At 38.9% G+C, this 129,698-nt stretch overlaps 1 protein-coding gene and 1 long non-coding RNA gene across 3 annotated transcripts; both read right to left on the bottom strand.

Annotated features, from left to right (window-relative positions):
• Positions 1–44,848: 44,848 nt before the first annotated feature.
• Positions 44,849–93,371, bottom strand: PAPSS1 (3'-phosphoadenosine 5'-phosphosulfate synthase 1). 2 transcript variants are annotated; one of them, XR_009156424.1, is made up of 13 exons: positions 93,128–93,371; positions 89,114–89,228; positions 87,763–87,998; positions 86,005–86,143; positions 84,677–84,795; positions 77,332–77,445; positions 75,851–75,962; positions 71,758–71,963; positions 69,152–69,287; positions 66,123–66,391; positions 57,291–57,520; positions 46,835–47,033; positions 45,498–45,514 (listed from the first exon to the last, which is right to left on the bottom strand). XR_009156424.1 is itself a non-coding variant. In XM_058193955.1 (12 exons), the coding sequence occupies exons 1-12, from the start codon at positions 93,185–93,187 to the stop codon at positions 45,376–45,378; spliced, it is 1,875 nt and encodes a 624-aa protein (XP_058049938.1). In that variant the 5' UTR covers positions 93,188–93,369; the 3' UTR covers positions 44,849–45,375. The 2 variants fall into 2 exon arrangements, 1 of the variants encoding a protein (XP_058049938.1); XM_058193955.1 differs by lacking the exon at positions 46,835–47,033 and having other exon boundaries at positions 44,849–45,514; positions 93,128–93,369.
• A 10,995-nt stretch (positions 93,372–104,366) lies between these two features.
• LOC131203575 (uncharacterized) lies at positions 104,367–118,422 on the bottom strand. Its single transcript, XR_009156425.1, has 3 exons — positions 115,517–118,422; positions 113,339–113,377; positions 104,367–112,400 (listed from the first exon to the last, which is right to left on the bottom strand). It is a non-coding gene; the product is annotated as an uncharacterized LOC131203575 (long non-coding RNA).
• Between the last annotated feature and the right edge of the window lie 11,276 nt (positions 118,423–129,698).

Raw genomic sequence — 129,698 nt, forward strand, 5'->3', positions numbered from 1 at the left:
ACATCTTTGAACTATGTCATGCTTGGTACTGGAGTTCTGCTCTACATTTTGTAACCTTTGTTTACCTCAGAGTCTGAGGTCTTCTCTGTGAAAACTATGCCTGCCACCAACAGTTTCTTTTTGAAGTTCTATTTCTTTATTCCAGATTGAACTGCAATGAATCTGGATGTTGATTTGCTATTGATTGTTTGTTTTCTTCTGTTTCTATACTGGTTTTCTTGTAAAGTATGTATTGTATTCTAGTCTCAATTTTCCATCCAATTATATTTTTATATGAATCGATAGGGGGAAAAATATAAAGATAGCATTAAACAAATAATTTTCAGTTGCATCATAATAATCATAAAATTATCGCCACATCACAGGTAATCATCATAAGATCCTCTCTAACACTAAGAACTAATATATAAATGTTCATTATCTATTTTTCCCAAACCCTTGTTTCTGTTCTCTCTTTTTAGACTGTTAGCCTTCAAGTGTGAGCTGAGATCTGCACATCTGCTCTACATCTATGTATCACGTTTTGTTGGAATTCATTATAATTTAGTGTGAACTTTTTATACAGTACTGTTTTACATTTGAGGTATGACATTTTCTGTCCTGATTTTTTTCTCTCCTGCTTAACTTAACCGTTAAATATTTTTTAGCCAGGATTGAAGTATCTGTAACTGTTCATAAAACTACAATACACAGCATTCCTCACTATTGATCATGCTGATTTAAATTTACAAAACTTTCATTTCAGGAATGCCTACTGGGACAAATAACCAAGACTGTTGGGAAAGATTGCAGACTGTTTGTAGACATATAAACAAGAAAAATTCAGCACTATTACAATGGGAATTCCAAATATTCTTTCAAAGCCCAAAATACAACAGTTAAATTGGCATGAAAGTACTAAAGGAATGTGGAATAGAGTCCGTTTCATTCATTGGACATTTAGAGCATTATTATGACAAATGCATTATTTTTATGACAAGGCCAAATACCTTGTCTGAATTAGTTCTAATGAAGTTGTGACTAACATAACATAACATAACATAACATAACACAGACCTGGGCAAATTAAGGCCCGCGGGCCACATCCGGCCCTTTGTACGTCCCTGTCCGGCCCGCGTGAGGCCAATCATAAACACCATAAAAAATAAATTGCACTGGTTCAATAATTGTTTTTCTTATTTAACCAATAGACCACAGTTTCACATAACCTAATATACATATTTACAGAGTGCTTTATTCTTCTGATTATCAGTACCAGCTATTCAAAATATTTAATTTAAGTATTTTACAATGAAAGAAAGTTGGTGGCCCTCTGACACAATTCAGGCTTCTCATGCGGCCCCTGATAAAAATTAATTGCCCACCCCTGACATAACATAACATCAGAGTTGGAAGGGACCTTGGAGGCCTTCTAGTCCAACCCCCTGCCCAGGCAGGAAACCCTACACCATCTCAGTCAGATGGTTATCCAACATTTTCTTAAAAATTTCCAGTGTTGGAGCATTCACAACTTCTGAAGGCAAGTCGTTCCACTTATTAATTGTTCTAACTGTCAGGAAATTTCTCCTTAGTTCTAAGTTGCTTCTTTCTTTGATCAGTTTCCACCCATTGCTTCTTGTTCTACCCTCAGGTGCTTTGGTGAACAGTCTGACTCCCTCTTCTTTGTGGCAGCCCCTAAGATATTGGAACACAGCTATCATGTCTCCCCTAGTCCTTCTTTTTGTTAAACTAGACATACCCAGTTCCTGCAACCGTTCTTCATATGTTTTATCCTCCAGTCCCCTAATCATCTTTGTTGCTCTTCTCTGCACTCTTTCTAGAGTCTCAACATCTTTTTTACATCGTGGCGACCAAAACTGGATGCAATATTCCAAGTGTGGCCTTACCAAGGCATTATAAAGTGGCACTAACACTTCACGTGATCTTGATTCTATCCCTCTGTTTATGCAGCCCAGAACTGTGTTGGCTTTTTTAACAGCTGCTGCACATTGCTGGCTCATATCTAAATGGTTATCCACTAGGACTCCAAGATCCCTCTCACAGGTACTACTATTGAGCAAGGTACCACATATACGGTACTGGTGCATTTTGTTTTTTTGGCCTAAATGTAGAACCTTGCTTTAAAAAGAAACAAGAAATGTAAGAACATAAATGCAATGTGGGCTGATTCTAATATTCCTTTGAATTTTACCGGAAAATGAATATTTCAACAAAAATACTAAATCAAAGCATTACTTGCATTTCTTTGATATACTAATAAAGGTTGGATTGAAATCAATCCATTTAGCTTGTTTTTTCACAATGTCATTAATGATGACTCAGAGACTCATTATCTAACAAAATACTGAGAATGCATGAAGGATTCATGTGGAGCAGACAGGAAAAAATATAAAAAGAGGAAGTTTTAGAGCCTTTTCATATAATCAAGCGAAGTCATCATAGCCCATTACATGAGTTAAGAGTATCTGTTAGCATGTTTACATTAAAATAGCCTTTTAATTATATGCAGTTATAGCTTTGGGGTAGGACTGCTCAGATTACTGATGCATCAACTAATACACCATGTTTCAAATCCCACATTATGAAATAATCTGATGTGTTGTAACACAACACATCTGCTGCTCGCATGGCTTTAAGACATATCTCCTCAGTCCTCATGGAGTAACTTTTTAATTTTTTTTTAAATTTAAACTTTTCAATGTCTGGTTGAAAGACCTAACCACATTCTAATCAGTTTCACCATAAAAATAATAATAATAAAAGACCAAAAAACCCTAGGTAGGATTCCCCCACACCTATGCCTGTCAGACCCAAAACTTTTGATGCTGGAATATTATCAAGGGGGCTCCAAGGCTAAGGCTACATTTATTGATGATTCACAGAGGAGCTAAATATATCTTGAGGGGGTCTTCCCATAGCTATGTTAATGAATCTTCCACTAATCTTTTAGCAGCAAGGAAAGAATGCCTACAAGAATGGTGCCCGTCTTCATTAGCTTTATCACTCAGGAGCAAGGCCAGCATTGTTTTTGCCTTCCAATCACTTAGCAAAGAGCACTTTCAAAGCAGCTACTTGTGGGCTCCCTGGCATTCTTTCTTCCACCAATTTTCAGCTACTGATAAGCCATTATCCTGAATGAATGTCAAGACATGGTTGTGGATTCAAGCCTCAATTTTCATTATTTACTACTCCTCTTCTAACAGGAGTATAGACTGATCTATCACTGGATTACATCTGTTTGAAAATTCCATTTCGTAGTTCGCATTTTTGCTCATGACCTTGTATGCGATGTGCTATTTTAAAATCTTGCAGTTTTCACCCCCATATAATGTAGACCCAGTCAGTTAATAGTAAGAACCATGGTTGACAAATTGTCATACACAAGGAACCAGAACAACACTATGAACTGATTCAAGGAGATTGCTACTTGCCTATTTACAGTATGAGAATCTGACCATACTGATTGCATTCTCTTGAGAATAATCATATTCTCTTGAGAATAATCACATATTTCATTTCATAATCATATATTTCATATAATCATATTTCATTTCCCAAAAAGTAGAGAAGGGAACAAGGGGATCAGCCATATTGAACTTAATTCTCATTAACAGAGATGAAATGATAGAAGGTGTTGAAGCTACAGGAACCTTGGGGGCAAGTGATCACGCAATACTGGAATTCAACATTGTGCAAACACAAGTAGTAGAACAAAGTCAAACTAGAGTCTTGGACTTTAAGAGAGCTAATTTCAATAAACTTAGAAAGAGCTTGAGAAGGATTCTATGGATGAGAATCCTTAAGGGGAAAACAACTCAAGAAGCTTGGGAAATTTTGAAAAGTAAGATTATAAAAGCCCAGTCTAGCACAATACCAATGAAGAAGAAAAATAATAAATCTCAAAAGAAACCAGCATGGATGCATAAAGAACTATCTGACAAATTGAAAGACAAAAAGGACAAGTATAAAAAGTGGAAAGAGGGGCAAATAACTAAGGCAGAATATCAGCAAATAGCCTGAGCCTGTAAAGATGAAGTGAGGAAAGCTAAGGCTCACAATGAACAAAGGCTAGCGACAAAAGTAAAAAATAACAAAAAAAGCTTCTTCCAACATGTTAAAAACAAGAAAAAAGTCAAGGAAACAATTGGCCCATTGCTGGAGAAAGTGGCAAGAAGGTGACAAGCAACAGGGAGAAAGCAGATCTATTTAACTCATTTTTTGCATCTGTCTTTACACAAAAGGAAAAAACAATCCAACCTATCAAAAACAGCATGACAAAAAACAGATTAGGAACACAAGTTAAAATAAGAAAAAAAATGGTAAGTGAACACCTGTTTACCCTAGATGAGTTCAAATCACCAGGACCAGATGGATTACACCCCAAGGTTCTGAAGGAACTGGCAGATGAGATCTCAGAACCACTGAACTATATCTTTCAAAGATCCTGGAGCACAGGGGAACTGCCAGAGGACTGGAAAAGAGCTGATGTAGTTCCCATCTTCAAAAAAGGAAAAAAAACAGATCCAGGAAACTACAGACCTATCAGCCTGACCTCAATACCAGGGAAGATTCTGGAAAAGATAATCAAGCAACGAATCATTGATCACCTAGAAGCAAACAAAGTAATAACCAAAAGCCAACATGGGTTTGTCAAAAACAGATCATGCCAGACTAATCTCATTGCATACTTTGACAAAGTGACAAAATTAGTGGACCAGAGGAATGCTGTTGATATAATTTACTTGGACTTCAGCAAAGCATTTGATAAAGTAGACCATAACTTACTACTAGATAAAGTAGAAAAATGTGGGTTAGACAGCACCACCACCAGATGGATTCGTAACTGGCTGACCAACCGCACTCAACATGTAGTCCTCAATGGAACATCCACATGGAGGGAAGTATGCAGTGGAGTACCCCAAGGCTCTGTTTTAGGCCCAGTACTCTTCAACATCTTCATCAATGACTTAGACAAGGGGATAGATGGGGAACTCATCAAATTTGCAGATGACACCAAACTGGCAGGAATAGCCAACACTCCAGAACATAGGCTCAAGATACAGAAGGATCTTGACAGACTTGAACATTGGGCGCTAACTAACAAAATGAAATTCAACAGTGAAAAAAGTAAGGTTCTACATTTAGGCAAAAAAAAAACAAAAAGCACAGGTACCGGATATGTGGTACCTTGCTCAATAGTAGTAACTGTGAGAGGGATCTTGGAGTCCTAGTGGACAACCATTTAGATATGAGCCAGCAGTGTGCAGCAGCTGCCAAAAAAGCCAACACAGTTCTAGGCTGCATAAACAGAGGGATAGAATCAAGATCACGTGAAGTGTTAATACTACTTTATAATGCCTTGGTAAGGTCACACTTGGAATATTGCATTCAGTTTTGGTCACCACGATGTAAAAAAGATGTTGAGACTCTAGAAAGAGTGCAGAGAAGAGCAACAAAGATGATTAGGGGACTGGAGGCTAAAACATATGAAGAATGGTTGCAGGAACTCGGTATGTCTAGTTTAATGAAAAGAAGGACTAGGGTAGACATGATAGCAGTGTTCCAATATCTCAGGGGCTGCCACAAAGAAGAAGGGGTCAAGCTATTCTCCAAAGCACCTGAAGGCAGGACAAGAAGCAGTGGGTGGAAACTAATCAAGGAGAGAAGCAACTTAGAACTAAGGAGAAATTTCCTGACAATTAGAACAATCAATAAGTGGAACAACTTGCCTGCAGAAGTTGTGAATGCTCCAACACTGGAAATTTTTAAGGAAATGTTGGATAGCCATTTGTCTGAAATGGTGTAGGGTTTCCTGCCTCAGCAGGGGGTTGGACTAGAAGACGTCCAAGGTCCCTTCCAACTCTGTTATTATATATATAAATATAAACATACTAGTGATTTGGGAGCAGGGAGGATCAGATCTCCAATGCTTTCTACCCAGCTGAGATTCCATGCTAGCCAGCTCCCACTTCAAATAGAGATTCACTCACATAAATCTATACATTCTTCTAGGAGTTCAGTATTCCCTTGTAAAGGGAAAAATAGCTGGAATCTTAACCACCAAAGCCAAAGGGTTCAGGACTAATATCATCTTCACCATTGATCAGGCATGTTAGAAATTCTGGGAGTTATAATCCCAAGACTTTAGATTGGAAAGACTGCAAAATACAATTAGGAAGCCTTTTTCTCTTCTAGACGTCAGAGGGTTATTTTGTTCTTTCTTGCAACAAATTTGGCTTTTCCTTTTAATTCATATTTTGATGTTTTTAACTGAACATCAGCTTGATACATATATACCCATAGATTTAATAGTAATGTACTGAAATAAATAAATAAATGCACATGTATATAGATACATACATAGATGGGGTAGAAACAATTTATGTTCCTTGAGCAATTTTCTTCCTAACATACAAATTATCCACAAAAAAATTAAGACAACAGAACTTATGATGTTGGAAGAGTCTGTTAAAATCCAGAAGCTATATAAATGTTTTAAATAAATAAATAAAAATAAAATATAGGAAGCAATGCTTAGAGCCTGACAAATCAGCTCCCAAAAGTGACAATGTGACAACCAAGCCCTCAAATTGTGCTGGACATGGAAGAATGCACAAATCTGAGTTGCATTTTTCTGCCATCTTGACTTCTTTTATTGGAAACATATTTGGTTAATAATTAGCTCAATATCCAGGCTGAATTTAAAACAGAAGAACCAATATAAATGGCTAAAAAGTGTAATTTCTCAAATTGTTAGGGCGTAAACAATATGTTCCCAATATTAACCAGAACTGTAAAAAAAAAAATCCCATTTTACGAAATTTTAAAAGGAACCATAAATTGTCTTCCCATCATAGTTTCATTTTTAGGTGACAATTGTTAGTAGTAAAAGCCATTCACATGCTGTGAAATAGGGCGCAAATAAAACAACTCAGACTTGCTGAAATGGAATACAATATAGTCCCTGCATCCATTCCATTATGCATTATCTAATACTGTTGTCATGCTACCTTCTAGGCCAGGGGTCTCCAACCTTGGCAACTTTAAGCCTGGTGGATTTCAACTCCCAGAAGGTTTGCTGGCTGGGGAATTCTGGGAGTTGAAGTCCACCAGGCTTAAAGTTGCCAAGGTTGGAGACCCCTATTCTAGGCTATTAGTTGCATGTAAAAATTATACTGAGAAGTTCAAGAGGAGACAGAAAACAAACTTCCTTCCTATTTACCCACTGTGAATGACATAATGCTCCAGATAGTTATTATTTATTATTTATTTATTTATTTAAATTTTTATACCGCCCTTCTCCCGAAGGACTCAGGGCGGTTCACAGCCTGATAAAAAATACAAAATAATACAATATAAATACGATTAAAATATAATTAAAAAACTTATTAAATTGGCCATGATTAAAATTTAGAATAAAACCCATTAAAAACCCATAAGTTTAAAAACTAACCCAGTCCAGCGCAGATGAATAGGTGAGTTTTAAGCTCGCGACGAAAGGTTCGGAGGTCCGGAAGTTGACGGAGTCCTGGGGGGAGTTCGTTCCAGAGGGCGGGAGCCCCCACAGAGAAGGCCCTTCCCCTGGGCGTCGCCAGACGACACTGTCGCGCCGACGGCACCCTGAGGAGTCCCTCTCTGTGAGAGCGCACGGGTCGGTGAGAGGTATTCGGTAGCAGCAGGCGGTCCCGTAGATAGCCCGGCCCTATGCCATGGAGCGCATAGTTAGAATTGTGGAAGGCTAATGAAACTTTTTATACACATTTTTTTTAAAAAATTGAGGAATCTTGCAGTTCTCTAATAATTCCTTTTCTGATTCACAATTCCCATGGTCACTCACAGTAGGAAGAAAATGAATACTTGCTAATCAATTTCATTGCCTTGAGCACTACAGGTGCCTGCTTTGCACAAAAACATCAGGGATTTTGAATGCTTTGTTGATCTGGGCATCTCTCCCTCCTTCTCCTCCCCATCCTCCGTAATACTTCTAGCTATAAATTATTCTTTCCTGGCAAACACATGGCATGATTTCCCTGACCGATTTTTATTCATTAAGTCCAGCTGTTTAGAAGTGCCTGAAGGTGAAAGTAAATAATAAATACACAGAGTGTATAGGCACATGGATGTTTAAACCACATGGTTTATTAAAAAGGAAAAGAGGGAAAGGAAGAGTTTTAATACACTAAAAGAGGTGCTATATAGTGCAAAGTATAAAGAGAGATCTTTGAAGACTCTTCAGCCAAAGTTGCTCCAGTTTAGAAGAAGGATCAATGTTTGTCAGTTGAATGCTAGGTTTCTGTAACTGAGACAGAGGAAATCTTGTATTTCTATAACTAATAATTGCAAAGAAAAAGGACAAACCAAACAATGTTATTTTCTTTTCCCAAACACTTCCCAATCTACAATACTCTAATATTGAAGATACATGTAGACCCAGCCTTTAGTATTAAGCAATAATTATTGCTATCATTCTAGTTCAGATATATTTCACACAGAGATTTTATTTTAGATATACCATAATTCCAGGAAAATATGATGTATATTTTCATGAGCATAATTCTTTTTGCCTTGATTTTGGGCTTTCTTTGGAACATCAAACAAGAAGAAGACCTTCTGTGCACAAAATCCAATCACACTTTCTATAATTTTGTAAACAACAAACTTAAAGACTCGCGATCCATCCCACCACTAAAAGGATCTAACGGCAAAGAATATAATGATGAAACAGTTAAAGCAAGCCTCTTTAACACATTCTTCGGCTCAGTCTTTGTTCGTTTGGCTCATACCCAAAATTCCCCAGTCGTACCAACAATGATTATGATGATCTAACACAAATAGATTTCACAGAAGATAATGTTGAAAAGCCCCTTCGCAGACCTAAACCATCTCTATCTATTGGACCTGGTGGTCTATGTGCATACTTCTTAAAAAAGCTTTCCACTAACTTAGCAGAACCCCTAAGCATAATCTTTGAAAAAGCTTTCACGACCAGCTCCCTTCCCAAACTTTGGTCACTAGCCACGGTCATCCCTGTCTTCAAAAAAGGAGACCCCAGCCTAGCTGAAAATTACAGACCAATTTCTTTATGCTGTGTCACCTGCAAAGTAATGGAATCAATCATCAATCAATCCATCACCCTCCACCTTGAAACAAACAACCTACTCTCTAATAAACAATTTGGTTTCAGAAAAAAATTTATCCTGTAATTTACAACTTCTTTACTGCAAAAACATATGGAATACAAATCTTGATCAGGGCAAACAATAGATGCAATTTACATAGACTTCTGTAAAGCTTTTGACTCAGTGGTACATGACAAACGTCTTCGAAAACTAAAATCCTGCGACATCTCTGGACCCCTCCATAATTGGATAACAGTGTTTCTGTCAAACAGACAACAAGTGGTCAAAATAGGCAATGCCCTATCAAATCCCGCTCCTGTCAATAGCGGTGTCCCCCAAGGCAGCGTTCTAGGACCAACACTCTTCATATTATACATTAACGACCTCTGTGACCATATTATAAGTAATTGTGTTCTCTTCGCTGATGATGTTGAACTATTTAACACTACCAACAATGCGGTTACCTTTCAAAAAGACCTTGACTTTGTGTTGGAATGGTCAAAAACTTGGCAACTCCAAATCTCAACCAGCAAATGCTCTGTCTTACATATTGGAAAAAAGAATCAGAACACTAAATACAAGCTTGATGGACATTACCTTGTAGATGACCCCCACCCCGTCAAAGACCTTGGAGTTTTCATATCAAATGATCTAAGTGCCAAAGCCCACTGCAACTACATCGCAAAAAAGGCTTTAAGAGTTGTAAACTTAATCTTGCATAGCTTCTTCTCCAGAAAGATTACACTACTAACCACAGCATACAAAACATTTGCTAGACCAATTCTCGAATACAGCTCGCCTGTCTGGAATCCACACCTCATTTTGGACATTAATGCAATTGAGCGTGTCCAGAAATATTTCACAAGAAGAGTTCTCCACTCCTCTGATCACAACAAAATACCTTATGCCACCAGACTTGAAATCCTGGGTTTAGATAATTTAGAACTCCGCCGCCTCCAGCATGACCTGAGTATAACTCAAAAAATCTGCTACAATATCCTTCCTGTTGAAGACCACTTCAGTTTCAATCACAACAATACACGAGCACACAATAGATTTAAAGTTAATGTGAACCGCTCCAATGTTGATTGCAGAAAATATGATTTCAGTAACAGAGTTGTTAATGCCTGGAATGCAATACCTAACTCTGTGGTCTCTTCCCAAAATTCCCAAAGCTTTAACCAAAGACTATCTACTATTGACCTTACCCCGTTCCTAAGAGGTCTGTAAGGGGCATGCATAAGAGCACCAGCGTGCCTACTGTTCCTGTCCTAATGTTCCCTTTGATTGTATCCAATTCGTATGGTTATTTCATGCTTATACTGTTGTGTTTGACAAATAAATAAATAAATAATAATAAAAAATAGCTCTTCTTACCTTCCTGATGACCCTTTAAATTGATACCACTTTGTAATTTTGCTTTATATTGGGTTCCTATTTGCAACTGCCACTTTTGTTAGATGCCTCCATTCCTATTTTATTGCTACCAGTTCCTTCATCTCTGGCTGTCACTCTCCTCTCAAGACTATGACATATTATTCTTGGTGGCTTTGCTCATCCAATTTTTTTCTTGTTCCTTTTGAAACGCGTAAGAGATCTGTAAATGTTTTGTTTCTTTTGGGGCCTTGTTGTCATCTACCAGCCTTGCATTTAAGGCATCCAGTTTCTTGGTTAAATGTCCATTACATTTCTGGCATAAAAGCTCACCTTTCATTTATGTTTTGGATTCTTTCCAATCACCACGTCCCTGTTAGAACTGAGTTTTTAGTTTTATATTACCAAAGGATTCATATTAGAACATCCAGTTAAAGGTAGTCTTTATTTTTCATTCTTTATTAACTTGCATCATTATGCTATACCTGTTTTTTCTGGTTTTCTCTTTCTTGCAAAACTGCTGCCTGTTACTAAGTTTTAAAAAAAGGGAAACTTCCTTGATTTCTTTGTTGTTTTTCAATCAGGAAAAAGAATCAACTTTTTAAGGAAGTTTAATTCCAGTCCTAAACAATTTTATTTTTAAATTTTCACTGGTCTTGCAAATAATAATGACATCGATGATGGCAAATATCATAGTTTCTCTAATGGATAGCTTGTTTGCATTGATATGTCCATAATACCCCTGGGTTCCATTCAAAGAATCCTTTGTGTATATGTATTTTTTCAAGGCAATTAACAGGGGAAATGTATGTAATAGTATTAATAATATAAAATAAGAGCAACATTAATAACAATAAACTAAAAACAGAAACAAGAAGGAACTTTTGGAAAATTATATCATAAACAGCAAGCTATAAAACTCCCATTCCCAATTGTTTGTTAGTGTGTCTGTTTGTTTAAAAGACTTAGATAGCCATCATCTTAGAACAGAATAGAATAACAGAGTTGGAAGGGCCCTTGGAGGTCTTCTAGTCCAATCCCCTGTTTAGACAAGAAACCTGTATCATTTCAGACAAATGGTTATCCAATCTCTTCTTAAAAAGTTCCAGTGTTGGAGCATTTACAACTTTTGGATGCAAGTTGTTCCACTTAATTGTTTAATTGTTCTGTCAGGAAATTTCTCCTTAGTTCTAGGTTGTTTCTCTCCTTGTTTAGTTTCCATCCATTGCTTCTTGTCCTGAACTCAGGTGCTTTAGAGAATAGCTTGACTTCATCTTCTTTGTGGCAGTCCCTTAGTCCTTCTTTTCATTAAACAAGACATACCCATTTCCAGCAACCATTCTTTATATGTCTTAGCCTCCAGTCCCCTCTTTCCAGCAGCCTCTAGGAAATTCAAATGCTATGCAGATACAACCACTAGCTCAGCTTCCAGGTGCTTACCTGCTCCATTGGCCTTCGTTGTCTCAGTCCCCTTGAACTCACAGCTAGCAGCTCTTACATACATCTTACATGCCATGAACCTGGGGGGCTCACAAAAAATGATAAAAACATCAAACCCTGAAACCATAGCAAAAACTCCCAGTACCCCAAAGGCAATACTCAGTGGTGAAATCCAATTTTTTTTACTACCGGTTCTGTGGGCATGGCTTGGTGGCTGTGACTTGTGGGTATGGCAAGGGAAGGCTACTGCAAAATCTCCATTCCCACCCCACTCCAGGGGAAGGATACTGCAAAATCCCCACTCCAGGGGAAGGATACTGCAAAATCCTCACTCCTGGGAGAAGGATATTTCAAAATTTCCATTTCACCCCACTCTGGGGCCAGCCAGAGATGGTATTTGCCAGTTCTCACAACTACTCAAATTTCCACTACCGGTTCTCCAAACTGCTCAAAATTTCCGCTACCAGTTCTCCAGAACCTGTCAGAACCTGCTGGATTTCACCCGTGGCAACACTCCACCACATGTCAAGATTCAATTTCAACTTCACTTGGTTCCAGCCTTACTCAGACCTAATGCTTGTGGGAAGGGTCAGCTACTCAAGATGTTCTCGAAGGCTCAGAGAGAATGGTTCTGTTAGATTTCAGAGGATAGGGTGTTCCACAAGGCAGGGACCAATATAAAGTATCCTCGTAACTCACAATTTAGGACTAGAATAAATCATATCAGTACAATGCTTCAGAATACAAAGTGAGCTAAAGCCCACCACATTCTCTTTGTGTGAAAATAAATTATAGCCACTTGATTCTCTCTATACCAAGGCAAAAAAACAACAACCCTCAGTTAAAATCCTAATATTGTTACAATTTTGTCTGCTTCATATAAATCCAACCTGAACTGATGCATAATTGTAAAAACAAACTGTAAGCAATCAGCCAAAGTAGCCATTAAATTTTTTAGATCTGAATTTATCCATGCTTATTGATGTTTAGAATTTGAAAATGCATATAAACTTTTTTCTGCCTGGTTTGGAATAACTGTGATATATGTCTCATCAAAATTAAAGGATTGAATTTGATTTGGAAAACTTTATCACGTACCTCCAATAAAACAGCATCTGGAAATTCCATATACTTCAGCTGTAAAACTGTGAGGATCTGCTGTCTTTCCTGGTTTTATAGATGAAATTGTAATAATAATTTTCTGAAGAAAAAGTTTTTGACCTGATCCTGTGATAACTTGTAAATCTCAAATTCTGCAAAGAGGCAAAAATTATTTCATATTTCAACATATGTCTTCTTGATGAATGGGAGCTATTAGAATAAGATCAAATCTAGCTGATTAATAGATCAAACTTTATATATATTTTCCCAAGTATATTCAAGATACAAGATATATTGTTTAATTTCTTTGAAGCTGAAAATTAAGAGATTCATTTCCCTTTCTCAGTATTATTATTATATTATATTATTAAATAATATATTTAAAATAGATCTTATAAGCATGTTAATTCATTTTTAACAGTATTCATAGATCTGTATTGCTCAAAGTAAGTATAGACAGTTCTAACTGTTTAAAAATTAACTTGCCACAATTTCAATTTGCAAAATTAATAATGAATATCTGGAATATTTTGGCTTGAGGGATGTTTTTATGCTGAGATTGATTTACATAGAAAGGACTCTGACAGGTAGAGGAAAGATGTGGCCATGGGTTTTATGGAAGGGAATGTATTTTCATGATTGACTTGGGTTTGGTGGGTGGGTGGGCAGGAGGATTCACTTGTAAATAACTTTGAAGTAATTTAACTTAGCTGTATATAAGCCTATTCAGGAAATACATAAATACCTATCTAGTGATATAAAGCAATTGCTTTCCTATTCTTCCTAACCTATATAACGAAAAAGCAATCTCAGAGAATGCTGTTGTTAGTTTTTTGGGTTTTTTTAAAAAAAAACATCTCTACATTTTTCTGCCACTGCTCCACTTTCTGATCTGTAAAACATTCGTGGAGAAAGTTTCTCTCCTGATATCTTCTCTTGGGAAGTAGGATCTGTGACTACTGCTGGGGCTGGAAAAAATAGAACAAGTGAAGGAAACGCTAGGATACACGTCAGCAGGAAATCCTGCCAGATGATTGAGACCTTAGTAGATCCCATGGGTACCAGGAGTTGGTTCTAGCCAAGATGACTGGATTGACTGGCATTTGTTGGATTGGAGATATAAAACTAAATTTCTTCAAAATTCCTAACTCATTTTTATGTCATTTTTTTCTCTGTGATTAGTGAAGAAAGCCCATTATCTTCAGGATAATGCACATTTAATTTCAAAATAACGATGTAGATCGGCAAAGAACCACAATCAAATCTTCACAATCTCCTCCTGACCTCTTATAGATATGAAAACAAAAAGAAGTCCTGCATAGACAGGGCACATAAAGAAAATACATGCATTTGGGTTCCTCCCAAACAGCTGTCTTATCTTTGAATGGAGAAGAAGCAAGTTTGAGTAGATGGTCTGTGCTAAGAAAACTCTGCTCCCCTGAGTTACTATTAAAAGGAATTGTGTTCTGTTCTGGGTCACACGAGATCACTTTGGTCTTTGCCTAAAGAATGCATGGAATATAAAAGAAAGGGTTAACGCGCAATATATTCGACATACATATAAATGCTAATTCAAACCATGATTGTGCTGTAAGACACATTGCTCCAAAGAAAAGAGAAGAAAAAGGAGCCTTTGAATTCAAACCAGGCTTTGTGAAAGTTTGAACTACAATGAAAGCCCAGAGCAATTAAAATGTCTTTATCATCATAGGACAGGAAAGCATTTGTCAGCTACATAGCTCCAGCAAAAATGGTTGTGCCCATGCTGTTGGCTCCATGCAAAATATTTCCAAGAACATTCATTTGGAGTCAGGTCTTAACACAGTGTATGCTTCTAATAGACCAGAGACAATGTGGGACTTGAACAAATGTCTTCCTGATAATATCACTGACAAGTCAACTAGCAGAGATAAATTAGTCTGGCATCAATCCATCAAAAGCTACGTCTGTGGATATGTGTGTGTGTCTGTGTTTCCAATGGAGTTATTCATTCATTATGGAAATTACTCAATAAAAGTATTAAATGCCATGTGTAAGGCAGATACACTCTGCATCCTCCAAAGTGACTACTCATAAAGGAAGAAGAAACTTTCCGTACTGGCCTCAGGATGCTGTCGGCCTACTCGATTCAGACTTAATTGGTTTGGCTCCTTCTCCAAAGAAAAATGTTGCAACCACCGTTTTGCAGACTTTCTCTGAAATTGCAGGGTGGGGAGGTTCGTCCCTGAGATTCCACCCTCTCAGCAGAAGCCAACCAACCCTTTCTATGCCTTTTTCTTCTAAACAGAGGAGTGCCTTGTTGCCTCCTTGGCAGTAGCAAGCATTGTTTCTTTTTATTTGAAAAAGCTAATGCTGGAAAGCAAAGAATAGAGTGGAGAAAGACTGCATTGGTTGTTTTTAGCACCCTTCTCCCCATCCTCATGCTGACATTGGCTGCTTGACAAAGCACTAACCAGTATAGGATGAGGAACTAGGCAACCTCGTTGGAGCATGTGGTAAGGGTTCTTGAACTTGGGATGGTTCAACCATTCTGGTAGAAAGCCATTTTTATTTATCTTATTTTATCAGTTTGTCAAACAAAATAGCAAGAATGAATATGGACATGGACACGAATGAGGAAAATTAATACAAATAAATGGGGACAGTAGGACAGGCATGGTAGGCATGCTGGTACGCTTATGCATGCCCCCTTTATGGACCTCTTACGAATGGGGTGAGGTCCACAGTAGACAGTTTAAGGTTGAAGCTGTGAGGGTTTGAGGCTGTAACAATGGTAGAGCATACCAGGTGTTGACCACTCTGTTGCTGAAGTCACATTTTTTGCAATCGAATTTTTTTTATTTATTTATTTTATTTGTCACAACATTATATATAAGCATAAGCATGGAATAACTATATGATATATAAACATATATATATAACCATAAGTATGTAATAACTATATGAAATTGTACACAATCAAAGGGAACATTAGGACAGGAACGGTAGGCACATTGGTGCTCTTATGCACACCCCTTACAGACCTCTTAGGAACAGGGTGAGGTCAATAGTAGATAGTGTTTGGTTAAAGCTTTGGGGATTTTGGGAAGAGACCACAGAGTCTGGTAGTGGATTCCAGGCATTAACAACTCTGTTTCTGAAGTCATATTTTCTGCAATCAACATTGGAGCGGTTCACATTAAGCTTAAATCTATTGTGTGCTCGTGTATTGTTGTGATTGAAGCTGAAGTAGCCTTCAACAGGAAGGACGTTGTAACAGATGATTCTATGAGTTAAGCTCAGGTCATGTCGAAGGCGGCGTAGTTAGAAATTTTCTAAACCCAGGATTTCAAGTCTGGTGGCATAAGGTATTTTGTTGTAAACAGAGGAGTGGAGAACTCTTCTTGTAAAATATTTCTGGACACGCTCAATTGTATTAATGTCCGAAATGAGGTATGGGTTCCAGACAGGTGAGCTGTATTCAAGAATTGATCTAGCAAATGTTTTAAATGCTCTGGTTAGTAGTGTAGTGTTTCTGGAGAAGAAGCTACGCAAGATTAAGTTTACAACTCTTAAAGCCTTTTTTGCGATGTAGTTGCAGTGGGCTTTGGCACTTAGATCATTTGATATGAAAACTCCAAGGTCTTTGACGGGGTGGGGGTCATCTACATGGTAGTGTCCATCAAGCTTGTATTTAGTGTTCTGATTCTTTTTTCCAATATGTAAGACAGAGCATTTGCTGGTTGAGATTTGGAGTTGCCAAGTTTTTGACCATTCCAACACAAAGTCAAGGTCTTTTTGAAGGGTAACCGCATTGTTGGTAGTGTTAAATAGTTCAACATCATCAGCGAAGAGAACACAATTACTTATAATATGGTCGCAGAGATAATTAATGTATAATATGAAGAGTGTTGGTCCAAGAATGCTGCCTTGGGGAATGCTGCTATTGACAGGAACAGGATTTTATAGGGCACTGCCTATTTTGACCACTTGTTGTCTGTTTGATAGGAATGCTATTATCCAATTGTGGAGGGGTTCAGAGATGCCGTAGGATTTTAGTTTTAGGAGAAGTTTGTCATGTACCACTGAGTCAAAAGCTTTACAGAAGTTTATGTAAATTGCATCCATTGCTTTGCCCTGATCAAGATTTGTATTCCATATGTTTTTGCAGTAAATTACAGGATAAATTTTTTTCTGAAACCAAATTGTTTATTAGAGAGTAGGTTGTTTGTTTCTAGGTGGAGGGTAATGGATTAGTTGATGATTGATTCCATTACTTTGCAGGTGACGCAGCATAAAGAGATTGGTCTGTAATTTTCAGCTAGGCTGGGGTCTCCTTTTTTGAAGACAGGGATGACCGTGGCTAGTGACCAAAGTTTGGGAAGGGAGCTGGTCGTGAAAGCTTTTTCAAAGATTATGCTTAGGGGTTCTGCTAAATTAGTGGAAAGCTTTTTTAAGAAGTATGCACATAGACCATCAGGTCCAATAGATAGAAATGGTTTCAGTTTGTGAAGGGCCTTTTCAACATTATCTTCTGTGAAATCTATTTGTGTTAGGTCATTGTTGGTACGACTGGGGAATGATGGGTATGATCCATTATTGTTAACAAAGACTGAGCCGAAGAATGTGTTAAAGAGGCTTGCTTTAACTGTTTCATCATTATATTCTTTGCCGTTAGATCCTTTTAATGATGGTATGGATCTTGAGTCTTTAAGTTTGTTATCACAAAGTTATAAAAGCACGATTGGATTTTGTGCACAGAAGGTCTTCTTCTTGTTTGGTGTGGTAATTGGTGCATTCAATTTTTATTTGGTTGCATATATTTTTGTAGCAGTTTCTGAAGTTGGTTACAAAGCCAGTTTTGTTTCTTCGCCAGAGGGATTTCTTTTTGGATTGGAGCTTTTTTTTTTTTTTTTTTTTTTTTGTTCAAAAAGTTTTTATTGGTCAAAAAAGGTTTATACAAATACATATCAGGCATGGTAAATTTTCATTTTTCTTATCCATGATAAGAATTTTGCTCAAATTTTTTAACACATACAACAGCCATATGGCAAACAGGTGACACGAAGTAGCTAAGTTTACAAATCTTACATACACAATAAAGAAGGGTCAAGAATAAACAGAATATCATACAAAAGAGAATAAGGAAAACCAACACAATACCAAATATCTTTATCACTTCCTAGTTTTGGATCTCAGAACTCTGGGTTCAGCCTGACCCAACTCCAGGGCCGCAACAGCGGCAGCCGCCACCGCCCCATGGTCTATAACCTCCCCTTCTTCAATTCCTGGGTCATCTGATTCCAGGAGGGCTTTGTGTTCCTCCACGTAGGCCGTAGCCTCCGCAATTGTACTAATTTTTTTCGTAATGCCCTCCCGGAAAATCATCAATCCCTCTGGCATCAGCCATCTGAAGCCTACTCCCTTCTGGTACAATTTGCTTGACAAAAGTAATATTTCTTTCTCATTTCACGTACCTGTCTGGGAATCTGCCTCAGAATGGCTATCTCCTGCCCCTGTAAGTCAGTGCCCCACTCCTATGTTTTCTAAGAATTTCATCTCGTCTCTCTTCTCACAAATTTGACATGAACCTCTCTGGGAACTGCATGCGTGCGTGCATATTGTGAATTAACTCTATAAACTCGATCCAGATCCCAATTCATGAAATCAACACCTCTCCCAAGAAATTCTCCCAACAATTTAGTCACAACATCTCTCAAATCTTCTTGGTCCACTTCTTCCAAATTTTGAAACCTAAGGAAATAAGACATTTTATCCATCTGTAGTCCAAGCACAGCATTGCCTGTCGTCTCCTCTCTTTCTGCACTGCCCGCATCTCACCCTCCAGACCTTCCACTTTCTGCTTGTTTTCTGCTGAGACTTGTTGAGTATCCTTTAAATCCTTTTGGATAGTCACAATTTCTGCTCTTATTTCCGTTTGGCCTCTTTGCAAATCATCCAGTTTCTTGTCCATATTGGATAACTTTTCCAAAATTCTCCATCTCTCCAGCAGTTGGTCTCTGACCTTTGCCATTTGAAAAAAAAAATTCAAAATCCTCAGGCAAGCACAGTATCCTTGTAATTTCCTCCGGATCCAGCAGGGGGCACTCACAGGAGCAACGAGTCCAGAGTACAGTTAGTCAACCAGGAAGCCGAAGGGAAGTGATGTCATCAAGATTCTCATAGTGAAGGCGGAAGCTGGACGCCACCACTGTTCCCCAGAGGGAGGGGGGGCCTCAAACCCTCCCTCCTAAATTTCTCCATCACCTCCTTTCTCCAGAGCTCCACAAAACCAGTAATCTTCTTATTTTAAGTTCTCCTCTCTCCAGAATGACTCGTGCTCCTTCCAGCCGCAGGGGAGAAAAACCCCCCCGCACTCCGGAGCACTCCACTCGCGTTTACCGATATCCCCTTCCCTTCTCCATTCCTCAATTCTTCTCCGTTCCCTGTTCACCACCAGGCTGCTGCAGTTATAAATCCAAAGCCCCGGTGTCACCGGGCACAGCGGCCCAGGCGACGACCAAAGTAATGGCCGTGGCCCGTGGCCTCCAAACCCCGCCGAGCCTAGGACGCGCCAGCATCGGTCCCCCCAGTCCTGTATGTCGGCTGGGAGACCCCTGGCGAGCCGTCCGTGCGGCAGGTGTCCTTTTCGGAACACCTGGCCCCTGGGGGCCTCGGCGGCGGCCGGATTCGGGCACTGGGGGCAGGAGAAGCCTCCAGACGACCGTTGCCCCTGGACACCGGAAGTCGTCTCTCTGGATTGGAGCTTTTTTATTGATATGGGTAATTTGTTTTTCCTGATTTTGGTGGTGGTTTGTGGTACGTATCGTTTAATGACTCTATTGACTTCAAGTAGGAAAACTCTATAATGGTCTTCAGCAGTGATACAGGTTGAGAATAGATTTTGCCAGTCAAGATATGAGAGGTTGGTGTTTATAAATTCATAGTTGGCTTTTTTGAAATTATAATTTGGAATACCATTATTATGAAGATTTTTGTAAGGGCGTATATTGAGACAAAAGTCTATCATGCTGTGGTCACTGTTGGAAAAGGGTTCTTTTATTTGTAGTCCATAAATTGAGTTTGCGTTGTTGCAGAAGATGAGGTCAAGGCAGTTGTTGTGTCTTGTATTGTTAGTTACTAGTTGATCAAGACCTGGATTTGTAACAGCATTGTACAGGGTAGTGTGGATGGGCTCAGTTGTATATTCGTTTGTTATCCAGTTAATAAGAGGTAGATTGAGGTCATCCAGGAAGATGAGAGGATATGGGCAAGAGGTTGCCCATGTTAGTAGTGTGGTTAACATGTTCCCATGTGCGATGTTGTAGTCAGGGGCTCTGTAGCATAGCAAGAAGCAAAGTGTGATGTTAAGGGACAGTTCACATACAATAGTTTCAGGAAGAGCGAGTTTATGTGCAATTTGAATATTTTTTAGATTCAGTGACTTTTTGTAAAAGATAGCCACTCCACCTCCTCTGCGGGTTTCACGATCTGACCGAAAAACATGATACTCTTTGTCTGAAATAATGGAGTCAGGGAGGGATGAGTTCAGCCATGTTTTGCATACAAATATAATGTCAAATGTACCAGTATTTAACAAGAGGAGAAATTCAGGCAATTTGTTTACAATGTTTGGAGAGGTTTACCTTTCAGATTTTATTAACAAAACAATTAGTAGAACTAAACCACGTGTCTGGATCAATAGGTGAAGTAGTATTTACAATGTGTTAATGTTACAAAGCTCCTTTTTTTCACTGTGTTATATTTTTAGGTTGCTCTGCTATGTCAGCCTCTTAACTTTATTTCTCTATCTCTGCTTGCTGTGTTTGTATAGTCTCTTTCATTGCTTTTTGCTAACTCACTAAGCAGCTTCTCACTGTAGCAATTAATCCACTGAATGGGAACCTAATCCCTTAGTTGCTAGGCAGTTCTGGTTAATCTGCTCCCCCTTTTCTCTCTCCCTTATCAGGGAGACTTCTAGATAATTTTCACTAACAATTTCCCCTTATTACTGCTAGGTGGAATCTATCTTTAACCTTTTTAAATATCTGGCAGCTCAATGTGCAAGAAAACTACTGTGTAGTTCAGACACATTAAAACAATGGCTACAACCTCTGGGCCTCTGGTGGCTCAGACTGGTAAGACAGTCTGTTATTAACAGCAGCTGCTTGCAATTACTGCAGGTTCAAGTCCCACCAGGCCCAAGGTTGACTCAGCCTTCCATCCTTTATAAGGTAGGTAAAATGAGGACCCAGATTGTTGGGGGCAATAAGTTGACTTTGTATATAATATACAAATGGATGAAGATTATTGCTTGACATAGTGTAAAGTCGCCCTGAGTCTTCGGAGAAGAGTGGGATATAAATGCAAATAAAAAATAATTAAAAAACCACCTGTTCCACTGTGCATTTTATGTGCATTTTATGTGTAATAACACATAAATACAAAGAAAGGGAATTTCACACTATTGCATCCATCTTGACTTCTTTTTTCTTACCAACACAGACAATTTGCAGAACCTTTGGTGTTCTCTTTACACATGTCCAAGTAAGTGCATAAATAAATACATAAGTGTGTAAATAAATACACTAATATAAGTGATGCTAGGAAGCTAATGTCTACCACTTTTGGTCTGCAGCCTTGGTGGATTCTACTTTGTTATAATAATCTTTTAATTCAAATAAGCACCCTTCGTAAGAATTCACAAAATGCTTACTTACAAAATGAATTCACTTTTAACAGATAATTAAAAGTGTCATCCAAAATATGCATTTGATTATGTTTTTGGCACTGTGTGTATTATGTTTGCAGGAAAACTAAACTTAGATGGATTATTTTTTAAATTAAAAAAAATTACACACTTTCTCATTTTATGTGTTCTCTGCTTTGGCCGCCATGCTCTCCATAATTAAAAAATGATGAGGCAGAAGAAGAAAACAACCAAAATGATTGTTTAAAGTCTGGCAATCATAGAAAAATAAAATTCTGAGATTTGTGGCATGAAAGAACTAATTTGTTGACCAAGTTCTCAATATAAACCAACATTGCTAGTTTATTGATTTCTACATTTTTAATTTTTTCTTTCATAATTGTTTCAAGTAGCCTTAGATTTTAAATGTGCACACACAAAGACACAAACACTGCAGAGGTGGTATTCAGCAGGTTCTGACCAGTTCTGGAGAACTGGTAGCAGAAATTTTGAATAGTTCAGAGAACCTGTAAATACCACTTCTGACTGGCCCCGCCCCCATCTATTATCTGCCTCCTGAGTCCCAGCTGATCGGAGGAAATGGAGATTTTACAGTATCCTTCCCCTGTCACGCCTACCAAGCCACACACACCAAGCCATGCCATGGCCACCAAGTCACGTGCACCAAGCCATGGCACACCTACCAAGCCACGCGCACCAAGCCACACCCACAAAACCAGTAGTAAAATTTTTTGAATCCCACCACTGAAACACTGATTATAACGCCGTTAGTGATTATAGCACTTCATAGAGTAGCAATATACAGATATGTAGAAATTATAGCAGTTGTAAATAATTCTGTACCAAGATTCTAAAACTGGACTGTGATCAAAGAGAAGATTTTCCAACATATTAGGATAAATATGTTGTGATCCACCAGCAGCCTGCGGAGCTGGCAACAGAATCAGACAGCGATGAGGCTAAGGAAGAGCTTGGGCAAGTCCTGGAGGCTGGGGAAGGCCCGGATGAGGGCTCTGCGTCAGAGGCTGAGATGGGGCCATGGCTATCAGGGAGTGAGGTGCGGACTCCAGAGCCTCCAGAGACTGATAGTAGTGAAGCAGAGGAACAGGAGGAGCCTGTTCCTAATGCATGCATGAGAAGAGCTGCCAGAAGGCAAGAGCAGCTCAAGCAAAGAGGACAACTCAGGAGTAGGGCCAAGAGATGATTGGCCCCTCCCATAAGGCTTAAAACAGACCAGCAACAGTGTTTGGGCTTTGCCGGAAAACAACGTTGGTAGCTTCGTCTTCTTGCATTTATTTCTCGTATCAGTGTCTTCTGAACTTTTGCCAAGAAAGGCCTTTGGCAGTTTGCCTAATTGGACCAAGGTTTGTGAAAGGACTGAGGAATTTGTGTTGGGAGGAATTTGCTTTAACTTTTTTGAACTACGCTGGGAATGAAGTAATTCTCAGCTGTTCGAATAAAATTTGTTTTTTCACTGACTGAGTTTCCTACTACCTACTTGACCCTGGGTCATAACAAAATATAGATGACCAGAGACAGCATTTCCTTACAAAAATAAAACAAACCTTGGACTGAGATAATTCCTTCAATTTTCAATTTTGAATTTCAAGATAATTTAGCTTATTATTTATGTATTAAATAACTCAAGCTAGACCAGTTTAGCTCAAATGACCAGTTTGCTATATTTGTACACCTTACCATTTAGTGTTGTATTATATTAAGACTTGGTTTTACTTCAACTTTGGTGCAATGTTTACCTACTAAATTCGAAGGGGAAAACATTTTGCTAAGGAGTTAATTATCCGCAGGAACAACTTAATCAATTGTCTTAAAAGTTCCCCATGTAAAATAAGGTCATCTTTCATTACAAGACTAAATGCGACTAATCAGATGAGTCTAATTATGTATAATTTGGTCATTATTTTCTGCCAGGAATTAATTCGTCACTAGTTTAGTGTGCACATGTAACATGTGTTCAATATATTTTGATCTTCTAAATAATTTATCAGAGAATATTCAACCACAGAAAAAGTTAGACAATCTATGAAGCGGAGTGGATTACTTAACTTTCCATTTATCTATAAATAAGTACAGTAACATGAATCTCATGTATACACCCGTAATGTTTTCATACACCTTTCACATTCCAGTAGTGTTAGTTCCACACTGGACAGCATGCAAATACAATAGTAAAGTTTCAAATTCAGGCATCTCTCACCATTTCAGAGCCAAGAGCCTCCTTCTGAATTCAAACTGCAAGGAAGTACATCAGATATATTTATTTATTTATTTATTTTATCAAATTTTTATACCGCCCTTCTCCCGAAGGACTCAGGGCGGTGTACAGCCTAAATAAAACATAATATATATACAATTAAAATCCAAATTTAAAATAAAACATATTACAAAAAGGCCAATGTATAAAAATTTAAATTTAAAATTTAAAAAATTTAAAACCCCACAACAATAAAACCCAATTTAAAATGTTAAAAAACCATTATGCCAGTCCAGCTTGAATAAATAAGTATGTTTTTAGCTCACGGTGAAAGGTCCGAAGATCAGGCACTTGGCGTAGGCCAGGGGGAAGTTCATTCCAGAGCGTCGCTGCTCCAACAGAGAAGGCCCTACTCCTGGGGGCCGCCAGCCGACATTGTTTGGCGGACGGCACCCTGAGGAGACCTTCTCTGTGAGAGCGTACCGGTCGGTGGGAGGCATAAGGTAACTGTCAAGGTTCCAGAAATACCTCTTTTGCGTAAAAAAAGACTCGGAGGCATCCGTTCCTTTTCTCAAAGTCCTTTACTAGCATGAGGAGACTGGCACACGATGAGTGCAATTCCCAAAACTGAAGTTCCGGATTCGTTTCCCCAGTTATACAAACCCCAGTAGTCCCACCCCCCTGACCCCTCTGATGATCACACGGTCCCACGTCCTTCCAGTTCATTCGAGTAACTTCTTGCCACTCCTCGTGCAGACGTGAACGCTATCCGACCTTGACCACCGGAAGAATGTTACCCTGCCCCTCAACCCCCCCCTTCTCCCCTTAAGATAAAAATGTGGCAGCGTCTGGAAACCGAAAGTTCAATATGGTTTCCAGGCCTGACAGGCGTCCCCCCTTGGAAAAGAAGCTATATCCTAGGAAAGAAAACAAAAAGTCGATAAAGAAGAGTGTCAGTGGTCCACACTTCCCTTCTACCCCCCCCTCCCCCCTCCAAGAGGTTTCCTAGGTTTGTCAGGGAAAGTGTCGTGAAAATGTTTAATCAAAGTGTCCGCATGTACTTTCCAACTTTTGTCCCAAGTAGATTCAGGTAATGGATATCCCTTCCAGTGGACTAAATATTGTAACTGACCTCTATAGTCTAGAGTCAAGGATTTTGTTGATTTCATAGTGGGTTTCACCTTGGATTATCAAGGGTGGTGGGGGAGCAGCAGGTTGAGGTCTCAGACCAGACTGTCTAGCAGGTTTTAATAAGCTGGTATGGAATACCGGGTGTATTTTTCCCAATATTCGAGGGAGCTTAAGTTGGACGGTAACGGGATTAATAATTTTTACAATGGGGAAAGGGCCCAAAAATTTTGGACCGAGTTTCCTGCTGGGTATTCTTAATCTTAGATATTTAGTAGACAAAAAGACTTTATCTCCAATGCGAAAAGGGGGTTGAAGGGAACGGTGTTTGTCAGCTTGGGCTTTGTAATTCCGAGCTGTGACAGCTAAGGCCTTTTTTGTGTTTTCCCAACCTTTCTTCAAGGAATTCATCCAGTCCATTAGGGAAACCGAAGTGGGGGGTTGCACGGGGAGTTCAGGCATTGGAACGAAGTCCATGCCGCTGGTTATTTGAAAAGGGGTTAATCCCGTGCTGCTGTGTACGGCATTATTATATGCAACCTCTGCAAATGGTAACAAGTCGGACCAGTTTTCTTGTTGGTAATTTACGTAACACCGTATGTATTGTTCCACCATCAAATTTAATTTCTCAGCCGCTCCGTTAGTCTCGGATGGAATCCAGAACTAAGTCCTTGAGACGACCCAATGGACCGTAGGAACTCTCTCCAGAACTTGGCTGTGAATTGAACACCCCTGTCGGATATTATCCTTTTAGGGACTCCATGCAGTCTGTAGATGTGTTTGAGGAAGAGCTTTGCTAATTTTTTAGCCGATGGTAATCCGCTGCACGCAGTGAAGTGGGCCTGTTTAGAGAACAAGTCCACTACGGTCCATATCACTGTATTTCCTCCACTAGGTGGGAGTTCAACAATAAAATCCATGGCAATCTCTTCCCAGGGTCTGGTCGGTTCGGCTACGGGTTGCAGGAGTCCAGGGGGTTTCCCTGGTCTGGACTTCATGGTGGCACAGGTAGCACAGCTCCTGACATAGTCTTCGACATCTGATTTCATTTTGGCCACCAGAATTGTCTTCTAGCCAAGTGGAGAGTTTTAAAATCCAAAGTGGCCTCCTAGGCGAGAGTCGTGGCTTCTCTGTAGTATTGGCAACCGCATAGCGACGGGTACATAAATTTTGGTCCCTTCCAGGGTATCCCATCCCTTAAGGTGAGGTCTTGAGTTTTCTTTAAACCAAGCATCATTAGTGAGTGCTGATTTTAAGTCCGCTAGTAGTTTATTTGGTGGGATGTTGGTACTGCGGTGTGATCGCGGTCGAGTAAGTGCTTGGTTGACGGTTCGCTATCGGGATCATTGCATGTATCACCTCTTCGCTTGCTGTCAAATTGTGGTTTCCTAGATAGGGCGTCAGCCAGCAGGTTTTGGTCGCCTGGCATGTATTTGAGGGTGAAATGGAAGCGCTTGAAAAACTGAGCCCATCGAACTTGTTTGGGAGAAAGCTTTCGGGCGGTTTTCAAGTATTCGAGGTTTTGTGGTCCGTCCATACCTCGAAGGTTCTTTGCCCTTCAAGGAAGTGTCTCCAGGAGAGGAGTGCCCAACGTACTGCAAAGGCTTCTTTTCCCAAACTGCCCATCTGCGTTCAGCGTCGGTCAGTTTTTAGATATGTACGCGAGGGCATAAGGTTGTTTTCGGTATTCCGTTGTAATAAGACAGCGGCTATTGCTACATCACTTGCATCAGCTTGGACCACAAAAGGTTTATTTGGATCCGGGTGTTGAAGAATCGGTTCCATTGAGAAGAGGCGTTTCAGGTGTTCAAAGGAACGTTGGCAGTCCATTGTCCAAGGTAGGGGTTGGTTAGGTTTGGGTTTGGTGGGTGATGGGCCAGTTTTAGTAAGTCCGTTAATGGTAGAGCTACTTCTGCGAAAGAAGGAATGAATTTATGTAAAATTGGCGAAACCCAAGAAACTTTGAAGTTGCTTACGTGTGCGTGGCGGTTGCCAATCCAATACTGCTTTCACTTTACCTGGGTCCATTTCGATACCTTTGTTTGATATTCGGTAACCTAGGTAGTCGAGGGATTCCTTATGGAATTCGCATTTGGAAAGTTTGACATATAGCTTGGCGGCTAGGAGTTTTTTAAGAACTTGTCTGACCAATTTGATGTGTTGTTGCATATTGTCTGAGTAGATAAGAATATCATCTAAGTAGACAAGAACCCCATTGTAGTGATGGCGGTGCAGGGTTTCATTAATCAGTTGCATAAAGACAGCTGGGGCCCTTGGAGACCAAAGGGCATGACACGGTATTGGAAACTACCCAAGGGCAATTGAAAGCTGTCTTCCATTCATCACCCTCCTTGATACGGACACGGTAATAGGCTTCCCTTAAATCCAATCTGGTGAAAATTTTTCCTTTTGATAGGTGGTTCAACAGGTCGTGCATAAGTGGTAACGGGTAAGTGTTTTGTATGCAAATCGCATTGATATTTTTGAAGTCAATACATAATCTGAGTGAACCATCTTTTTTTTGTTTAAATAGCACAGGCGCAGCTACAGGTGATTTTGCTGGTTCAATGAACCCTCTGGCTAGGTTAGTGTCAATGTATTTCCTTAGTTCAGACATTTCTGCTGGAGTCATTGAGTACATTTTGGGTTTGGTAATTTTGCCCCTGGGTGCAATTCAATTGCGCAATCAGTTGGGCGGTGGGGTGGTAAGAGGTTACATTCATCTTCGCTAAAAACATCTGATAAATCTATGTATGCTCTAGGGATGTTGGGTTCTTTAGGAGATGGCTTGGATATGGTGGTTGAAGGTTCCATCTGGTGGTCATTTTGGGTAAGGTTTTCTTTTGCTGTTTTGGGGGGGGAGGGGATTTGGTCTAAGGGTCCGAAGGTCCATATAATTTTTCTGAATCCATCCTCCCATTTAATTGTGGGTTCCCATTTGTCCAACCAAGCTAAACCTAGGATGATGGATTCTGACATTTTAGGAATTACTATGAATCTTATAAGTTCATGATGGGCTCCAATTTCTAAGCGAAGTAGTTGCGTGACTCGGGTTGTTGGAACACCACCAATTAAGGTTCCATCTACTTGGTGGAATTTAATTGGGTGTTTTAAGGAAAAGTTTTATATGGAGTTGGGCGATTGTGGAGGTTGAAATTAGGCATCTGGTGCATCCTGTGTCCACAATAGCGTCTAAAAGTTTTTGGCCTCCTCCTGGAATTATTAAGTTCACTTTAATGGCAAAAGGAGGAATAGGTGCACTACCATTGGGTCGTTTTCTGCTTGGGTTGAGTGGTTGGGAGGCGAGTCAGGTGATGGAAGGTCAGTAGCGAGGTCTATGGCTTGCTTTGCAAAGCGAGTGGTATTAGGATGTTTTCGAGGGGGGTTGCGTGGTCGAGTAGCCGTTGGTGGTCGATATTGTTGGAGGGTGTTGGGGCTAGGCAAACTGACGCCGATGACCTAGTTTCCCACAACGGTAGCATTTGATCATTGTTGAGGGGTAAAGGTGGAGGTGTGGTTGGTCTGGAGGGGAGGATCTTGTAGGTGGTCTTTGAGGAGGTATAGTTGGTGATCGGCTTTGAGGGGTTGAAAACTCTGTCCAGAGCAATGGACACGTTGTACCAGGTATTCAGTTGTTCTGGGATTCCTCTGGTGGAGCAGGCTTTTCTGATGTTTTGATCAATCGCTTCTTTAAAGTAATGAAGAAGAATTGCTTCTGGCCAATGTCTAAGGTTGCCGGCCACTCTTCTGAAATCCCATACAAATTGTTTGAGTGGCTTGTTGCCTTGTTTCATTGTTTTTAAGGTGGTCTCACATTCTGCAATTAGGTCATCATCTTGAAACCGGTTGCGAAGCAGTGTTATAAATTCGTGAATATTATTCAGTTCTGGTGCTTGTGCATTGTATAGCTGTGCTATCCACTCTGAAGCTAGCCCCATTCATTCCATCTGAGATGGTGTTGATTAGGCTTCTTTCTGATGGGTAGAGATGTCTATATTGTTCAGCGTAAGCCTCAATTCTGCTGAGAAAGTAAGCCAGGTGTTGTGGATTCCCATCAAAGGTTGGTTTGAAAGGGGGAGGGGTTGGGTGGGGGTGTAGTTGGCCTGCTTGTGGCTGCAGAGGGATTTGCGGGGGTGGGGCTGCTGCTGTTGCCGCTGGTTGTTGGGCTGCAAAGGGGGGTGGAATTCTTCTTTGTTGTTGAGAAGAAAGTCCTTGAATCGCTGCAGCAGATGAATCAACCATTGGTGTGAGGCCCACTGGAAAAGGAGGGGCTGAACTAGCTGGTTGCCATTGATACTGAATCCACCCTTGTCCCGGATAGAACGCCCATCCAGGCGGGATAGACGCTGCTGGAGGCAGCGTAAGCCTCTGCTGGCGGGAAAGGTCATTTGGGTGGGGGAGTTGCGATCCCCCCCACGCTTCTGGTGTTATTTGAGGTCCTTGCCATTTGAAAGAGGGAGGGGGCTTCTTGCGTTCTTCAGAACGGTTTCGAGTTTCAGTAGTCTCTCTCTCTGGTGAGAGGGAAAGTGAATCTAGGCTGAGCTAAAGGTTCTTGAGGTCTCACCTCCAGCCGCTCAAAAGTTTCAGGGAGGTCTAATAGAGACTGGGATTTCAGAGGGTCTCTCCGGTCCCAATCCAGGGACTCTCCTGATTCTCCAGGTTTTATTGCTCTCCAATGAGGTTGAGAAGAGGAGGGGCTCTCCACTCGTCCCGGGAAAAGTTTCCTCCGGACTGGCAGCTTACCCATGAATCAGAGTCCCTGGGCGTGCTCCAAGCGGACAAGCAAGCTCTTCCTTTCGGGCTTCGGGTCCTGTTGTTAGATGGGTAATAGGTGACTTCAATTAAGTCGTTAAGATCCTGCTTCATGCTCCTTCTACGCTCTCAAGTTGTTGCTCTTCCATCTTCACTGGGTCTTTGCACCGCAGTGGAGGTTATGGAGACTGGGGCCCAGCACCCTCTAACAGGCCCCTCTGAGAGGAGGAGAGGGTACTGTTAGCAAAAGAAAGTTTGTGTGAGTTTTGGGAATAATGTCAAGGTTCCAGAAATACCTCTTTTGCGTAAAAAAAGACTCGGAGGCATCCGTTCCTTTTCTCAAAGTCCTTTACTAGCATGAGGAGACTGGCACACGATGAGTGCAATTCCCAAAACTGAAGTTCCGGATTCGTTTCCCCAGTTATACAAACCCCAGTAGTCCCACCCCCCTGACCCCTCTGATGATCACACGGTCCCACGTCCTTCCAGTTCATTCGAGTAACTTCTTGCCACTCCTCGTGCAGACGTGAACGCTATCCGACCTTGACCACCGGAAGAATGTTACCCTGCCCCTCAACCCCCCCCTTCTCCCCTTAAGATAAAAATGTGGCAGCGTCTGGAAACCGAAAGTTCAATATGGTTTCCAGGCCTGACAGTAACAGCAGGCGGTCTCGTAAGTACCCGGGTCCTAAGCCATGGAGCGCTTTAAAGGTGGTAACCAAAATCTTGAAGCGCACCCGAAAAACCACAGGAAGCCAGTGCAGACTGCGGAGCAGTGATGTTACATGGGAGCCAGCGGCTCCCGTTACTACTCGCGCAGCCGCATTCTGGACTAACTATAGCCTCCGGGTGCACCTCAAGGGCAGCCCCATGTAGAGAGCATTGCAATAATCCAACCGAGACGTAACCAGAGCGTGAGTGACTGTGCATAAGGCATTCCAGTCAAGGAAGGGACGCAACTGGCGGACCAAGCAAACTTGGTAAAAGGCCCTCCTGGAGACAGCCGCCAGATGTTCATCAAAGGACAGCCGTCCATCCAAGAGGACGCCCAAGTTGCGAACCACCTCCTTTGGGGCCACTAACTCGCCCCCAACAGTCAGCTGCAGATGCAGCTGACTGTACCGGGGTGCCGGCATCCACAGCCACTCCATCTTGGAGGGATTGAGCCTGAGTCTGTTTCTCCCCATCCAGACCCGTACGGCTTCCAGACACAGGGACAGCACTTCGATAGCTTCGTTGGGGTGGTCCGGGGTGGAAAAGTACAGCTGAGTATCGTCAGCGTACAGATGATAACTCACCCCGAAACCACTGATGACCTCGCCCAGCGGCTTCATATAGATGTTGAACAGGGTAGGCGAGAGAATCGACCCCTGAGGCACCCCACAAGTGAGGCACCTCACGGACGACCTCTGCCCCCCTGTCAACACCGTCTGCAACCGGTCAGAGAGATAGGAGGAGAACCACCGATAAACGGTGCCTCCCACTCCCAATCCCTCCAACCGGCGCAGCAGGATACCATGGTCCATGGTATCAAAAGCCGCTGAGAGATCTAATAGGACCAAGGCAGCAGCAACCCCTATCCCTGGCCCTCCAGAGGTCATCCACCAACGCGACCAAAGCCGTCTCCGTGCTATAACCGGGTCGGAAGCCGGACTGGAACGGGTCTAGATAGACAGCTTCATCCAGGTGCCGAGGGAGCTGCCATGCAACCACACTCTCTACAACCTTCGCCACAAAGCGAAGGTTGGAGACTGGCCGGTAATTCCCCAAAATAGCTGGGTCCAGGGAAGGCTTCTTAAGGAGGGGTCTCACCACCGCCTCTTTCAAGGCGGCGGGGAAAACCGCTTCCAACAAAGAAGCATTTATAATCCCCTGGAGCCAGCCTCGTGTCACTTCCTGAGCAGCCAGCACTAACCAGGAAGGGCATGGATCCAGTAAACATGTAGTTGCATGTAACCTCCCCAGCAACCTGTCCACGTCCTCGGGAGCCACAGAATCAAACTCATCCCAAATAACCTCAACAAGACGCGTCTCCGTCATCTCGGTTGGATCATCGCAATCTTGGTCCAAACTATCCCGAAGCTGAACGATTTTATCGTATAGATAACCGTTAAACTCCTCAGCACGTCCCTGCAAGGGGTCATCCCGTCCCTCTTGATGAAGGAGGGAACGGGTCACCCGAAACAAGGCGGCCGGGCGGTTATCTGCCGATGCAATGAGGGTGGAAATGTAAAAACGTTTCGCCTCCCCCATTGCCACTAGGTAGGTCTTAGTAACAGACCTCACTAGTGTCCGATCAGCCTCGGAACAGCTAGACCTCCAAGTGCTCTCTAGGCGTCTTCTCTGGCATTTCATCTCTCTCAGCTCCTCAGAAAACCAGGGAGCCAATTGAGATCTACGCCGGGTCGGAGGCCGCAAAGGCACGACACGGTCCAAAGCCCCAGCCGCGGCCCGTTCCCAGGCCGCAACTAGTTCTTCAGTCGTGCCATGGGCCAGATCCTCAGGAAACGGCCCAAGCTCCGTCCGGAACCTCTCCGGGTCCATCAGGTGCCTGGGACAGAACCAACGCATCGGCTCCATCTCCCTGCGGTGGTGGGTGGCGGTCCGAAAGTCTAGGCGAAGGAGAAAATGATCTGACCATGACACCGGTTCCGTCACTATATCTCCTAATTCCAGATCATTAACCCACTGACCTGAGATAAAAATCAAGTCTAGTGCGCCTCCCCCAATGTGTGTAGGGCCATCAGTTACTTGAATCAGGTCCAAGGCCGTCATGGAGGCCTGGAACTCCTGAACCACCGTTGATGACAAGCCGGCTGATGGCAAGTTGAAATCCCCCAAGACCAAAAGTCTAGGAGTCTCAACCGCCACGCCAGCAAGCACCTCTAGTAGCTCAGGTAGGGCTGTAGTCACGCAGCAAGGAGCCAGGTACGTGATCAACAGACCCATCTGATTCCGATGGCCCCACTTCACAAGGAGGGATTCACAACCAGTTGTCTGAGGTACAGTGGACTCCCTCGGCTCCAGACTCTCTTTAATCACAACCGCCACCCCCCCACCCCTACCTGGGCCCTTGGTTGATGGAATGCGCGAAAACCCGGAGGGCACAGTTCAACCAGGGGTACGCCCCCCTCTGTGCCCAACCAGGTCTCCGTAATGCCCATAAAGTCCGCGGACTCCCTCTGAATAAGGTCACAAATCAGGGGAGCCTTATTAACCACGGACCGGGCATTGCAAAGCATCAGCCTCAGACCCAAGCTCTGAGGATCCAGACCATCCGGGGAACGAGTAAGGACTGAGGGGCCGGAACACGTGATCGCCTTTAAACATCGAACACGTGCTCCCGAAGAACGATACAGCCCCTTGCCTCCGCCATATCTGCCTCTCCCACTTACCGTACAGATGGCATGACACTCTCTGCTCTGAACACTCCCCTCCCTCCCTGTCTTTGGACCAACTAAAGTAATGCCGTGAGCACGCGCTGGGACTGGACATACCCTCCCCGATGGGTTTCCCCCAACACCCGCCCTTACCCTCCCTACCCTTAAAAATTCCCTATTTAAAAATCCCCAAAGGCTCTTTTTAGCCGCATGCCACCTCTCGGGATTCCAAAATCCGTCGTCAAGGTAGGCCTTCGATAACGTAGAGGGCCATGTCCGCGAGAGGGGGGAATCTCGCAGACTGAGAAGTTGCGTCCTTAGATACATCTCGGAAATATATGGAGATGGACAAATCCAGTCCCAGACCAGTCTAATTTACAATGGTAATGCAGATATAATATTTCATGGTAGGTCTCAAACCGGGAGACAAGTGTAATAGTCCGAGGGTGAGAAGAGATGGTCCAAAGGTGTTCAAAAGATGAAATAATCCAAAAGGTGGAGAGTAAAAGAGCATGATGACAAAGATGACAGTAAAATAGGCCTTAAGAAGGCCATGGGGGGGGGGAGACGGCGTTACTATCACCGCCATCAAAACCACACCACCTCCGACCCCAAAGTGGCGGGAGGGGGGGCCACCTCCCCATGCATCAGCCGATTTCAAAGACTCGTCAAGTCCTTGGGGGGGCGGAGTCCAAACCCACGCCTCGCCCCAACTAACCATGATCTTTTTCGGGGGATAACCCCCTCTTCAGGCGCTGCCACTGCCATTCGCCGAAAAACGGCCAGGCACTAGCCACCGCCCCCAGTCCAGTCAGTGGGGCCTACATCCGCTTCCCCCAACCGGCCGAAAATGCCTCCACACCTCCACTCCCTTTCCAAAACACAGTGTCCTCGGCTCTCTGTCCTGTCAAATGCTCCCCAGGCGAAAAAATCACCTCTGGTACCCCAGGCGTCGAACGCTGCCGCCTCTGCCATCACCGAAGAGGAAAAACGACGAAAACGCCGGCCGCCACCCCAAACATGCAGAACAAGCCGGTGGCCACGCCCTCGTCCCACCGGCCAGCCGAAAACTCCTCCTGGGGGCCGAAAACCCCTCCTCGGCCTGGCAACGATGTCGCACGATGTTCTACCCAACTGGCCACGGTGTTCCGTCCAGTTGGGAGGGGAAAAATCCTCTTCAGGTGCTGAGGGTGCCTCCGCCTCCGCCGAAAAAACAAACGACGGAAAAATGTCGGCCGCCGCCCCAAACATGCTGGGTAAGCCGGCGGTCGCCTCACCAGCCAGCCGAAACTCCACGAGGGGAAGTAAAAAACCCCTCGTTGGCTTGGCATGATATTCCGCCCAGCTGGGGAGGGGGGCCAAGTTGTCAGAAAGCCCTCTCCCTACCAAAAACTGGATAGGGGAGATTTGCCATCCCCCCGCTGCATCTAATTAGACCCCATTCTCGTGCATGCTCAAAAGCCTGAAAATATTGCGTTCAGTTTTGGTCCCCACGATGTAAAAAAGATGTTGAGACTCTAGAAAGAGTGCAGAGAAGAGCAACAAAGTTGATTAGGGGACTGGAGGCTAAAACATATGAAGAACAGTTGCATGAACTCGGTATGCCTAGTTTAATGAAAAGAAGGACTGGGGGAGACATGATAGCAGTGTTCCAATATGTCAGGGGTTGCCACAAAGAAGAGGGAGTCAAGCTATTCTCCAGAGCACCTGAGGGTAGAAAAAAGAAGCAATGGGTGGAAACTGATCAAGGAGAGAAGCAACTTAAAACTAAGGAGAAATTTCCTGACAATCAGAACAATTAATGAATGGAACAACTTGCCTGCAGAAGTTGTGAATGCTCCAACACTAGAAATTTTTAAGACGTTGGATAACCATTTGTCTGAAGTGGTGTAGGGTTTCCTGCCTGGGCAGGGGGTTGGACTAGAAGACCTCCAAGGCCCCCTCCAACTCTGTTATTATTATTAGATCCTTCCTAATGAATCTTAATTATAATGAAAACCACATTTTTTTCTTGATTACACTTTAATAGCAAATATCAGGGGAATTGGCTGGGGGAACACATTCTCTAAAGAGCCATCTGGGAATGATACCATACAAAACTAGCCCTTTTCAACCTATCCTTCACTGGAAAAAGAAAAGTGCAAAGGCAGAGTTTCAGCTTATGCAACTGTCCATTCATGTTAATATAAAAATGGGTATTGAGGATGACATTTTCTCCAGTGGAGAGATTCAGCTCAGGAATCCAGTACGTATTTCAGTCCCATTGCAATTTATTTACTTGAATAGGATAAGACATATGGGATGGTTAGTTCCCTACAATGGTGCTGTGCATTAGGAATCTTTAGAAAAAAAAGATTCCTTTGATAATTTGCAAGTCTCATGGAATATTATGGAAATGGGGTGGACTTGGGGGATTTAAACTTGGGGACATTAAATGCTTTTTAGGAGTTGCAGATGTGACTTTAAAGCCTGATGTTAGGTTGCAGGGGAATTGCTTCCTCTCTGCTGCCCACTCCCTTCTGGCAGATTTCAAGCTGTACAAATACAATATTTGCTGGTCAGACAACTGGAACTTTATATGAATGAATTTGGCTTGCGAACTCTCCCCTCTTTGTTCCACTGCAGTAACAGGGATGGAAAAAGCATCATTTTCCATGGAATGCCAGAGGACTTTCCTGATGAAAATCCCTTTTGCTGATCAGCAGTTTCACCAAAGGGCTTCCTAGTTAAGGATTGGAAGTGCTGGGCAAGGTCCTCTCTTCAAGAGCCTGCAGCTTTACTGCCAACAATGACAGTCTTTTATCCGTCTCTGTTGCCACATGGGAGCCAGTTTTTTTGCCGAGAGGCTTCTGGTTATGCATCTTTAATACATATTATGCACACCTTGTTCTTATTAGAAACTTCCTTTACCAATTCATGCTTGTATTATCTTCAGTACAAATAAATTATTCTCTCAAAAAGTCCATAATGCTAAGCAAAGTGGAAGAGAAGGGAACAGGATGACCAGGAGCAAGATGGATGGACTCATTATAGTGGCGATGGGGGCACCTTTGAGAGACATAAAGGATGAGACTAAGGTTATACCTGGATATCTGTGTGATCACTAAGAGTCAACACGGACTTGATGGAATATATTTAATCAATAAGTTATATAAATAGAAGAAAATTATTTAATCAAACTGCTATGGTTGCCCCAGGCATCTCCATGTTTATTGGAAAAGGTCATTTAGGCCATTTATTCCAGCACCCCATTTGATCCAAATTTAAGTATTCTAGATCAGGGGTCTCCAACCTTGGCAACTTTAAGCCTGGCAGACTTCAACTCCCAGAATTCCCCAGCCAGCAAAGCTTGAAGTCCACCAGGCTTAACATTGCCAAGGTTGGAGACCCCTGTGCTAGATGGCTATCTAACTTCTGCTCCAACATATCTAGTGAGTGGGAATCAATCATAGTTCTGGGTAACTGGTTCCACAGGTGCTTTTATTATTATAACACAATTTCCTAATATTTTATCAGTAATTCAAATTCAGTTTTAATCTTAAATTTCCTTCAAGGACTAAATGTGTACTTTTATAAGTTTGCGATCAAGTGAAATGACTATTCCATCAGAATCTCTTTCTCATGTATAAATCCATTGTTTTATTTCCTGCATTCTGAACCAGTCTTGATCTTCTTTTGAGATTTCCTTTTTGGTCTTTGAAAGTTGTCAAGAGTCATGTCCTTGGAGATATTTGGGGATTGCCATTGGAGGTGTCCATTGATGACAATGTTAAAAAAAAAATCAAGCTAGTGCCCCAATTGCATACTTGAAGGCTCAACTCTTTTATAGCATAGCAATAGCACTTTAGGCTTATACTGTATTTTTCAGTGTATAAGACACACTTCTCGCCCCGCAAAAAAGTGGGTGGAAATGTCTCTGTATCTTATACAGCGAATGTTGCTGAAGCCATGCTCACCCACCAGCCCCCACCCTTTGGCCTCTGCCTCCCAGCAATTTGCCTCCTTGTAGCAAACAGCCAACAGCTTGGTCAGCTTCAGCACAGCCTGATTTAGCATGAGCAGCTAATTGGTGGTTGCATCTGCCTCCCGGAATACTGCCTATCAGCTGTTCCAGGCTCTGGGGATCACCACCGCCCATCACCGCCATCACTACTCATTGCCACTACCTATCTCCACCTCCGTGTGTCCCATTTTCGGCCTCCGTGCACCCCATTTTTGGCCCATTCCAGGTGGCGGGGATGACTGCCATCGCCTTTCCCCACTGCCTGCAATGGGCTGAAAATGGGGCACGTGGAGGCCGAAAATAGGACGCGTGGAGGCTGAAAATGGGGTACATGGAGGCGGTGATAGGTAGCAGTGGCGATGGGCAGTGATGGCGGCGATGGGAGATGGCGATCCTCACAGCCTGGAACAGCTGATTGGCGATATTCCGGAAGGCCAATCCAACTGCCAATCAGCTGCTCGTGCTAAATCAGGCTGTGCTAAAGCTGACCAGGCTGTTTGCTGCAAGGAAACAAATTGCTGGGAGGCAGAGACAGATTTGTTTTTCTTGTTTTCCTCCCCAAAAGCTAGGTGCGTCTTAAGGTGAGTCCGGAGCCTCTTATAATCCAAAAAATATGGTATATTGTCCCATAGTGTTTTACAGCAATCTCTGGGCCATTTTACAATGTAGAAGCATTGTTTGCATATTATCCCCAACAATCTGGGTCCTCATTTTACCAACCTCAAAAGGATAGAAGGCTGTGACAACCTTGAGCCCTGATAGGATCGAACTGCAATCTGTGGACAGTTTGCCTGCAATATTGAATTTTAACCACTGCACTAGGGCTCTTATACATGCAACATCTATAAAGATGGACTGATGCTTCAAGCACCTGGTTGGACCCATCACCTCAACTTTTATGACCTCCTTTGAGGACCCTTGTAGCTGCTATTACATTTCCTCTGCCACTTTAATGTTCTTTTCTTAAAGTTAAAAATTCCCAGTTCCTTCAGTGTCTCTACTAGAATTTATTTCTAACCTCTGATTATCCTTGTTGTGTCTTGTCCGCTCTCACCACAGCCGGGGTCTGCTTATCTGCTCCCGAACACAGAGGAATGTATGCCTCCCGGCCCCAGTTCTGGCTCCATGCCCAGACAAGCTGCAGAGGAGGGGGCACCTCCCGGTCCCAGCCCTGGCTCCGTGCCCAAGCAGGCTGCAGAGGAGGGAGCATCCCCCGGCCCCAGCCCTGGCTCCATGCCCAGGCAAACGGAGCAGCTAGACCCCTCCCCCTCCTCCACAGCATGTGAGCCTGAGGAAAGTTTACTTTCAACAACAGCTGATTGGAGTGACCCTCGCATCAGAAGATTGGATAGGCGGAGGCAACAGAAGGAAGGGAGGGGCAGGCCTTAATGAGTGCTGAGTCATGGAGCCACACCCCATGGCCTATATAAAGGATCTGCTTTCTGGCAGTCTCTGAGTCAGGCAAAGTCGAACTTATCTTGCTGAAGTCACTTACTGGTCTCCTGCCTGCTCTGAGGACTTTGCTAGGACTTTGGGCAGAGCTGCAGAGGCAAGCCTGATTTGGATTTCCCTGACCCGGCCGTCAGCGGAGGAGTGGGACACGACAATCCTTTAACTCTTCTCTGTTCAAGCTTACAGGCTTAAATTTTAACACTATACCTAAACCTGAGGCAGGGGTGAAATCCAGCAGGTTCTGAAAGGTTCTGGAGAACCAATAGTGGAAATTTTGAGTAGTTCAGAGAACCGGTAGCAGAAATTTTGAGTAGCTTGGAGAACCGGCAAATACCACTTCTGGCTGGCACCAGAGTGGGGTGGGAATGGAGATTTTGCAGTATCCTTCCCCTGCCACACGCACCATGCTATACCACGCCCACCAAGCCACGCCCACAGAACCAGTAGTAAAAAAATATGGATTTCACACTGAGCTGAGGGTCTAATAAATGTAAAATAAAATGGAGCTGTTACTTCCATAACTATTTGGAAATAATACTTCTTAGGGCAACATAAAATTCCATTTGAGTTTTTGCAGCCATATCACACCAATTGTTTTTATTCATTTTATACTCAAGTATTATTCAACGATCTTGTACATATTGTCAGTCCTAGGATTCTCTATTCTGTCCCCATGCTTTGATTTCTCTTTCTTGGGTAAAAAGAATTTCATTTGCCCATATCAAATTTATCTTGTTTTTTGAAGCTTCTTTCTCTAATTCATAAGATGGTTTTGAATTTTATTTCTGCCTTCTAGATTAGTTATGCTATTTGATTTTATGACATTTACGTATTTGCCATCTCTGCCTCAAAGCCATTATTATTTTTAAATAAAATTACAGAACCCAGGATTCAAGCTTAAGGCACCCTATAAGTATGTCAGTTCAATATGATGAGGAATTATTGATGATCACTTTCAATCAAAAGATTTCTTACTGGCATCCAATAATTACCCTTTGTTTTCAAGATTCTTGAAATTAGAGCTTGATCAGTAACAAAAGTCCATGGCTAATTTTTGCAAATTGTTTATTTCTGAAGACTGTTTACTTATTTAATAATAATAATAATAACAGATTGGAAAGGACCTTGGAGGCCTTCTAGTCCAACTTCCTGCCCAGGCAGGAGACCCTACACCATTTCAGGCAAATGGTTACCCAACATTTTCTTAAAAATTTCCAGTGTTGGAGAATTCACAACTTCTGAAGGCAAATTGTTTCACTTATTAATTGTTCTAACTGTCAGGAAATTTCTCCTTAGTTCTAAGTTGCTTCTCTCCTTAATTAGTTTCCTCCCATTGCTTCTTGTGCTACCCTCAGGTGCTTTTGGAGAATAGTTTGACTCCCTCTTCTTTGTGGCAGCCCCTGAGATATTGGAACACTGCTATCATGTCTCCCCTAGTCCTTCTTTTCATTAAACTAGGCATACCGAGTTCCTGCAACCGTTCTTCATGTTTTAGCCTCCAGTCCCCTAATCATCTTTGTTGCTCTTCTCTGCATTATTTCTAGAGTCTCAAAATGTTTTTTACATCGTGGCGACCAAAACTGAATGCAATATTCCAAGTGTGGCCTTAGTTAGGAAAGTATTGGTTCCACAAAATAAGTAAATTTTATATAAATTTACTTATACTTTATATAATTTTTTTTTCTAAACGGTTTATTTTTTTTATTTAGTCCTTTCCTATAACTGGATTTTCTGCATCTGATACCGCTTTGCATTACTTTTAATTTGGTATGTTGAGTAGGCTGTAGTGTAAACCCTAGAAAAGGGGCTTCATTTATAATATCAATATAAATAGGTTCACAAAATTGTAAGCAATGTTTTTCAAACTAACAGGATTAGCAATGAGCAGCTATCTGCATTTTTGGTTTGGCCATTTCGTTTTATGCTCTGCAATTTGCATCACTTATTACTAAAAGGCAAATCTTCCGGATGCACAGCACTGTAATGGAGGCACACAAAACAGTAAACTTGTTTTAAGGCTATCAGGAAATTATGCCATTTTGATGACAAAGCAGGAAACCGCGGTATTTTTCTTACCAATTTCTAGCAAAACTGAGATCCCAGAGACATAAATCGTTATTTCTTTTCTCTGCTTTTAATTGTGCATATAATAATATTTACAACTTAAATCCTTTTGGTCCTGTGCCAGACTTTTGTTTTAATAGCTTTAATTGTTTGCAACAATTCCAGGTCTGTTCCTCTCCATCAATCCAGGCTGTAAAATTCAGGGTCCCAGACCCAAGCCAAGTTCCTTAGTCTTCATTGACAGAAAAAAAATGTCTACATGTCAGTTCAGGACTTCGATTTTTGAGTGTGTGTGTGTGTATAGCTTTAAGAGGAATTGCTTAGCAATTCCATCTTGCTAACACGGCTATATTAGGACAAATGTTCTCAAATGAGATCCTGTGACCCCAAAATAACTGAATTTGGGTGACCTACCCCAGTGGTGGGTTTCAAAAAATTTTACTACCAGTTCTGTGGGTGTGTCTTGGTGGGCATGTCTTGGTGGGCGTGGCAGGGGAAGGATACTGTAAAATCTCCATTCCCACCCCAATCCAGGGGAAGGTTACTGCAAAATTCCCATTTCCTCCCGCTCAGCTGGGAGGCAGAGAATAGATGGGGTGGGGCCAGTCAGAATTTTTACTACCAGTTCTCCGAACTACTCAAAATTTCCACTACCAGTTCTCCAGAACTGGTCTGAACCTGCTGAAACCCACTTCTGCTACCCATGGATACAACTGGCAGGCTGCATCCTGGCAGGAATCCCGATGAGGGCAAAAACAATAAGGACCTGTCAAAGTGAGGACTGACAATTTTATTGGTGGGACAATAAACAGGCATCTTCTGCTTCCTGTTCCTCAGGGTATTCCTTCTTCTCTAATATAGTAGGCATTCATTTAGAATAGAATAGAATAGAATATTTTAATTTGTATACCGCCCTTCTCCCGAAGGACTCAGGGCGGTGAACAGGCAGATAAAATACAAACATACACAATAGTAAAAACAACCCTTAAAAAACTGATTTAAATTTGCCCGAATATTAAAATAACATAAACCCCCATAAAATTACAAAAATTTAAATTTTAAAAACCCATCAAAAATCAATTAAAATTTAAAGATAAAAAATCAGGCTAGTCCGGCCATACGAAATAAATAGGTTTTAAGTTCGCGGTGAAAGGTCCTAAGGTCTGGTAGTTGTCGAAGTCCGGGGGGAAGTTCGTTCCACAGGGTCGGAGCCCCCACAGAGAAGGCCCTCCCCCTGGGAGCCGCCAGTCGACACTGTTTGGCTGATGGTACCCTGAGGAGTCCCTCCCTGTGGGAGCGCACCGGGCGATGGGAGATCGAGGCCGGCAGTAGATGGTCCCGTAGGTAGCCCGGTCCTAAGCCATGGAGCGCTTTAAAGGTGGTAACCAGTACCTTGAAGCGCACCCGGAAAACAACAGGTAGCCAGTGCAGTCTGTGCAGGATAGGTGTTACGTGGGAGCTCTGAACCGCTCCCTCAATAACCCGCGCAGCCGCATTCTGGACTAGCTGAAGTCTCCGGGTGCTCTTCAAGGGGAGCCCCATGTAGAGAGCATTTGCAATAGTCCAGGCGAGAGGTAACGAGAGCATGAGTGACCGTGCATAAGGCATTCCGGTCCAGGAAGGGACGCAACTGGCGGATCAGGCAAACCTGGTAAAAAGCTCTCCTGGAGACGGTCGCCAAATGATCTTCAAAGGACATAAAAATAACAGAATAAGATTTAACAGAATAAGAAAGTTGGACGGAACACTGGAGGTCTTCTAGTCCAGGGGTCACCAACCTTTCAGACCTCAGGGACCACTAAATTCCTAATTTCAAATCCCGCGGACCACTAATATGAATTTTTAAAAAAGATAAATAGTATTTAGTGCAATATAAAAAATGCAAATAATTTTTCTGCGGACCACCAAAATTTTCTCACGGACCACCAGTGGTCCATGGACCACTGGTTGGTGACCACTGTTCTAGTCCAAATTCAAGCAAGAAATCCTATACATTTCAAATGGTTGTTCAATCTGTTTTTAAAACCTCCAGTGTTGGAGCACCCACAACTTCTAGAAGCAATTAATCATTCCATTAACTGATTAATTATTCTAACAGTTAGGAAATTTCTTCTTAGTTCTAGGTTGGTTCTCTTCTTGATTAGTTTCCATTCGTTGTGTCGTTCTGCCTGTTGAACCTTCCCTCAGGCTCCCCCTGGTCATCTCATACACATGCCTTTTTTATTATCTGGAGATTGCCCTCAATGTTTTTATCAGCTGGGTGGTATCATACTAGATCAAATTTACGTTTGTGATCAGATATTGTCACATATGGTGATTCAACTGCAGGCTTTTTGATGCATAGTCTTAACCAAAATGCTATCTTTTCACAAATGAGTACATTTTTTTCATATTGAGTTGCCCATTGGATTATTGCTTAATTTTAACTGATTGATCCCTTTTTCTTCAGTGTTGTACTAACATTGAATTATGGCCATTTTTGCCCATACGGGTAGTCCTCGACTTACAGCCATTCATTTAATGGCAGTTCCAAATTATGACAGTGCTGAAAAAAAGTGTCTTATGACCAGCTCCCACACTTAAAATTATAGCAAAATTCTAATGGTCACAATCAAAATTTGGGAGCATTGCAACTGGCATGTATTTATGATGGTTACGGTGTATTGGGGTCACCTGATCACCATTTACCACCTTCCCAGGGGGTTTCCAACAAGCAACGGTCAACAGGGAAAGCCAGATTTGGTTAATGAACCTGTGATTCATTTAATCCTGGGAAAGACCATAAAATTGGGCATCACTCACTTAACATTGCAATGGAAGTTCTGGTCTCACAAGGTAATTGTAAGTCATGGACTACCTACTGTATAGTTTTTAGACGGATTTTAAAAAGTCCTTAGTATTCTGTTAATGTGTGTGAATTAGCAGATGCATGGAGGGAAGTTCTTGATGCTTGTTTGCTCTTGCCATTTTTTACTTCACCTATAATTGCAATATTCTTGGCTAACAAGCTTACATAATCTAAATTATCGTTATGAGTATTTGCAAACTCCTTTTTATAGAATCAAATTATTCATCTATCTAATTCTGTGTTGATTGTCTTGATAGACCAGTGTTTCTTAATCTCGGCAAGTTTAATGTATGTAGACATCAAGTCCAAAAATTCCCAGATAACTCTTTCCAGGGTTGGAAACAAATGTTTTCAGTCCCTCTAACTGGGATAATTAAGAACTGAGCCTGGAACCTTCTTACACACTTTGCTGTAGAACATGCACTTATACAAACATCTTTAGTTTTAAGGCATGGATACTTTAAAGACACAAACTCTATAGTATCTAAACAAAGCAGAGATGGTACCTAACCAGAAGTCAAAATTCACATGTACAGCTTCTACAACAGTGACGATTAACCTTTTTGGCACTGAATGCCAAAACTGAACCGTGCACGTGCATTGGAGTGCCGGAACCCGAAAGAGAGCAGCTGGGTGGTGTGAATGCGCATATCGGCCAGCTGCACTTCTGGGCTCTGTCACGCGCATATGCACCGGCTAGCTGGTCTTTGTGCGAAGATCAGCTCCGGGAACCCAGAAGACAGCAGCTGGCTGCCATGTGCATGTGTGTAGCTGTCCGGCGCACAATGGAACCCAAAAAAGCAGCTGCCGACGGCACGTGTGCCCATGGGGAGGGCTCTGTGTGCCACCTCTGGCACATGTGCCATAGGTTCGCCATCACAGTTCTACAATAACAAGGCTGTTTTATGATAATTCAGTTAACTTGCAGCCCCAAAATACTGAAATGTCAAAGGATCAAAGCAGGCACTTTTGAAGCAGACAAATATCCTTTTACAGAAGCTTCCCTTTCTCCAGAAGGACAAAACTTTGTCTTTAATTAGGAGCTAATCCACTGAACTAAATGAGACTGGAGCTTAAAGAATAATCGTATCAACCAAAAATAATTTTAAAAAAGCACTATATTGAGCAGAAAAGCTTAAAACAAAAGGACAGCGATAGTGTTACAACCACCAGAAACATATGAAACAAAATTAGTGATCCACATAATCAGGATGCCCTGAATGTATTTCCCATAATTTTTTTACATGATTAAGAAAAAGCTAGGCAAAAATAAAAACCACACATTTATCAAACGACGTTTAATTTCCCATCCAAGGTTACTTTGGAGATTCCATATAAGAACCTCAAAGTCCAGACCGAAAAGTACAAGTGTAATACACTAAAAGCTATTTTATGATGATCAATTTCAACACCTCTTTCTAGCTCATGTAATCAGATTATAATAGCTATTCCTTAAACTATAAAACACAGTGCTGGAATTCCATTACATAAAGTGAAAAGAAAAAAAGTAAGTTTCAGCATCCCAGAAAAGTGCAGGTCAAATAAGAGGAGTACATAGAATATCAAACAAAGAATTTAAAAAAAAAAACTACTATAATAAAAAAAACACATAAATAAAGAGAATACATTTTAAAAAAGTTTGTTAGTAATATGTAGCAAAACACGTAAGAAAAGCAGAGAATGGTTGTTAAGGAAGATATTTAGGAAAAGTTTTCTGTCGGAAGCTGCAAGAAAGCAGCATCACTGAGTGGTCCCCTGTCTTGTTAATAAATCAAGTGTCAAAGGTTGATCTGCAATTAATAAGAGCAGCTTAAACTTTTTCCAAGGATTGGTAATACTCTGTCAGCACAGTCCACGCTTTTGGAGCCATGAAACCTTCAGGAGGATTTTGACCTTCTCGAGCCAGTTTGCGCATGCGAGTTCCTGAAATGAATTCAAAATCTTCATGGCTAAAAGAAAAAAAAAGGGGGGGGGAAAGAAAGAAACCTTTTAGCATCAATATGCAGTGAGTTTCAACTGAACTTTGCTTGCATTTAAAATTACAGGCAGTAATTCACTAATACCACAACTGAAACCAGAATTTCTGTTGCTAAGAAAGATGTTTTTCAGCAAGTCGTGCCTTTTTAGCCGCACATGTTAAAAGAGAATCACTGAGGTTGTTAAATGAATCACGCGGTCATTAAGCGAAATCCTGTTTCCCCCATTGAGTTTGCTTTTTGGAAACTAGCTCGGAAAACTGCAAATGATGATCACACGACCCAGGAACCCTGCAACTGTCATAAATACATGCCAACTGTCAAGCGCCTGAATTTGTGTCACATGATTGTGGGGATGTTGCAGTGGTCTTAAATGTAAATGACTTTTTTTTGTGGTGGTGTAATGAATGGCTGTTAAATGAATCGTTGTAAATCAAGGACTACCTGTATCGTAAGCCAAATGAGCATCTTACAGCCATGAAGGATCACACTAAGTGACAGGCACTGGATTTTTTTAACTGCACAGCTGTGGGAAATATGTCATTCAACAACATTGGAATGAATGGGATGTGAGAGAAAAGGGGAGATAAGATTTTACAATTTGCTCTTAGCATGCCAAACGTGCTTACAACACAAAAGAACTATTTGGAAATCCCGCAGAAAGCATTTTATTTTGCACGTTCAAAAAATATTATACACAAGTAAAATCTGCCACAGAACTGCAGTGTGGCATGATCTGATTCTGTTTCTGGTCAGTCTTGCCATGCCTTGCTGAAGATATACTTTTCTGCGTTATTTTCCCTTCCTTCCTGCTCCATATTCTGTGCTTCCAAAAACACCGGACACCCTCCGATTTCTTTAAAACAAATTCTGCTGTGTTTCTGTGAATCTAGACGGTTTTCATCTTCCAGAAGCTGCCGATATTTACCTTCTTCTATGTGGATATTCTGCTTCCATAAACATTCTTTCTCAGAAAACAAGACGAATTATTTGTTCATAAGATACCGCCCGTTTACTTATGTTACAGCCTAAATTAATTAGTAAAGACCACTTTTCCCAGAAAATAAAAGTATTTGCATTCAGTCAGCAGCATGACACAAATTGTCAAATGGATACGTAAGAGAGAAAAACAAGATCAAATATCCAGGTAGCCATGAGATACACTATTTACCTAGGTTTTTAATAAGCAATTTAAAAACACGCAGCCTCAAAAAGTACAAACGCAACACACACACAGTTTTCAAGTCCCTGAAGCAAGAGTGATTAATCAACAATAAAAAGAAATGTTTTTACTTGCTCTTTCACTCAGCCTGTTCCATCTATGTTTTAGTCATTTTCAATTGATCCATCTTAAATATAAGCCAAATGCTGACTTCAGCTGGATATGGCTCAAGGCAGAAGAAAATGGGAACCAAACGTATTGGGGGATGAGTTGCTTGTCTGAATGTTAAGCTCTACGTATTACTTAGCAAATGAAGAACAAGTCTTCTCACTGTATGTGCAAAAGGTAAAAATTTGCAAGGATCAGTGCAATTCTCAGAAATTATCGCAGGATTTCTGTGCAATAAAGTACTAACTGTTTAGTTAATAGTAGTGCAAAATACTATTAACAATTTAGAGCTGGCAAGCTACTGGTCCATCCATTTTGAAAAATCTGTGCTGCCAAATAATATCTTATTCCAAATACTGAATAACAGTTCTGATCTTAAAATCATTAGATGTACAGTAGTGGCCAAAATTGTGGAAACGTTTTGGGAAAAGTGTATTTTCTAAAACTAGCTAATAACACCACTTTTTTTTGGGAGTAGTACCATAAAATTATATATCAGTGGAAAGATAATTTAATCAAGAATGTAATGCAATGATTTGCTATTAGAATAGCAGTTACAGTAAAAAGACACTGAAACACGTAGATAAAATGAGATATACAAAAGTTATCACCATAGAAAAAACAAGATATACAGTACAAAAGTTATCACCATGTCAGATAATAAGTAGTTGGGTAACCTTTAGCATGAATTATACCCTTACAATGTCTTTCCATGGAGTGAACCAAGTCTTTTAGTTCTGCAACTGTTATAATGTGAAACCAGGATTGAACGATGGCTTCTATTAACTGGGTTTTATTGCTGGGTCGCTTCTGACTTAACAAGTTTCTTTAGTTGGCTCCATAGATTTTCAATTGGGTTAAGGTCTGGGCTATTCCCAGGCCATTCCAGCAGTGGAATATGTTTATCTTGAAACTCCCAAAAAAGTGGTGTTATTAGCCATCAAACCTCAAAAATACACTTTAACCAAAATAATTCCACAATTTAGGCCACTATTGTATGTGGAACTGATCCCCTCCTCAGTTCTAGACAACTTCTATGTCTTGGGCATATTGGATCAGGGGCCCAAGACATCAGGAAAGCATTAGGTTGCCTACCTCTGAAGCTCCAATGGTGGTGGATGCCAGTAACTGTATGTCACATTTAAACATCTAACAATTCATGCATCCTATCTGATGCAATCCCAGGATTCTGAAAGGTTACCCTGGGTGAGTTAACAAAATAACAGAGTTGGAAGGGACCTTGGAGATCTTCTAGTCCAATCCCCTGCTCAAGCAGGAGACCTTATACAATTTCAGACAAATGGTTGTCCAATCTCTTCTTAAAAGCCTCCAGTGATGGAGCATCCACAATTTCCGAAGGCAAGTTGTTCCACTGATTGATTGGGCTAACTGTCAGGAAATTTCTCCTTAGTTCTAGATTGGTTGTCTCCTTGATTAGTTTTTACCCATTGTTTCTTATCCTGCCTTCAGGTGCTTTGGAGAATAGCTTGATTCCGTCTCCTTTGTGGCAGCCCCTGAGATATTGGAACACTGCTATTATGTCTCTCCTAGTCCTTCTTTTCATTAAACTAGGCATACCGAGTTCCTGCAACCATTTGTCATGTTTTAGCCTCCAGTCCCCTAATCATCTTTGTTACTCTTCTCTGCATTCTTTCTAGAGTCTCAACATCTTTTTTACATCGTGGCAACCAAAGCCTTCAGGTGCTTTGGAGAATAGTTTGACTCCCTCTTCTTTGTGGCAGCCCCTTAGATATTGGAACACTGCTATCATGACACCCCTACTCCTCCTTTTCATTAGTTTTCCATCCAAGATTAAACTATCTATTCCATTATGCTTTTGGTATCTTGTTCTTTTTCTTAGCTGCTTAATAAGTCGTTACTTTTTAATGGTTTTGTTTTTTAATGAATTGTCCTTGGTCATATTTAAAGCTTTGTAGAATCTTTTTTGACTTTGAACCTGACAATTTTTTTAAAAGAACATTAAATAAGTACAAATCTCATTCCAATAGTACTTTCATATGTTTAGATTATGATTGATCAAGCCATTTCTTGTCTACTTATATTTATTACTAATGAACATTTATTTATTATATTTCTATTCCACCAGACCTGGTCAATCTTGGCAGACTTCAAAATGCCAAGTTGGGTTATTTAGACTTTGGGTTAACATCTAGTTGGGAGATCAAAACAGGAAAGCTGGGGATATAAACTAGGGAGAGAAGTAGAAAGCACATGCTTCAAAAAGGCAATCAAACACTGTTTTCATATTGTTTCTCTGAAAAACAACATGGAAGAAGTGAAGTTCTAATCAAAGAACTTACTTTAGAAAAAATAAAGTATTTGGTGAAGATAAATGTCATTAGCCAGTGTGAAAGAAATCTCTTGAATTTTTGTCAAAGGTTGATATCAACTATATTTTTCTTGTAAGAAGATTCTGCAAGCAAGACCTCACACAGTGATTTTCTGTATTATTTTTTTGGTTTTATATTCCTTGCTTGCTCAGTTCACTTGCCAGAAATATCTCAAAACACATTTAGGCCAAGCTGAATTTTATATTTTGGTCCTTACCTATTCCTTTCTTTTATTTCCTATAGGTAAAGATTTCCCCGGTCCATTGTTTCCAACCCTAAGGGGCAGCACTCGTCTCGGCACCATAACTGTATACTGAGATGCACAGAACACAGTTAGCTTCGTACTGAAGTGATACCTATTTATCTACTCGCATTTGCATGCTTTTGAACTGCTGGATGGGCAGGAGCTGAGGCAAGTAACCAGAGCTTGCCCTGTTGTGAGGAGCTCGAATCTCGAACGCAGGCTGTCAGCTTTCTTGCTGAATAGCTCAGCGTCTTTAACTGCTGAGGCACTTTGTCCCCAAAATTATTCCCTATAGTTTATTAAATTCTAAACCTCAAAGCAATAATACGTCTTACTATTCTTATTAAGCAAGAAAGGCAACAAATTGAGAAAGGAGTTTTTGCCTAAGTAATGAACTCACAATGGGACAGAATTATATGTGGTTAGTTTTAAGCCTCGCCATTTTACAAGTGACATTTGTACTGGGTAACAATTGTGAATAAATCCAGCTCTCTGAAGAAGAAAGATTACAGGGGCCTTTCAAAAAAGAAAAAGAAAAAAGCCAACACACGCTTCATAATAAATATTAATGAGAAACAGTTTATTTTCCATTTAATCTGGCATTCAAAATGTATTTCAGTTTGGGGAATAAACTATACTGAGTTACTCAAAAAGAAGTTTAATGGAAGATCTGAACTAGGAATAAACAGTGCAAATTAGAGACATTTCCTAATTGAATCAAGTGCCGAAAGATACTGTTAATGTGTTTTTTATCAAGCATTTTTGTATAACAGACGTAACAGCAGCTAGGGACAATCTGTGTCATTAAAACAAATGAACAAATGTCTTGATATTCCGCACAAATATAGAACTCTCTGACAACTTCTCAAATTAGAAATCAGTTTTATGTAGCTTCAGGGTAAAGAAATAGGATGGCACAATATGATAGATAAAATCTTTGTTACCAGATGGGGAAAATGGTAGAACTTTGGTTGGTATCATGAATATTAAATATATAAATAAAACTTCTTAATGGATTGAAGAGAAATTATAGAGATATTGCAATAGGCTGTACCCACACAGTAATTCATAGTATTATGTATTTTATGACTGAAGTAAGAACTGTAGCATAAAATACGTCTCTGTTACCCTGGATTGGGTCCTTTTAATGGCCAGGTTATCACAATGCCCAACAAAGTACATTGCCAAATGAAATAATAAGCCTCACCATATTTCTAAAGCTACTATTCTTCTACATGATGTTAGAGGCATCTGCTTTATTTATTTTAGAAAAATCAAAAGAATTTGATTTTAGAAAATCAAAATCAAAAAAGAATTTGATTTTAGAAAAATCAAAAGACAGAGGATTTTCCTATTTTCTCTATTAGCTCCTTTTAAATGGAGGCATCAAGGCTTAAAATTTCCAAAGCTTATCCTCTACCAATGACCTAGGAGCAATTCCCATTATCAAAGAACATACATTTTACTCACATTGACCTACAGACCACTCCAGAATATATGCAAATACATGCTGGCTACTATTTTATAAAACCTGTCTAATAGATTAGGAAAACATAGGCATTATGTCAAGAAACAGAATTTTCCAGAGTTTTTATTCTAAAAAACTTCACTGACTTACAAATCTGTTCATTTTGTTTAGAACTACATAATAAGTATCCCAAATTGCTATCACTATTGCTTTTAAAAACAAGCCTCAAGAGTAACCAAATGTGTAAGTCCTATATGAAACAAACAAAATGTTAAAAAGTTGTATTATTTATGGAGTTACTTACCAAGCACATCTAAATTATATTAAAGTAACCAAAATATTTTTACAATCCCCAAGGCACCAGGGATGGATTCTACTTACCTTTATTACCGATTTGCATCGTGCCTGCGTGCGCTCTTCTGCGCATGCGCATAAGAGTTTTGATAACGTTTGGTTCAGTGGGAGGAGCCTCCCACCGGTTTTACAACCGGTTCTATAGAACTGGTCCGAATCGGGGGCAACCCACCACTGCGAGGCACCCCTTTCGAGCACCCCTAATGTTTGGACTTGGTGGCTCAGGGGCTAGGACATTGAGCTTGTCAATCGAAAGGTCGGCAGCTCGGCAGTTCAAATCCCTAGTGCTGCCGTGTAACGGGGTGAGCTCCCGTTACTTGTCCCAGCTTCTGCCAACCTAGCAGTTTCAAAAGCACGTAAAAATGCAAGTAGAAAAAATAGGGACCACCTTTGGTGGGAAGGTAACAGTGTTCCACGCGCCTTTGGCGTTAAGTCATGCCGGCCACATGACCACAGAGACGTCTTCTGACAGCGCTGGCTCTTCGGCTTTGAAATGGAGATGAGCACCGCCCCCCTAGAGTCAGCAACGACTAGCACATATGTACGAGGGGAACCTTTACCTTTTAATGTTTGGATATTGAAAGCTGAAAAATTTGACACGCCATAGATTGTGTCAGATTTCTGTGACAATTAATATAAAATTTAGGTTATTGTTGTGGGGGAGTTTCTTTGAGTCATTTTTTTTGATTCCTGGAAACTGCCTGGAGTATTCCTTGCAATTTTGAGGGGCAAGGCTTCAGTCGAGGTTCACCATTGCCTCCTTCTTCCTAGGGCCAAACAAGAGTGAATGTCACAAGGTTACCTGCTAACTTTGTGTGTAAGGTAGGGCTAGAATTCACAGTCTCCCAGTTTATATCCTGATACCTAAACCATTACACCTAACTGGTCCTCTTTTCATTTGGAACAGCCGACAAAACACAATACTAAAAATTAGGAAATAGACTAGTGAACTGTCAGTACAGTATTCCAATACTGGAAAAGGGAGACTGGTATGTTGTCAGTAATTTATCTTCTCCCGTTCCTAAACTATGACAGATGAGAGATCCAAGAACATTCTAATATTCTTGCCACTCCTACAGTTCTAACCATGGGAGGTCCAGCATGGCTTAACTGGACTAACATCACTCATCATTACAGGCAGCAAATAGTCAAACATTCTACTTCATTAGACTTCAAGTCACTATGCACGTAATTATATAGAAAAATCTGGCCTGCTATTTGGCAAGAGACATGAAATAATAAAAGCCCATCAGTTTGTTCGGTGCTTTTTGATTAAAAGAAAAAAGGCAGACCTATTAAAACCTTACATTCTCCCACAGCGCCAAGTTGTGTGCATTGAATCCAGGCGGCTGGTATGCCTTCCCTTTGAAGGGGGATTTCAAGAGCGGCTCCTCAGGCACCTTCTCCTAAGAACATTTCGCCCTACATCTGGGCTGCATGCTACAGACACCATCCCAAATGGGAGTTCTGCTTTCACATGTTGCCAGCCATCCTTCCTCCAATCCAACTACAGTAAACACATCTTTTCACTCTAATTAATTAGGAAGATTGGAAGAGTTTGCTCAACTTAATGCTTAATCCACAACTGTGTCTCATGATGGTGATGGCAGAATTCACAGGGACTGAATTTTACGGCAAGGAGATGCACAGGTTATCAAGCAGAGACTTTCCCTTTAGGCTTGCAAAAATGTGCTATCCATGATCTACAGCAGGGGTGTCAAACTCATGTCATCACAATGGCATCACTCGACGTATTGGGACGTTTTTCCCCTTCGCTAAACCGGGCATGGACGTGGCCAGAATATGATGCATCCGGGCAGCGGACCAGGAGTTTGACATCCCTGATCTACAGTAAGCTCCTTTTGGTAACGCTTCAAACGTTCATACACTATAAAGGCGGTGTCTCCTTCCAAAATGAAAACCCTAGCATATGCCTAACAAATTCTTTATTATTATTATAAACGTTCATTCATTAAACATGAAACTCAGTCAACTGAACATTTAAAAATGTATCACAAATATTATTGACTGGCGCTGATGGTTGATATGGGTTGCTGCCAGCATCCTAGCTATTGACCAAGTACCTTCTTAAAATATATCTGCCTAGGCCTACCTGCTTGGCTTCAATGTAAGACTCTGGACTTTCAAGAAGCAGGACAGAAAAAATATTGATACTTTTGAACTTTGGTGTAGCCTCCTGAAAATACTTTGGACAACCAAGAAAAGAAATAGATGGAACAAACAATTCAATCCAGAATTCTCACTAGAGGCACACATAATTCAAATTTTCATACGTCAGACACATTATGCAAAAACCTTCTCTCAGGAGAAGGTTCTAATTTTACGATTCCACTTCTCTTAAGGAAGATATGGCATATATGCATAAGGCTAGGCTGTTGCCCTTTACTTATAATTCTATAAAACTATTGCAGCATTTTCAAAAATTTACTACTTGAGTTCCTTTGCTTTCTGTTTGCAGTTCCATCCTTTTTTTCCCCCTTTTAGATCAATTGGATTATAAATCTATGGACAGGGTTTATTTTGTTTTTAATTATATGTAGTATAACACAAATGTTAAGTGTTTTGTATGTTGCTAATAATCAATAGTAAATCAAGCAATATTGTAGAGGCTTTGCAAATTTCTAACTCTCCTGAGGGAGCTATTTTTTAAAAAGGAAGGAACAGATTTTTTTTTTAACTTAAGGGTAAACTTTGCTCTACCTTTTTGGTTTTGCAAAAAGAATTTTCGCAAAATTCTTAGATAATATATTGTTTCATTGTAAGAAACATGTCTTTCGTACCACTATGGTAAACAAATAGCAGCCAAGATTAAATTATTAGTTTTATTAAAATTTAAGTAAATCAAAATCTATATTTTCTTTAGAATAGCTGAAGTAAAAATGAATATCTCATGTAAATCATGAAAATGGCACTGTTGAGCTGACCATAGCTGGTGAGCTACTTGCTTGTTTTATTTGATTCATTTTATTCATGATTTGTTTTAATTTAATTTAATTTGATTATTTTTGTTGCTCCCTGAAGTAAGTAGTCGAAACATATTGAGGAGACCGAGTTTGGTGCAGTGATTAAAATACCAGAACAAAAATCAAAACACCACTACTACTCCCACCTTTAACACAGAACCAGTTGGGTTAACTTAGGCCAGTCACTTTTTCTCAGCTATAGGAAGGAAGCAATGGCAAATCACTTCCAAAAATCTTGCCAAGAAAACTGGAGGGACTAGTCTAAGCAGTTGCCAGGAACAATGACTTAAAGGCATGCACACAAAACAAAAACAAAAATACATCCTGAGTGTCTTAGAATTTAATCCAAACCCCTCAAGAAAGGAAAATGGAACAGAGATAATAAAATATGGTAACAGAATGAGTCCAAGGTCTCAGAATCTACCCAGTTCTGTAAAAACGATGATTATATATCAGACAAAAAATGTTTAAGTAAAATTAACTCTCCGTGTGTATGTGTAATTAGTAATTATTCACATACTACACAGCTCAACTTCAGTTATTTTCATATGCTTTTAATTAACAGCTGCCTTTATTTCATATGACATCCTGCTTCCTAACCACAAAAACCCTAATTCTCTGTTTGGTTTACTCTGTGCAATTTTGTTTTGTTTGAGATGCTGAGCATAAAAGGGTTTTGAGAATTAAGACCCCTAATACCTTTCACTTAGACATGTGAGCTACACTCACTAGAACCAAAGGACAGCAAATGACAATATATTGATTTTTAAGACTCTGGAATGAGTCTTAAAACAGATTTCTGCTGGATGTTTTTCTTGATGAGTCTCAACAGATTTTCAAGAATCAATGAGATATTGTTTGATGTCAATACCATCAAGACTGTTTACTAATATGCTTAAAAGTCACAGGTCTTCCCCATCCCTTGCTCTAGAAGTACAGGGCTCCCAAGAATTAAACTTCTGAATCGATTAAACAGGACTGGGGATTACTATGGTATCCCCATGGTTATGCTCATTTAATTTAAGAGGTAGAGTGATCTGGACTCTGACTAAATTTTGCTTTAAGTACAAAAGCAGAACATGCACTAGACTGCCAGTCTAACATCCAAATCAACTTAATTAGCATTGAAGTAGGTGCTGGCTTTTATAATTATTCGTTTCTGTATTTATTGTGTTCATATGAAGTTAACATACAAATATGAAACAGAATTCCTTAAATCTATGTGTTTCTGTTACAAACACAAAACCTGCAATAGTGAGAATGTTTATTGGACTGCTCATCTATACCTATCCTACACCAAGCAGGAAAAAATCACAACACAAAATGCTTCATATATTTTTTTAAAAAATGCTTATTGCTAAAATACTTAATTCTTTTTAGTAGCAAATACTTTTTTTCTGATGATATTTTCAGACAGTCACATGTGATACTGATCGAAGTTTCCATTTGGATCTAGTAAATTGGAAAGTGAAACCGTGAGGCAAAAAGGGATTAGCGAGTGGATTATATAAACCATCCCATGACTTCTCTCATGGTTTTATGATATGACCAAAGTTAGGGGGTTTATTGTGAAATACTCCTTATTATATTAAAAACACAACCCAGGCAAGCTCTGGAATGGCCAGAATTAAAAACAATATCCTGATGTAACATTAAGAAATTATGGATAATGTAACAGACCTCAACTCACAGAATGCAATACAGGACTGCCAGACCATAATTATTTTAAAAGGTTGCATTAATAAAGTTGCAGATTTAAGCCCTGAGGAAACGTCGTTTCATCTCCCCTTCTGTATAATGCCTTTAACAGAGTTAAACTTATGGTGCCTCAGAAGAATTAATTATTTAAACCACTTTGCTACACGCGCGCACACACACAATAGGGCAAACTGATAATCAGTGCAATCCACTTCCAGAATTATGTTAATATTTTAAAGCTGTTCTTAAAGTGTTAAAGTAACTTTCTAATGCAGAGATGGGAGATTTTTTGCAGCTACATTTTGCAACTGGTGTTTTTTTAACAACAGTAAACTGACTTCTGTTTTCTGTACTGGTAATGGTTTTCAGTCCAGTTTTTCTCCAGTATTGAATTCATCACCCACTTTTGGAAAAACTAGTTGCATCACTCTGATTTTTAAAATCTTTTCTTAAAGAAACAAAATGGAGGTTGTTACTACTAACTAAGAGAAGAGAGGCAACAATTTAATTCCTTAACTGGCTGTAGAAAATAAAAAGGCAAAAATCTTGCCCCCCAATTAACATAATTCAATCAATCATGTAAAAACTGTCCCCTTCTTAAGCTATGAAAAATGTGTTGCAGTAGATTAAATGACAGGAAGTTTGTTAAAAGGATATATTTCAAATTACCAAACTCTATTCTCTCATCAAGAATAGTGGTGTTAAAATCCATGCAATAGATAATCAAACCCTAATATAAAAACAGCAGCACTGCAAAGAATATATATCACAAAAAAGCATTATTTATACAGGAAAAAAAATAGACAAATTTTTAGTTGTCATAGATGAGAAAACGTCTGTAATAACAAACATGCTAAACTTTAAACATGTACTTCAAAGCTTGTCAAATTATTCAATGGTATCAAAAAGAACTTTATTCCCAAGTGGAAAGATTAAAAATCAAAAAATTGCAATATGATCTACAGTATCATGACCACCAAAATTTTCCATTATAAATGTGAGAACAATCTTTGGGCCAATTCCAGGCCACCCAGAATAGTAAAAACAACTATAGCTCATTGGAGGTTCAAGCTTTTTTTTAATTAATTTAAAGATAGGTCACAGGATGTAAGAAGTTAAAATGTATGGTATGATTTCAGATTATAGGTTTCTAATTATACAGAAAATGAACTGAATATAAGGCTTGAGAAATGACCATTTATTTGGAAATTAAGCAATTTATGGTGAGATACAATGGCATGTAAAGCCAAATCCCAAATCCATACCCAAAATATTATGTGGGACATTCATTTTTAACGCCCCCTCTCCTAAAAAACTTACTGTTCTGAGTCGTAGTAATCCATGCACTTCTTTTTCTTATTATATGCTGCCACTCTGAAAGGTACAATTTCCAGTGTTATCAAGCCTGGCGCCATAGTCAAGACTTTGGCACCATGGGTTGGATCATATAGGTCTTTCCCAGTCTCAGGATGTGGCATTCCAGCTGGGTCTCGGCCCACTATATAGAAGTTTGCTCCAGCCACCATTCTCGCCCTGCAATGCCACTGAACCTAGAATAAGATTCAAGATATTAGCAAAAAGCAGAACTTGAACAGGAGGTACAACAGACATAAAAGTTGATCTCTAATAGATAAAAGAAAAGCAAGTGTCCTCTAGGCTCGTACACTGTCCAAGGACACATTTACTATGATTGTCATCAACTTAGAGATAGAGACCATCAAAAATTCTAATGCACAATACTGCATGGCAGTTTGTACAGCAGCTTTACAACAAACAGACGGATGCCAGTTATCATTCCAGAGAATCTCACTGGATGAAAGTCTCAAAAATTTCAGTGTGAACACATGTACCCATAAAAGGAAAAAAAGAGAGTGTCAAACTACTAGATAGCCTTGCTCCATTGGAAGCAGAATTCCAGAGAATAGCTTTCTATGTAAGAGTCATTTTTTTAAAACTAGTTAAAATCCCTTTTAAAGTTAAAAGAACAAAATGGGGGGGGGGGACTTATTATTTGAAAAAAGGTGCTTTTTTCAAAAGACAACTGGACGATGTTTTGTTCTTGAGCAAGAAATGTTTTTTTTTTCCCCCTTGAAAAAGACGTTTTGCTTCTCATCCACAAAGTTTCATCCGGTCAGAACTGATGAAGCTTCTTGGATAAGAAGCGAAACTTCTTTCTCCTCGAGATTAAAAAAATAAACAAACCATTTCTTCCTCAAGAAAAAAACAGTCCAGTTGCCTTAAAAAAAAAAAGCATCTTTGAGACAACCATGACCTGGATGACTGTGAATCCATGACCTGGATGACTGTGAAAATACCTCTCACCGACCCGTGCGCTCCCACAGAGAGGGACTCCTCAGGGTGCCGTCAGCTAGGCAGTGCCGTCTGGCGACACCCAGGGGAAGGGCCTTCTCTGTGGGGGCTCCCACCCTCTGGAACGAACTCCCCAGGACTTCGTCAACTTCCGGACCTCGAACCTTTCGTCATGAGCTTAAACGCACTTATTCATCTGCGCGGGACTGGATTAGATTTTAAAGTTATTGGTTTTAAGGGGTTTTTTATTATTTATATTGTTTTTAAATTAGGCAATAGAATAAGTTTTTTAATTGTTGTTTTTTAATTTGTATTTATATGTATTTTAACTGCCTGTGAACCGCCCTGAGTCCTTAGGGAGATAGGGCGGTATATAAATTTGAAAAATAAAAAATAAAAATAAAATCTCTAATATTCACTCTAATATTAATAAATTAATATTTATTATTTATATGCTAATCAAGAAAAAGTAGCACCTGGGAAACTATGTATTTTCTATGTTGACCTTTTGCATGTTTCTTTGAGAATATATATTTCACATGGATGAATTTACATGTACACTAACAAACAAGTTTGTCATTTTTTTGGCAATGCAGTTTCTCCGCATAAGGAATAGACAAAACTTGCAAGACAAACCATACATATGTTTTGTTTAAGAAAGGGGGAAATATAGAATTCATAATGAGAAAAGGTGGTAGAAAGGAATAAGAGATGCAAAGTAATAACAGTGGCTTAAACCTCTTGACAAGGGCTGTCATCAAATTAAACATCTGTTAAATGATATGCATAAATTCAATGAAAGTCAAGACAGTTCTGAATGCACACATCGCATACTTCTTTTAGATTATGCGTATCTGTCAGAACACGTATCATCCTAAAAGAATGGTGGAGTTTTCCATGTGTGAAATGGAAGTGCTTCTTAGTATATACAGTACTTGCCTTTTTTAAAAAACACATTATATAATTCATTAAATATTTTTAGAGATAGGCAATAGATCTTTAAGATGAATAAACATATTGAATATTATAAATTGTGTTATGAGATTTTGTTCTCATTAATATAATATATTGAACACTGCAAATTTACTGGAAAGATTTACACATTCAAAATACCATTCATTCTGGGAAGGAAACAGTATTTGATGATTATTTTGTTTCTCCTATCTGAGGTTTTTTTTACCACCTAGAAAAGAAAAAGGGAATGAAATTGAAATTCTGAATGTTTCTAGAATTCTATTCCTAAATAGTGCTTATTTAATTCTAGTCAAGAGATTTCAAATCAATGTGCTTTTATTATAGGAACTATTTATTAATTTAAAAAAAAAGTTTAAACAAGAACTCATTATTCTGGAAGCTATAACAATCACTACCAATAAAATTATCTAAAGGACAGGCAAATATTATGAAGTGGAAAAGAAATACATTCACCATTTATTCACATTCACCAATACATTTATTTCTTTGCTTTTTTTCTTGCAACTAACTCAATACTATTCACAAACTATACAATATATGTTTCAAGGACGTCCAGAAAAAAAAATATCCAAGAGAGGTGGGTTGTTTTTAAATCTAAGTCATCTATAATATCATTATATATTTTACCAGACAGCATTAGATTAGCAGTACTGAAAAATGTCTTTTTCTGGGGAACTCTTGATACTGGTATATTTTCTATGTTTTCATGACAGCAAGATTCTTTTCAGTTGTCTCCTGTACATCCAGATGCCTACTTTCTGCAAATAATGCTAAATAAGAAAATTAGTTTCTAGGAACACGATCTGAATTAATTGACTACTGAACGGTATTTAGGCATTATGCAGCAGGAAGGATGAGAAATACCTCACTTGGTTAGTAATATTTGTGAAAAACCTCTTTCATCAAGAGGTGATTAAAAACTGAGTAGAATGAGTAATAAAATGTGGCTGCAAAACAAAAAAAGGAAAATGCAAGACTGACCGCATCATCCAAAGTATAATTTCCAAATCACAGAGTAATTATTCTACTTTAATCTGCTCTGGTCTGTCTCCATCTTTAGCACTGTAGCCAATTCTGTTCACCCTCTATTAAGACGAGTTTAGAATAAACGCACCAGAACAGTTTCAGAGAAGGGCAAACGAGGCGATTAAGGGACTAGAAAGTCAGTCCTATGGAAAAATATGGAAGGAAGAACATTTAGTTTACAAAAAGGAATGGTATAATAGCACTCTTTTTATATCTAAAAAGGATGCCACACTAAACACAGGGACGTTCCTAAATATTTTCTATCATCTTAGAATCCAGGATATGGAAATGGATTTCAAGATGCGAAAGGGCAGATTATAATTGCAGATTATAATGTTCTAACCGAATGTTAGAAGAAAAAACAACAGTAAGAGCAGTTCAACAATGAAACCATGAATAGAATAGAATAGAATAGAATAGAATAGAATAGAATAGAATAGAATAGAATAGAATAGAATAGACTTCTTTATTGGCCAAGTGTGATTGAACACACAAGGAATTTGTCTTTTTTCATCAGAAGAAAATAGATGCTAGTTATCTGTCTGTGATTCCTGCACTAAGAACAGGTTTGGACTCAGCAGCCTAAATGATTTCTTACAACTCTATGATTCCACCATTCAAAGAGAGGTTTGGGGCTTGAATGTAACATGCCATCCTGACAAACCAAAAACTGAATTTAAAAGAACTTTAAAATGGAACAATTTGGAGAATTACAAAATACCAATCGCACTTAGACTTATATACCTCTTTATAGTGCTTTACAGCCCTCTCTAAGCGGTTTTTACAGAGCCAGCATATTTCCTCCAACAATTTAGGTCTTCATTTTACCCACCTCGGAAGGATAGAAGGCTGAGTCAACCTTGAGCCTGGTGAGATTTGAACTGCCAATTCCAGGCAGCTGGAAGTCAGCAGAACTAGCTGTCAATCAGAAAGGTCAGCAGTTCAGTAGTTCAAATCCCTAGTATAGGTCTCCTGTGTGAGCAGGGGGTTAGACTAGATGACCTCCAAGGTGCCTTCCAACTCTGTTACTGTTACTGCACTCTAACCACTTTCTATATGTTTACATAGAAATCCCTTGTACATCAAGATGCAAACATTACCACCACGAGATTTGCATCCTGACCAGACCAGAGGGAAGAGTTCTGCTAATGGAGAGAGTCTCACGTTGCAAAAGCTGTTTTTCCCTATCCTGCTAAAGTTTGAACTGATGGAAGATTTAGTGGTAACAAAGACTCACAACTGTACCTGTTCATTTAAGGATACGGTCGAGGAGCTAAATTTTTCAGATTGTTGCAAGGAAAATGCAAGAAAGTTACCGATTTCTTTTACAATAAGCATTCAGACCCTGTGTGAGAAAATACAGGTTTGAAATGTATAGAAACTTGGTTGTTATCATATAAGCATTCATCTTCCCTGTGAATTCTAACAAATTTGCTTTTCTAAAGAAATCACTGGTTTTTCGGTACCTTTTGCAGCCATACTGAAAACAGCCTATCTGCTGCAAATATAATTACCTAGTTTATTTGACGATATGTCATACTTTATAGAAAGGTTTTTTTAAAAAAAAAGAAGAGAGAAAGAAAAATGTGACATGTTTAGATTTAGTCCTACGAAACATCACCATTAAACCTTTACTGACGGGAAAGCTATGTCCCAACACTCGATAACTATATTGGTTAAGCAGCTGTCTGTTGTTCTGCAAGTCATTTGCATTACAGAAACAAATCTGGTACCAATGTCTTCTACATGACCTAAAGAAAATGATTAAAGGAAAAGTTGTCTTTTATTAGTTGGCTAAAACACAATATTGGCAAACGGTTTTCTGAGGTCATTGGAAAACACGGAAGAATGTTTCTTATTTTATTTGAAATCATGACTTAGGACTACAATTGCAGCTTTTCTTCATCTCCTTGCTTCCATGGTCTCCAAACACAGGAAAGAATACCCATATACATGGCATGGATTATTTTCAGTAGCCACAATAAAAATGACAAACACACAAAGAACATGAATGAAAGGAAAGATTCCAATTAAGTTATAATTGGTTTACATCCAGATTAGAATCCAAAGGGTGAATAATTAACAAAAAAAAGTATTATTTTGAAATAAGCCATTATTTTAGACATGTAAAACAGAAATAGGATTAATTCTTTCCATGCATTCTCCTCTCAAATATTATCTCAAATCTCCTACAAATGCACCTTATTCCAATACAAATAGGCTCCTCAAAACTTGCAGCCTTGAGGAGTTGAGATTCCAAAATGCACAGGCCATGATATACATTTTGTGATTAATAATCTACCTTTCTTCAAGATGTTCAAGGCAGAGTATACATTATATTCCCCCTCCGATGGACTTTGTCAAAAAATAAGCTTTATGGCTGAATGGAAACTTTAGTCATTATATCATACTGGTCTTTTCACCAATTGCATGAAGGAACTAAAATGTATGCAGCTACCATAACAACAGACACAGGTCTCACCTTCCTCTATTGTAATTATGGATTAGAATAGAATAGAATAGAATAGAATAGAATAGAATAGAATAGAATAGAATAGAATAGAATAGAATAGAATAGAATAGAATAGAATAGAATAGAATAGAATAGAATCATTATAATAGAAGAAGACCTAGAATTATTTCAATTTAGTATTCACCCTCCGGATGAATGTTTTTAATATCATGTTTTGCTAACTATGCCAGCAACTGTTGGATCAAATAAGCATTATTTTTCATGTCAGGATTATGGAGGAGTATCAGATTTTTATCAGATAGCTTATTCCACCACTGTACTTCCAACCACTGAAAACTGTATCACATTGTTGATCTCTAAGATTGTGATAAGTAAGTTGTGCACAACATAAATTCATATGTAGCCTATTAAGAGAAAAACACTTCTGCCAACTAGAAGGAATGTTAAGGTAAAAGGTAGAGGTTCTCCTCGCACGTATGTCTAGTCGTTCCTGACTGTAGGGGACGGTGCTCATCTCCGTTTCAAAGCCGAAGAGCCAGCGCTGTCCGAAGAAGTCTCCGTGGTCATGTGGCCTGCATGACTAAACGCCAAAGGTGCACAGAATGCTGTTACCTTCCCACCAAAGGTGATACCTATTTTTCTACTTGCATTTTTTTACGTGCTTTTGAACTGCTAGGTTGACAGAAGCTGAGACAAGTAACGGGAGTTCACCCCATTACGCGGCACTACTGATTCGAACCACTGAACTGCCGACCTTTCGATTGACAAGCTCCGTGTCTTAGCCACTGAGACACCACATGCCTTTTCGAAGGAATGATAGATTTCTCAAATTCGATATTCTCTCAAAGTACCAGATTTGTCAACCATATAATTTCCAGACTACAAAACCAATTTGAGTTGTCTTTCCGCACTCTCAAGTAACAAAGCTACAGCAAGAAACATAGGAAAAAGACGGAAGTATATCATAAAGAAGTGTTGAGCTGTTTTCAGTATACAGAAGTTGGAACCTACTTGGCAAATTGAAGGTTAGCTGTGAAGTCCCAGGGTTGTAGTAGTTCCCATAAGCTTTCCATGAGCTACCTAGAAACAATCTAAATGTTTTCAATTAATTTTACTTTATGATGTAATGGAAGTAGAACTTCATTAATTATTGAGGAATAACTGTTTTAATTATTTTGAATGCACGGTATATCATTCCAATTTTAACTCAATTACTATGTAAATTAAATCAAATTTAGCTTTGTCCTGATTTCACCCATATTGGAGTGCAATACTTGGCACACCCCTAATGGCTATTCTGACCCATAGTTTGAAAAAGAGTGGAACCTTGTGGTGCTGCCATGTTTTCCCTGCCTAGCAAATAGTATTGTGTTGCTTCAACTGCTGGCATCAGCAGGAGGAAGCAACAGGACAGGATTAACATCTGAGCAAATAAAGTAAATATCTCATGCTGCCTGGCTGATTTCAAAGTGACCTTGTCTCAAGCCTTTGGCTGTTCCAAATGTCAGCAAAAGGTAACAACAGCAATGGGGGGGAAATGCTAAAGAACAGCAATATTTCATGTTTGGAACGCAATTATATTTCTATTCCAACCGATGATAAAGTTTTTCAGCTGCAAGTTTTTCCTTCATATACAGCACATCTATTAACACCTCAAGTTAACAAATCCATGCAGTCAATTGCTTTCTTGGCATAATTATGCACAGATTGGAACAATTCTGAAAACAATTTGTTTTCATTTCTGGACTAAGGCAGAAGTGAGGTGATTTGTTTTCTTAGCAAATCATCTTCCTTCCTTCCTGAGTTTGCTCTACAACATAAATGGTAGATTTTAAACCTGAACTGTTTTTATTAGGTATAGTATCAGAAAAATTAGATAAGAAAAGTATGCCTTTAATATTACATGCTGTAACAGCAATATTCAAGACGGACGCAGTGGCTCAGGGGCTAGGACATTGAGCTTGTCGATCGAAAAGTCGGCAGCTCAGTGGTTCGAATCCCTAGTGCTGCCGTGTAACGGGGTGAGCTCCCGTTACTTGTCCCAGCTTCTGCCAACCTAGCAGTTTCGAAAGCACGTAAAAATGCAAGTAGAAAAAATAAGGACCACCTTTGGTGGGAAGGTAACAGCGTTCCGTGCGCCTTTGGTGTTGAGTCATGCCAGCCACATGACCACGGAGACGTCTTCGGACAGCGCTGGCTCTTCGGCTTTGAAACAGAGATGAGCACCGTCCCCTAGAGTTGGGAACGACTAGCACGTATGTACGAGGGGAACCTTTACCTAACAACAATATTCACACAACATTGAAAAAATGAAGAAATACTGCGAGATGAAGAGATAATTAAGAAGATACTAGACTGTGCAGAAATGGATAGATTGACATTGAAAATTAAACAGAAAAAAAGACACAGAATACTATCAAATGTGGAATCTGTTTCATCAGTGGTCGGGAAAAAGCGGTGGAGATTAAGAATGCAACTAGTATCGTTAAGCAAATTAAATACCCAGACAACACAATGTTTATTAAGCACTAAGAAATGTAATTAATAAAAAAGCAATTTTTAAAAAAAAAGATAAATGCTTTGAAAAGAATTTAAACACAGAAAGAGAGGAATAGAAGCGATCTCGGTGGATAGGAATCGAAGTGACACGCACGTGTATAGCAGTGGTGGGTTTCTACCAGTTCTACCCAGTTCGGGGGAACTGGTAGCGGCGGTTGCAGGAGGCTCAGCCCATCTGCCCAGACGTCATCACAGACGCTCTGCGCATGCGAGCGAAGTGAGCGCATACACTCACATTTGCGAACCAGTAGCAAAGGTAAGTGAATCCCACTACTGATGTATAGAAGAGTAATGGTAGAGAAGTTCAATATCACAAGTACCACCAAAATTTCCAAATAAGATCTGGAAAAAGAGCACAATAATTTAAGCTTTTATGCCATTTCTTCAGTCAGTGTGCTTTTAGTTGTTTACTCACACACTTGTCTCAACTCCACATACAGATCTGAAAGAAAACACGAGAATGAAGAGGCGTTGGGAACCAGCTGTTCAGTTCTGGCTATGGTTCAGTGTGTTAAGAACACTGTAACTTTGGAGAAATGAAAAGATGAAGAAATAAAGTAAGAAGCTTGTCTGTAAACAAGAAACTTCTGAAGATCAACACAACAAGACCTTTCCATTAGGGCCCCTAAACCAAATTTTATAAACAAGTCATGGCAGAAAAATTCTGGAGAACCATGAATCATACAAGGGGCTTGCGGTGAAGCAGCCGTGCCTAGGGGCTGCCTGTATTGATAAATCAACTCAGGAAATCAGCTGAAAGAAACAAAACAAATGGACGAATTAGCAAGCTGTGGTATATGATGTCATACCTCAGTTGGTCCAGCATACATCATAGGAGAGGGAAATATGGCCACAACAGTTGTTTCTGGATTCAATATTCCTTCCTCTAGCACTGCTGCATGTTGCTTCATTCGCCACATCAAAGGAACATCATCATCCTTTGTCCAGCCACCCAGAGGATGCAAAAGCAGAACTGGGCGCCTGTAACCTCGATCCAGAAGCTGCTTATGAGTATCCTGCATCAACAGGGCATGTCCATTGTGCACAGGGTTACGCAACTGGAAAGCAAAGACAGCATCTGAAGAAAGAAGGGAGAGATGTCAACAATTCTAGAAGTAACAATTCAGCAATTCTAGTAGCCAATGGCAAGCGGGCACCCATGTTTTATTCAACTCTATTTGGCTTGTAATATATAAAAAAGGTGAGAAGGATAGCAACAACAATAGCACTTAGACTTGCATTACAGCCCTCTCTAAGCAGTTTACAGTATCAGCATATTGCCCCCAACAATCTGGGTCCTCATTTTACCCACCTCAGAAGGATGGAAGGCTGAGTCAACCTTGAGCCTGGTGAGATTCGACCTGCCAAATTTCAGGCAGCCGGCAGTCAGTAGAAGTAGCCTGCAGTACTACACTCTAACCACTGTGCCACTTTGGCTCATAGTCAGAGATAGCCAGTTGCAGAGAAATGTCTCAATGGATCATCCCTCTAATTATGGCTAATGTTTGGAAGATCAGAATGCAACTTATAGTTTTGAACGCTGCTATGATGAACTATAGTTCTTCGGCTTTCATTTCCCTCAAAGAGGACATTCTATCAATGCTATGTCATCCCTGTTTCATGTGAAAAAAATCTATCAATCCACTGCACATAAAATACCTTGACGCTGCCTACTAATATAAGCTGCGGGGGGATAGTACCAGCAGGAATGTTTAAATAGCTGCCAAGAAAAGTGCAAGCTAGCACTAAGGACATGAAAGATATCCAGCCACTTAATGTATTTTCTTTGATCAATGTGATTTTTGCATGTCTTAAACTGAACTGAATCCCACAGCTAAAGCAACAGGATTTCCCATCACCCTCCTCCCCTCTCCCCCGCCAAAAGCAAATAAACAAAAACCCCAAAGGAGGGTTATCACCTCTTTATCAAAGTGAAGAGAGGAAGCATACATGTAAATAAGTGAAATATGGTGATGGCAACATATTCAAAAGTTATTTCTCCATCCCCTGCGGCTGGCCATGGTAGGCCAACTCTGCTATAAGCAGAGGTAAAAATATCTGTACACATGGACTGTTGATGCTGGAATAGGGCCATATTCTTCAACAAAATTATAAATCTGTTTATATTTTGCATGCATCCATAATTGTTTGCAAGTTATTGCTCATATTTACTATGGAGAACTTCAGCAGTTTTGTTCTGATTTCATGCTTGATTTTTTTTTTTTTTTGCCCTGTAAGCATTCAAGCTATGCAAACGTGGTTGTTTAATTTTAGACAATGAACTGCTTCTTTAAATTAATTTACCATCCAGTTTCTAGACAATAACTAGTTTATCAATTTTAAATAAAATAAATACTGCCAAGACTTCAATTGCAATACATCCCAGACATGGAGATTGTGAACCCAAATGCTAATTATTTGAAGGAAATATTTGGAGCCAAATTTCCAAGGGAAAAAATGCACATTTTAAACAGAGTTTGAGATTGAGACTGGCAGTGGTTTTTTTCCCAGCTTAGAGATGGAGTGGTGGAGGGAAAGCATATTATGATGATGTTCCTTGAGGTCAACAAAAGTTATAAAATATAGCCATCTGTAAAGATTTCAAAAGTCTTCATTAAGCACGATACTTAAAAATTTAGGAGGAAAAAACATAGAAGGGAAACGTGGCTACGTTTTAAGCCATTTCTGTACCACATTAGCTATTAAAATGTTGCAATAGTTTGCACTCATAAAACTGGGCTCTTGCAGATCCAGAATAAATTTCTTTATTTATAATATGTTTCTATTTTAAAGTAGCAACTCTAACTTAAAACTCTCTTACTCACAATTTTTGAGTATTAATCTAGACACTGGTCCTGTTTTCCCCAGCTATAAAAGCACAGAAAAAGCAATCTATCAGGCTGCTGTTGATCTGTTTCTTATTTTTCCAGCATAATACAAACTGGAAAATGCTACAGTGCAAACAAACAAACTATACCATGGTTTTCTTCATTACTAGGCTATAAGCCTAGAAAAGTCTTTTCAAAAGTCTTTTTCTGAAACACTTAAAAACCATTTATTAGCCCTGAGCATAATAATCCTATGTTTTGTTTTCATACAGCTGTTCCTTAGGAAGTGAGGGACAAAAATAAAAATAGCTAAAGATGCTACATAACATAATACAGAAATAAACCAAAATCTATCCAGATTACTAGAAACCGTAGTCCCAGTCAGCCATTATGGAACAGGAAAGTATTGTGCAGGCAGTTAAAAAGATTTGGAAATTAGAGTTAGTGTATTGTTTTGGAATACCAAATCAGCCAGTTCAGAATGCAGTCAGAAACAGTAAAAAAAAAAAAAGGGGGCAAAACTTAATATGGCTGTGTGTGTGCTTCTCCCCCTTTATAGTTAGTTATTGGTTTTTAGGATTGCAACCATAGAAACAGTGTTCTGAAGAAAATAAAGATCAGATGCTATAGCAAGGGTGGGCAATTGATTTTCCCAAGGAAAATCACATGAGAAACTGGGATTGTTGCCGAGAACCAATGCCCACAACCGCCAATGCTGCCCCACTCCTGAGTTTCCTCTCCTGACCACTCCCCTGCCCCATCTATGCCACTGCTCTGACCCTACCGATGTCGCCTGCCCTGCCAATGTTGCTCTGTCCCCTGCTGACAATCCCTGGCAATGCCCCACCCTTACTGATGCCCCCACTACCATCAACATCACGAACCATTCAGGGACAGCTGAAGAGCCATAAAATGCCCGGGGTCTGCCCCACAGCATTGTTCAGGACAAATTTCTAGAAAGAGGCAGCCAGATTTTCTTCTTTATTACCAATTGTTGTGTAAGAACTCACCAGCATTCATATCTTTGAACTTCTGCTTTAAGTCAGCTGGTGTGAGACGGTACTGGTCAAGACCATCGTTCCAATAAATTCGATCCAGGACTTGGAGATCACCACCCACAAGCCAATCCCCTTGTTCCATAACCATCTAGGAAACGTAAGAAAGCAAACTGCATCAATAGCAATATAAATGGGGACGAGACAACTTACCGTATTTTTTGGAGTATAAGACGCACATGAGTATAAGGCGCACCTTAGTTTTTGGGAAGGAAAAATAAGAAAAAAGCTGATTGGCAGGGGAATTGGCCTCCCAGAATACCCCCAATCAGCTGTTCCCAGAGGTAAATTTTAGCAACAGGTTCATTGGTTGTGAGCTCTGTGCCTTGCATTTTTATTTATTTTTTTGCTTTTTTTCTCCCTCTGACAGCCTACAAAATAGCTTCAGAAAAAAAAAGCTTCTGAAGCTCTGTTTGGGGGCTTTTTTTCCGAAACTTTGTTTGGTTTTTTTTTTTTTTTTCTGAAGCTCTGTTTGGGTGCTTCTTTTCTGAAGCTTCATTTCTGATGCTTTTTTCAGTCTTTGAAACCTCCGTTTGAGAAGCTGGGCAGGGCTACATTCGGAGTATAAGACGCACCCAGATTTTCACTCTCTTTTTGGGGGAAAAAGGTGTGTCTTATACTCAGGAAAAATATGGTATGTAAACAAGGCTCTGAGCATCCTAAAACAGACCAGGTTAATCCCAATATCTTGTATTGTTGTAACAACTTTTGTGTTGTTTTTGTGCCATAAATTACTCCCACGGACTAACATACTAAATTGTCCACAATTTGTAACTGGTCGCTTAGCAACTGTTCAAGTTATAATCTACCTGAAAAAGGGGATCTATGACCTGGAACCAAAGTTCTGACAGCCCCTGCCCATGGTCACATGACCACATTTCAAGTACTTGCTAATATGTTTATGGTCATTTGCAATGTCCTGCAATCCTGTCACCACATTGCATGATGGTTTTACCACTTACTTCTGGTTTTGGGCAAAACTGCACCATAGCAAACAATGGATTCAAGTTAATTGCATTTGCATTTACAATTACTGCGCTTGCTTAATAACTGCTGCAAAAAATGTCATAAAAATCAGGTCAGTCACATAACCAACCCATTTTATGACTGTTACAACTTATGACTGTATTGTGCAGGCTCCATTATAGTTGTAACTCAAGGACTACCAGTATCAGAATTTCTTCTTCACTTTCCCCAACGATTTCATATTTCCTCAAAATTTAGGTTAGCATGTCATGCTACGGTTTTCCTACAAACTCTTATGTTTTGCATTACCATACATTGATTTATCCTAATGAAACCTGAAAAATAATCTTGAAAATATGTCTTTATATCTCTTCAAAAGCTATGAGGCAATTATGTCTTTGAGCAGACAGGATGGGGTATGGATAATTACTATAGATAAGCCTATTGAGTACTGGTATGATCAAGAAAAAATGGGAATTATATCACTGATCCTGCTATAAATTAGCCTGAATCTAAATTTAGGTTCATCATTACCATTAAGAGACCAGCTTAATGGATAATTTAAACTGCTTGTCAAAATAAAAGATGAATTGAAGTCAGGACTCTGTTATTTTAATCTGGTCAAGGCCTGAGGCAGAAAGGGCAGATGTTTTTTTCTGTCATTACTGCTGAATAATTCATTTCAGAGTGTTTCCTCTAGGATCACAAATCTATATTTATAAGCCAGATGACAGAAATTGCTGTCCAGTTCAGTGACTATCTATGAGGTTTACATTAATTTCTTTGTACCCAAAGATATGCAATCACTGTAGACTTACTTCAACAGGCTAAGCACGAAAAGACTATAGAGAAATCATCAATGTAACAAGAGGGTTATCTAAAAATCTATCAAGGTTTGTACCAATTTAGAGCAGGTCAAATTTTTCAACTTTCAATTTCCAAACTTTAGGGGTGTTCAAAAGTTGTCACATGCCTTGGGGTTGTAAAGATATTTTGGTTACTTTAATATAATTTAGATGTGCTCGGAAATTAACTACATTAATATAATAACTTTTTAGCATTTTGTTTGTTTCATAATAGGGCACAGGTAGTGGTGCAGTGGGCTAGAGGTGGATCTCTCACCTCACAATTAGGAGGCTGTGAGTTCGATCTTAAGTAGTGGCAGATCTCTCTGGGCAGAAAGAGTAAATATCAGCTGTGAACTCTGCATTGGTGATAGAAAGGGTATCTGGCCAGAAAACACTCAGTTCCATGCAGCTGCCCTGACTTCACCCCGCAAAGGATTACGGGGTCATTAAAAGACAAAAATAATAATAATAATAGGACAGAGGTCCCCAACCTTTCTGGTTCCAAGGATAAGCAACAGTAGCGGTGGGTGAGGGAATGGTTTTGTGCACGCAACCTAATCCTGCACATGCACAAATGAAGCATGGTATGCTCATCCAGTACCAATCCAAGATCCAAGAGTTGGGGACCCCTGCCCTGGGGAACATACTGCAACCACTCCAATAATCTTATTCACCAAACTTATTTATAACCATATTTACATTATAGAGGACTCCAGATTAATGATAAAATTAGCTTGAAAATATCACCTTGATATATGGGTGCTCTTTGCACGTTGTTCCCCACTGTCTGGCACAACGTTCTTCTTTTCGGTGTTCGTAGAACTCCGGATTGCGAACGATAGCTACACGCCGATCATCATATAGCAAGGCAAAAGCTGTGCATCCATCCAGTCTCTCCTTGTCCTCTTCTGTAACTGCCAGCACTATAGGCACTGATAAATTAATGACTCCACCTTAAAGAAAAGTAGTAACAGGCATTTAAATTACAAGGATCTCAAATTCTCAGGGGGAAAAATTAAAATTAAGAATTAGCAAACCAGAACAATTAATTCCAAAAATTCAGAACAATATACATCTCTTCTTGTGCAATTTATTTCTGGAATCAAAGAACATGACTCAAACCTTTAGATCAGTTGCTTCTGATGGAGGAATGGAACATTTCAGGGAATAATGGAACATTTCAGGAGCAGACCATATGTTCTGCACACGATTATTCTAATCTACAGTGTTCTGACAACATATCATCCTTTGATGATGAATAATTGAAATCCGTTGCCGGTTCTATTCTAGACCTGCTTAGCAATTTCTGGATTTTTCATTCCTCGCCAATGTGATGAGAGAAACAAATAATAAGCTACAGTTCTTACTACTCTAGGACAGCAAATGAGATTCCTTTCTCTGCACTGCAGAGTATCCCTCATTCCAACATTTCATTTTCTCTAAAAAAGGAAATTGCAGCTGTTGGTCAAAGCCTTTGTTTCAGCATTGGTTTGCTGCTGCAATCTTTTCAGGGTTCTGGAGCAGTTGCAATATCACTGAACCCAACAGAAAAAAGATCACATGAAAGGATAGATCATCCCTGTTCCTGACTCATGAAGATAAAAGCATTCAAGATTCAGTATTCAAGAATCATTTTACTATATAAAAATGAAGAATGTGATCTTTGAATTCAAATCATCAGCACTTTCCACTCATATATTACCATATTATAAATTTGATACAATAGCAAGTTTGGCTTCATGGAATGTTTTATTTATAGAATAGGATTATAGAATTCTTTATTGGCCAAGTGTGATTGGATACACTAGGAATTTGTCTTTGGTGCATAAGCTCTCAGTGTACATAAAAATACATTCATCAAGAATCATAAGATACAACACTTAGTGATAATCATGGATACTAAATAAGCAATCAAAATCATACTAGGAAACTAAATAACACAATATAAATTGTAAAGATACAAGTAACAAGGTTACAAGTGGAGGAGATAGGTAATAGGAAGGATGAGAAGAATAATAGTAATACAGTCTTAGTAAACATCTGAAACTAAATATAAGAGAAATATTACAAAAATATTGATTTATTAATATGGTAAAGCCAATATTCAAGAAATCCATCGATGTTAATATTACGACAATTATACTACAGGGGTTTTACTCTAAACTGATCAACAGTTCATCATTATTCCAAAATATGGGTTTAGCATAATGATAAAAAAATAAGTTTTAGCTCAATAGTTTAAACATATATTAATAAATAAAATTCTCATCAAACCCAGTGAGCATGGCTAATGGTAATGTCCAAAACATCTGGAAGTTACCAACTTGTAGAGAGGTTGTAGAGAGTGTGGTGGCACGTCAGTTACCCCAGTACCTGGATGAAACTGTCTATCTAGGCCCGTTCCAGTCCGGTTTCCGACCTGGGTATAGCACAGAGACAGCTTTGGTCACGTTGGTTGATGATCTCTGGAGGGCTCGGGACAGGGGTTATTCCTCTGCCCTGGTCCTGTTAGACCTCTCAGCGGCTTTTGATACCATCGACCATGGTATCCTGCTGCACCGGTTGGGGAGTTTGGGAGTGGGAGGCACCGTTTATCGGTGGTTCTCCTCCTATCTCTCTGACCGGTTGCAGACGGTGTTGGCAGGGGGGCAGAGATCGACCCCGAGGCGCCTCACGTGTGGGGTGCCGCAGGGGTCGATCCTCTCGCCTCTCCTGTTCAACATCTATATGAAGCCGCTGGGTGAGATCATCAGTGGTTTTGGGGTGAGTTACCAACTGTACGCTGATGATACGCAGCTGTACTTTTCTACCCCAGGCCACTCCAATGAAGCTGTCGAAGTGCTGTCCCAGTGTTTGGAAGCCGTACGGGTCTGGATGGGGAGAAACAGGCTCAGGCTCAATCCCACCAAGACGGAGTGGCTGTGGATGTCGGCACCCCGGTACAGTCAGCTGCAGCCGCGGCTGACTGTTGGGGGCGAGTCATTGGCCCCGATGGAGAGGGTGCGCAACTTAGGCGTCCTCCTGGATGGACGGTTGTCTTTTGAAGACCATTTGACGACCGTCTCCAGGAGGCTTTTCATCAGGTTCGCCTTATCTGCCAGTTGCGCCCCTTTCTTGACCGGGATGCCTTATGCACGGTCACTCATGCTCTTGTTACCTCTCGCTTGGACTACTGCAATGCTCTCTACATGGGGCTCCCCTTGAAGAGCACCCGGAGACTCCAGTTAGTCCAGAATGCAGCTGCGCGGGTGATAGAGGGGGCCGTTCGTGGCTCCCATATAACACCACTCCTGCGCAAGCTGCACTGGCTGCCTGTGGTCTATCAGGTGCACTTCAAGGTATTGGTTACCACCTTTAAAGCGCTCCATGGCTTAGGACCGGGTTATTTACGGGACTGCCTGCTGCTTCCGTTTGCCTCCCACCGACCCGTGCGCTCCCACAGAGAGGGACTCCTCAGGGTGCCGTCGGCCAAGCAGTGCCGGCTGGCGACCCCCAGGGGAAGGGCCTTCTCTGTGGGGGCTCCTACCCTCTGGAACGAACTTCCCCTGGGACGTCAACTTCCTGACCTTCGGACCTTTCGCTGCGAGCTGAAGACGTATCTATTTCTTCGAGCAGGACTGGCATAGGATTTTAGAATTTTATATGTTACTATTGGGGTTTTAAATTTTAACTGGGTTTTATTGTTTATATATATTTTAAATTGGCCATATTTGATAGGTTTTTTAATTATTGTTTTAATATATTTATTATTGTGGTTTTAGTTGGCTGTGAACCGCCCTGAGTCCTTTGGAAGAAGGGCGGTATAAAAATTTGATTAAATAAATAAATAAATAAAACTTGCCTACTCTTGGGTTGAACCTTTACTACTCCCTGTTTACTACTTCAAGTTTCAACAATTGCCAAATTTTACTTTTTCAATGCTTCCAGGATGTTTTTTACCTAAAATTCTAAAAATGGTATTAATTTCCTAGTTTAACATGTATTGTTAAAATACTGGATATTGTATCCAGTATTGATGGTGACCTATGCTTTTAAGATACCAACTCTTTCCTTATAGCTTTGGGGTTCTGGTTTTTTTTTTTTGGTTTTTTTTTTGTGAAGCTCATAAAGAATCCTGGCAAGCATCTTCTCTATAAGTCTTTCTTTCAATGAACTTTCCATGTAAGCCAAAACAATGAAAAGATATAGTCAGAACACAGGGTCATTGAGTAAGAACAGAAATACCCATCTATATTTTGAGGGAAAGGAGAGAAAAGAAGAGAGAAAAACAGAAAACCAAGACCAGGATCAGTAAGACAAAAGCTAAAAAAAAAAAGCCACATTAGACCATAGCCTGATGAATAAGCCTATCTATCATGGTTTGCAAATTATGGATGACTAGGGCTTGGCCACAGAATTTTGCTGAAACTGTTTCTGGATCTAAACCCATATTGCTCTATCAGAAGCATGTCAAAGACTCATTCTCTAAAATCTGAGGATGTCACCAGGGCAAAATTTTTAAAAATGTTATATTTAATTAAAACTGAATATAACCAACATGATTACTCACCAGATGCGTACTTAATAATGTCCCACTTCTGTCACATTCAACTTGTAATTTTGTTTTGAAGTCTCCCAGGGCCAAATATAGCCCAGGACCTTGAGTTTCAAATAAACAAAGGCTTGATGAAATAAAATGGCCCAGCTCTGATAGAATAAGGATATTTTCACATTTCTAAGTTGGTGTCTAGCCTAATTTTTTCACATACACAACTGATTATTATTAAGTGCAAATGGGAGAATTATATACAGTTTCTCTGCAAGATTAAATGGACTGTGTGGCCAATTTGAAATGTCTTACCATCCAGTAGACAGTCAAAATGAAGGCACTGAAGATATTCTCTTTCTCTCATAAAGCCATTAAGTGGGGTTGCCCATCCCTCCGCGAGAACTTGAACCCACTGCATATCAACCTGTAAATACACGTTTCGTAAGTCCTAGATTTTTAATGCAACGTCTGTGCACCATCAGAATAAAAGCATTCATTTAGAAACACAGTATGAGAAAAATTTGGTAAGTTATGATTCTTAGTTCATCCATATATAGATCATATCAAAACAATACATGAGCAGTGTCTCACAACCATGGCAGCTTAAAAATGTGTGAACTTCAGGGAGCTGGGGAAGTCTGAAGGTTGAAATCCACACATTTTCAAGGTGCCCAGGTTGAGAAATACTTCATAAGAGGGTTGTGACATGTTTAAATTACAGTATTTTCCCGAAAATAAGTCCCTGTCTTATATTTTTTGAACCCCAAAATAAGTGCTTGGCCTTATTTTCGAGGATGTCTTATTACTTTGGGGTGCATGGAGCAAGATGGGGCTCCTCTTGCCGTCTTACCTGATTTCCAGCTTTGTCTTCCTAACCCTAACCAGAGGAAATGGCGGGGACCGGCTGGGCATGTGTTTAAATATTTTCAGGGAGGGCTTATTTCTCGGGAGGGCTTATTTTCAGGAGGGGGTTATTTAAGCGCCTGCACTCAAAAGTCCAATTGGGCTTATTATCAGGGGATGCCTTATTTTAGGTGAAACAGGGTATTCATCATTATAGAGAATAAGAAACCAAAACAACTTTCTATGTGTAAGCTGATTCTAGAAACAATCTAGTTCAATATTTGTTCATATTTGATTGTGTTCATTAAAAATGTTCATTTTAAGTTTTGGGTGTCCACTCAAATATGTATGTAGGAAACACAAGAGATTAATTAAACTGCCATTAAACTTAATTAAGCTATAGAAAGGAAGCATCAATCAAATGAATTTGTAAATCTAAAAATACAAATCAATAAGATAGTAGAAATTAAACTAATCAAAGTTTCAAAAAACAGGTTAAAAAAACACAGTGAAAGTAACAAATAGCTAGATGGAATTAAGGAAACAAATGCTGTAAATGCAGGAAAGATGCCATAGTAGAAAATATGGAAACACTACGCGATTGGTTAGCAAAATAAAATAGGCCAATCTAATAATGCTAATGATATCAATACTTATTAAGAAACAGAAGTTTTCCAGAATCATTGGCACTTGGGCAAATTAGATGAATTTGAGGGTGGAAAACAGTTATCTCTTTTTTGTGTGTGTTAAGCCAGGCTTGTAAATAATTATCTGATTCGCTCATATAAACAAAGTATTTCTGGCAGTAGAACAAGTGTTTTTCTTTGCAGCATAAAATATGACAAAAGTTTATATGTGAAAAAAGGTGTGTGGCAAAAATAAGTAAGTCAAGATATATGTGAACAAATGAGGTATTACTTGTGTAAACTTATTTGCAAGTTCCCCATTACCTTATTTATTTCCAGAGTTGGCAATGTTTCTGCATCTGTTTTGGCCAGCTTAAGCTTATTTTCAGGCACATATAGTTCTTTCACCTCATAAGAGGCATCCACTGGTACAATATCCTATGGAAAAAAATGGATGAACGAAAGTTATTTAAGCATCTTTGATGCTAAAAAGCAATTTTTACATCAGTTGGATTTGTGCTATTAATTTAATACTTGAGTGTTCTGAAAAAAAAAACCATTGTTTTGGCAGTGCTATTTCTGGAAAATATAGCACCCCAGAGAATTCTAAAAGACATTAATAAATATATTTGGTACAGATATAGTCTTCAACGTACAACAGTTCCTTTAGTGGCCGTTGAAAATTATAAGAGCACTGAAAAAGATATTTACGGCCATTTTTCAAACTTATGACCATTGCAGAACCCCCACGGTTATGTGATCAAAATTCAGCCGCTTGGCAACTGACTCATATTTATGACAGTTGCAGTGTTCCAGGGTCATGTGATCCCCTTCTGCAACCTTCTGACAAGCAAAGTCAATGAGAAAGCCAGATTCACTTAATAACCATGTTACTAATTTAATAACCGCACTTAACAACTGTGGCAAGAAAAGTCGTAAAATGGGACAAACTCATTTAACAAATGTCTCACTTAGCAACCAAAATTTTGGACTCAAATTTGATCATAAGTCGAGGACTACCTGTATTCCCTCATAGTTCTAATATATGGGTAGGCAGAAAACTCTTATTGGCCAAACCAGTGATCACAACAGAGGAAGAAGAAAAAAGAGGAGACAACTCCAATTCTGAAGCGTTCAGGTATACAGATCCCAGCAATGCCATCTCCTCCAAGGTCTCCCAGGAGAATATCCCAAAAATGCCTTTTCCAAGAGGCAACTGGACCTTCTTGGTTTTCTTTCACTTCTCATTCAAGAAGCTTCTTCATCTCTGACTGGATGGTGAAGAATTCCAAGAAGCTTCTTCTCTTCTCTCTGTATACCAATGATTGCATCTCCGACGATCCATCTGTTAAGCTACTGAAGTTCGCAGATGACACAACAGTGATCGGTCTCATTCGAGACAATGATGAATCCGCATATAGACGAGAGGTCAAACGACTAGCCTTGTGGTGCAACCAAAACAATCTGGAACTGAACACACTCAAAACCGTAGAAATGGTGGTAGACTTTAGGAGAAACCTTTCCATACTTCCACCTCTCACAATACTAGACAACACAGTATCAACAGTAGAAACCTTTAAATTTCTAGGTTCTATCATATCGCAAGATCTAAAATGGACAGCTAACATCAAAAACATCATCAAAAAAGGACAACAAAGAATGTTCTTTCTGCGCCAACTCAGTAAGCTCAAACTGCCCAAGGAGCTGCTGATTCAGTTCTACAGAGGAATTATTGAGTCTGTCATTTGCACCTCTATAACTGTCTGGTTCGGTTCTGCAACCCAACAAGAAAAGACACAGACTTCAGAGGATAATTAGAACTGCAGAAAAAACAGTTGCTACCAACCTGCCTTCCATTGAGGACCTGTATACTGCACAAGTCAAAAAGAGGGCTGTGAAAATATTTACAGACCCCTCACATCCAGGACATAAACTGTTTCAATTCCTACCCTCAAAACGACGCTATAGAGCACTGCACACCAGAACAACTAGACACAAGAACAATTTTTTCCCGAAGGCCATCACTCTGCTAAACAAATAATTCCCTCAACACTGTCAAACTATTTACTAAATCTGCACTACTATTAATCTTCTCTTAGTTCCCATCACCAATCTCTTTCCACTTATGACTGTATGACTGTAACTTTGTTGCTGGCAATCCTTATGATTTATACTGATATATTGACCATCAATTGTGTTGTAAATGTTGTACCTTGATGAACGTATCTTTTCTTTTATATACACTGAGAGCATATGCACCAAGACAAATTCCTTGTGTGTCCAATCACACTTGGCCAATAAAAATTCTATTCTATTCTATTCTATCTCTGACTGGATGGTGGGGAATTCCCTGCAATCCAGTCAGAGCTGAAGAAGCTTTTGGATGAGAAGCGAAACGTCTTCAAAGAAAAGCAAGAAAGTCCAGTTGCTTCTTGAAAAAAACACCTTTGGGACAATTATGTCCTGGGATGACTGAGAATCTCCACAGACACTCGCAGGAAAATACATGCAAACAAGAAAAGACAGTTTTCTCCTCCTTCACTCTTTAGGGAACTGGGCCAGGAAGAACTGGGTTTATGTTGCTGCCTTCAGAGAAAGTGCAAAAACCATTTGTTCCGTCTCAACCCACTAAGTCAAGTTGCATAAAGTGCTGCTTAAATTGCAGCTATGCCAGGGGTCTCCAATCTTGGCAACTTTAAGACTTGTGGGCTTCAATTCCAAGAGTTCTTCAGGCAGCTTTGAAGTCCACAAGTCTTAAAGTTGCCAAGGTTGAAGACCCCTGAGCTATGCGGTGTTTTATTCCTCATCTGCTTTCTCTGGGCATTGAGAATGGGTAATTACCCAGTGAGAAATACAAGTGGGAAGATGAAGCCATTGCTCCCCAAACTACTGGCCTATAGACAACGCCATCGTCTCTCTTTTGAGAGAACGTATTTTGCATTAAACCAGTACCCGTACAACATAACATTTGCTGAACAGCACGTAGAAGTATGCAGACAACCAGAACAACACTCAAGTGGGAAAGAAACATGATGGAGTCACCACAAAGTTAATTTCTCGCCGATGACACATCCCTAAAATTATTTATAACTAAAAACAGTTTTAAAATTTGGTGCCTACGCAGCCTCTGCTCTCATCCCAAATAAGAGCTATATAATCTTTACAAAGCTGTCGGGTTTACTTTGATTTTGAAGCTGGAAAAAATACCCTGCAGTTTCCTAAAATAATGCAGTTGTTCACAAGTCATAACAAACGTTGTCTGGTCTTCAGTTCTTCCATTTACTGCAAGTAATATGAAGTGGGAATATCTTCAGCAGAATATTCTCAAGAGATACAGGAACTAGATGAGCTGGGAATCCTCTATCTAAACCTAATTAGTATAGTTTGAGTAAACAGCTTAATAGGATACAGTGGGTACATCAATGAGAAATTAATAAGGGAACGGATTCTCAGAGGGAACAGCGACTCTTGTCCTATGAAGCCAGATTGTTTATAAGCAAAAACTGATTATTGGAAAAACATCCATCAAAGCATTTAGAAATTTGCCACAAAGGTTTGTGCTTATAACATCTGGGCAACTGCCATTTGGTCCTCTGAAAATGCACAGGGCTACCTACTGACAGATGCAAAGACAAAAACTACTGGTTTCAAAAAGAACTGGAACCTCCTTTTATACATTGTTATTGAATAAAAACTGTTATTGAATAAAAATTGTTAAGCAGTTGGCTGCCTGTGGTCTTCCGGGTGCACTTCAAGGTGTTGGTGACCACCTTTAAAGCGCTCCATGGCTTAGGACTGGGTTACTTACGGGACCGCCTACTGCCACCATTTGCCTCCCACTGACCCGTGCGCTCTCACAGAGAGGGACTCCTTAGGGTGCCGTCAGCCAAGCAATGTCGGCTGGCGGCCCCCAGGGGAAGGGCCTTCTCTGTGGGGGCGCCAACCCTATGGAACGAACTTCCCCCTGGATTCCGACAATTTCCTGACCTTCGAACCTTTCGCCGCGAGCTGAAGACATATCTATTTTTCCGCACAGGACTGGCTTAGAATTTTTAGATGTTATTATGGGTTTTTAATTTTTAATTGTTTTAATTGTTATTATTATTACCGTTAGAAAATGTGGGACAAAATAATATTCCAGCCTGGTTTCAATCTTGAAACAGCTAAAAATGTAGAGAATGTTCTATCACATTTGTGCAAAAAATAAAGCTATTTTGTGTCAAACAAACAAATCTAAAATAGACTGATCTCAGCATCAATTCAGGCAGTCATGACATTCATCCATTTGATTTTCAGTATATGAAAAAGATGAGAAATAAATATGGCTTCTACTTGCTTTAAAAAGAACGCGATCAGACTGATACTAGGTAATCAATGAATGCACAAATTCCATTTCCATAATAGAAAATGCAATTGTTTCCTTGCAATACTTTGTAACTATTTAACAGTAAATATTATTACTTTAACTGACAATTATAAAAATCCTTTCTGTATCATAATAGTCTCATACCTCTAAAGTGAGACTTGAAAATTATATGGTGTTATAATCAACAGTTTCAGAAACTATTCATATTATTAAACTAATGAAATGATTTATTTACAGAACTTCAATTTTGTGTTGGATACAAATTAATTATAAATTTTGTGCCAAAAATTATAATTTTTTAAAAGCAAAATACCATGTTAATGTTTTTTATCAAACACAGAAATTAGATTTGTATAAAGAGAATCATTTAAATGTATATTGCTTTATTTTGAAAAAAAGGTATTCTAAAGAATCTTTTACCAAACTAATAAGAATGGGAGATTTTTTAGTGTAAAATACTATTTTCTAACTTTAACACAAATGGAAACAACTTTATGGGTTAAAATATTTGCTTTTATATAACAAGCTATGTTTTTTCTACTTTGTTCCGGGTTTGCTTCCATGTAATTGGCTCTAAGCAAAGAATCAATCTTGTCATAAGATTCTTAACAATTCTACTAGTTCAAACATGTAAGCCAATGCATATGTTATAGTAATTTGCATTTCAACAATGCACCATAAAGGCAAACATTGGTATATCAAAAAAATTTGAAATTAGGCTGAGAAATGAAATTTGTTCATTTATTCTAAATTTTGAAATATTTAAAGATTTAAAACATACATACATATGCACACATATATAATATATATATTTATTAAATGTAATAGACCTGGTGCATATATACATAGTTATTAAATAGTAGTTTACATTAGAAATAAATCCTCAGCTATTATTTCGGAACTGCTCTGTGGAAACACTATCTTAGAAGGCCCCCTAGTGACAATTTGAAAATTGTACTGATTTGATAATGAATGTTACTTAAAAAGAATACCCCAAGATAACTAATACATCCATTGCTCCTAATTTCAATGCCCTTGTCATAAGGCACTGATTTTAACATAGGTACAAATGCACTAAATTCACATTACCTTAATTTACCCAGCTAATAATGTGTGGTATAATACAGGCAGTCCTCGACTTACAACAGTTCATTTAATGTCCATTCAAAGTTACAACAGCACTGAAAAAAGTGACTTATGATCGTTTTTCACACTTACTACCATTGCAGCATCCCCAGGGTCACATGTTCAAAATTCAGACATTTGGCAACTGACTCATATTTATGACAGTTGCAGTGTCCTGGGGTCATGTGATCAGCCTTTGTGACCTTCCGACAAGCAAAGTCAATGGGGAAACCTGATTCACTTAAAGAAGGTCTTACTAATTTAACTGCAGTGATTCATTTAACAACTGTGGCAAAAATCATCATAAAATGGGGCAAAATTCACACTGCTTCTCTTAGCAACAGAAATTTTGGGCTCAACTGTTGTTGTACGTCAAGGACTGCTTATAGTCATTGACAATTGGATAAAAACGGTATATTTTCTAAGGAATTGTATCAGTTATGAAATCAGTGCCAACAAATTTACTCTGCAAGTGCCTAATAACAATCTCACAGCAAGCTTTTGAAGATTCCAGCATCACTGCCCAAACTAATAAGCCTTTTGATTAGTAAAAAACACAAAAAAGAAGCTGTGTGGTAGTTAGTTCATGAGGATGCAGTAGGGCTAGATATTACATATATAAAGTCTGAAGGGGGTTAGAAAATGATTTTTAATTGTCTATTGTTTATGCATAAAGATTAACTTCAAGACGTGCAAAACTAATTATGAATTTCTATCAGCCTGCAGAGTGGAACTAGTTTTAGTCTTAGCTTTGTATTTTCTTTCCAATGAACTGGTTGTTGTGGTCTGCCAGCAGCCCACAGACCTGGCAGCAGAGTCGGACAGTGAGGAGGCTGGGGAGGACAATGGGCCAGTCCTGGAGTCAGGGGAAGGCCCGGACGAGGGCTCTGCATCGGAGACTGAGATGGGCCCAGGGCCATCTGGGAGCGAAGTGCGGACTCCGGAGTCTCCAGAGGCGGACAGCAGAGGCAGAGCAACAGGAGAAGCCTGTTCCTAGTGCACGCATACGAAGAGCTGCCAGAAGGCAAGAGCAGCTGAAGGAAAAAAAGACAACTCAGAACTAAGGCCAGAAGATGATTGGCCACTCCCATAAGGCTTAAAAGAGCAACAACAAGCTGTTGGGTACTTTTAGGAAAACAATGTTGATTTCCATGCTTCTTGTCAGCGTCTTTGAACTTTGTGGAGTTTTTGCCAAGAAAAGCCTTTGGCAGGTTGCCAAAGACATCAAAGGTTGGTGATAAGGCCAACGGACTGGTTATTAAGAATGCTGTTTTGGACGAAGCTGAGAATGAATTAATTCTCAGCTGTTTTAATAAAATAAGTTTCTTGAGGACTGAATTGTGTTTAGTAACCATTACTTGGGCCTTGGTCACAACACCGGTTGTAACTTGTTATTCTTCTGACATTTTCCACCAACAATGCTGATTTTGAAAATATTGCAGGGATGTTGTTTCCAGCTATTTTTACCTGCATAGTTCAGCACGTAAGCTGAAGTTGGAAGATGACTAGTATGTGAAGATGTACAGTGGACTGATCTGTGGAGTCCTGTAGAATACAGCAAAGCTTACTTGAATAAAAGCCAATTATGGGACTCTAAGAGGTGCATCACTTATATTAGAAAGCAGATTTCCCCAATCAGTAAAGGACAAACTCTCCTTAATCACAGAACAGAACATAGTAAAACAAAGGCCAACCATATTTATAACTGATAAGAACATTTCATTCAGGTCTGTTTTCTCTCCTTTGAAATCCACTATTTCTTCTCCTTTGATTCTAAATTGTAGTTTCTCCACTAAAGACAATTTTTTCCATGACTGTATAGACCAAAGAATGGAATATCTATTACCACAGTCAATGCTGCAAATAACTTAAAGATCAACTAATAATATTGATACACAAATTGTTATGGTTGATCATATGCCAACTTTGGGAATCTCTATATCAACAGATACTTCATGGGTTTAAGGGAATAGAGTACAAAAATTTGAAAAATTCAAATGCACAAAAGTTGCTCCAATGGTCTAGAATACTGGGTTTCAGCTCGCAGAAATATCCTAAATGTTTGGGAGGCTTTCTCCCAGCAGACATACCCCAACACATAGACAGAGGTGGGCATTGAAGGGGAAGCCATTTTGAGTACAGGAGAAGTTTAGAATTCAATATTTAAAGCCTTCATACCCGTTCTTGTAGAAGTTCCACAACTTGTTGAACACAGTCATTGACATCACAGGAATCTGTTTTGAGCACCAACTCGGGAGCTTCGGGTTTTTCATACTCTGAGTCAATGCCAGTAAAACCTGCATGAAAAACAAAACTTAACACACTTCAGCACTTCGGGTGAATGACTTGCCCAGGGGCCTCACACACATATTTTAGTTAAAATAATAAGGAAGTGAACAACATGCTATAGACTTAACATGTACCTTGACTGCTTTATTTTATTTATTTATTATTTATTTTATTTATTATATTTGTATACCGCCCATCTCCCGAAGGACTCAGGGCGGTTCACAGTCAAAAAACAGTTGCTTTGCCAACTGTTGATTTTTTTTTTACCCCTTGTATACAAAGCTGGATCAAAGTGTTTGCAATAGTACAAATTTATTTAATTCTTAACCTACCTGAATATTTATCAAGATACACAAGTTTGAAGGTCAAAATAATCCAGGTAAATTAAATGTTAAGTGATATCAACAAAGATTTTAAAGGAAAAAAAACCCAAGCATGCAAATGTTAATCATTAATGGACGAGAAAAGAAGTAATTAAAACGTTTACCTATATCTATTTGTTCTGCAATGGCTAAATCACAGTTCCTTTTTCAATTATGAAAGCTTAAAAATGCCACAATGTTCTGGCTCGGCTAAGGTGTTTGATTTGCAATGCCAGATAATTATAAAGAATCACAATTCAAATATACAATTAATGAACATTAGTATCACCTACAGAAAGACATCTATTTTAATCCAGCTTGATTCATTACTCCAATGACTAGAGTGAGAGTCAAGCCTGAATTTGATTGGACAGTGAGATAATATCCATCTAGTGATCTATCTTAACAAAAAGTCAACTAGAGAGAATTTCTATCTGCAGACTATCTCCATCTGCAGACAGACCAAAATAAATCTTTACAAAAAAGAAAACAAATGCTTCTAAGCCATCAGCGCAAATGATATAAACTTTCTTCTGTAGCTTTAAGAACTGTGACTTAATATAGCATCTAAATACACGTAGCGGTGGCTAACTTATTAGATTTTGGTTATTGAAGAAGGCATATAGCACGTTGATTAAGCTGGAAACTTTGGTCTACGAATCACAATGATTAGATTTAAGCATCATTTTAAGCCAAAAGTAAACAAATGATGTTACAACATAAAACAGGAACTGAACAACAATCTCTCAGCTCTGTATCAGAAAATATAAAATAAAATAAATATAAAATAGGGAAACAACATACCAGCCTAAACATTCTAGGAAAAAGTGGTAAAATGCTGACTCTCAGCCTCACCTTTAATTTCACCAGCACGAGCTTTTTTATAGAGGCCTTTCACATCCCTCTGTTCACAAACATACAATGGAGCATCCACAAATACTTCAAAGAAAGGAAGACTTGCTACTTCATGAATTTGTCTTGCATTGATGCGGTCCTAAGAACAACAAAGAAAAAAATACTGTAACAAAACCTTTTATTACAATATATCTAGCCACCGCTTCATTACACATGTGCTAATATAAGGAAAGATTTAATACAACCACCTTCCCTTGTAAACTGAGTTCAAAGTAACCAAACTTTACTTCAGTTAAATTAGTTCAGTCTACTAATCTTACAAAAATTCTAGCTAGATTCCCATTTTAAAGATGGTTATTTGAGCAGGCCATAGCTGCTTGGGTCACATAGAACTATAAGGCATAACCCATGGTTAACAAACAGCAATGTGGGATTCATTTATCGCTTTAAGCTGAAATCATGAAAGCAGTAAATCAGAGCTTATGAAGGCCAAACTCTTGTTTAGTGCAGTTTAACAAGATGTTTAAGTCTTTGCCTGCAATAGTCCAGTTCATAAATTGCTTTAAGCCATATTGTAGCTCAGAACATGATAGGTTTGGCTTAGTAGTATGACAAATCAGGTTATTCTAGCTTAATATGTGTGAACTACTACTTCATGTAACAGTTATTTAAAATCAAACTTAGCAGCCTTTTGACCAAATAAAAAAGACTAAAGGGTAACAGAATATTTTATTGCACTTAAAAATTATAATTTTCCAAATTATATTCCAAATATAAATCACTAGTAAAAGAAACAATTTGTAATTCCTTCCATCAGAATGTGTCACTAATATCTAAATTTATTGTCATTCAGTTTTTATTCAGTGCCGTCACTTGGAAAGGTGGAAGTGCTACTGAACGCTTCCTGAACTATAAGGTTGCAATACTAATCACTCTTGTGTTTTTCAGTCGATATCTGTATCTGCCAGAGTTAAACTATTTTTATTCATGCCTGAACTTGAGAGTGGTCAAAAATTCTAGAGAATCTAATTGCTCAGAACACTGGCCTAGCCTATAAATAAAAATAACAATTATTATTATTAATCCAATCGAAGGTAATTTGTCTGTAGCCCAGACAAAATTGTAGAGTTATGGTTGTTTGTTCTTTCAGCTTGGTTGGTAATTTCATTACCCAATTTGATAAAATCACAAGTATGAGTGAGTGTAGTTTTGGCCTATTTAGATGTAGTAGCTTGCCCTGCGAGTCTTGTTGAGGGTGTAGTTTCCTTCTTGATGGCTCCTTGATTTACATATTGTTTTCTGCTTTGTTGCTGACCCGTGCTTATGAAAGTGGGCTACTCAAAGAGACTTGAGGTAAACTTTTTGTTTCCTTCCTAAAAAGAAGATGAATATGATGATGATGATGATGATGAGTTCATATCCCACAAAATATCCCTTTTCTATATGGGGGAGTCTTCAGTCTCACATGTGTGTCTACTTTAAATATGGCTTTTATGCTATTTACATTTTTGATTGGTAGCCTCCTGGAGCTGGTTATATGATGGATGGCTATATAAATGTTTTAAATTGAAAAAAATAAATAAAGTAATGCTGTAGTGAAAACCTATCCATTCTAAAATATACAAGAGATTCTACACAAAACTTGATTTAACTTGATTATATTGTCCATTTTTAAGAATGAATGATTTGATCATATTCTAGGAACCATCAATGGTAAAATGGAAAGTATGTAATAAAAAATTAGGAAAATATGCTCACCTGGGCATAAGGAGAAATAAAGCTAGTAATGCACACCAAGCCAGCATCTGCAAATAATTTAGCAACCTCAGCAATCCGACGTACATTTTCTTCTCTGTCTTCTGGTGAAAAACCTAAATTCTTATTGAGGCCTTGTCTGATGTTGTCACCATCTAAAGTATAGCATGGAATGCCATGGCATACTAGATATTCTTCAAGTGCCATACTAACAGTGGTCTTTCCAGCTCCAGATAGTCCTACATAGTTTTCAAACAAGTGAAGTATTAATTTGTTTCACCTATGCAGAAAACTATTTTTACAAGAATAAATTCCAGTGTTCAAAAAAGTGAAAAGACTGGCATCTATGCCTCCTGAAAACTTGAGTCAGCCTACTATATTAGCATAATAGTATCATGATCTTTATCATATTTATGCCAAAATTAGCCACAATGTCCATGAAATAAAGGAACATAAAAATTTGCATAGCACATAAAAAACAGGCAAAATATATATTGTTTATGTATCTTGTATCATCAATTATAAGCAACAAATTAAAAGGGCTCAAAGAACAGCAATCTTTGTCCAACTTTCTACAGTTTTCTTTACCTAAATTCATGAACATTCTGATCCATTCTTAGCCAAAAGGCTTTTAATATATAACTTTCAATTTAGATAAAAAAGTGAATATTTACAGTATACTGACTCACCATGAGTTAATATTTACCAATGCAATTCTGCTTGAAATAAGATCAAGAATATTAAGTCACAGGCTTCCTACCAGTATTTTCATTTGCCAGTATACTTGAGCAAATTTATCTTTTCCAGGTACATGCAGAGAAGTAAGATGAAAGAAGTATGATCACTGCACAATATTTTTTTCCTAAAACAAAGGACTCTTCATAAGTGGGTCCTAAATTTCCTGTTTATATTTCCCAGTGTTTCCTCTTCATTTATATAAAAGTGAAGGATATGCTCTACCTTACTGTTTCTGATTATGATTATGAAGTTTCATAATCACTTGGAAATAATGCAGAAGAAAGATAGGATTAAAAAAAACTTGGATATAATATAATACATCTTAAATTGCAATAATGTTTTTCCCCCTTTTCAATAAAGTGATACCATTTTCCCAGTAGGCAAAAAAGTAGCACACAATAAGGATTTTTGAAATTATATATGGTTATATATATATATATTATATAAATAACAAGATAGCAGCAAGATAGAAAAAAGATATCAGATTGAAGATGGTGATTTGACATTTTATGTTCCTGACACTTGTTAAATTATTAACTTGTACATACTGCTACTGATGTTGAAACAAATGGAAATGGTTAAAGTAAACATGTTTGTTAGGGCAGTAGTTTTGTACCTGTTAGCCATACTGTGCATCCCCGAAATCCACTTCTGGTCCCCACCACCTGGCCCCTCTTATTTCTGCTAACATGGTGGGCTTGATAGGTGACATTGGTAGCTCTCTGCATCCCCTGAAATAAAGTAAGATTACAGGATAAAACGGTATTGCTTCTTAAAGGTAAAGGTTCCCCTCGCACATTTGTGCTAGTCGTTCCCAACTCTAAGGGGCGGTGCTCATCTCCGTTGCAAAGCCGAAGAGCCAGCACTGTCCGAAGACGTCTCCGTGGTCATGTGGCCGGCATGACTCAATGCCAAAGGCGCATGGAACGCTGTTACCTTCCCACCAAAGGTGGTCCCTATTTTTCTACTTGCATTTTTTATGTGCTTTTGAACTGCTAGGTTGGCAGAAGCTGGCACAAGTTAACAGGAGCTCACTCCGTTACGCGGCACTAGGGATTTTGAGCTTCTTACACATCCACTAATGCCTATAAAATAGGAGAGCAAACATGAACAATTATGGGAATATTAGTATAGAACACAATGATTTTGTTTATATACTGTATGACTTCAAAAATCCTAGTGGTGAATACAGCACAGTTTTATGCAGTCATGAAATCCACTACGCCACAAGCCACAGTATTACAAGCCATAAGAACTGAGGTTCATACATCAGGCTATAATCAGAATTTTAATTATGGTTTGGTGACCAACTTATCACAGTCAGATTCATACACTGAGCTAAAATGTGTGACTAAAGTGAATAAAGTCAGAACTATGAAAGTAGATCTTCCTGATATTTTTTATAAAAGTGAGTATAAAAGTAACCTAACTGTGATAATCATTCAACCTTTTGCTTTGTTTTTCTTTAGGTGCATTATATAGCATTATTATTATATAACTGCCCATCTCCAAATCATGACTCTAGGACTAGGTGGCTAACAGTGAAAACAAGAACACTCATGGAATTCACAACCGAAGTGAAAAAACAAAACCACTAGGTCAAGTCCACAAGTCTTAAAGTTGCCAAGGTTGGAGACCCCTGTTCTAAAGCATATAGATCAGCAATTCTACAGACCCGTTTCCAAAACAAAACAAATCTCAAGTCAAATTAAAACTCAGGACAAAGAATCTTTATTCATACAGAAAATGGAGGGAATTCAGAACGCCGTTAACAATGCCCATTTCTACCTTCATAAAACATCTATACAGCATACCCAGCAGCAATCAACTGCATACTAATCAGCTCTCCCAAAATAGATTTTCCTCAAAAGTTATTTAATTCTATAGACCTCTGTCTATTCATTCAGGATCAAGCTAAAAAGTCATAAGCTGTCAAATAACTTGACTTAGTTCAGGACTGTGATTCATTACAATATAAATAGTGTTTCAATGAAGACACCATTAATACTGAAAAATAACATTTTTAGTAACTTATGAGAAAAGGGAAGCAACCTGCATTACAATAGCTTCAGTGATTTTTTTCTTACATTGTCTCACATTTATATATAGCTTCTTTTAGAAAACAAGCTCACAGATTTATTAAGAGTCAGTTTTTCACTAAATAAATGAATCAGTATGCTTTTGACTCATTATTTAATTGAGTTCAAAGTTTCACAGACTTTTAACCACTACTGTATTTCAATTGTTCATCAGCTACGCAGAGCAAATCAAATAATTTGTTAACAGTGTAAGCTTATTAATCAAAAGGTCATCAATCTAGCCACTCCTCATAATGGGTAAAAATGTGTAAAGATTCTAGTCTAGTTCAATACCCATGCAGAAGATTTGTAGTAACAATGTATAAGTGGGTGGTTTTTTGCAGAATATTTAATATTTTCTAGATTACGGGATGTATATACCCTTAGAATTCCTCAGTGGTCTGTACAAATACAAATCAGATCTATCTTTCCTGAATGCAAATGTTGATTTTTTTTTAAATGTTAACTTTTACAAGTTACCACATCATTAACTTGTTCATGTAGTCTGGTTATAGGTTAATTATATGAATAGCTCTAAGAGCCACATAATTATCCTGCACTAACTTAAAAGATGCAGAAGCCATCATGGTGTACAACACATTTTAAAACCACAAAATAAAAACAGATTAGCAATCAATGTTGATGAACATCTTATATACACTATGTAGGGTTTTCAGGTACAACTTGAAAGCCTTTAAAGTGAGGGAGTGGCAGATGTCACTTCTGTATTTGATCCTAGTCTATTTTCTGGCTCAATTTGCAAATGGGGAACCATGCCCAAACAATTATTCCTAGGTCAGAAAAATACAGTATGCTTCTTCTTGTATGAACTTGCATGAACTTGATCTCTGTTTAGCCTACAGAGATGCTTTGTTCCATGTCTGTTATCTCTAGTAAATATGACATCTGAGTTTTCTTCTAGCTAGCTTACTCCATCCTCTATTCCAGGGGTGTCAAACTCAAGACCCAGGGGCTGGATCTGGCCCACGGGGTGGTTAGATTTGGCCCACAGGGCTGCCCTGAAAACAGCGGACTGGCCCATAGTGCCTCTGCCAGAGAAAACAGAGCTCAAGAGGGTCGTGCTGGCAAAGGGTTGCAGGAGGCCATCGCAACCGAAAACAGAGCTCGGGAGCCTGTTTTCTCTGGGGCCACCACAGGCGCCCCCCGCCCCCCGACATAAGTGATGTTGAGCTGGTCACATCCTCCCTGGCAACGCCCACTTCAGCCCCACTCCCAGGTCAAACACAACCTTTATGCGGCCCTCAATGAAATTGAGTTTGACACCCCTTCTCTATTCTCTCAGCTACTATGCGAGTGAACACATTTATGTGTGTACTATATGGACCATACTATGATCACTAACTAACAGCAAAGAGTCCCACAACATTTTATCATCTTCTAGTGGTCAAAAGGATTTCTGCAGCCCAGATGTCGCTCAGGTTATCTCTGATTCCAGGACACATTTATTTTTAGATAGCTGTCAGGTATCAGTTTTCCCCAAGATTGTATTCTCCCTATAACATAGGCTATTCCAAGGCAGCATGGGACTTGTAGTCCTCCACACACCCAAAGAGCACCAAACTGGAGAAAAACAGAACACACTCCATTAGCATCACTATTTTGTGTCTGGAAAGGCACAATGACAACAGGGACTGCCAATTTTCTAACCTTTGGCTAGTACTGTAAATTTAACCTATCAGACACACACACACACACACCCATGGATGAAATCCCACGTTTGTTGAAACCTAACATCGAATGAACACTCTCATTCAAAGACCAGCTCCACAAAGCACCTTCAGTCTCCCAAGATTTATGAATAGCCACATTGTATACCAGAGATTTCAGCCTCCACCCCCTTCCACCTCAACTGAAATAAAATGATACTGAAGGGTGTCGATTCGGCATTTCCTCGGATTTCTCAGCCTCCCCCCCTTTTTTTTTTTTGGCCACTCGGCATTTTGAAAGGAGCAAAGGCGATCCTCCCTCATTCCTGAAAACGGATCCTCCATCCCAAAGCCCTGCGAAGTGACACGTAGTGAGAAGTTTCCTTCCCTCTTTTATGTTTTGCCCCTTCCTGAAAGCACAAATAAATAAGCGAACTGCTAAAAGGCAGCTTACTCAATGGATGCAACTGCTCTCCTACTTAAGCGGATGCAACCCGAATTATTCCACCTTCCACGCAGACGGTGCTGTTTCCCTTTCCAAGCGTTTGTTTTATTTTTTTTATTTTATTGATTTGTCAATCATATATAAGATAACAGGTAAAAGTATAAACATGTTTTGGATCCATGAAAAGAGCAAGTGAAAAAGGATTATTAGGACAGGGACGGTATGCAGGCGGGTGCACTTATGCACGCCCCAACGGAAAACGCAGCTTTATACCGGGGGAAGAGAGTGAGATATTCCCCGTTCAACGGCTGGCTTTCGGGCAGCAGAGGGCTTCCATGCCCCCCGTTTCCTTCGCCTGCGGCGGCACCGTCAGCCCGCTTCCTCGTCTTCTGCCCTTCCTTCCTTCCACCCACCCACGCACCCATCTCCGTCCAACCTACCCAGCTCTGCACTTTGTTGCTCAGCTTGACTTTTTTGCACTGGCTGGTGGGCAAATCCATTCGCGGCGGGCGCGGTAAATAGCAGAAGGCAGAGGCGGCGGGAGGGATGCCGAGAGGAGAAATAAGGGAGGCGGGGACTTCTAACACGAGGCAAGCGAGGAGCGATGCTAACGTTGCGAGATGCCGGTTTGGGCACTTCAGAGGATCTTTCCCAGGTTGCTCCGGATCAGGCTTGGAGAGATGCGGAGAGAGAGAGGGAGGGAGGGAGGGATGAAGGAGGAGGGAAGGTGGGGGGGTTGCGAGTGGGTGGGGCACGCGCCACGCCGAGCGGGGACCGAGGCTGCGCGCGCATCCACCGTTTCCGTCCGCTTCTCTTTTCCCCAGGCCTCCGCGCAGCCCAGGGGACGGCCTAGCCGGCTGTCAGCCGACTCTACTGTAGACGGAGGAAAATGGCGTTTTCTAATTCAAGGAGAAAGGGCCGAGGTTTCCGGTTTGCCGCTCTAGCCCGCACAGGCTCGTCTCGTTCGTGGGAAAAAATGGCCTTCGCAGAGCTGGGGGGTGGGAAGTGAGGGGTCGGGTTATCCCGGCGGATCTTCGGGGAGGCAGGGAGGGATTTTTTGGCTGCCTCAGCGTCGCTTCTTGTCTCTCTTCTAAATTAGGAGGATAATTAAGTTACCCTTCAGGAGTAGACTTGTTTTTCTTTCCAGGAGACTAAATGGAAACCCTGAGATCCTCCTAAAGCTGGAGTTGTAGTTCAGCATATCTAGATAGAGAGCCACCAGCTCCATGCTTATGACCTGGAATTGGTGTAAGTCATTCCTGAGTCATAGCAAGCGTGGCTGAGCTGTGGTTGTCTACTTCAACCTTGGCAACTTGGTGATATGTGGACTTCGATTCCAAGGTGCTGGCTAGGTAATTCTGAGAATTGGAAGTCCATGCATCTTAAAGTTGCTAAGGTTGGGATGCATTGGTCTGGTTTGTCTGACGATGTGATGTATGAGCCAGCCAGTGAGATGACTTTAGAGTGAAGGTTGAAGTGAACATGAAACCCAGTTAACTGGATTATTTAGGAACAGAGTTTTCGTCTAGTTTAGCTTCCATTGCTGTAATGCAGAGCCCCATAGTTCTCAAATTCAGCTTGAAAAAGTTGTGTTTTGGAATAGTCACTTTTTTAAAACAATCTTCCTGACTTATCCAAAACGTACCTGAATCCATGGTTTGTTAATCATGGCCTATTGAATAAGCCACAAGTGATTGGCTTCATTCAGTGTACCATGCTTGGTAAGTTGCTTGGCAAGTGACATTGGGAGGATAAAATGTGCTTTTTTACTGAGTCTTTTAAATTAGCTTGAATAAATCCAGATATTTTACTAGGATTCTTCCTTGGTGCAGCCTCTTTGCAGAAGAGCAGATTAGTTCTTTGGCAGATAGCTCATGTGCCATTTTTTAAGCATGTGTATCTACCACTTCTTATATTATTGAGAAAATCCTGTTAGGTTCTAAACCTAGATTATCTAGAGAAAATTTGAGTTTCCTTGGAATCCAAGGTTGACTCAGCCTTCCATCCTTCCGAGGTCAGTAAAATTAGGACCCAGATTGTTGGGGGCAATATGCTGAGTCTGTAAATCACTTAGAGAAGGCTATAAAGCACTGTAAAGAGTTATATAAGTCTAAGTGCTATTGCTATAGCAGTAATTTTCAAGGAAAAATTGTACAAATCTTGCAGATCTAAAGCATTGATGAGAAGAGTGATAAAGGAATTTGTATGTCATATTGGAACTCCCTGAAGATATTATTTTCATTCCCATACTTTTCTGCTCAGCAGAATAAATTGAAATGTGCTTACTGAAAGTTCTCAACAACTTTATTATTTTGATATTCCAGACTAAAATATAGTACTTCTATGGGCAGGTGTCAATAGGATCTAAATTAGAACATGATTTAAGGCAAATTACAATCTTTCCTTGCCTTGGGGTATAATTTCACTTTTAAGTAAATACGTTATCCTTTTAGCTAAATCTTTTCTAATCCCAGAGATAGAAAATATTTTGAAGTATTCACGAGTTTTACAAAAGCATAATGAAGGATTTTTTTTAAAAAAAAGGTTCAACGTTGTAACAGGTTTTCCTCCCTTAAGATTACTAATGAAGGAAAGTCACCTTTTTTGTATAACTGTTTTCATTGCATATGTTTTTAGTGGTCTTTCCCAACCCTAAATGTTTCAGTTTATCATATCAGTCAGGAATAACTACAGTGAACAGCAAGTTTTCAAATATTTTGAAGATAATGTAAAAATGGTCATACCTAACCTAAATGTATCCATTTATTTAAATTTTGCATTTGTCTCTATAGTTTGTGAGAAAGTCAGTTAAAATATATTAACAAATCAAATTAATGATTCTTGAGGCACTCAGGTTCCACAAACCATCTTGTGTAATCCAGAAAGTATAATTTAAAAATAAGATGTATTTGTGAAGGAGAGGTCCTTAGAACAGTGAAAGGCCTTACAATGATGGAATTGTATCACTGATGGAACCAGAGCCAAACATTTTGGTCCTATAATAGTTTTCTCTTTGGGTTTAAGGAGTACAGATTGTTAAGCCTAGTGGATATTGGTACAAGTAGGAGGGATTCAGGAAAGTAACCATATAATACAGGGGTGAAATGCTCCCGGATCGGACCGGCTCCCGCGATCCGGTAGCGATGGCAGCTGCTGGTTCGGAGGACCGGTAGCAAAAATCCCTGGCCCCGCCCCTCTGCCTCTTTTGAGCCCCACCATCTGCAAAGGTGTGTTTTTTTTACTTTTAAAAGCTGGTTTTGCTTCAGCCGAAACAGGCCTTTAAAAGTAAAAAAAAGCCTTTGAGGATCCCGCCCCTCAGCTGAGATCGGCAGAGACTTTAAACTTTTTTTTAAAAAAAAATTAGTCTCCTCTGGCGATCTCACCTGAGTTCCTCATCAGCAGAACCTTACTTGTACTCTTACTTGTAGAAAACATGTTTTCTACAAGTAAGAGTAGAGATTCTAAGGCACTTACCTGATTACTGATGAACGCATGGCTCTTTTTCCAGCCCGAAAGCAGTTTCACTTTCAGCCAGACAGAATCAATCGCTTAGCTAATCTATTTCCTCGGTGGTCAACTGGCTGGCTTTGCTGGCTGAGGAACTCTGGGATTTGAAGTCCACAATAAAATAAAATAAAATAATAAAATAAAATATTTGTGCAGCTTTCTGAGATTTGGTGTGTTTCTGTAGTGTTTCACTCTAACACAAACACATAAAATTTCAGAAAGCTGTATGGCATTTTGTGTGTGTTTGTGTGTCATGCGTGTGTAAAGTGAAAGTTGGTTTTTGAGCTTTTTGTGGCTGTGTGAAGTGTGAAGTGCAGCTGCTTTTACATTGTGTCTGAGTCAGTTGTGTTGTGTGTGTGTAAAGTGCGAAAGTTGGTTTTTGGTACCTCTTATTGTTTTTTATACTTGTTAATTATTTTTATTATTTATTGTTATTGGCCACGCCCACCCAGTCATCTGACCACAAAGCCACACCCACCAATTAAGCCACGCCCACAGAACCGGTAGGGGAAATTTTTAGATTTCACCCCTGATATAATAGTAATCAGAAGAGTTCATTGGGTAACTCCCATAATTGGAAAACAGTAATTAAAGAAATACAGAAAGAACTGAAATTTAAAAAGAGATGCATTCTATGGTAAAAGTATCCATGTCTGCTCAAAAATCAAATGGAAATTGGTAAGATTGTAGAGCACAGCTTGGTTAAAACAAGGGGAGAAATAAATAAAAATATTGTCACTTTTGTCTTGATTATGAACCAAAAATTTATTCTAAGAACAAATTGTAGATCTTGCAAAAAAAAGGCTTAAAACAAGCTGAGGTTGGTAAAGGAGATTAAACAACAAAACTTTTGCAGATTCGTTTAAAATTAAAAGTGGAGAAATGAATCAATGTGTCATCAGCTGCATAAATAAAGCAAAATGTTAACAAAGAGAAAGGCAGAACTATTCAACCATTTTGGCTCAATTTTCTCCAATAAGAAAACATGTATTCCCAGACTATTATGAAGATTGAAATTTGCAAGATTGGAATTTGAGATGGGTAATAAATTCAGGAAATAGTTTCCATATTTATCTTAAACAAACATGTTCCTGAATCTACCATCCAACCATAAAGAGTAGACAGGGAAGAAAAGGAAAACCACAAAGAAGAATCCTGTGCAATGCCTGTTGCCTCGCCCTTAGTCTTTCCAGCTCCAGTGGAAATCAGCCCTGGAGATTTCCATCCCTGCACTAAATCTACATGCCGTGTATGCATTTATGTATACCTGACCCATTTTTTAAAATAGCAAGAATTTGCCCTTTTTAACAATTGAAATTAATTCCATCTAAGTTAAATGGCATTTATAACTAATCTGATTATCTCTTTCATACACAGACTCCTGTATTCCATTTTGTTTTCTTTCCAGAAGGAACAGTAATGAATGATATTTTAAATTAGATTATGTTTTCAGCAGAAACAATTATTTTTTAAAAATTGAGGTGAGTTGAACAATAAGGGATAATTGTTCTAGGAATGGAAGGAAATTAAAAAGGAAATGATGGTTATAAAGAAGCGGGGAAACATGGACACAAAAGTGGAAAGGTGAAAGAACTACAATTCATTAAACAATTTAGATCAGAAGATTTTTAACAGAGTTTGGTGATAGTACTTGAGGAAAACAAATGGAAAGAATAGTTGTGTCAGGTTTCCAGAAAAAGTTGTTACAAAACTTTTTTTAAAAAAATACCCTTATTTTGCTTCATACACTTTATGAAGCATTTCTTTTGAATGCTGTTGCAATACCATACCATATACCATATAAAAAATGCCTTCACCAAGCAAATACAGCCAAAAATAAAGTACTGAACAATGACTGAGATTGCAATTCATAAAAAGCCATATTATTGTTTGCTAGGTTTGATTTAGAATGCGTGGTCTTATCCAATGTGTCTTCTATAACATGAGTTATTGTTACGTGAGAATTTATCCAGTTAAGTTTATTGAGTAAACCAAAATTAAATCATGTTTGAGTTAGGCATGTTTATCCAGACTTCATCTGAATTACTCCATTAAAGTATTCCATTTTGCTACCATATGTCTCCATGTCCTTCCGCTGGTTGAACTAATATGCTGGTTCTACACTTTTCTTCCAAATTAATTTATTTTTTAAGCAGGAAAATAAAATTATTTGTTCACTGTACAGGAGGTTGCGTTGCTTCTAGAACGGGTCTCCAACCCCTGGTCAATGGACCGGCAGCGGTCTGTGGCATGCCAGCAACCAGGCTGTACAAACAAAGCCCCATCCGTGGGATGCAGGCAGCATGTGAAACCACGGTCCCTCTGGTCCGCGGATAAACCTCTCCACAGAACCAGTTCCTGGTGGCCAAAAGTTTGGGGAGCACTGTTCTAGAATACATATGTGCGCATTACTGGGAGGCTTGTACCTGTTCTGAGCAATGAGAAATCATACAGAAATAATCTTGTAGTTCTGGATTTTGGCCACCAGAGGCCTCAGTAAAGACAGCTTTTTGCTTTCACTTTAATCATAAGTGAATTAGGAAGTAAGCCTGAATTTTCAAAGCATTTCTCTTCCTGCTGTCATCCAACAAAGATTTTAGATGTATTAGAATTATCGTTCCTTTCTCCAATCCAGTGAAAACTCTAAGCTTCAGAGAACAAGAAGAATTCCTTCTAAGAATTCCTTCTAACATTGGATGCTTTCAAATCAGCTTTTAATTGTGTCTCATTCACAACATTTTGTTAGGTCCCCCATCAAACTGAGGAAAAGAGCTGTTTCATTCATGCATCAATGTATACAACTGAGCAGATTTAGCAGAAATGAGAAGAAAACACAAATCCAAAGACAAGTGATCCAGAATATTTAAACCAGTGGTGAAATCTGAACCGGTTTGCTGGCTGCACATGCGCGCTGCATGCGCATGCACAATACACACCATGCACCAAATGTGAGATGCGCACGTATGCGGCAATGCACGCCAAAAGGAGGCATGGGGTAAGTAGAACAGTGCCCGGGAGGGGTGATCAGCTGTGGCGCGCAATCTTTTTAAAAAACTTTTAAAAGCATTTTTTACAACCTATTCGGCCGAATATGTTGTAAAAAAATGCTTTTAAAAGTAAAAAAAAAGCTCTGACAATCAGGCAGCTCAGCTGTGATTGTCAAAGCCTTTTTTTTACCTTTTAAAAGCATTTTTTAAAAGAAGCGGCAAGTGGGCGACTGGGCGATTAGGTGGGCATGGGCAGCGGGGCATGGGATTTTTGCTACCGGGAGCATTTCACCCCTGATTTAAACTTTAAATAATTGCAAAATTGAGCATTTTGTGAAACAATCAACAGATTAATATGAAAAACAGCATAAAAAATATAAACTCCAGCTTGCTAGAAAATATTTTTCCCTTAGCATTGGTTGTAGAAAATGGCAGATTTACTTAACATAGTACAGGTACTGTATTTTTCAGGGTATAAAATGCTCCAGACCATAAGACGCACGAACCTTTTTTGGTGAGGAAAACAAAAAAAAAATCTGCCTTTGCCTCTGCCTCCCAGAAATTTTGCCTCCTTGCAGCAAACAGCAAATAGCCTGTTTTACTTTCATTTTCATTTTCAGCATAGCTTGATTAACACAAGAAAAAAAAATCTGCTCCCAGCAATTTACCTCCTTGTAGCAAGCAGCAGAGGCCCATGCAGCAATAGGCAATGGCTATCCCTGCAGCCTGAAACAGCTGAGAGTCGGGAGGCCGATCCAAGGGACATTCAACTTGTGCTAATTAGGCTATGCTGAAGCTGAAATGGACTGTTTCTTCTTTATGCTTGCTGCAAGGAGGTAAATTGCTAGGAGGCAGAGGCCAAAGAGTGGGGGCCAGTGGGTGGGTGGGCTACATTCAGTGTATAAGATTCACCTAAATTTTCACTTCCTTTTAGGGGGCGTTTTATACTCCGAAAAATACGGTAATCCTCAATTTATGACAATTAGGATCAGAATTTCCATTACTAAGCAAGTTAACTGAATCATGCCCAATTTTACAACTTTTTGCCCCAGTTGTTAAACCAAATCAGTTGTTAAATGAATCACCATTAATTAAGCAAAATTGCTTTTTCCTGGCTGGGAAGATCATAAATGGCAATCACAAGAGCCCAGGCGCTACAATAAATACTGTATAAATACTATGCAAGATGGTTGCCAAGTGCCTGAATGTTGATTATTTGACTGTGGGGAAGCTGCAACAATCATAAGAGCGAGGACCAGTCATAAGTGACTTCAGTGCCATTGTCACTAAACAAATAGTTGTAAATTCTAAGCTATAGTAAAGTAATCCCCAATGCAACAATTTGTTTAGTGACCATTTGAAGTCATAACATGCCACTGACAAAAGCGACATGACCATTTTTTTACATGACTGTTGCAGCATCCCCATCGTTCACATGATCAAAATTCAGATGCTTGGCAACTAGTATGTTGCATTGGAGCAATTTACCTCCTTGTAGCAAGCAGCAGAGGCCCATGCAGCAATAGGCAATGGCTATCCCTGCAGCCTGAAACGGCTGAGACTTAGGAGTGGAAGATGTTAAATATTTATAAAGTAACCAAAATATCTTTACAATCCCCAAGGCATGCCAAAACCTTGGAGCACTCCTAATGTTTGGAAATTAAAAGTTCAAAAATTTGACACGCCCTACAAGTAGCGCCCTAGGGAAAACTGAATCTTTATAAACTTTTACGGAAGGCTAAAAAGGTGCAGCCTGCCAAACTTCAAAGGGCGTAAGGCAGCTTCCTAGCTCCCATTAGATGACAATATTTGACGCAAAGAACTAAGACCGTGCCCACCCTATCTGACCTGGTAGGATGAATAGATGTCCTTAGAGAAAGCCAGTCCCACAGATAGCCTGGCCCTGGGCCATAAAGGACGTTAAAGCTGATGACCAGCACCTTGACTAGCACCCAGAAAAAAAATGAAAGCCAACGCAGCTCAGGCAACAAAGGTGTTACATGGGAAAAACTGGGAAACCCATTACTGTGCCTATTGCCACATTCTGGACCAGTTGAACTGAATCTTTAGTTCTGGATGGGGTTGCACAATCTCTGGGTTCTCCTAGACTTGACTCCTGGCAGTTGATGCTAGGTGAATGTGTGCGCAACTTTGTGTTATACACTCACTCATCTTGCACTACTGCAGTCCACTCTACATGGGGCTATCCTTGAAAAGTATTCCGAAGTTACAGAAAGCAGCAATGCAGACAGTTTTAGGGGTCCCTAGGGTGGCCCACATTACAACATGAATTGCACTGGTAGCCACTTTGCTTCCAAGTCCAGTTCAAGCTGTTGGTTGTCATCTAAAAGCCCTTTATGGCATGGGTCAAGGCTACATGAGAAACTATCTCACCCCAATGGAATTAGCCCATTCCACTTTCTCTGGCAGAAGAGACATGCTGCAGACCCTGTCGACCAAGAAATTTTGGTTGATAGGTTCAGGAGAAAAGTTTTTTCTACCATGGCTCTCTCCCAATGGAACATCATACCCCTCAAGGTGAAATCCTCCCCCATCTTCTTGGCCTTCTGAAAAAGCCTGAAAACCTGACTCTGTCAATTGGCTTGCTGCTTCAAAGCGGGTGTCCCATTTTGGAAGTGATTAATAAGTGAGGAGACAATCTCGCCTTCCCTCTGTTTTTGTATTGGTGCCTTTTAATCCAGTCTATTGTTAATTTTAGTGTTAGAATAGAATAGAATAGAATAGAATAGAATAGAATAGAATAGAATAGAATAGAATAGAATAGAATAGAATAGAATTTTTTATTGGCCAAGTGTGATTGGACACACAAGGAATTTGTCTTGGTGCATATGCTCTCAGTGTACATAAAAGAAAAGATACGTTCATCAAGGTACAACATTTACAACACAATTGATGGTCAGTATATCAATATAAATCATAAGGATTGTCAGCAACAAGTTACAGTCATACAGTCATAAGTGGAAAGAGATTGGTGATGGGAATTATGAGAAAATTAATAGTAGTGCAGGTTCAGTAAATAGTTTGACAGTGTTGATGGAATTATTTGTTTAGCAGAGTGATGGCCTTCGGGGAAAAACTGTTCTTGTGTCTAGTTGTTCTGGTGTGCAGTGCTCTATAGCGTCATTTTGAGGGTAGGAATTGAAACAGTTTATGTCCAGGATGCGAGGGGTCTGTAAATATTTTCAAAATATTAAAAGTTTTAACTTTTAATGCTCAATATTTTAATGCTTTTTATGTTCTAATTATTTTATATTGATATTTTACATTGTAAGCCATCCAGAGTCTCTTGACAAGAGAGATGGGCAGCATATAAATTTATTAAATAAATAAATATTTGTGCCTCTTACCTTAGTTAAAGTAACCTGGGATCAGTTACTTAATCCAGTTTTAAGGATTCATAAAGTACAGACAGTCAAACTAACCACAGACTTGGTTCACATAATATTCTGAGCTGATCTATACTTGTGTAACTAATGGCCCAATATGTTAGTCAAACAGAGACTGTAATTTAGGTTCATGTTAGGTTTAAAATGTATGTCAAAAAACTTAGAATCAGAGGTGGGTTTCAGCAGGTTCTGACCAATTCTGGAGAATCGGTAGCAGAAATTTTGAGTAGTTCGGAGAACCAATAGTAAAAATTCTGACTGGCCCTGCACTCATCTATTCTCTGCCTCCCAAATACCAGCTGATTGGGAGGAAATGGGGATTTTGCAGTAACCTTCCTCTGCCACGCCAACCAAGCCACGCTTACCAAGCCACACCCACAGAACCGGTAGTAAAAAATTTTGAAACCCACTGCTGCTTAGAATCTTCAGAGTTCCAGGACATTCAATTTTGTGAAGAACCATGTTGAAGAGACATAAGGAGGGAGTTTGTGCCTTCACATTGAACAGCTGGGATACTATAATGTATTGTGCAGATATAAATATCCTTTCCCAGGCTGATACTGTCCAAAAAAATTGGACTTTAACTCCATAATACACAGCTAGGCTGCTTTATCAAAACCTCACAATTTAATCCTCTTTGTGTTTTTTTTTTTTGTTTACATTTATACCCCGCCCTTCTCCGAAGACTCAGGGCGGCTTACAGTGTATAAGGCAATAGTCTAATTCTATTTGTATATTTTTACAAAGTCAACTTATTGCCCCCCCAACAATCTGGGTCCTCATGGGTTTGGCTATGTGTGTGAGAAACAGAAAGATTTTTCTTCAAGGATTTTTTTTAAAGACTTGAATTAGTTTGTTTTCAAATGTTTATGTTAATTCCACTGCAAGTTAATTTTAATTTTATGGAATTTTTTTTTAAAGATCCCCTAAAAATAAGATAATTGATTTAAACAAAGCCAAAGGAATTATGTTTGCTTTTATTCACTCCCAGGGCAACAGTTTTGACAGCATTTTCTATTTCAGGTAGACATAAATCAATGTGAGATGCTTTCCAAGATTCTGTTATTTCAACAGGCAAGTACACAATGTCCTGTTAAATGAGATGTAGAAAACTGTCATTTAAAATGTGTTTTACAAAATTGCTCCAAATTCCTAAGAAAATTGTGTAACAAATGCTGATCTCAATGCAGCAGTACATATGCTAGACAAGATTATAAAGGACTGCTTTTTAAATTTAGTGCCTTCATTCTATCTTCAAAAAAGTTAATTACTGCATGGGATAGCTAGCACATTCTATTGCTGTGAGTTAAAGCAGACATAAGCAAGGTTTTTGCAGCCGGGCAACTGCCCCTGTTTTAATAAATTAAACAGAACTTTTGCAGAGGCAGATCTAGCCTGGCCCCTGCCAGAGAGTACAAGGTGAATTTTATTTTGTCACAACAATATATATAAGTATCATACAGAAAAGTTTATATGTATAAACATATATAAGAGTAAATATTAGGAGGAATAAGCATATATACATATACATATACATATACATATACATCCATCCATACATCCATATATATATATATATATATATATATATATATATATATATATATATATATATATATATATATATAAATATATATATAGATAGATCTTTGGTTATTCGGGTTTTCTCCCGCGTAAAATTGGAAGTGTCTTGGCAACGTTTCGACGAAGTCTCATTCGTCATCTTCAGGCTTCAGCTTCGTGCTTCTGGGAACAAGTTGCCAAGACACTTCCAATTTTACACGGGAGAAAACCCGAACAACCAAAGACCTATATATATATATATAAAAGAAAAAAACAATAGGACAGGAACGGTAGGCACGTTTGTGCTCTTATGCACGCCCCTTATGGTCCTCTTAGGAATGGGGTGAGGTCAATAGTAGAAAGTTTTTGGTTAAAGCTTTTGGGATTTTGGGAAGAGACGACAGAGTCAGGTAAAGTATTCCAAGCACTGATGATTCTGTTACAGAAGTCATATTTTCTGCAATCTAGATTAAAGCGGTTAACATTAAGTTTAAATCTATTGCTTGCTCTTGTATTATTGCAATTAAAGCTGAAGTAGTTTTTAACAGGAAGGACATTACAATAGATGATTCTATGAGTTAAACTTAGGTCTTTTCGAAGGCGACGGAGTTCCAAGTTTTCTAAGCCTAGGATTTCAAGTCTGGTGGGATAAGGTATTTTGTTGTTTTCAGAGGAATGAAGAACTCTTCTTGTAAAATATTTCTGGACATGCTCAATTGTAATTGATGTCAGAAATGTGGTGAGGGTTCCAGACAGGCGAGCTGTATTCTAGAATTGGTCTAGCAAATGTTTTATATGCTCTGGTTAGTAGTGTAGTCTTTTTGAAAAAGAAGCTATGCAAGGTTAGGTTTACAACTCTTAGAGCTTTTTTGCTATGTAGTTGCAGTGGGCTTTGGCACTTAGATAATTTGATATGAAAACTCCAAGGTTTTTAACAGGGTGGGGGTCATCTGCAAGGTAATGTCCATCAAGTATGTACTTAGTGTTTGGGTTCTTTTTTCCAATATGTAAGACTGAGCATTTGCTGGATGAGATTTGGAGTTGCCAAGTTTTGGACCAAGCGGTTAGATGATCAAGGTCTTTTTGAATGGTAGATGTATTGTCTGTGGTGTTAAATAGTTTGACATCGTCAGCAAAGAGAACACAATTACTTGAGATATGGTCACAAAGATCATTTATATATAGTATGAAGAGTGTTGGTCCAAGAACGCTGCCTTAAGGAACGCCACTATATCCTTTTGGTGTGGGGGATGCAGTTTGATTTAGATTTGAATATTTTACAGGACTTTAACATTTATTTTTAACCTCTCAACTTGAAGAAGCATATACAGACAACAACACAAAATGTTCAGTAAATTTGTAACTAGAGATTGGTTCATTTCTATTGAATTTCAGTGGCCCAATCTCAAGGTCCATTGGGGATGGTGTGCACCGCATTGCCTAAACTCTGAAAAATGGGGCTAAATCCTGAGAGAAAATCATCATATCCTGTCATAGTACCGTATACTGTATGTGAAAAGTGGCAGTTGCCATAGACCTATGAAACCATTTGTATTTTTTTTGTCCTTCGCAATATTGTGTAATCTTTTTCACCTTGCAAACCACAGCTCAAAGTTCTCAGCTGCTATTGCTGCTGCTACAGGTACTTGCTCCCCACATTTTTTAATGAAGAATTAAAAGTCATCCCTCACCGACCTTCTAACAGTAATTTGCTTCACTTACTTGTTTGGAGCGACGGAAATTTATGCAAGTTTCCTCATTTATATTTCTTCAAATATTCACCCATCCATCCTGTGTTTATACCCTGATATTATTTTGGTTTTACTGGTATAATCTTAAAATGCTATGACACTACAATAAATGCAATCAGGAAAATTCCATTAAGAACTTCCTGAAATATTGTAGAAGCAACAGATGAGCACAACAATATACCATAGCATGAAGACTTGTGGTCAGCGATTCACCTGTAATAACTCTTTTGTTTCTTGTTGTATAGTAAATATTAATGTCCTGTTTAGTTGCAATAAGTAGAAATAAGGTATCATTAGAATTATTCTAAATATTGTCTTATCAATGTTCTTGATTGAATCTGGGTCCTCATTTTACCCACCTCAATGCTGTTAATATGCCATAAAATTAGAAAACAGTATGGAAATACCCCAAAAATTGCATTCATGTGCTTCTGTCTGTTGCTTTCATAGCATTATATGCTTCCTGCTTTAACAAGTGTGAAAAGCTAGTAATAGTATAAACAACTTAATTTCCCTAAAATGATTGAAAATATTTAGGATAGGATAGGATGGTATCTCTCATATCTATATTTTTAACTTACAAATTTACAAACAGAGCAAATTTGAAACAAATTGGCTCTTAAACTAGGAAAAGAGACTTCCCATTTTAAAAAATCATCTCTTTATTAGGATGTAACAATACCAAAGCACAGAGCTTATTACAGCAGTTCCAATAATCATCTTAACACAAATATGACTAGACAATTGTTTTTCCATTGGAATAGCTTCATTAACGAAGCAAGATGGTTTAACAAACATGCAAACATACTCTGTACCTAACTGTTTGCTAATATGATAGCTGGATTTCATTTGATGTGATTCATTAGATGAGTTCATCCATTGTGTTTTCAGGAAACCTTATTAGTTGTGTTTGAACAACACCTTAAACTGGAAACGTGGTTTAGAAACTATAATAATGTGGTTTACCAAACCACATTATATCCTAGCATGGTGTGTGAAGGGATGTATATAGGCTTAACATATCCACTACATGCTTTATTCATTCATTCATTCGAAGTGTTTAAAGTTGATCAGGAAGCCGTATTTGTGATAACAGACAGTATGCAGGCTAGAACATTTATAGAACTGAAGCAGGGATCTTTGAAACCTGAATGGTTAAGGCTACACTATTATGCACACTCAGCTAGGAATAAATTCCATTGGACTTAATCTTCTTACAATTATACATGCAGAGGCCTATTTAGGCAATCTAAGCACCAGCATATCATTTCATCAAGTACAAATTGTGGTGTTTGGTTTCCAGAGCTTGACATATTAAACAGGATATAAAAAAGGTATTGTTGAAACTAAACCTACCTCCTAAACAATTCTGATTACTCTCCAAGTGCACAATTATTATTTTGTATGTGTGTGTTTTACCTTCTCTTTGCACAGCAACAAAAGACATTCATTGTAATAAGCTATAATGTGGTTGGTTTGATTTAGATGTTGTATTCCTCCAAGATTTGAGCTGAGTGTGTTATGTAAATTCAGCCAGTTCTTTTTATTTAATAAGTTATGGATAAGTTACTCATGATTTGATATGATTGAACTGAGTCCATTATAACAAACTAAGTTATAAACTGGGGGGAAAGGATTAGTTTTGCCTACATGAGATTTTATCAAGTTATAATTATTTATACCCTGTTTCCCCCAAAATATCCCCTGATAATAAGCCCAATCGGGCTTTTGAGCGCATGGCAATAAGGCCAAATGCTTATTTCAGGGTTCAAAAAAATATAAGACAGGGTCTTATTTTTGGGGAAACACGGTAGGAGATAATTTTTACTTAGTGTGCCTGTAAACTAAGCTATTATGTAGTCACACAATAAACTAAAATTTACAATTTGGATGATTTATTTATTTAGTTATTTATTGAACTTCTTTAGCTGGCCACCCCAGTCAATAATTCTGAGGGACCTGCAATTCAGAAAATACATTACAATTAAAAATACTAAAAACATTTTAAAGCAATAAAAACACTAAAATATCCAGGTTAATATATGGGAGCAAGATACTTGGTCAGTTAGAAATGCAGCCAGACCCTTAACACATTCAGGTTTGTGAAAGCCAGGTTTTTAGCATCTTATGAAAGACTAACAGGATTAGGTAATATCCTAAATGGTTTGACAATGGATCAGAAGCTTTCCATTGTCTAAAATCAAGAGTTGTCACCAGTTTGAATAAGCTCAAAGTTGAAGTCAAGGCTATTTGTTGATTTCTAAAATAAGTATATTCAGAAAATAAGACATTTCAGCTTTTCATAGCATTTTAAGCAAAACAAATTCAAATAACGTTTCTATCTGAAATAGCTGGGTTACAATTCATCAAGGGATTCAGTCTGTCTCATGTGAGTTCAATAGGGGTTTTTAACAAAACTCACCATATCGATATTTACATAACATTTCAATTAGCAAGAATATCCAACATGTTACTTAGCAAGCATGTCCAGCAAGTTAGCAGCATTTCATCAATCATGACTAAGAAAGTTAAGAAGCATCAGATTTGGTCAGTACTCAGGTGGAAAACGACCAAGGCAAAATGGAGCTATAAGTTAGTTTGGAGAATCAAAACATGTCCTGCGAGAAGCAAGGACCATGTCTATATTGTTGCCCCAAAAAAACCTAGCTGGGTGTATCAATGAAAACATTAGACCTCAAGCTTCATCTGAGCCAAACTTTATGTTGCTGTCATTTTTATTCATTTCATTTTAACTTGCTACCTTGTTGGTTCCATTTAATATATATGTGGGTATGTTTTATCTAGGGAAGGCTGTTTTGGGAATTGCTGTTAGTAGGCTAAATACAATTTTTCTGTATTTCATTTTACTCGGACTTTAATGTTTGTCATCCCTATCCTATCCTCATGGGCCAGGAAAAATTATGACTCTTCATATATTTATTGCTGAAGTACATCTTGAAGGATCCTCCATCACTGGCTATGTCATTCAAAGTTCCCGATTTCTAATATAGAGATATCTGTAATTTGGCTCTGATGAGATAACCACATTCCAAAAACATTTGTATCATAACTAATATGTTTGGACTGTATGTAAAGGTCACTTCTTATGCTGGTTCAGCAGGCTAGGCCATTCATAAAGCAGTAAAGTCCTTTTTAGATTTGGATTTTAAACACATCATCTCAGGTAAATACTTTCTAAATAACAAGAAGTGCCTGGTGGACAAGACCCTGGAGAGTGAGCATTTGTTTGTTTTTGAAAGCACTCCATGGACAACAGCCACCAGAAGGTGTTGTCTTTAACTAGTCCCAATGGAGTTGGGTCAAATGAGAGCTCATCCCTTCACCAGTACACATGAACCCAAAAAAGCAAGATTTCACATATAACACCATTTTCTAGGCCAAGAAAAAGCAGAAGGCAGACGAAATGAGAGTAGTCATCTAATATGCAGGTTACTTCTTGAGATTATTTGTCCCATTCTTTTTTGCATTCTGCACAATGCAGGTAAATAGGCTTAGAATAAAGTCACCTTCCAATTTGGAGTCTGGAGTTCCCATATTCTTCCACTCTTCATTTATTTCATCACCTTAATCTATTTTTCAGTTGGTCTTTTACTTTTCAGAACATCTTGTTTCTGACATCAGTTTTTGTTTATGTAAATTAGAACACACACATCTTGAACACCTATTTATCTTTGAAGGATAAACAGTTAATTCCCAATCCCTTTCAAGAGATTGGGAAACACATCTATATTGCTAGGAAAATTTAATGAGAAGTGCGGGCAGGAGAAATACAAGCAGCACAACTAATCTTCATCCACAATTTTTCTGAATGTTTAATTTCCAGTTTAAAAAGTTACCCAGAAATATAGTAACCAAGGTTGTTAAAGGTTTAAAAAACCTTTAAAAACCAAATTTTTAAAGGTTTTGGGATTGCAGCCAATTCTCATTAATGAGCAAAAACTGTACAAGCAATCCCAAATCTTAAAAAATGTAGACAACCTGTATTATTATATTTCTAGATAATTTTTACCCAATGAGTGTAATCTAATTTTAATTTAATATATTTATAACTAGGGCCATCAATTTTACTTTAGTGTTTTATCTAATTAGTTGCAATATTCTTTTATTTGGCTTTAGCTTAGTGCATTGTGTGATTCCGGCCACTATCATTTGTAAAGGAAGCCAATTATGATTCAATTAATAACTGATTGTTTACCTTTTGCTTGATATGGTGGCCAATCAGTGGGTCCTGAATATATCCTCATTTCTTTTTCCATCTTTATATCTCGGAGAAAATACAATAGATCTACAAGTAGTCCAAGAGCTACAATGCATTCAGAAGGTATTCAGACCCCCTTAACATTTGTCAATTTTGTTATGCTGCATTCTGATTCTACAGTTGTTGAAATTCATTTTTTCCCTCATTAATCTACACGCTGTATCCCATAATGACAAAGTGAAAACAGAATTTGAGAAATGTCTGTAAATTTATTAAAAAGAAAAAACTGAAATATCACACTGGCATTAAGTATTCAGAGCCTTTGCACCAGCACTTGAAATTTAGCTTAGGTGTCTCCCAGTTCTCTTAATCGTTGCTGACATGTTTCTACACCTGTGGCAGGGATGAAATCCAGCAGGTTCTGACAGGTTCTGGAGAACTGGTAGTAGAAATTTTGGGCAGTTCGGAGAACCGGTAGCGGAAATTTTGAATAGTTCGGAGAACTGGCAAATACCACTTCTAGCGGGCCCCAGAGTGGGGTGGGAATGGAGATTTTGCAATATCCTTCCTCCAGGAGTGGGGAGGGAATGGGGATTTTGCAGTATCCTTCCCTTGGAGTGGGGAAGGAATGGAGATTTTGCAGTATCCTTCCCCTGCCATGCCCATCAAGCCACGCACACAGGACTGCTGATTAAAAAAAATTGGATTTCACCACTGACCTGTGGTAAATTAAATTGATTGGACATGATTTGGAAAGGCACACACCTTTCTATGGAAGGGGGGTCTGAATACTTTCTGAATGCACTATATGATGGTAATTGGGAATGGAATTTAAGTTGCTAAACAATGTAGTTGTAAACTGCTTAGTGATGACAATCTCAACACTCCCTATTGCGATCATTTACCAAATCCTATTAGTCATTTGTCCAGGACCCATTCCAATCTTAGACATTCCTGGCTTTGTCCCACCCAGGTCTTAGTCTTGGTAAGGTAAGTGTGCTGCTTCGAGTTTCATTTACACATTTACAGAGTTCCTATGGAGATTAGCAACCTACTTCAAAAGTAAGCAAATAGCAGCAGACAAGGGAAGATCATAAATCAACACAAACGTCTCTGAAAAAGCAAGCCTGCTTAAATGGTTTGGCTTTCAGTAGGAGAGAAATCCAAAATCCAAGTTCAGAGAGCCAAGTCAGGTTAATCAGCCAGTCCAGGCGCAGAATTTCATGAGCAGAATCCACAAGGACATCACACAAGAGCTGGAGATCAGTCAGTTGTTTCCAGTGCAGAAACGGGTCAGAGCTGTCTTTGAAGTCAAGCTGCAGTCAGCTGTCTTCAAATACGAAGGCCTCTCCCTCCATTTGGCAAGAAGCCTCTTTGAGCGTTTTTTTTTTTTTTTTTGTCCTGCTCTGCATTTAATGCGCTGTGTACGGGGACTTGGGGACCAAAGATCAAACTTCAAGCACTCTTGCTGCCCTGTGCTCCACGGGCTGTGCGGTGCTCAATTAACCTTTGTCATCTTCTTCCCACTGCTGACAAGGAGTACCCAGTCTGGTCCTATGTGAGGCAACTGTTGACTGTTCCAGCCGCTCTTCCTGAAGGTGTGACAGGGCTTTGGAACTCAGGCTGGCAGACTGGCTGGAGTTTGTGCTGTGGTAGCTGGCTGCAGCATGGATCTTGAGGCAATACTCTGGCGCAGCACAGAGGCAAAAGTAGAAATCCAGTGGTGGTGGCAGATGGTGGAGATTACTGAAGGCTCCCGGCCTCTACTTCAGCCCCAGGACACTACTGCCAAGTGCAACTGTGTAGAGCAGCCAAAAGGGCAGAAATAGAGAGGGGGGAGGGGGGAGCAGATGCGCCCCTATGGTCATATGTGCAGATATACTGCCAAGTACCTAAATTTTGATCATATGACCACTGGGGGGGGCTGCAATTGCTATAACTTTGGAGATGGACATTTGATTAGTTGTCCAGTGCCTCCATAATTTTGAAGAATTGCTGAATGAACGGACTATTTGTTTATCAGTGCTTACAACTAATCCTGGTAACCACTTTTCAAATAGTCACACATAGTCTCAAGGGCAATAGTCCCCTGATCAATTATTTTCTAATAAAAGCATCCAGATATGCCCATTGGTGCTTGCAGGCATTGTGCTCTATGCATGCAAGTTCTTAACTTACTGATTAGTTTCTAATGAAACTTTTAACTTGAATTAGATTGCAGTTTTTTATTCTAAAGAAACAGAGGTTGAAAAAGAATGTTAATAGAAAGCTTTTGTTTTCTGAAAAATATAATGTGGAATCAAATTTCAAAATGCATACATTATTTTGCCAGTACTTTGTAAGAAGAGAAAAGTATAAATGTTAAGTCCTAAATTACAAAGCAAACTTTGAACATTTAAGCCATTTTTTATTCCCACCAGGGAAGTGGGCAAACCTTTACTGTGTATTTTTTCTGTCCAAACATACTTTAATCTGAACATAATTAGATCTTTCCTTATATTTGATATTTAAGGGATTTGCACTATTCTTCCTTGACAAATATGTGTCCTATTATTATTGGTCACTGTATATTTTTATGGTGACCATATTTTTCTTTGGAAAAAATAAAGGACAAATCTGAAAAAAGGGACAAATCTGGAAGAGGTTAATATGGATAAAAAGTCTTTATTTATAACTTTGCTTTAAAAAGGAAAATTCAAGAGCAAGACTAAGAAAAACTTTACAAAAATGTATATTCAAATAAAAATATCTAAACTCAAACAGTATATGTAAATATGTAAATTCATTTTAAAAAGACAATTCAGTTTCTATATTTTCCACATGAATGTGAAAGACTGCATTAACTGGTACTATTTGTATAGTAAATGTTAAATGACAAAAAGAATAAATAATGAGTTTTTGAAAAATAATCTAAAGGATAAATATAAATAAATCTAAAGATTTCTGAAATAAAGGACCACCTTTATAATAAAAGACATAGGGTCACCATATATATCTTGGATAATGTTGATTTTAGGGATTTCTAATATACATCTTTTTTGTATAGTTGGGGCTTCCCAATTCCTGCTTGTGAAGTTTTGTCCTTACATAACTCCATTTTCAGAGACAGCAATAAAAATGGCAGGTTTTTGTGGTACACTTAATCACATGCTATAATTCAGTAAATGAACTGACAAATATATGAAAACTCTATAATAAGAATTAACAGGTAGCATACCTGTGCCTCTTTGGAAATTCTGAAAGTTTTGGTAGTATTCTGGAAAAAGATACAAATGTAATTCCAATTAAATAAGAACAACTAAATCTTCAAAACTGAATATATTTTTATTTATTTATCTATGAAATTTGGAGACCACCCATTTCTTGGAGTTGTGATGACCTTTCCTGTATCATTAATAGAATGTATGTAACCAAGTCTTAAACCATATTCTTTTCTCTTTGCAGGCTCCTGAAATCATCTACCCCAATGTTTTTTGTTTTTAATTTGATACAGCAAACTGTTTCAATGACCTTCTTCTGGACAAAACCAATCTTTTATGTAATGGTCAAAAGAAATTAGAGTAGAGTAGAGTAGAGTAGAGTAGAGTAGAGTAGAGTAGAGTAGAGTAGAGTAGAGTAGAGTAGAGTAGAGTAGAGTAGAGTAGAGTAGAGTAGAGTAGAGTAGAATAGAATACTTTATTAACCAAGTGTGATTGGACACACAAGGAATTGTGTCTCTGGTGCATAACTTCTCAGTATACATACAAACAAAGTAATACAATCAAAAAATATCAATAGGAGAAAGTAGTAGAAAAGATGAGAAGGATAATAGAAATACAGTCACACTACATCAGAGGTGGGTTTCAGCAGGTTCTGACCAGTTCTGGACAACCGGTAGTGGAAATTTTGAGTAGTTTGGAGAACCAGTAAATACCACCTCTGACTGGCTGCCTTGTGACTCATTACATTATTCCTTATGGGAAAAATTTGATTGGTACTCATCATTTTTGGTACTCATCGCACCTCCTGGAACCAATTAACGATACATACCAAGGTACCCAGTGGTGGGATTCTGCCAGTTCTACCCGGTTTGGGCGAACTGGAGCTGCGGCTGTAGGAAGCTCTGCCCACCCACCCGGATGCCATCATGTCCTGTTTTTGATGCTCTGTGCATGCGCAGGTCCTGCGCATGCACAGAGGTGGTGCTCGTGCTCACATTTGTGAACCGGTAGCTAAGCCCTTGTTGAGTTGACTCCCAGGCCGGGCCGGCCAGCCAGCCTACCTACTGCCATGGAAAGCCCCAGTCAAGTGCTGACTCCCGGACTGGCCTAGGCTGCTGCCGCTGCGCTACCCTCCATCCTTCACTGGCCTTGCCTGGCTAGCTCCTCCGCCGCTACCACCACCTCTTTTTTCTTCCCTAGCTCCTTTTGCCAGTATTTGGCAGGCAGGCAATACTCTTTAGATGAGCTTTTATTTTGTAAGCCGAAGGCGGGGGGGAAGGTAGGAAATCACCCTGTCTCTGCAGAATCGGTCATGTGACTGAGTGGGTGTAGCCAACTCATCACTCGCAGCAAGGCACCCATCTTGCCATGAATGACGTTGAGTTGGCCACACCAACCCAGTCACATGACCACATAGCCATGCCCACAGAACCGGTTGTTAAATTATTTCAATCCCACCACTGAAGATACCACTGTATTTACTTTTAACTCTGGGGTTTCTTCTATAATTATTACTTTGCTATCAGTTTTATTTTGGTATCTAGTCTTCATTTTATATTATTCTTATAAATGACGGCAAATATACATATCCTAGGATACTGGAACCTGCTATATTATTTTTCTATTTATTTTTCTGTTTTAATGCTTTAGACTAAATTATTACATAATTTTAATTGGGCAATATATATACACACTAAAAAAAAACATTTAGCATGTTTATGTTACATCAAGCTTGGATTCAGGTATTTGGTGCTCATAAATATTCCAATGAAGTTTTCTACAGTTTTGTTTATTTTAAAATAGATGATTTGTGTTCTTTTCATAAAAACTCCATCCAAAATCAATAAAAGTTTTGAATGCCAATTTTTAATAAATACCCTCAAAGTTACTTCTGCAGAAGCCATTACTTTCATTCTCTACACTAAAACTATAAACTGCTATGTAAATTGAATACAAATACTCCTTAAAAGTATGTATGAATTCCTAATTCTTTAACTTCACCACTGCAGGAAGGATGAATTGAGTTATGTCAGATATTATCTTAATGATGTCATGAAAACAAAGCCATTATACTTGATTTTAGCTCCCCAATCTGGTACTTTCCAGTTGTATCAAACTACAACATCCATAAATCTCAGCCACTATAAATATGGTAGATGTAGTAGGTATATATGCATGTTTTCCCAATCTAGTACCTTTCATTTGTGATGAAATTCATTTCCAGTAATTCCAACTGTGAGCAATGTTGATAAAATCTGACACACTGGGTTACAATCTAATTGCTGTACAAGGCATATATTTTAGGACATTTGTTCCAGGGCATTGTTCTGTAAAGAGACAAAAATATGTTAATTAAATAGCATGTTATTACATACCACCACATCAAGGCTGTTAAAGAGACCAAAACACTACTTTTTATAACAGCTATAGAAAAATACATTAGATGTCCTACACACCTGCTTCTATTTATGGAATTAAGAGACACATACAATATGTATGTGTGTGTGTGCATGTGAATGTGCGCACACATATGCATATATATGCCAACCACGAGTTTACTGATCAGTATCTCTTTAATTTTCTAAAAATTGTTCAACAAAGCAAACAAAAACAATTACAAAAGATCAATTTACTTGAAGGGCCTCTGGTGATTCAGACTGCTAAGACAGTCTGTTATTAACACAGCTGCTTGCAATTACTGCATGTTCAAGTCCCACCAGGCCCAAGGTTGACTCAGCCTTCCATCCTTTATAAGGTAGGTAAAATGAGGACCCAGATTGTTGGGGGCAATAAGTTGACTTTGTATATAATATACAAATGGATGAAGACTATTGCTTGACATAGTGTAAGCCGCCCTGAGTCTTCGGAGAAGGGTGGGATATAAATGCAAATTTAAAAAAAATGCCTCCCAAATGCCATCAAGCATATCTGAACTGCCTGAACTGCCTGATTTTCACATGCTTGAAATTTAGGATAAACACTTGTCCATCATCCAACAAAAGTTAAAAATAAAATAAAATTTAAAAAATAATAATAATAATTAAAAATAATTAATTAAAAACAAAACAAACAAGCAAAACAAACAAGCAAACAAAAACCCTCAAAGGACAGACTAGATAGACCACTAGATCTTTTTCTGCTATCAGTTTTCTCTGTTTCTATTCTAACCACATTTATAAATTAGGAAAATATCACTCAATCAGGTACCAAAAGTATTTGTAAAGTTGTGTGAATTTGGCAGTCAATCCATTTTCATCTTTTTTAAAAAATAGAATATGGTTAAGTAGAAATACATAGTTTGATTTCAAATACATTAAATGTTGTGAGTACTCATAGTTTACAAAAATTTTTTAACAGTTTCTTGTATTAACCAAGAGCCCCTTGAGAGAATCTTAAAACATCAGCCATAAAATAGAAGAAATTTTGGTTTTAGAATATCTAATGTTTATTTTCCATTTTCTGTTTTTATTACTAAATTATTTATAATTAATTAGTCCTGCCTCCTTGTCTGCTATAGATAGGAAGTATAGAAATTCAATAAATAAAAAATTTATATCTATCCTAATACATTGAAACATTTCACCATGTGATGATCCTAGTATCTTGGTAAAATATCTTTTAACACGCTGATATATTTTTGCATGTATATATCTTTTGTTATAGTGCTAGTCAATAGCGTATTGCTAAGAAAATGAACATCTGTAAATGTGACCTTTATGTTTTATTATTCCTTCACAGACTCCTTTATTTGCAGCAAAATTGTTAAGAGTTCTGTGTTACCTTGAAGGCAAACCAGGTTTATCGTACTGAAATTCAGGAAAGTTTATATGAAGTAATAAAACTGATTTTTTTTTACTATGTCCCATGATTTTTATAAAAGTTTTTGTTGCCACTTTTGTTATTCTGAAGATATTACATCAAATTATTTTTCTGGATTTTTAAAAGATGGGTAAAATTATTTATTTAGTCATTAGTTATTTATGTATAATTGTTGTAAATGAGCATGATATACCATGATTCTTAAATTATATAAAATATACTAACAGTTGGATCACTTATTTTTAAAACACAACATACGTTTCCATAGCACAGACACCCAGTGAATGCTTGGAAGGTTCCTGATACATAATTCAAAATTAATATAGAAGTCCAACATTGAATTATATCTGGAAATGATAAACATGGATTTGCATTCCAGTGTTAATGCACATATTAAAATAATAATGGGAGATTCATACATAGTTGGAATGAGCATCTACTATTAAGATAATGTACATTTCCTATTTTAGTTATATAAGAAAACATTAAATGATAGCTACTTCAGGCAACAGATTTTAAGCATCATTGAAAGGCAATAAATTGTAATTAAGTTGATCTTATTGTTCTCTTAATGTACTTGCTTCTTTATGCCCAAAATGTTGATTAATGGCAGACTTGAATATCTTGTCTTCCTGTTGAATTTAGGGTTTGAACAGATAAAATATTTTTAGATGTACAAATGTACTATTTTATATTACTAAAGCATATAAAGAGAATGGATACCAAAGATGTAATAGTATTTAAAAATTCGGATGGCCACTTTGGCTTTGGATAACACAGTAAACTAAAATTGTTAATGAGCTAAGTGTATTAGGGGTTAAAATGACAAAGCAGTCTTATTAATATGCTCTGCAGCTTTGTGGTTTGTGCAAACACTGCTTTTTACTATTGTATGCACATTTGCTGTTAGGATTGAAAAGCCTGTTAGTAACTTTGGCTCCCTTTGTCCTCAAATATCACTGATTATTAATATATGTTACTTTCAATTGCTAGTCAGCAGCTACACATTGCTGATTCATCCTGCCTCTTTACAGTACATACCAGCAGAAATAGGATTGCAGTTCTTGAGAGAACATGTCTCAGATGGAAGCATGCAGCATTCATGGTCTCTACAGGCATTCATCCTGAACTCTTGAGGCTTAAATGCATGGTGTGTTCAAGCTTCATACCCAGTATCTTTTCACGTTCATGTCCTCTAGAAAACATTGTGCTAAATTTCGCAGGGGAGATACTTTACACATTTTCTTGTGGGCAGCAACTGTGATAAGGCAGAATTCCTGTTCTTGCAAACAGAAAAGACTTGCAAACACTAGCAAATCAGCTAATGGAGATGAGTATACTACCATTTTATTTCAAATTCCACATGGCTTTTTAACCAGCCTTTTTGAAACTAAGTATCCTGCTATTTTGGAGTAGGCTCCATTTCCGGTTAAGACAAAAAAATATACATTTATTCAATCTCAGATAATATCCATACTCTAAATCCATGAGTTCCAATCTTTGCGCAACTAGACCTGATGCTAGCTATCATCAAGATTCAGTTTAAACATAATCTGGATTATTTCATTTTTAGCCTATTTGGTTATTGCTCTCTCATTACTTTTTAAAATATATATATATAGGACACACCATCTACCAGAAGAAAACACGCACAAACCGCTATCTGCACGCACTCTCACACCACCACCCAGCACAGATCAACTCCGTAGCCAAGACACTCATCTCCAGAACAAAATGCTTAGCTGATGAACAACACCTAAAACCTGAACTAGACACTCTCACTAACGTACTAACATCCAATGGATTCCAAACAAATAAGATTACCAAGCTAATCCAAAAAGAACCCCCCACTAAAATCCAAGACAGAGAACAAGAAAACGGCACAGCCCTCCTCCCATATATAAAAGGCACCACAGACAGAATCAGCAAGATCCTCCACAAACACAACATCAAGACAGCATTCTGCACAAACAGAAAAATATCCACCATCCTAAGAAACCCCAAAGACAAAATTGAGTTAGAAAATCAAGGAGTATATGAAATCCCATGCACCGCCTGCCCCACCACATACATTGGACAAACCAACAGAAGAATAAGTGCACGCATTGAAGAACACAAGAACTCATTCAAAAAAGAGGAACCAACTTCTTCCCTGGTCCAACACTTTAAAGTCACAGGACATGATATTGACTTTAAAAAGACCAGAACTATCGCCAAAACTGAACACTTTAACAACAGAATAATCAGAGAAGCCATTGAGATAGAAAAACGCCCACACAGCATGAACAAACGAGATGACACCTCCCGCCTACCAGCCATTTGGAAACCCGCCCTTATTGACAAACGAGTCCCTAACACGAGGAATGACACCAGACCCACACTCACGAGGTCCACACAGGATGTCACCACCACATCCACCCAGAAAGCAGACCCAAACCCACACTGATCATGAAGCACGACCAAGGACCAGAAGCCAGACCGCAGCTGCAACATTAGCCATTTCAAACCCCTCCAATCCATTCATGCAGCAGACTGACACCCACTATGAAGATGTAGCACGACCACAAAGCCAAACAACAGCTATGCAGCTCACCAGCTCAAATCCCCCTGCAGCACAGACTAGACTGAGCACAACCAAGCCCCCACCAACACAGGACACACCGCCAGCCAATCAGAGCACAGAAAAAACCCCATCCAATCAGAGCACAGCCAAGCTCCCACCCAATCAGTTCAAACCCCCACTAGCAGTTAAAAGGAAGAAACAGCTGCGATCACACATTGCTCCCAGAAGCACGAAGCTGAAGCCTGAAGATGACGAATGAGACTTCGTCGAAACGTCGCCATGACACTTGCAATTTTACACGCGCGAAAACCCGGACAAGCAAAGACCTATATATATATATATATATATATATATATATATATATATATATATATATATATATATATATATATATATACTTGAGAAAATTGTAGGGCAAGAACTTTAGTCTTCGTGTCCAACCTGTTTACAATTTAAATTAATAATTCTATCATAGACTTATTTAGTAAAAAGCAACCTAAAATATTACCATTGGTGCATTTGGGAAAAGCAAGAGGACCAGCTGCAGGACACTTAAAATATGAGCACAAATGGGAGGTCTCAGCTCAAAGAAGTGATCAACCAGAGGTAATATCATATGATTAGGGACCATGGAGAATTTAAAGGGTGAGACAAGCAGGTGAATAGGTTTGTTAATTCTAGTTGCTTTCTTCAAATACAGATTATAGCTAAGTAATGTTTTACACATTACACCTACAATTATCTATAAAGATTCCCTGGGAATCCGTCTCACTGGGTCTGTTTGTTCAGCATGCTAAACCAGATATAACCATGGTTTACTGCATGAACCCATTTTCCAAATACACTGAAATATGAACTAACCACAGTACTACTCTTGTTGTCTCTAAATTCTCAACCATTGCTGGAAAGGCATGCAGAAAAGTCTTAATTTATTGTTGTAATCTAATGGTTGTCCAGAGTTACCTAAACTTAACTAACTTGATTTGGCAGGCACACTAAACTATAAACCAAGCACATTTTAACCATACATATTACACAAACCCAGCTATCTGATTAGAATCAGATTCTGATACATAAACCTCTGATGGCTGATCTCAATTTCTCCATGGTTCTTTGATTTTATTCTTGCAGGCAATTCAGTATGCATGTAAGGAGAATTAGAACACAATTCAGTTCTGAGCTACATATGTTTTTCCATTCTCTGCAATATCCCACAGCAATAACAATATGCTTTTTTCAACTGCTACAGAGAGTAGTAGAAGGATCCATTTGAAAGGTTTGGCTGGAGTGTAGATCAGAAAAGGACACACACACCCCATACAGCTGCACTCGTGATGGAACCATCTCATCTTGGGAGGTGTCCCTTGGTTCCAGCACCACAATCTAATTTAGCAAAAATCCTTTCGGTCTTCTTTGTAGATTTTAGAGAGAGCTGGAAGGACTGCTTGGGATGAACAAACCAGAAAGATAAGAGCTTTACATTCTCTTCTATTAAATGAATGGCTGGTTCTCCCTCAACAGAAACTAGAATTTGAAGTTCAACTTCTTGAAAGCTCCAGATTACAGAAGCCTGACTTAATAGTTCAACAATGGACAGTGCTTTATAGCATTCCTTTTAATTTATTATAACAGCAGCAATAAGCAAACAGTTAAGTCTTCAATTCCTATTGGATTTATATCATTGTGGATGTCCAGCACTCATCAAAACCATGTTAAAGCTTTTATAGCCTTGTCCAAATAAAGACACATTATTTTCCTTTTAACATAATTGTACTTCTTTGATTTTTCTGTAAAATACAAGATATGGCATAAATATTTTGGATAAGAGGATCTAAATTTACTGTAGTTGATATAAGTGTAGGCTAAATAAACTTACCTATTCTGAACAATACATAGTCTTTCATATTTACAGCTATGAATGGTATTTTAATAGCAAAGGAAACATTTAATTGAGAAGTGCAGTGTTCGTTCAACAAACTTATTTCCAATGCTGAATTTTCCTTTTGTATTACAGAACTGAATGGGCAATCATCTGTCTGTCTACCATAGCAATAGCACTTAGACTTATACACTGCCCCATAGTGCTTTACAGCCTCTCTAAGCAGTTTACAGACTCAGCATATTGCCCCCAACAATCTGGGTTCTTATTTTACTGACCCCAGAAGAATTGAAGCAGTGGTGAAATCCTTTTTTTTTTTTTTGCTACCGGTTCTGTGGCGTGGCTTGGTGAGTGTGGCCTGGTGGGCGTGATGTTGCTTGGTAGATGTGGCTTGATGGGCATGGCAGAGGAAGGATACTGCAAAATCCCCATTCCCTCCCCACTCCTGGGGGAAGGATATTGCAAAATCTCCATTCCCACCCCACTCTGGGGCCAGCCAGGTGGTATTTGCCGGTTCTCTGAACTACTCAATATTTCCGCTACCGGTTCTCCAGAACCTGCCAAAAACTGCTGGATTTCACCCCTGGATTGAAGGCTGAGTCAATCTTGAGCTCGTCGGGATCAAACTCCAGGCTATGGGCAGAGTTAGTGTGCAATTTTTTTTATTTTTTTTATTTATTTTGTCAAAAACAACAATATATATAAGCATGAAATAACCACACAAATTAAATACAACCAAAGGGAACATTAGGACAGGAACGGTAGGCAGGCAATATTGCATTCTAACCACTAAGCCACCAGTGCCATGTTTTTCTTAACCACTGTGTGGAAACTCAAGTTTATTCGGACACATGTTGTATAATGTATTTCAAGTTTATACTATTTGGAAAAATAATACATTTCCTTTAGATCCTTAATTCATATTTAAACATTTGTATATTGAGATTGTACACTGAGGCTTGATCTTTTGATTGATATTCTGGTCTCCTTTATGCTTATTTGTCCTTTGAAGAATCTTAGATGAAGGAGGAAAGCTATATTCTGTCTCCTACCAAGTCAAATTGATCATGAAGGACAAATTGATCATGAATAATTAAAGTTGTATTTAAGAATATCATTATATGTACAGATAATATAGAATATAAACTTTTTAAAGCAGTACTTAAAATTTAGCAAAATTCCTTATTCATAGTTAAATATAGAATGAACACTCAGTTCATCAAAGGGATATTTTAAAGGCACGCTATCTTGTTTTCTTTTTTTAATCTGTTTTACTCTTCCCAAATATCACCTGCTGCTTTTCTTGCTTCTACCCTCCCAATTTTATTGTCAGTAATTATCACACAATACAATTAATTATTGTATTATCATAACTATCACTAATTATTTATTTGATAGGGAAGTTAGCTTTTTTATCTCATTCCAACAGAAAAATATTTTCATCATAAGCACATTAATAAGACAAATATATGGTTAGTGTTATTTAGATTTCAAGTATATGTCTTTTTCTTCCAGTGTTGCAATTGTGTCTTTTTTCATTAATATTTTATGACTTGGATGTCTTACAATTATATACAAATATATATACTTATACAACAAAAACTATTTTTACTTACTTATTTATATATGTATGTATGTGTTTGTTTATTTATCAAATTTGTATAGTCACCTATCTCACAGAAAGCAGTCCAGGCCTTTTATCAAAACAATCAATACAATCACTTCACTGGCTCTACCACACTCCTTTTGACCATTGGCAAAACTTGTCATCAGGGCCTTGCAAAAAGCCAGCAAGTTTGGGCCAATTTGATCTTCTGATGATGTTCCACAAGCTATGTGCCATGGTGTAAAAGGTTCTCTTCCATGGATGACTTTATAGGTTAGAGTTAGGGTTAGTACAGTACAGCACAGCCTTAGTGGGAAGAATCGGACTACCTCATTATTTAAATATGTGACGTACATATGCAAGTATATGTGGATATAGATATAGATGGTGATAGACATACCATGCTTTATTTACTGTATATCCTAAATGACAGCAGGATGGTCGGAGCAGTTTAAGCAAAATCTTTGTATTTCATTATTGGAAAAAAAGTGAAGAAATGTAAATATGAATGAAAGCCACAGAATGCTTGCAGCATAGTGTAGCAGTATGTGGAAATGACCTTGGGAGATATGAAGAAAACACACAGCCAGGGGGATGGTCAGAAGAGAAACAGCTTAACCTGTAGAAGGAATGTAGGTAAGGCAAACATTTCAGAAGAGACCCTCCCTAGTTTCTTGGACTGCAAAGACCACACAGAAGAAATTTAAACTTGTTTAAAGCAATTTAAATTTATAATTAAGTAGAATTAGTTCATCTGAGCATGCTTCCTATCTGGACTAGCTCACAAAGATGACAAATAGCACTTTTAGGTTACATACAGCATTAAAAAACCCTTTGAAGTACTATCCTGACATGCTTAAAACTGACTTGTAAAGTAGGCCAGATTGGGAAGAATGAGAAGTGAAGTCAAAATCTACTTTTGACATAGTATTTCCAAGAGGAAAACATCCGTGGGAAAAATATGAAAACTCTCCTCACTGAGTTCCTGATTCTGGCAGACAAATCATAAACAGATAAAAAGGAGCAAAGAGTAATTTGAGTAGGTTGGATTAGAATGCGGGGGAGGGAAGAGGATTAAGCTGTTAACTGTAATGGGGATTTCTTTTATGGTCTTTGTCCTCTGATTCATTGCTTATCTTAAGGTAGGGTTGGGCAGGAATAATACGTATTTAGGTGACAAAACTATTACAAGGATAAAAGTCCATTAATCAGCCAGATGCTGGATTGAGAGTTTCTGTTAACTATTTAGTGGAAGCCATATCCGAGATGAAAATTTATGATATTGTCTGGTTAAGCATTCAAATAGAAACTTCTAAAAAAAGAGAAGTGGCGTAAAATGCTACATTGTTATATTTTTCTGAACTGATGAAGTCTAGCAAAAATGAAGTCACAACACTACAATTGTTAATTTCATTCTCAAAAAACCATGGTACTTCTCTTGCATTGTAATGTTGGAAGAAATATCCATCTGGGTTCAGTTCCAAATGGGGACAAAGACACTGGAAACATGGAGGCTGCTTGGAAAGATGGTTTAATGGTGGTCAGGATCACATGGCTTGAGTTCCTGAACAGAAAAAGGGCTGAGATCCTGTGTGCTCCCTGGTTTTATGCTTTTTTTCTGAGCTTTGAACTTTCTGGAGCACAGGAAGAGTACCCTGATTGGCTGTCAGACTCCCAGGGGGTGGGGGTCTTAGCTAGCATTGTAGGTTGTCCCTCAAGCTTGCCTGAGCCTTGCCATGTGGTGAGTTTCTGTTCTATTGTGTTGCAAATGATGGGGGGATTGAGTGAGCTTCGTTGAGGCTTTAATGGCCCATTGACAAAGGTGGGGGGGAGTCAGGAAGTTGCAGGGAGCTGCTTTGTCTTTAAAACATGTTTCTCCATTTCTCATCCAAGGAAATATATTCTGCCTTTTTAAATATTTTCTAAAATATTTCATTCTTCTAGGAGTGGGGTGGGTGCTAACTTCCTACAGTAATGTGGTGCTTATTCAAAGATAAGTCTAATATCTTTCTGGAAGTTTTAATAACTTTAAAGCACCAATTGTGTCCATTTATAGTACTGCTCCAGTTATGCCACTCTGATTTCATGAAATAAATGCCTTTAGAAAAATAAATTCAATTTGCTTCAGTGCAGACTAAAGTTTGATCTTTAAAAAATTGAGAAAAAATACTTAGATTGAAGAAGATTTTGTATAATAAGTATGTTTTGCTTTTAAAAACTTGATAAGGGTTACCCTTTTAATTAATTTTTAATTTAATTTCATGTTCCACTGGTACATGATATTTACACTAAGAAAAGTACAAATTCCAGTAATTTAATAGCAATTTATTTTCTTTAGCTTGGAAGGTGACAAGCTACATTTTAAAAAAAAACTTGATAACAATTTTTTCTTTTAAAACAATACATGAACTTTCTAATACTAATTATCAATTGCATATGTTATTTAGTGAAATAATATTACTTGTCTGGAAGACAATTAAAAGTTTTATACTATGAAAAAACAAGCAACTTCTTGCCATTAAAAATTGGCATGGGAGGCGTGATCACTGGCCTCCAATCACCCTTCTCAAATATTATTTTCCATAATCTGCTTCCAGAGTTTGGCTAAATCCAGTAGAACTGCATAGGATGTGTAGTTAGATGTGTAGTAGTCAAATGGGAGGAGAAAAATGATTAGAGTAAATGATTGCTGTTTACAGAAAGACCGTCTTCTTTCCAACTGATCAAACTAGCCCTTCTGATTGAGAGATGATCAGAATACAACTTTCTGTGCATTAATCTTGGATAATTAAATGGATATATTTAATATTTCCCAGTCTATATTATCCAACCATAATTTTAAAGCCTATCAACGAAGTTTATAAACAATCACCATCATGTGATATCTGTTAGAATTTTGCCTATATACCGGTACTTGACTCCAAACATTTTTGTAACTTCCATGAACCGGTTTCCAACACAGGCAATGCCAGGAGAGGAAGCCTACATTTGCAATTAAAGGGATATTGCAGTTAGTTAATCCATTGTGTTTTAATACAATACCAGAGTTACACTGGTTGGCCACCTTAATATATTATATAAAATAAATACAAATTAAATATTCTCTTGATACTGTGCAGATTAGGTAAAAAGTTTAGGTCATGATATGATATGTGTTTGGTTTCTTAACATGTTGCCTCATCCCAGACAATTGTGGTTTTCTTCAGCAATATCTGAAATAAGTACGTGCAAAACAATCAGTACAGTTAGTCCTCACTTACTACTATTCCAATTTATTTTATTTCATTCATTTAGCAAATGTATATTTGTTGTACCTTGATGAACGTATCTTTTCTTTTATGTACACTGAGAGCATATGCACCAAGACAAATTCCTTGTGTGTCCAATCACACTTGGCCAATAAAAAATTCTATTCTATTCTATTCTATATGCCACTCATCTCGCAAATGCGAGACAACATTGAGTGGTTTATAACATATGACCATTCAAAGTTACAATAGCACTGAAAAATGAGATTTCTGACTGGTCCTCAAAGTTGTGGCCTTACAGCATCTCCATGGTTATGTGATCATGAATGAGGCACTTGACAACCAGCACATAACCACAAATGATTTGCTTCATAGCCACAGCTGGAATTGATATACATAAGTCAGCATATAGTTATGTGACATTTCATTTTAAAGATGGGTCATTTAGTGATGTAGTTGTCAGTCCCAATTCAGGTCACTAAGTGAAGATTAGCTGCACAGATAGTTTTTGGCTTACAACAGTCCATTTACTGATAGTTCAAAGTTACAACAACACTGAAAAAAGTGACTTAACTGTAGCAGCCTCCCCATAGTCACATGATCAAAATTTGGACACTTGGCAACTAGCTCATATTTATGACGGCTGCTAGAGTCCCAGGGCCATGTGTTTACCTTTTGCAACCTTCTGGCAAACAAAGTCAATGGGGAAGCCAGTTTCACTTAACGACCATGTCACTAACTTAACAATTGCAGTGACTTATTTAACAACTGTGGCAAGAAAGATCATAAAATGGGGCAAAATTCACTTAACAAATGTCTCGTTTAGCAACATAAATTTTGGGCTGAATTGGGCTAAGTTGAAGACTACCCAGTGGTGGGATTCAGCCAGTTCGCACCACTTCGGGAGAACCGGTTGTTAACTCTCTGAGCAGTTTGGTGAACTGGTTGTTGGAAGAAATCATTAGGGCAGAGACCCAGTTGTTAAATTATTTGAGTCCCACCACTGGGACTATCTCTATAAAAAACACTGTTTCTACAACCAGCAGCCTCAAATCTAAAAATATAGGTGACTGGTTCAGTTATGTTTACTTCTAAGTGAGCCGCCACTTCCTGGGAACTTGTTTGAATTATTCTGGTGACTAAGAAGACTCTCAGATCAAAGCTGGCCCTCTTTCTCCTGAGGAAGCCGAAAGGTGATTCTGCAATTCACTACAGGTAAAGAAGGCTCTCCTCTACCTCACCCAGGATGCTATGATCACCTCTTCAGGTTACAGATGGAAGGCAGTTGAGGTAACTCCTCTGGGGTTGCTAAGCAACCATGATGCACATGCCCCGGCCCTCTGCGAGCAGGCCCTTGGTACTGGGCCTATCCATTGGCCTCAATGGCTGACACAGCAGGGCAAACCAGAGACAGCTGCGACACTAGGAAGGCCACAGTAAAAGGAGCCTGTGACCCACAGAGCGGTGTGTATTTCCAGTCCTTAAAACCCAAGAACTACATTTATTCTTCTGTCTTTCCATTTCGGACACTGAAGTGTAGTTCTGTATTTTATAAATTGTGCAGAATGGCCAAGCCATTTTTTGAATGCCAGGGTTGTGCTGTAAATTTAAAGTGTATATGTTAGTGGTAACATTTTTCATTATACAAAAGTTGTCACAGTTCTTGTATTTAGCCAGTTTCTCTCCATTGCTCAAATGTAGTAAACACTGAGCAACATGAATGACAATGAGTAACCAAATGAAATTCAATGGTGCAAAAAGTAAGGTTCTACATTTAGGCAAGAAAACCAAATGCTCAGGTACAGTATAGGTGATACCTCGCTCAATATTAGTAACTGTGAGAGGGATCTTGGCGTCCTAGTGGACAATCACTTAAATATGAGCCAGCAGTGTGCTGCAGCTGCCAGAAAAGCCAACACAGTTCTAGGCTGCATTAACAGAGGGTGAGAATCAAGATCACATGAAGTGTTGATACCACTTTATAATGCCTTGGTAAGGCTACACTTGGAATACTGCATTCAGTTTTGGTCGCCACAATGTAAAAAAGATGTTGAGACTCTAGAAAGAGTGTAGAGAAGAGCAACAAAGATGATTAGGGGACTGGAGCTTAAAACATATAAAGAACGGTTGTTGGAATTGGGTATATTCAGCTTCATGAAAAGAAGGACTAGGGGTGACATGATAGCAATGTTCCGATATCTCAGGGCTGCCACAAGAAGAGGGAGTCAAGCTATTCTCCAAAGCACCTGAGGGCAGGACAAGAAACAGTAGATGGAAACTAGTCAAGAAGATAACCAGCTTAGAACTAAGGAGAAATTTCCTGACAGTTAGAACAATTAATCAGTGGAACAACTTGCCTCCAGAAGTTGTGAATGCTCCAAGACTGTAAATTTTTAAGAGATTGGATAACCATTTGTCTGAAATGATATAGAGTTTTCTGCCTAAGCAGAAGGATGGACTAGAAGACCTCCAAGGTCCCTTCCAACTCTGCTATTCTATTCTATTCCAACAATGTTCCTTTTTTTTAAAAAAAAAAGGGGGGGGAATGCACCATTCATACACTTTTGAAAACATGGGTTTGAGGATCTGGTGATACAATAACAGTGAGAGCTTAATTTAAGTATCCGTATGCTTAAGAATAGCCCTAAAAAGTAAAAAAAAGTAGTATCTGTATCGCCTCTACTATATATGCTATTTTCATGTCTGTAAAATAATTGAATAAATGCAGTCTTATACAAGCTTACCTACATTATCTTCTGCTATTCAGTGGGGTTTATGTTCAAGTAAGTATGCCTGGGAGGGTATCATTAATTTGTTTCTAATATAGTAATTATTCTTTGGTTTCAAACAGCTTTGTCATGTGATGCACTTTTCTTTTGGATTCCATAATTAAAAATGTAGGCTAGAAGAAGGGCAGCGTTCAAATTGTTCAATACTCTTCTGCAAGCAGGAGCTAAATGGCCATTAGGTACATCTTCCTGAGCCCTACAGCTAAATTATTCCAGAGTTTTGATGGTAAACTTATTTGTAGCTAAGGAAGTTTGAAGGACAGGGAGAATACATGGGACTCGGGTGAACTTTGAGCTGGGATGGTGAGGAACAGAACATTTCTGAAAAAGAGCAGCAGCATTGTAAAGGTCAGATTCTGCCCCTATTTCATGCCAAAAGGTTTTGTTTCTTTAAGGTGGCTTGTCAAAGGGGCAAAGAATTTTGCAAACAGGCTTCTCCACCTTTCTTCCCTAATTCGAATGGTTCATTAGAA

This window comes from Ahaetulla prasina, chromosome 8 (assembly GCF_028640845.1).
Source record: "Ahaetulla prasina isolate Xishuangbanna chromosome 8, ASM2864084v1, whole genome shotgun sequence".
Lineage (NCBI taxonomy): Eukaryota > Metazoa > Chordata > Lepidosauria > Squamata > Colubridae > Ahaetulla > Ahaetulla prasina.

Bases quoted from the DNA above. Each gene is read 5' to 3' on its own strand.
- PAPSS1 (XM_058193955.1), bottom strand. From the start codon at position 93,187: ATGGATTTGCCCACCAGCCAGTGCAAAAAAGTCAAGCTGAGCAACAAA. The intron at 75,963-77,331 runs GTAATGGGGAAC...GTGTATTTACAG, and splicing joins CAACTCTGGAAATAAATAAG to GTTGATATGCAGTGGGTTCA. The intron at 69,288-71,757 runs GTGATATTTTCA...TACGTTTCCTAG, and splicing joins AAGAGCACCCATATATCAAG to ATGGTTATGGAACAAGGGGA.